The sequence below is a fragment of the Sceloporus occidentalis genome, unplaced genomic scaffold (genome assembly GCF_023333645.1).
Source record: "Sceloporus occidentalis isolate IW3139 unplaced genomic scaffold, rSceOcc1.0.p SCAF_4, whole genome shotgun sequence".
Lineage (NCBI taxonomy): Eukaryota > Metazoa > Chordata > Lepidosauria > Squamata > Phrynosomatidae > Sceloporus > Sceloporus occidentalis.
In genome coordinates, this window is record NW_028316984.1 from 82555951 (window position 1) to 82674811 (window position 118861).

Genomic DNA, 118861 nt, shown 5'->3' on the forward strand with positions numbered 1-118861 from the left:
GTGGATTTCAAGTCTGTGGACTTGGAGGGGCGACATACACACACACACACACACACACACACATATATATATATCAGTATAGAAATGTAGAATCCTAGAGTTGGAAGAGATGCCAAGGGCCATCCATAGAACCATAGAGTTGGAAGAGACCACAAGGGCCATCCAGTCCAGTTCAACCCTATTCTGCCATGAAGGAACTCTCAGTCAAATCATCTCCAACAGATGGCCATCCAGCCTCTGTTTAAAGACCGCTAAGGAAGGAGACTCCACCACTCTCCAAAGGGAGTGTGTTCCACTGTTAAACGGCTCTTATTGTCACAAAGTCCCTCCAGATGTTGAGGTGGAATCTCTTTTCCTGGAGCTTGCATCCATTGTTCTGTGTTCTCATCTCTGGAGCAGCAACAAACAAGCTTGCTCCATTTGCTATTTGTATTTGCTGTTGCTATTGCTCTCCATTTGGGGATGCTGGTCTCTTAAAGGAGCAGCCCAAGGAACAACAAAGGTCTTTAATTTTTGTATGTCTTAAATTTTAACCATGTGGTGTTTTAATTAGGTGTGTGTGTGTGTGTGTGTGTGTGTGTATGTGTATATATATATATATATATATATATATATATATTACTGTTTTTAATGTGTTTCTATATTGTGACCCAAGCTGCCTTGGGTCCCTTTTTGGGAGAAAGGTGGCATAGAGAAATGAAATTAAATAAATAAATAAACAACAGGCACTGCAAAATAGAGGACATTCCTTGGGGGAAATGGAGGACAGGACCAAGCAAAAGCAAAAACACTCGCAGAAATGTAAATCTCTGGTTCTTAGCCAGGCTCCAAAGGGAGGACAGTAAAGAAAAAAATGGAGGACATGACCAAATAAAAGTTTAAAACACTCAGAAATATCAATCTATGGTTCTTCGTATGCTCAAAATGGAGGACATTGCAGGAAAATTGAGGACATAGCCAAATAAAAGCTGGAAAATACTCATAGAAATAATCAGGCTCCAAATGGGGAACATTTAAGAAAAATGAAGGATATGCTCAAATAAAAGCTGAAAATGCTCATAGAAATGTTAATCTACGGTTCTAAATTATGCTCAACATGGAGGACATTCAAGAAAAAGGGGTATCATGCCCGCATAAAAAGTTAAAAACACTCTTAGACATATAAATCTATGGGTCTTAGACTCAAAATAAAGGATATTCCAGGAAGATGGAGGACATGAACATATAAAAGCTCACAACACACCTAGGAACAGAAATTCATGCTTCTTAGGCCCAAAAGGGAGGACATTCAAGAAAAATGGAGGACATAACCACATTAAAGCTACAAAACACACTTAGAAATGTAAATTCATGCTTCTTAGCTATGCTCCAAATGGGGGGCATTCAAGAAAAATGGAGGACATGACCAAATAGAAGTGAAAAACACTTATATAAGTTCATGCTTCTCAGTCATGCTCAAAAGGGAACGGATTTAGCAATTCCTCCCAAACAAAAGGTTGAAATGGAGGACATGTCCTGGAAAAGGATGACATCTAATCACCCTGGACAGGAGGAGGAGCAAGAAAAGGGTTGCGTGGCTCATACTTGGGCTCTGTGGCCACTTCCCCAAACAGCCCTTCTTCTCCTTCCTTCTTTCTTGCTGACACATACTCAGAATGGCCCGGCTTTCCTGTTGTGGTTAAAAACAAGGAGAGGACCTCTGAGGGTGTGCAGAGTGCCCCCTCTAACCCTTTTCCGCACAGCCTCTGTAGATTCTTCTTCCCCACCTGACAGTAGACAGTCTTTGAAAACTCATGCTGGGCAGTAGCTTTTTGTCTTGCTAAAGGAATTTAAAGTTTATTTCCTGGACTGAATCTCCCAGCATCCACATGGCCAGAAGAAGGAGAGGCCCACCTGCATGAATCACCTCTCCATACCACTGGAACTGAGGACAACAACCACAACGTCTTGACCAAATGAAGGTCTCTGTATAATATTGTCAATCAACCAACCTACCTTCCTTCCTTTCTTTCTCCTGTATGATTTTTAACCGCTTTGCCTGATGCAAAAGCCAGTGGGGCTTCAAAAGCTTGCAACATGTGTACAGTTGTCCCTGCATATCCACACAGTCTTTAGCCACAAAGTCAAACATTCATGGCTTGAAAAAATATTCAAAACAATATATAAATTCCAAAGAGCAAATCTTGATGTTGCCATTTTATGTAAGCGACACTATTTGGTATATAATGGGACCTGAGCATCCACAGATTTTGGTATCCACGGAGGGTCTTGGAACCAAACCCCAGCTGGTACCAAGGGCCCACTCTAATGTGCATTTTGGTTGGGCCAATAAAAGTATCCCTGTTCTGTGGATTTTTTTTTGGATGATGCTGTACTTTGCTATATGGCCAACACGGCTACCTCGGATAGGTTTTCTGTCTTTCAGTTAGTCTCATAGGTGCTGCAAGGTGCCTTGGCCCCTGTCAAGGCTTCCACCTAAAGCAGTAAGGTTGGTTTTTGTGGAAACACCACTGCCTCTCTTTTTAAGAAATTGGCCAGAAGTTTTGGGCAAGAACCTGCAAAGGAAAGGAAGTGCTGGGGCTGAGGCTGGAGAGGAAATGTTTTTTTTTCTCTCTCTCAATATATATGTGTGTGTGTGTGTGTGTGTGTGTGTGTGTGTGTGTGTGTGCACGCGCGCGCGCGCGCGTGCGTATATAGCCATTACATAGGCCACTGGGTATGACCTGATTATGGGTTTTGTACAAATTAACAAACGTTCCTTTGTTTCCATGCATCCACACTGGAAATCTCCCCAGTAACGGAGAGTCTGAAATTAAAACAGAAGACACTGTCCAGGTGGGAGCTCCATCCACGCCTTGATATATTTTATTTACTGCTGTACAGAGTGACTCAGCAGGCGGTCCGGCCAAAAGCCGAACATCAGAGTGAAGGGGAGGAAGCAGGACCAGCACAATCTACACGATCTCACTCCCCTGCCATATTTTTCAGAAGTGAAGCCACCATCCTAATCTACAGAACAGAAGCAGCTGGTTGACAAAAACCAGGACAAGGGAATCAACAGAGAAAGCAACGCTATTGCTGCATCCCCACTACAGAAATAATCCTGTTTGGCAACACTTTAACTGCAAAGCTCTGGTGCCAACTACAATTCCCCAAATTCCATAGCATGGAGCCAAGGCAGTTAAAGTGGCCTCAGACTGGATTATTTCTGCAGTGTTTTGGACCTTCATCTTTGGGATGATGGCTAAGGCTGCCAGAAGTTGACCCAGCAAAGATGCTGCCTTGTCTCTCGTTTTTTTAAACGGCTTTCTCCAATGAGGGTTGGTCCAGGGATTTTGGCCTACAATTCCCAGCAGCCCCAACTAGTATGATCACTCATTAAGGGGACCCATAATGGGGAAGGCAAAGCTCACATTGCAAGAGGTACAGGAGGAAGTTTTGACTAAAACCAGCTGTCCCAAGGCGTTTCAGACAAATAGTCCTTTGTTACGGGATTTTCCAAAAATGATCCTATAACTGAAAGCATTAAAGCATTACCTTACATAGTTCACACTACCATTCCCACAGTGAATTCATTAAACTTCCAAGCAATTTAGTTTAGTGTGTCAAGTGCAGCATGAAGGACAGCATGTAACTCATAAGGGTGCTAATATGTTTCATGGGTCAATGTATGCTGCTGTATGGGAATAACTGGGGTTATAGCCTGAGTTATATTTGCTCAAGAGATGCTTGGAACAAACGAAAGAGGATGTACAAATACTACACCTCAGCCTCTTTGCCTGTTCATGGGAGAGCTTGGTGGAATAGGCTCAGAGCTTGCAAAAATTACTTGTGGGGCAACAACTCCCAGAATTGCTGCAGGCAGCATGCCACTGGCCATGACACCGATAAGAAATTTTGGGAGTTACATCCTTACAAGGCACCTCTTTCATGACTGGAAAGCATTATGTTAGAACTTCTAAAAGGAACAGGCAGAATCTTAAGGTTCACTGCTAATATCCCTAATCATCTTAAGTCTTTGCCCATCCATACCTCAGCCCTGGGGTGCACTGTAGAAATAATGCAGTTTGACACCATTTTAAGTACTGTAGGTCTATCCTACATAATCCTGCCATTTGTAGTTTTACAAGGTCTTTACCCTTCATGTCAAAGAGTACTGGCACCTAACCAAACTACAAATCTCAGGATTCTTTAGAATGGAGCCATGGCGGTTAAAGTGGAGTCAAATTGCTTTTTTCTACCGTAGATACACCTCTACAATCCAGATCAGTGTAGTTACAACACACTCCTTGGCACAGGACTACAATTAAGAACTTGCCTTATTTTATTATTTATACCCTGTCTTGCTTCTGCCAAGAGACCCGAGGCAGCTTACAACATTTAAAATCACACTATTGTCCCACCTAGTGCAGTATCCACTGACTATCTTCCAGGTTTCTAGATGTGACTCTTACCTGGAGATGCCAGCAATGGGACTTGGGACTTTCTGTATGCAAAGCATGTATTCTACCACAGAGCTTCAACCCATCTCCCAAAGTGAATGAAGGTTGAGCTTGGTTCTAGCAAGACAGAGACCCTCAACAGCTCTTTGCGCACCTTTCTAGTGTGCAGGGATATTAATAAGGAAGGCTGTGCCATGTGAACACAGATAAATCGGGCAGGCAATGACTGGAGAAAGAGGAACCAGCCAAAAGTGGTAGAAGCTTGAGAAGAAGGGCAGAAGAGATTGAGAACAAAGGCAACATAATATCACATTGGGTTAAGCCCAAGAGAGATTGCATGCTATGGGGATAAAGAGGGGAGTGGTAGGAGGGTCTGTTCAACAAAGGCAGAATAGCTAAAGCAAGGCTAGTGGGAATATGTGGCCCTCCAGATGTTACTGGACAGCAGCACTTAGAAATACTTTCCCATTTTGTTGGGATCGTGCCGATGGAAATCACAATGCAACATCTGGAAGGGCATGAGTCCTGCATGTCTGGGATGAATTTGGCTGCCTCCTGAAAAAGCAGGGACCTGACTAAAACAAAGGCGGATGGAATTGGAGGGACAAAAACAAGGTCCAATAAAAAAAAACAGCACTAGGGCAAAGAACTAAATGGTGGTAGGGAAGGAGACACAGGGGTATAAGACTGGCAGACAGTGACAGTGAAATTGTGCAATCATTGGTTATACTGGCCCTGGATCATTGTGACCTAAGGGGATGGTGAGGACTAAGGAGTGTCAGAAACTTCACACTGTGAATTAAGATAAGCATATTAATATTTTTTACTGCAGGATTCTAGGTTCTAACAAATGGAACAGTCCCATTTTTGAAGCTTGTTTGTACAGTAATAATAAAAAGTGAGTGTTGGTATTCTGAAGCATTTGGAACAGGGGAAGCAAGCTATTGTTCTTCAGATAATGTTTGAGTCCAATTCCCTTCAGACCGAGTCAGTAGACCCAAAGGAAAGGGATCACAGGAAGTGAAGTTCAGTATTTGCAGATCTATAAGTTGCCCATTACATCACAAGTAAGAGCAATGCTGGCTGATACAGCCTAAGGCTTTTTGTGTGTCCCTTGAAAACCTCAACCCCCCATCCCATGGTGTATGTGATAAAATGGGGAATCAGGGTCCCAAAGGTTGCACTGGGAAAAGGCCTCAATTAAAACAGAAAACAGATTGGAAAAGGAGAAAAAAGAGGGTTTGTGGCCCGCAGGGGCCATCTTACGTGGTGCGCACAAGGCCTTTTCACCCTCTATGGTTGCCCACGTTTGCCAAACATCGTTCTTCTCCAACCTGCCATACATCAGCCTCCAGAGGCAACCAGCTTTGGAAGCTCACCATGCACCAGTAGGATACAAGTATTACAGCCTTCTTGCTTTGCATTCAAGTCACTTCCTAAGTCAAACCTTGTGAATGTCACATTGTTACTCTAATTGCAAGTTGCTTTTGAGAAGACCAAAATCCCAAGCAGCCAAAATCCCAGGATGGGGCAATGTGTGACCCTCCAACTCTTGAGGGCCTCCATGTGTGTATCCTTCCCAATTGGCTCTAGTTGTGAGGTTCATGGCGACTGGACTCCAACAACTTGGGGGCCATAAGTGGCTCTCCTTAGCATGACTAAATCAGCTTGCTTCATAATTAGCATGAGCTATTGAGAAGAGCCTCAGAAATCCCAGCAGACTTAATGTATGTTTATGTGGCAGCCTCACAACTGGAGACCAAGTGAAAAGAAATGGAGGAAGACCACAAAAGAGCAAATGCTGGTTTCTTGGTTTTATTTAGTAGTTCCTGCTGCCCAGAACCCCTGTTCCTGGTCCCCAGACGACAGGGGAAAGCCACTCGAGAGTGGGCACAGCTCTTCCCTTTAGACCCACTGGGTTCAGTTAAAAAAACAAAACAAAACTCCTCCCACTCCCCTTTTTCTGTATATATCTGCAGAGATATAAATAAAATAAATTAAACAAAGGGCTAGGGAGAGCAGCAGCTCTCAATGAGGAGGGAGGGGGGAAATGGGAGCTGAAAATTATTCCTCACACTTGAGCCTGGCGTCAGGTCTCACTGCAAACATCATTGCACCACAGTTCAGAAATCCACCCACCCCTCTGTGGCTCAGTCTCTAGCAAGGCAAACCCACTTACGAGGAGAGAGAATGCTGTGAACTTATTTCAGTCTTTCAAAATGTCACACTCCTGTTGAGTGATAAGAATATCCTTGACTTCTTCCTCTTTTTCCACTTCTTTTCTCTCTGCTGCTGCTCCTCCTCCTCCTCTGTCCCCATCCCAACTCTCTATGCTGTATAAAACATTTCCTCAGTGAAGAATGAGGATATAAAGCAATTTTTAAAAAAATTTACAGGAAATAATACCAGAGAATGGAACTGTATGAGTCCCAGGAAATGTAGAGGGTGCTGTCTTCTCACATCCAGCCTGTCCCTAACAGGAAAGGGACAAAACATGGAATTCCACCCCCACCCCAAAGAGGTTAAAAAAATATGATGATGGCAAGGACAGTTAGGCTGAGAGGTGTGAGACCTGAGGGAGGCTAGGGGCCCTTCGCTGGCAGGCTGGGATGCTACTTCTCCGTCAGGGAGAGCTGGAGGATACGCTGCAACTCCTCGTCTTCTTCTTGGCGTAGGCGCTCCCGTTCCTCCTGCTCCCTTGATGACAGCTCCATGGCCAAGCGCAGCTGCTCGTCAAAGCTGGGGTAGGGTGGAGGCAAGGCTGAAGAGTTGCCCCCGTTGTTGCTGAGAGCTGGACTGCCTTCAGAAGGAGGACCGCCACTGCCACCCCCTGTCTCTGCTGGGCCCACACCTGGCCCTGACTGAAGGAACATGCTCTCCTGGATAGCCCTGAAAGGAAAGAAGGGATGTGGGGAGGATAGAGTAAGATAGAGTAGTCACGCTCCAAGGCCCTGCTCCATCCAACCCATCCAAGCTGCCTTCAAACATCTCCTCTCACTGCCGCCACCACCCTTGTTCTTATCAAGTATGACCACCCAGGCCCCATTTAGTCTTTCCCCATCCATTACAACAGCTCTTCACCTGCTGGCTGCTAGTGAAAATACAGAGAGTATTTGCCACCTTGAACTGCTAGTGAAAATACAGAGAGTATTTGCCACCTTGAACAGCCCTGGTATGGTCTATAATTTCAGAATTTAAATTAGGGTCTGGTTTGTATTTGGGTGGAAGACCACCAGGAAATACAGATGGCCCTCCACATTTGTGGCTTTGACTTTTGCAGTTTTGATTAATATGTTCTCTCTAGGAATCTCTAGGTCCTCCAGTGCAACTCTGCCAGAAGTTGACCATAGAGCTGTGCTGGAGAACCTAGAAGTTCCTAGAGGAAACACTTCTCTGGGCATTTGTAGGTCCTCCAGCATGATTCTATGGTCAACCTCTTTAAAATCCAATTTAAAAAGAAAAAAGGAAAAGGAAAAAGGAAAGAAAGTACATACTGTAGAATATGAACAAGGACTAAGCATATATACTAATATAATTCAACCATATTTCCAAATCCATTTTCTTGAAACTAACATATGTATAGCATATTTTCATGTATAGCTAAAGTATGAAGATTTTTGACCATTCAACTATAGACAGTGAACGATTATCTTTCCCACCTTGGCGCATAAGCCTTTTGCAACTGTAAATGCAAACAGGATCTAGCACCATTGACCCTTAGTTCAATTTCACATTGCAGGAAACTGATTTAAAAGAACATGTGCCTCTACAAATTCCAACAATCCTTCTAATACTAAATTAATATATTGTAACACATCCAACCAAAAAAAAAAAAAAAGACTAATCACTGAAGTCAGCCACTTCATATATGACAAAGAAGCATTATCTGCCTTACATTGCCAATATTTAGATAAAACAGATGTAATCGAACTGAAACATCAATTTCTGCTGGACAAAACATAATTTTAGATCTAAAGATATTTTAGATATTCAAGATAGGGCACTTTCCCACCGGTTACTTTGCATAGGGCAATTTTTTTCCCCACTCAACTCTAACTTCATTAATATAAAATTTCCAGCCAACACTCCGAGGATATGATTGTTTTCAACACAACAGCAGTGGCTAAAGCATACAGAGCTGATGGTCCAATATATAGACACCCAAAGGTGTTACAACTGCAAACACTGCCTAAGTGCACCTGTGGGCAACTGCCATATCGAAAAAGACACAAATTCTTGGTTTGGACCAGGGGTAGGCAATCTTTTTGAGCCGGGGGCCGGGTTGCTGTCCCTCAGACCACTGGAGGGCCGAAGCAAAAAAATAAATAATTAAATAATTTTAAAAATAAATAAATATATAAATAAATAAACCAGGACAAATGTAGGACAAAATTTTCAAATGGAAGACACTTTTTTTAAAAAATGGAGGACACGCGAAAAAATTTGCTGATTTTTAAAAAAATGTTAATATAAATGCATGTTTCTGAGGCTTCTATAGACAATTGCCCCCCAAAGGCCCCGGCGGCGATCGGCGGCAGGACCGGGCTGGGGCCGGTCCCAAGGCCTCGCCGGGCCGCATCCGGCCCGCGGGCCGCAGCTTGCCTACCCCTGGTTTGGACTAATAAACTGATCCAAAGAACAGGTTCCATAGTCAACCCGTTTCTTCCATAGGTTGTCTGATAATCTTCAAATTAGAACAGCTGTGAAAGAACTAGATAAAATTCTGAAGTGGAAGATAACATGATTGAATACCAAAGGCAGGATCATCCATGCTGTAATATTTCCAGTTTCTATGTATGTCTGTGAAAACTGGACAGTGAAGAAAATTGCCAGGAAGAGAATAAATTCATTTGGAATGTTTTGCTAGAGGAGAGTTCTACAGATACCATGGATTGCCAAAAGGACCAATAAATGGGCCCTAGAGCAAATCAAGCCTGAACTCTCCAAAGAAGCCAATAGAACTAAGCTGAAACTGTCATACTTTGGATATATCTTGAGAGATCATGATTCATACAAAAAAGAATGCTGCTTGACAAAGTAGAACGCAGCAGGACAGGAGGAACATGGCATTACAAGTGGATAGACATAATCAAGTTTGCAAGACCTGAACAGGGCAATTGATGACAGGGTGATTTGGAGGTCTCTCATTCATACCAGAAGTTGAAGCTGATTTGACATCAACTAACAACAACAATCATGGCTTAGTCATTTGAGTGTTGGACTACAACTCTGGAGACCAGAGTTCGATTCCCAGCTCAGCCATGAAACCCACTGGGTGACACTCTATCACAGCATCAGAGGAAGGCAATAGTAAACCTCCTGTGAACAAGTTTGCGTAAAAAGAAAACCACATGATAGGGTCGCCATAGGGATGCCATAGTTCAGAAATGACAGGAAGGAACATAACAATAACAACAAACAACAATAAAGAGCTTAACTTAGCATGACCATAAGGGACAAACTATAATTGGCAAGAGACTGTATACAAAGCCAGTCAGGCAGCAGAGACCACAAGGGGCACCATCCTCCTCTTTCTTTACTCTTTAGGATCTTGTCTAGTTCTTTCATTGCTGCCCTTCACATTCCTATTCTTCTTATTTCTTTACTTCCTTCTCCAGTCTGATCAATGTTTGATCCAAAGTATGAGAATTATTTTTAACTATTTAGGTTTCCTCATTGTCTAGGTTGAATTTATGTAGATCCTCCATGATAATAATTGTTGATTTATTTATGTTCAGCAGCAAGCCTTCTTTGCACTTTCTTCTTTGACCTTCCTCAGTAATTGTGATATTTTACGCTAGTATGGTGTCATCTGCATATCTTGGTTGACATTCGTTCCTCCTATTTTCAGTTCTCCTTCCAAGTCTAAATCTGCTCTTCATATGATATTTTCTGTGTACAAGTTGAACAAGTAGAGTGATAATATGCAGCCTTGCCTTACCCAAACTGGGAACCATTCTATTTTTTCCATATTCTGTTCTAACAGCGGCCTCTTGTCCTAAGTACAGATTTTTTCATCGGGACTATTAAATCAGGCACTTCTATGTCTTTAAGAGTGTTCCATAGCTTTTTTTATCTATGCAGTCAAAGACTGTCTATAGTCTACAAAGCATATGTTGATTTTCTTTTGGAATTCCTTGGTGCCCTCCATTAGCCATCGTATGTTTGTTATGTGGTCCCTAGTGCATCTTTGTTTCCCACTTGCACCTCTGGGATTTCTCTCTCCATTGGAGTCTATATTGCAGAATTTTAAGCAGAATTTTGCTTCCATGGGAAATTAATGCAATGGTCCTATAGAAAGAGACTTCTGATAAACTGATTCCAAGATTGCCTGGGCTGTGTTTGCTAGTTATTTGTATGTAAAGAAATATGTCTAATGATAAGAAATGAAATCCTAAAGAAGCATATCAGCCTCTGGCTCACCATGAAACATTTCTGAAGGTTCTTTACTAACTCTTGCAAGCTTTGTCAATTTATCCTACAATAACCTGTCTTCTGCATCAGGGTGTGTGTAGTTTTATTGGAAATGTAAAGAAAGTTTAATAGGGTGTTTCACTACAGATCTGGTTGCACTTATTACAGGACAGCTACACCTCAAGCAGATTTAGAATGACTGGAGGCAGCTATGAATAGGGGTAGAAGTGTATCATGTGCATATGTACCTGTATTTAAATGCATAGGCATGTTTCACCCACCCTACTGCTCAGAGGCTTCACTCCTAGCAAAAGGGGTGGGAACTGAAGAATTCTAGAGCATGTTTGTGCACATTAACAACAGTATAAGAAGCTGGAGCATGGTGTAGAGCCAGGGAAATGTAGTGGCTTCGGTATTGGACTAGGATTCTGGGACCCAAGGTTTGAATCTCAGATTGGCCATGGAAACCCACTGGGTAAGTCACAATCTATTAGCTTCAAAGGAAGGCACGAATGAACAAATCTTCCCAAGAAAAATTTTAGCTTCACCTTGGGGAGTCCTTAAGTCGGGAGCAATCTGAAGGCACACAACAATAACAACGGCATGCAGCATCTAGCCAAAAGAAGAGTAAAATAGGGGCAGTGATAAATACCAGAAGAGTATTTTTCCCTTCAGAAAAAAATCTATTTTATTATAATAAAAATGTAAATACTGACAGGTGCCAGATTCTGTCTGATCCTGGAAGCTAAGCAAGGTTCGGCCTGGTCAGTACTTGAATAGAAAACCACCAACAAATGCAAGGTGCTATAGGCTGTATTTCAGAGAAAGGAACCTTGGATAAATTATATGCTCTTATCCTCAGGGGAAGACAATGGCTAACCTCTGAAAATATCTTGCCAAGAAAACCCCATTGTAGGGTCATGTTAGGGTTGCCATAAGTTGAAAATGACTTGAAGGCACACAACAACAAAAACAACAAACTGGCAAAACCACTTCTGAGTATTCCTTGCCTAAGAAAACCCTATGAAATGAACGCAGTCATCATAAATCTTCCAGTGACCTAACTAGAACCAGCAACACTTTCAGACTGTGAACATGCTCCTTCAGAGTCCAATCCCATAAAAAACAGGCTGCACACCACACCTTAGAGTAATGAATGATATCTTCATCTTATCTGAATGAACTAATTTGGAGCATATGCCTTTTCATCCAGTTTTCAGTCCTTTCCTCCTGTTCTCCCTGATCATCAGATTCTTTTTTGGCTGGAAGCTGCTAGGTAGCAAGAGGTGAGGAAATAAAGTGAATCCTTTTCATGTACAGACGAAAAGGCTACAAGACAAGGACATGAACCCAGGAGTTTCTTTTGTTCACTGGTTGTCACTCTCCACATTGTTCCATTTAATTCTGTCCTACTGTAAGCCTGAAGCATGTCCCTGCATGCAGGCAGCAGGGATTCATCTTACATTGCAATTGACCACGTCACAGCCAAGGCCTGCACCACTCCCGTGTCCCTGTGAGAGCAATGTCACATATTCTTTCAAACTGTAGTGGTTTACTGATGAGTTATTACTACCAGCAAAAAGGACAACAAATCATGTGGCATCATAAAACAACACAATTTTGTCTTCTAAATTTTTCATGGGCTAGGGTTCATTTCATTAGACATATAGACTGGCTACTGAAGTTACATTTTGAGGAGATGGCAGTCCCCCAGTCAGCATTGCTAGATGGGGAATTATGGGGTTTTAGTCTATAAAGTATGTTTTTAAAATAGGTACTGTAAATATGGAGAATTTTTATCCATAAATAATAATAATAATAAAACTTTAATTTATATCCCGCTTTTTGTTACCACAATCAAAGCGGCGTACAACCTTTAAAATACACACACACACACACACACACACAACCCCCTCTTTAAAAAGTATTAAACAATTCTATGCTTTAAAATTACAAATGATAAAATCTAAAAACAGTACGATAAAAAAATAATGGTGGCTCAAGTCTTCGCTTATATATGTCTGTGGGGGGAGCATTACATGGCCGGGTTCTATTCCAGGAAGGCCTGCCGGAAGAGATCCGTCTTGACAGCTTTCTTGAAGCTCTCTCGATTGGCAATTTGACGGATCTCATCCGGCAAGCCATTCTGCATGAAGTGAAAGTGCCTTTACCAATGCACAGATGAGGGAGAGCTTATACTTCCTTTCACATCACCTACATTTCTTTAAAGATGTGCATGCAGGCATGCTGCTTCAGAGAGGCGCCATTTTCGTTCTCATTTCAGCCCTATGAGAAGACATTATTTTTCCCCTGAGTAAAATGGGGCAAATGTTTGAAGGCATAAGCAAAGGGAATAGCTTTGGGGCTGATGTTCAGCCTGAAACCCAAACCAAAATTGCTTTGGACTGTAATTATATTCCAGGCAGCAACAACAAAGTTTGCACCAAGAGTCTGGCTCGTTCTTTAACCTGCACAAATGATGCCCATTTCATTTTGCTTCTGCTGGCCACAGAGAAGGCAAAGAGCAATGCCAGGCAAGAAGGTATTGCCCCTTGCCTACCAAACATGGGATGGTTTAGCTTTCCCTGCCCTAAGAGATTTCAGCAGGTATTGTCTATATACTCCTAAGCTTAGCATTACAGCCATAACCAAAAACTTCCTGCTCAAAAGAAATGTAAGATGAGGGTTTCACTTAGCCCTAGTCTTTTTAAGTGTAAAAAAGAAACAAATGCTGCCTCTTTAAAACAATTAGAAGGCTGCTTTGGATATAGAGCTAGGGAAGGCTACTATGGCAGGTTTTCTGCCCCCCCCCCCCCACTTTCCCCAGGGCTGTGTGGACTACAAGAAATGTGGGGGGGAAACATTAAAAAATTCACTTTTTCTTTTGAAGAATTTTAAAAAATGAAGTGATGTGTGGGAGGGTGCACATGCATGCAGTCTATTTTTAAAAGGTGAAATGCCATTTCAGGGGGCTTCTAGGAGAGCCAATTTCTCCCTCTGCCCCTTTGTCAGCCAGAGAAGGCTATTCCAGGAAGTCTGGTCAAGGGCTGCAAAAACCTGTAAAGGGCCTCATGTTCCCCTTAGCCCCAGCTGCACTTTGCCCACCCCTGAGTTAGACAGAGTAACAAAAAGGCAGGTAGCAGAGGGTATACATCTTCTTCCTTGCCAGAGATTTAGCCCTCCAAATTATCCCTGCCTAGGTGCAGTTCCTTTTCTGGAGCTCCAAGCCTGTGATTACAAAGTTTAAAAGATCTAGAATCTTGTGGGGAAATGGGTTAAAGAGGGAGAAGACTCTACCTGCAGCATTTTCACCCCTCAAGGCACTGTCAAGAACAGATGCAGCAATTTTTTCCTTTCTCCAAATTTTGTAGGTTATCCAGTCTGAATTCTGCCATCACCTACAACAAAATAGCTTTCCCCTCTCCCACTCCAACTTTTAAAAGGCTATTGGGGATTTGATTGTAGTATTCAGACAGTCACAGCTAAATTTCATGCCCAGCATATGAAGTCCTGTGCTTGCAAAATACGATTAGAACTAATTTATAAATCATGAATCCATATTGGAAGTAAGATGTTCCACAATGGTTGCAATGTTTAACTGATTAAGCAGTTCTAAAAGCTTTTAATCCACTTAAAAGTTGCCTCTTAACTGAACAATAGTATTTTATATGGTTTTTACAAGTGTTAATATCAGTATTTACCGTATACAAACTCCAAATAGGAAGTGCCAACTTAAACAAGGTATGCATCCCTTTCTGCTCATTAATGATGAAACTTTAAGATAACTTATTATTATTTAAGATAATGCAACATGTGTGCATTGTCTAAGAACACAGAAATGTGCTTCTCACTCCAGAATACTGTTTTTTGCTATATGTCATTTAGCAGTCAACTAAAATTGAACAAGCAACCAAGTAAGATTTTTAAAACTGGGGTACAGCTGTGCTTCCTACCAATTTCTATATTCCCTTTGAAGAAAAAGCAACATGAAATACTTAGGAGACAACCCTGCGGATATGACATAAGCCACTGCTAAGTTTACTCTCCAATAGCTGGAAAGCTTCAGTATCATGCATAATTCTTTGCTCCATCCCTTGACTTGCACAAGAAATTGTGCAAATTCTGTATGTAAATATACATTTGCCCTAATTTATGTAATTGTACACAGAGGGGGCAACCTCTTGCCCCAAATCTGTATGTGGTCTTCAACTTTATTTTATGCAGCCCTAACCTCTCACAGCAGACTAGCCTGTTCTTTCCTATCCTAGCTACTGACCAAAGAGAACAAGAAAGAAACTAGCAGAGTGGCCAGATATGTGTGCAAATGGATATTGTGTGTCTCTGCAGATCTGTGTCTATGTGACTATGGGTGGGTGTGAGGAAGAAAGAGAGCAAGGCTGGTGATGAACTGAAGATGATCCCCTATCCAATGAATTATTTCTTCTCTCTCTCTCTTGAAATTGTTAAGAAATAAAGAGAAAAAGAAGTTGATAATGCCGGGGGGGGGGGGGGGGGTTATCCCATTCTTAGCTACTGTTGGCTCTGGTCCAACTGACAGCCAGCATCTCTCTCCGAGAAGTTATCTCAGAGGAGTTGAGGCTCTCCAACTGCTCTGAATATAACTGTACTGATATTGTACAGGGGGCAAAATTGAATCCACAGTATTGCCTCCTTGCTCCCAGTTAACCACTCACCGTTCCAGCTGTAATTCCTCATCATAGGGCGGAGGATTGGATCCTGGTCTTGTGTTGGTTAGAGCTTCCCATATAGTGACCTGGCAGTATAACACACAAGAGTGAAAACACTAAAATGGAGAGAGGATTTGCCCTGTAGTTAAAGATAACTATTTCAGGCTTGGAAGAATGGATTGAGTAGGTCATGTTTTCTTAGCCTCAGATTCCACTGCCTCTCCCAGCACAATTGTAAAAATGAAGTTAAAAATAATTAAGGATAAGGTTAATGATCACAAAGTATATTGCTAATGACAGCCAAGCATTTTCTCCACCGAATGCCAACATCTGGGAAATGGTTTGCTAAATCACCCAATTCAATTTCACCCTGATGCCCACACAAGCTTCCTGGGACCACATGCCCTGGCAAGAAAAAGTTGTCATAAATAGACTTGGATCATCACTGACAAAATACCTCCCCACTCACCTGGTCTGTCTCTGTACCAGCATCCAAAAGGCTTTGCTGAATGGCAAACTGGAGCAGGTCATCATCTTCATCCCTCATGGGCTCTGTGCGGCCTGCACCCAACATTGTGTAGCCCTGGGGCACCTCAAACACTGATGGATCCACCTCACAGGGGAAAGGGTACACTGAAGCCAAGAAGAAAGGCATCACAGTGGTAAGCATGCCTGCCAGCAATTAAAACACACACACCCTATTGCCTCTGCAATCAAAGAACCCTTTCATCCCTGTTTCATTCTCCTCTCCATCTAAAATTTTGTTCTTGTTTACTTTCAAGTTATTTTCAACGTATGACAACCCTAAGGCAAAGCTATCAGGGGGTTTTCTTGGCATAATTTATTCATAAGAGGCTTTTCATAGCCCTCCTTCTGGGTTTAAAGAGTGTAATTTGCCCAGTGGGTTTCCATGACCAAGCAGGCATTGTCTCCTGGAGTCCTAATCCAACACTCAAACTATTATACAACACTGCCTCACCCAATCTAAAATAAACATTCTTAAAATATATTCCTAAGAGAAGAGGAACGTATTGACCATCCCCATGTATGCCTAAAATGATAGAAGATGGCAACAAACTAGAAGAGTTAATTCTTCTCAGGCTAAGCAACAGAAAGGAAGGGTCCCTGACTAAATCAGCATGATTCATTAATGTCCTGAAGCAAAACAAAACCAAAAGCATGGTGTTCAAAATCAACCAACGAATCAATCTGACATTGTTCCATGGACTCCTTGAACTCTCAGTCCAAGTGGTGAACGGGCACACAGGCATTCACAATGGGGAGACTGCAACATGTCTGGACAAACTCAATCTCTGATTCCAAAGCCATCCAATACACTAGTGCTTCTTAAGCAATCTGATGTGGGGGACTGGCAATTACCACTTCCTGGTCCAGGGACTGGAACCATACTTGCATCTGTTGGATACAATGTTTCTTTCTGTCCTAGAAATTCTGCAGAGAATGATTGAAGGTGTCTCCACAGACCACCAGTTTGAGGATTACAGCTATATACCACAGGCAAGCAAAGTGTGGCTCTACATTTAGACCCCAATACTGTTTTTGTGGCATCTGATCCACACCCAAACTCTCCATAATCACCCTTTCTCTGTGTTTTTTTTTTTAATTGTGATTTGCCTCTCTTGGAAGGCTCCAGGACAGGCACTTGGCTTTTTTAATAGGCTGAAGGCCCAACCATGCTGCTTAACATAAAAATACCAATTTTTCAGAAGTGGAGTTCTAGCCACTTATGGTTTTCTTTCATGAGAGGTGCAGCTCCCTAGAGGATCCCATAGGCAGAAACTTGACTATTCCTGCCTTAAAGAGTAATACACTTCTTATGGTATAATAATGGGCCAGCACTCACTTCCTCAGAGGCATTAAATGCTACCTCAATTAGCTTGGTGTACTTGGTGGCTTTCAAGCCTCCATGGAATGGTCAGGTCAGAAAGCATTGCCTGTGTTCCAGCTAGCAAGTTTATGCTTCACATTTCCACTATGCATTAGGGTTGGTGGGGAGAGAATTTCAGATGAAAACATCATGATATCAAAAGAACCTTTGAGTCAATGCTGATCACCACTGTGAAACAATACAGCCGTTCTAAAAATATGCTGGGATCAGGAAGGTCAAACTTGGTCCTAGAAACTATCTGTAAGGCCACACAAAGATAGATTTGTCCTTTATCCATTACCTGGACTTCTTTCACTTTCGTATAATTCACTTTCCTGCCACTTCATCCCCAAACACTAAAATTTGAATTAGCTGCCCCTACACCAGAAATCTACAGCACCTCCCAAGCTCTCCCAACTGCAAAAGTTCCTTCATCTTTACATTCCCCTTTCACATCCTTCTCCTTCCCTGTGAAGCTGGTCGATGTACCAGGCACAACTCTGACAGAGGCATCCTTCTCCTACCTTTGGTGTTATTGGCTGCTTCTGCCCCAGCAATTGGCTCTTCAGACATGTTCCCTGGTATGGGGGTGGGAGTACAAATTCGCACGGAGCTCAGCGGTTCATCGCAGCCACATAAGTTGCTAAAAGTGATGCGGGCATTCAATACATGGAAGAGGGGTATCTCTGTGAATAAGAGGGAAAATATAGGGAGCAGAGGGTTGAGATGGGGGAATATAAGAAACAGCTAACTTCAATTTTCAATCCCCACTGTGATTTTCCTACATGACCTGCTAAAACAGGAATAGGAAAATTGTGGCCTGCAGGTCACCCACAGACTCTAGAAGCATTTAAAGCACCCTCCCAACTTTACTGCACCCTACCAAAGACTCCTGAACCCCCATCTAAAATTCTGAGCAGAAAATTTATTCCCAAGTACACACAAACACTGGACAGGTAGGTGAAAATACTGGCTGATTTTCAGCTGAAACCAAAACTAGAAATGACATCATATCACTTCTTGGTGATGTCCATGTGGCCCACCCAGAAGACTGTAGTGGTGAAAAATGGCCCCAGTTGCTGGCACAGTTGTCTAGTGCTGTGCTATAACACTAGAACAAGCCCTGCTGACTCAGACCAAGACCTCTGCATCCTCCGCATCCTGTTTTCAGAGTGGCCAACCAGATTCTCCTGGGAAGCCCACATGGTATGAACACAGCACCACCCTCCTCCCTCTTGTGTTCCCTAGCAACGGGTATTCAGAGGCACATCACCTCAGACTCTGGAAGTAATGTACAGCTATCATGACTAGCAGCCATCAGTCCTTTCCCCACAATAAAGGCTGACAGTCTACCCATCATCACCCCTGCCTCACTCTTGCCATTTGCCAGCCAGCATTCATTCAGTGTATCTCCCAATTCCGCATCACCCCTGTTCCTCCCTCATCATGTTCTCAGCCAGCTATGCTTTGCATTTCTCACCGATTTTGACAGGAAAGCCAGGAGGCAACTTAAGAGTGATGAAGTCACGCAACTTGGCAAAGTGGGCATTGCTGATAGCCATCAGGTCAATGATGGGAGTCACCTGCTCCACCAGGGAGAGGGGATGGTCCTCGCAGAGCCAAAGAGTTGCCTTGAACCTACAAAATAAGAAATATGTCAGTCCCTGAAAACCTATTCAGCTCCTTCCACTAAACCTTAACATATAGAGAGACCCAGAGGTTGGAAAAGTTACTTCTCACTTGCCATGCCAACATATGGATTCTGTGCATTGTAGCCCAAAAGATAACGTTTTCAAGCTCTGGAATGATCAGGCTTGCTGTTCACTTACATGTCTGTTTACTACCCTTTGTAAGGGTCACATGCAAACTCTTGCACCTAGGCTCCTTGTTCTGTTTCTGTCCCCTCATGTGGACTGCACTGTTCTCCCCTAAGTCCCACTCACCTCTGCACCTTGTTGGACATCTCAATAGGGCGGCCAATATTGCGGGATTCCAAGTTGAAGTTGGGGTCAAAATATTCCTCAGGAGTAATAGATGTTGGGTTGGTGGGGCTGGCTGACTGCAACACTGGAGCCTGCAAAAGTTGGATGCAAAGGTCATCTTATGTAAAGGGCTCCAGCACTCATTGTTGTATGCCTTCAAGTCACTTGCAAGTTAGGGTGACCCTAAGGCGAAGCTATCATAGGGTTTTCTTGGCAGGATTTGTTGGGGGGGTTGCCTTTGCTTTCCTCTAAGGCTGAGAGATTGTGACTTCCCTAAGGTCACCCAGTAGGTTTCCATGGCTGAACAGGGATGGAAACCCTGGTCTCCAGAGTCATAGTCATAGGAATGTACAGCAGCAATTATACATACCAACATTCTGTACTCCCAATCTCTCCTCCCTGCTCTAATATACTGTCCTTGTTATCTTCCTCCCCTACATACAGTCTCCATGGCTTATGTATGTGGCCAGTTCAGCATGACTTTGCCCTCACATGGAAGGGATCTGACCTTGTCACTCACCCCATTCTGGGCAGCATGCTGCTGGGCAATTCCCAGGAAGGACTGGAACGGAGTCTTGGAACCTGGATGGTGAAGAGACAACATCCCAGAGAATAAGTGTTAGGTTGCTTTCCAAAGTAAACCTTCTTTTCACCTAACGGTGATTTATTTATTTTTTATCTGAAACATTTGCCAGCAATAATGCAGTGGAGTTCGGAATCCCAGGATCTTTTGGTGAAAGGGGATTTTGACATCACCTCACACCAACCTCCCACTTATGAATATCCCATTACCTCTGAGGGAAAGAAAAGAATGGTGAGATGAGTGGGAAGCGTGAGTGGCTGGGTGAGATAAAGAAAGGAGATGACAAGACAAGGCTTTCCAGAGTGAAATGAGAAAAACATATTGAGGAGAAACAAGCCTGAAAGAAACAACAAATCAAACTTGAGACAAGGAATCACTCCTGGTCATTTGCTAACATATCTGTGCACACATGAAAGTTATAATAATAACCTATAGCAAGAAAACACATACCAGAAATGCTCTCAAGGCAGAACACAAGACTCTTCTGTTCTCCACTGTTGTTAGGCCTGGCCCAACAGTGGGCATAGCATACCAGTTAGCCGAGGATTTTTTTCTTCTTTGTTATGTGAATTTTTTAAATTAATTTTAATATTAACAGTCTTAATTTTCAATCAAAGTAATATACATCCAGAAATCAGAAAGACAGAAAGAAAAAGGAAAGAAAGAAATAGAGCTCTGACACCTCCCTCATCCTATCTGTGGCACAGTACAGACCGCTGAAAAACGGTGGCCTGCCTGTACCTGTTTTTCCTCTGGAGGGAAGCCGCAGCCACCAAACCGTGTGGCTTCCCTCAGGCAGAAAAAGAACTCGTGAAAAACAGGTTCTTTTAAAGCTGCAAGGGCAGCATAACGAGTGCGCCACTGGCGTACTCATTATGTAAGTGCTGTGCAGCAACTTGTGGACGCTGTGTGGTGCTTACGTAACAATGGCGACGCCCCTGTGCACATTGCACCACCATTGTTATGTCACCATTATGTTTTAGGGTTAGGGACCGTGCAGTTGCCGCACGGCCCCAACCCTAGAATCGGCCCTGATATGCCACTTATTGGCGATATGTACCGGGCCTGTAATTGCTCAAAAAATCCACAAACAATTTCCAGTCTTCCAAAAAGTCTTCAATTGTCTTATCCTTTAGTAGTTAACTGAGGCGTGAGACACACCAGTCAAAAGTGGCATGCTAGTGCTGAAACTAGGGTTCCAGAGCGCACAGAAAAGCACGCTCCAGAACCCTAGTCTGTATGGGTGGCGCCATCATGGTGGCATCCTGTCCACATGAGCGCTGCCATGACGATGATGACGCACAGCCTCTGCACATTGCTGCACACGTCACAAGGGCGCCAATGGCGCCCTCGTGACATACGCAACACAAAAAAAATAAAGAACCCGGAAGGACTGCAGAGGGACGCTGCACAGTTTGGCGGCTGTGGCGTCCATCCGCAGTTAAAATGGGCGACTCCAGCCTGCCGTTTCAGGGCTGTCTGTACTGCCCTTGAGTTTTTGAGGGGAGATTTTTGGGAGAAAGAACACTAGCAGTATCAAGGGTTGTTGGATGAGTCAGCTGTGTATTATAAGTTGAGTGGGTTAGGGTATGCTTTACCTTTGTTGCGTGTTTTGTCCTGGTCTGACAGGTGCTCAGTGCGAGTTTTGGTGACAAGCTCCACATTGCTGGCACTGTAAACCTGCAAGCATAAAGGCCATTGATATCACCTCATCCCACGCAATACAAGCCTCACTTTCTGGAAGCAGTGCTACACCTTGACACATGGAATTCTAATACTCATGCTGGGCAATCTGGCATCAAGCGACAGAAAAGTTGTACCTTGGCTTCATAGCCACTGATAGTTTCCATTTTCTCTGAGCGCCAGCCCCAGATGCCAGACTTGTTCCTGCAGGGGGAAAAAAATCTTTTAATTTGACAATGGGGGAACAGTTTGGTTCTAGGATTCTCACCTGGGACACTCTTATGGGCTGGAGGCCACCCCAAATACCCTATTCTTCTTCAAATTTCCACCATCTAAGTAATCAGTTCCCATAACACTGTAAAGGGGGCAGCAATTTTGCAGTAGTTAATCTGAAATCCTAGTTCTGGTTAGATAGTGGGGAGAAGAGATGGGATTGTCACTCTTCAGTACTGCAGAAAAGCAGCCCCTTCTACTCTACTGACACTAGGGAAACAACCAGTAGTGGTGCCAGGGACTTGCAAATCAGCTGGTGAACTGACTGAGAAGGTCATATTTGTCCCAAAGGCAAAACAAGACCAAGTCAAGCATGATTGAGATAATGGTTCAGATATATTGTAAGATGCTTTCTCTTCTTCTAGGCTAACAACATAAATTTATTCAAATATCACCTTTACTTCCCTCCCTCCTCATATTAGGAAGCAGCAAGTGGGAACCTATGGTCCAAATCTTATCCTCTGAGGGGAGAGATGTTTGGCCTCTCAAATACCAAGCAGAAGACAAAACAGGAGAGAGATGTGGCATTTATGATAAAAAGGTTTCAAGCTACTTTAGGGAGCTGGAACTTGTCACTATGTGTCTTCTTGCAAAAACAGTTGTTGTTTGAAGGTCCCAAAAGACTCCCCACCCACCAGCAAATTTATTTGTCTCTGCTTTGGCCCTCTAGGCCTCATCCTATTATTATGTGCTATACAAATAAAAAGAAACTCATAGGACAAGACTAAGTGCCTCATTAGTTCTTAAAGTGGCCAATCAGGCCCTAAGGAAAGCCCACATGCAGGACAGAAGGGCAATACTTTTTCCTGCTCATGTGCCCCAGCAGATGGTCTTCAAAGGCATACTACCTTGGATAACTGGAAGGAGTACTGACTTATTGCAGATAATAGCCACTGACAGCACCAATACCAGCACATGTTCCATACATTTCCAGGACCTACCCATCCCCTTGCCAAAGCTCACCGCTCAAAGGCAATGTTCTTAGTATCCAGGTGGGTGGAGACAATGGGAGAAGTGAGCCGACTGGCCACGTGCTCCTCAGACGGCTGCATGGCAGCCAGCATCAGCTCAGGCTCGTGCAAGGCTAGTGACAGAGTCTCTGTGTACACAACCTGCTTGTCATGATCGACCTCCATCACCACTGCATTCTCATCTGGCCAAGAGAGAAGGGAGGAAAAATGACATGGAAGGATCCAGTCAGCTTCCAAGGTGTAAGTCTCACGAACCACATACCCCAGGCACCACACAAGGGAGATGCTTACCTTCGCCTTTAAAGATGTAGCTTCGCCGGCCCCGCTGCCAGATCATGTGCTCAAAGCCCAGTAAAGTTGTGTCCACTCGCAGGTTTTCCCCACGCTTCCACACACGGTACACATCACTTGGACATATCTTGGAGACCAGGGGCACTGAACAGGGAGAAAGTAAGCAGAGACTTGAGGAATACTAGTTAGAATAATTTGCCACCCCACCCTCTAAGGGGCGGTTAGACACTGTTAAACATTCCCAAAGATATGCAGTGAGTTTTATGGTCACGAAAAACTCCTTCCCCACCCATCTGGAATTCTCTTGTTCTTCTGGATCAGAGAGGGGAATATGTGGTCCTCTCAGTCAGGAGTGAGTGTTTGTGGCCCTCCCAATATGTCTGGATTTCAACTCTCATAGTTCTTCAGCAGTGGTTCTGCTAACTAGAACTGCTGGGGTTTATAAGCCAAAAAATGTGGATGGTCACAGTTGTCCAGCCTTGCTATATATGCTGCTAGTCACAACTCATAACAGCTATCTTTCACAAGCACTTCTTCCTTATTCCTGGAAGGTGAAATTCCAGACACCAACTTACTTACCCCAGCTAGTAAACTCCCACTTCATCTCCACATAGAAATCAGGAGCCTAGGCAGATAGAAAACCAGAGGTAAGGGGACTGATCAGCACATATGAGAGAAGTGACAAGCAAAGGCAGTCTCTGCTCTTTTTGGGGAACATATTTTGCTATGCAGCCATACTACTATCAGTCATATTTTGCCAATCAGTTCAACGTTTGGTTAGATTTAGCTGTTGGTAGAAAACAAATACCCTAAAGGCACCACATCTTGTCTGATCTTTGAGACTTAGCAGAGTCAATCCTGGTTAGTACTTGGATGGAAGACTGCCAATGAATACCAGATACTGTTTCAGAGGAAGGAACTGGCAAAATCACCTCTGAGTACAAGTAACTATTCCTTCAAAGACATCACCCTCTCAACTTCAAAGAAGAATATTGAGGGGGGGGGGGGGCAACAGTCTTTGCACTGGAAAAACAAAGAAATAGTTAAACTGCAATTGTTCTGTGCCCACACTTAGCATAGAAGGAGCTCTGTGGGAGAAGAATCTAGTGGGGTGTGTGGGTTTTAATGCAAATCCAACCAGAGCTTTAGGGAAACATGAAGGAAATTCCAACACCACTGGCAATGGTGCTCTCTGTCTCACTCAACCTTCGGTAGGTTTCTGAGTAACGTCCTGAGTGGGTGTCCCTGTGATAAAATCTATTGTCACTGGAATATTGGAAAACACTCAGGGTCTGAAATCACAGTACATACTTTGCGGAGTTTGTTGAGCAATTCTGGGATGCCAGCTAGGCGCTGTGTGGCACGCTGGTAATCACGATACTGGAGCACCAGTTGCACCATCTCTGGATCCCCTGTGCTTACGGCCTCCTGCAGGACTATAAAAGGCAAGGACAGAGACACAGGTGAATGGTCAACACAGGACTTCCTGTATCCATTCCCTATCCCTGCCCGTGTCCCTGCCCAGCCTCAAAACCCAAACAAGTTTCTCTTTCATCTTGCCTGCCAGCCACTAGCAGCCAAAATAACCTGCCGGTTTGCCAAAAGGCACATTTCTGACTTCCAAAGGTATAATGATCATGGTAGCTCAGACTAAATGCCACCCTCTCTAGATCACTCTCATTGCTGGGAGAGAGAGAGAGAGAGAATGCCTCCACCCCACAGAAGCCTCTGGGACATACAATTGCCAATTTAAATGCTATTTTGGGGGAGTAGGTTTCCAAAGTGTTTAGCAGCTGGTCACTTCCCGTTTCAAAAGAAAGTTATCTGGTTGTAAAAATACAGAGGGGAACAAAATAGTCTGCAAATAACCAATCATGACCCCACCACGGGGATGTCTGGGTGAATTAGACATTACTTTCAATGTCAGGGGAGGGGGCATGTGGGTTTTGGGGTGATGTGCATATGGCCCACCAGGGCTTAATAAGTGCAAAAATGGCTTCTGGACCTAGTGAAGTGGCCCACCCTTGTGCTAGCTGGTTCATGATTCCTGGTGGCAGCAGATCTCTGGGGACCTAAACCAGAAAGAGCAAGATAAATATCCCCAATAAAAGTGCAAGAAAGAGGGAGACACACAGAACTGCTATCCTGAAAGGAGACCAACTATTATGGTAATGGAACAACCAAGAACTAAACCTCAACTTTTACTACATCCTCCTCACAACAACAGTCTGATGTCTCAAATCCTTCATTTCTCAACAACATGGCCTTCCTGCTCAATTTCCAAAATAAACTTTTCCACCTTGCCTTCTCTCCTCACTTACTAAAGGTATAAAGAGCTGTTTTATCCTGAATAAGAACTATTCTTGAGCCCATGTCATCTGACAGGAAACTGCTTCCAAGGTCTCAAGGAATGGTCTTTGTTTCCAAGCAGTGCACCCTGATGTCCTTTGCATGGAATGTCCAGGGACTGTACAAGCAATACATGCCCTGGGCCAACAAACCTCCATACCTGTCCAACCGTTGGCATTCTCCTGGCCCACGGCAGCATTGTGTTGCAAGAGCACTCGAGCAGATTCCAAGTTCCCAAGGGACACGGCCAGCTCCAGGGGTGTTCGGCCACGTGGGTCCAACATCTCAATATCATGCTGTAAGAGAAACACTGGTTTAATGATCTTACATGGATAATCCTTGGCAGATGTAGGGATGGGACTAAAATTTGAACTAAGGCTCAACCCTGGAAACTGTACTCAGCCTTGGTGAATTGCGATATGAATGCCCTTGCAGTAATCTTGCATGTTATCTGCACTGGTCACCAGATACTTCTGCTTCTTGTTCTGCAAGGACATCAAGCTTTGCGAATAGAATTCACATATCCCTCAGGCTTATCCAACCCAAGGAAGTACAACATATCCACATTCATTGGCTAAGGAATGAGGCAGTCTCATTGCTTAATTTACTAATGTTAGTACATATCAATAGTGGGATATCCAGAATGTATTTTAAAAACTTCTACTCATGTGGGGCTTTAGCTGTCTGATGGAAGAACCTCTCCTCCATAGCCAACACTGCTTTATTTCTTAGTGATATCTGAGGTGACCATCTACATCAGTAGCCCTTGATAATGGAAATGGATGGAACAAGCACTGCCATGTGGTAAAATTTATCTGGTTTATTCTTAAATGTAGAGTGGTGCAAAATGGGATTATCCAGATGTTGCTGAACTATTATTCCCAGCTCTCCTCACCTCTGGCCAAACTGGCTAGGGTTGATGAGATCTGAAGTAGATCCAACATCACCTAGAGGGCCACATGATTTCCACCCTAATCTAAATGAAAAATATGTAAGAGAAGACAATAAACATGTTTTTGACGGGTGGAAATATAAAATAACCTAGAGGATGCCTTGCAGTGATATCACAGGTATCTTCTCTATCCTGATGGGAGTGGAATTGCTACAAAAACTGCAGCCAAGAATCATGGTTTTCAAGAAACCAGTTAATGGTTTCACTGCTAATTACCAGCAATTTGCCAACAACGCAAGTGAATATTGGGAAGATGTTATAGGAACTGGGAGTTGTAAGGGCCATTGAGTCCTTCCACTCCAACCTGTTGCTCAATGAAGGATGTGCAATGAAAGAGGCAATTGTATCATCCCAAAGGCCAACCAGCCACCGATACTGTGGCTGTTTAAATAGTTCTTGAGACAATTTGCTTGACTGTTTCACAGATTCTACTATTAAGAAATTTCTTCTAATGTTTAGCCAAAAATGTACTTAACTGTAATTTCCACCTATTCATTCTAGACTCACTCTCTGAAGCAACAGAGAACAAGTCTGCGGTATTCTGTATGTTGTTTTAGAAATTTTAAGATCACTATGATGTCTCCCCTTAATTATCTCTTCCAGGCTAGTATTACCAGTTCTTTCAACCTGGTTTGGGCTATGTCTGGTTGGTTCTGCCACAGTTTCAGACTCTGCCTAACCTTGCTTCCTATAACTTCCATTAGCTGAGATTATTTCTTTACGTGTCAACTAACTAGGAATAACAAGAAACACTATGATCATAGACACAGTACCAATCCCTCTATTACCAAATTAGCCATATATTTAGGACTTGGGACATGTTGGAAGCAGTTGGCCAGCTGGACCAATAGAGACAATGTGATTTGTCCATGACTACAAACCAAGTTCAAGCAGGTGGAGGAGTTGGAGCTCCAAGCCCCAAACTGCTACCTTTGAACTTACACTCACTACTGCAACATCTGCATTACAGAAGACAAACTAATGAGGCTAAAAGAGATATGTGACTTCCCCAAGACCACAGTCTGAGTCACCAGCATTTAAAAAGTTATTTTTGGACTACAAATCCTAATGTCTAATGTCCAAAAAAGTAACTTTCTAAGATTTCCTGTGTACAAGGCAAAGTGTCCCAAACCCTCATAAAATCATTCTTATCTTTCTAAAATGAACCACTCTGTCCTGACCCAATATTTGCTAAAGTACCATGGCCTACCATAGTTGGGATTGTTCTTAATGTCTTGCCATCCCAAGCCCACATTTTGGAAGAAAAAAGGAAAACTAATTTATACTGCCTTCTAAACCAATGCTGTACATATTACTTCTTCACACAAATCATGGTGTAGTAGTTTGAGCATTGGACTGCGACTCTAGAGACCAAGGTCTGATTTCCCACTTGGCCATGAAACCCACTTGGTGACCTTGGACAAGCCTCACTATCTCAGCCTCAGGGGAAGCAATGGCAAAACTACTCTGAACAAATCTTGCCAACAAAACCCCTTGATGCCTTAGGATAGACATAAGTTGGAAAGGACTTGAAAAAACAACAACAACATACAGTGGTGATGGCTATTCAGTTAGATAACTTTGAAAAATGGATAGCTAAGCAACATACAGTGCTCAATCTCAGAGTATCAGCTGCTAGGGACAAACAACAGAAAAAGGTCATTACCTTAACACCATTCTTGTGAACTCCCAGAGGCATCAGACAGGTCAAACGCCTACTCAAATTCCTTTCCTTTCAAGAACATCTAAAAATTATATCTCCTAAAACTTCATTCCCCACACGTTCCCCAACTAATTTCCCCATTTGCCTCCTTCAGAAAAGTTCCCTATCTTCCAAGTTACCATTAGCTTTTCCCCAAGGCCTTCTTCAGTTCATGCCACTTGATCTCTCTCTCTTTCTTTCAGTTGCCAAACAGACATCACCCCTCCATTTTTCTCCCACACCCAGTACCCCTCTACTCCTGCCTCCACCTCCGCCTGGGAGAACAGTAGCCAGCTCCCAGTAAGGCCCCAGTTTTCACCACTCTCTCCACCACTCACCCCTCCACCGCTTTCTCCTAGCACAGGAGCCTGTCCAGTACTCAGTACAAGATGTACAAGAGCCCACACAACTTACTAGTTAACAGAGAGAGATTGTGCCATGCCTTTGCATTCAGATCTTTAAAGAATATTCTGGCTACCCCCTCCCCAAATGGCACCTAGACATGCACTAAGTAAGAACCCTTTGGTGTGTGTGTGTGTGTGCAGAGGATGGATGGAGAGGTAGGAAAAGGAAGGCCTCTGCAGTAAATGCATATGGTCTCAGCCAATAGCAAACGTCCTCTGAACAAATTTTGTCAAGAAAACCCCATGATGCCTTAGGATTGCTATAAGTTGGAAAGGACTTGAAAGCACACAACAAAGTGGCAAAGGATGCTATGGGTCAGTATCATAGCAGGGGCAAATGAGTGTGCGTCCATGGCATGGCCTGTCCTCGGATACCCACATTTGGTTTGGGCATGCTGGAGAGTGAAAGATGAAAGGAGTCTCAAAAGAGGAGGACTACTCTTTGCTTTGACATTAAATAAATAAATAATTTCCACTGTCAAATTGGGTGAGGAAGCATATCTTATGACAGGGGTAGGCAACCTGCGGCAGCGGGCCGGATGCGGCCTGGCGAGGCCTTGGGACCGGCCCCAGCCTAGTCCTGCCACCGATTGCCGCCGGGGCCTTTGGTCTCTCGCACGCAGGGGCAAGGGAGGCAATTGTCTATAGATGCCTCAGAAACATGCATTTATATTAACATTTTTTAAAAAATCAGCAATTTTTTTTGCGTGTCCTCCAATGTTGTCCTACATTTGTCCCGGTTTATTTATTTATTTAATTTTTACAAAAATTATTTTAATTATTTATTTTTTGGCTTCGGCCCCCCAGTTGTCTGAGGGACAGCAACCCGGCCCCCGGCTCAAAAATATTGCCTACCCCTGTCTTATGAGGAGAGACTTAGGGAGCATGTATGTTTAGCCTCAAGTAGAGATGGTTAAGAGATGATATGATAGCTGTGGAATACTGTGTTCATTTCTGGGCACCACAATTCAAAAAGGATGTTGAGAAGCTGGAGCGTGTCCAAAGGAGAGCCACCAAATTGGTGAAGGCTCTGGAAACCATGACCTATGAGGAGAGCTGGGTATGTTTAGCCTTGAGAAGAGATGGTTAAGAGGCAATATGATAGCTGTGGAATACTGTGTTTAGCCTGGAAAAGAGAAGGTTAAGAGGTGATATGATAGCCTTGTTTAAATATTTGAAGCGATGTCATGTTGAGGATGGAACAAGCTTGTTTTCTGCCGCTCCAGAGAACAGGACCTGGAAGAATGGATGCAAGCTACAGGAAAAGAGATTCCACCGAAACATTAGAAGGAACTATGATTCTATGACAGTAAGGGCTGTTTGACAGTGGAACACTGGTGGGATACAGACTGCCCCTTTCCCCACCGGATCGGGGCCTGAGCAGCCACAGCGGCAGTCCTGGAGGTCCCAATTCGCTGCTTTTCCAGGCCTCAGGGAAGCGGCAAAATGCTGCTTCCCCCGACCTGGAAAGGGGTGTCCTTGGGGCTTCGTGCCCCAGGACACCCCAGGGAGCCGCTGCAGGGAGAGAAAGGGGCCACTTGGCCCCTTTCCCCTGGCTTCGTTCCCACAGCCATTTTGTGGCTGCGGGAATGAGGTGCTCCCCAGGAAGGAGCTCCATTTTGGAGCTCCTTCTGGCGCTGTGAATAGAGTGCCCTATGTGCCCTGTAGCGGTGCAAGCATGTCACAGCTGTGCTGCGCCGTTTGGATGGGCGCGGCCGTCACGTACATGCTAGGGTTAGGGAGCGTCTGTAAAGGATGCTCCGAGGCAACCCTAGCACATACTCGGTACGTGCTAAAAGGCTCGTCTAGAGAGGGCCACTCTTCCTTGGAGTGTAGTGGAGTCTCCTTCTTTGGTGGTCTTTAAACAGAGGCTGGATGGCCATCTGTCACAGGGTGTGCTTTGATTGTGATTTGGGGGTCTCTTCCAACTCTCAAAGGATGACCAGCTCATCACCTGACTCAGAATACGCATCTCATGAGAAACAGGTGGCTTAGCTATACAAGGGCCGGTTGAGGTGGGGATGGTGAAAGAAGAACAGGAGTCAAAGAAGTGCAGGAGAAATAATATCAGAGGAGCCAAAGAGGTGCAGGAGGAATACTATGGAAATAATGAACAAACCATAAGGTTGTGAGTTCAATCCCAGCCAGGGGCTCTGGGTTGACTCAGCCTGGCATCCTCTGAGGCTGCTGAAATAAGTACCCAGCTTGTTGGGGGCAATTAGCTTACAGCTGTAAACCACTTAGAGACTGTTTAGTGTGGTATGAAGTGGTATATTTATTTGTTTAGAGTGTTTATAGCCCGCTCTTCAGCCAAAAAGGCTCTCATATTGCCTTTGCTATGGGTGGGAGCGGGGGCAGAAGGAGGGTGCCACCCCAAAGATGGGGCCAAGAGAGGAGGCCTCCCTCTGGCAGCATGGGCCTGGGGGGGGGGGGGGGGTTAGTGGGGTGACATGGGTCCCATAGGGCTTGGGGGCGGTGCAGCAGAGCCGCCATCTCTGGATCTGAGTGCCAGAGGCTGGGCCTTCTTCGCCAGCCATCCCTGAGGAAGGAGGGCTCTTGGGGCCATTGAGAGGAGGGGGCTGTCTCTGCAGAGCACCCCCTTCTCTAGCTCTTGTGGGTCTGGGGGCTCTGTGGCCCTGGTCTACAAGAGCTTATTCCTGGCGTTTCGCCACCATCTGTGTATGGGGGGGGGCCTCCAGATCCGAGGCCTGGCTCTGGGAGGCCTGGCAAGGGAGGCAGTGGGGCCCCAGTGGGCCTGGGGGGGGGTCGTGGCCGCCTCCCTGCCCTCTGGCTCACCTGTCCCTTCCGGAGCTCGCTGTCCAGCGCCTGGTGCCGGTTGTGCCAGACGAGCAGGTGGAGGGGGAAGGCGGCGGAGGCGTCGGGGGAGGCGTCGGTGCGCTCCATCCCGTCACCATGTCCTCCCGCCCGGACGGGGCCCTCCTCCTCCTGCGACGCTGCTCAGGAAAGCCCGAGGCTCCCGTCCTGCTCGCCTCGGCGCTAGGCCTCGAGGAGGAGGAGGAAGAGGAGGAGGCGGGCGGCGCTCCTGTCGGGAGGAAAGAGGGCGCCCACGGCCTGGAAGGGCTTCTCCTGGGCCGGGCCAGAGCCACAGCCACAGCCGGGAAGAGGAGGAGGAGGAGGAGGAAGAGGAGGAGGGGCGGGCCTGAGAAGAGGAGGAGGAGGAGGAGAGAGCCTGGGCCGGCCCTGGCCTGGATGATGGGCCTCCTCCTCGGCAGCGCCCGGAGGGGGCCCCTGGCTGGGAGGAGGAGAAGTGGGCAGCCCTTCCCTGCCTCCGCCTCCTTCCTCCCGGACCCTGGCCTTCCTTCCTTCAGAGGGAGCCTAGTCCAAAGAGGGCCGCAAAATGGAGGGCGTTCGAGGGAAAGGGAGGAGGAGGACCCATGGAAATGGCACAGGGAAAGCTACAGAAGCCCTCTCCGCAGGAATGGCGGCCCGGGCTTCTCAGTCAGGCTCCGAATAGAGGGCCTCAAGGAAAAATGGAAGATAAGAAAAACAGGACACGACAAGTGGAAGCTAAAAACACTCACAGAAATGCAAATTCATGCTTCTTACTCAGGCTCCAAATATAGGACGTTCAAGAAAATATGGAGGACGTGGCTAAATGAAAAAACACGCGTAGAAGTGTAAATTCATGCTTCTTAGGCTCAAAAAAGGGAGGACATTCAAGAAAATATGGAGGACATGACACAGTAAAAGCTAAAAAGCACTCAGAAATGTAAATCCATGCTTCTGGGTCATGCTCCAAATAGAGAACGTTCAAGAAAAACATAAGGCATTACCAAATAAATGCTAAAAACACTCATATAAACATAAATCCATGCTTGTTAGTCATGGTCCAGATGGAGGATATTCAAGAAAAATGCTGGCCATTACCAAATAAAAGCTAAAAACACTCAGAAATGTAAAGTCATGCCACTCAGTCAGGCTCCAAATGGAGGACATTTTGGAATTCCTCCTGGCCAGAAGGCTGAAGTGTAGAACATGTCCTGGAAAAGGAGGACACCTGGTCACCCTGCCCATGGTGGGTTTCCATGCCTGAGGCAGGATTCGAACCCTTGTCTCCAGAGACTTGTCCATTGCTTGAACCATGATACCACCCTGGCTCTCACCTACTTGGGAGTAAACACTTTAGTCACTGGGACTTGCTCTAAACCTCGTGAAGGTCTGGCCAATTGCTTGTTGCTGGCGGGCCTTGTAGCCTGAGGAGACCTCAACCTCCATTGTTTTGGAAGCGAAGGGACCTCTTTCCCAGGTGTCCTCGCCACCAAGGAGGATGTGGCACCATAAAATGGAGGACATTCCAAAGTAAAAGCTAAAAACACTGATATAAATTAAATTCAGGCTTCTTAGCCATGCTCCAAATGGACAACATTGTGGAATTCCTCCTGCACAGAAGGCTGAAATGTAGGATAGGAAATCCTGGGAAAGGAGGACACCTGGTCACCCTGCCTCCAAGACATTCTTTTGGTCACTGGTCTCAAGAAGCTTTCAGCCTCAGGGAAGGGCCATGGCAAACCTCCTCTGAAGAAATCTTGCCTAGAAAACCCCATGATAGGTTCACCTTAGGGTCGCCATAAGTCCAAACGACTTTGACTCATAGGTCAGCCATGGAATCCCAGTGGGTGACTTTGGGCAAATCATACTCTCTCAGCCTCAGGGCAAGGCAATGGCAACCCCCCATTCAAAGAAACTTGCCAAGGAAATCCTGTGATAGGTTTGCCTTAGGGTCACCATAAGTTGGAAATGACATGAAGGCACACAACAACAACCCAAGAAGTGGGAGCCAGGCTCCCTTCACTTTTTCTTAGGGAATTCAGGCTCCCTCAGAGAAAGATGGATTTTTCACTATTGCCAGGGAGGGTCCTGGTTTCTTGCTGGTGATGAATGGAAGTCTGGAGTTTTCCCTTAAGCATTGGTTTAGCCCCCAAAGTTGTTTGTCAGGGCAGGCTCAACTGGAGCATACAGATCAGTCAAGGCATGCTGCTGAGCATGTACAGAGTGCCTTCCCCTCATCCCTGCCAAGCTGTGGTCAGGGAGTGTGAGGTGCTGCCAGACTTGAGTCCAGCACCTCTCATAGCTGAAATCGCACTCTGCTCTTACAACTCTAAATATGGATCATCCCACACCTTACTCAGAGGTGTCATTTCATGTTCCTGTCTTGCAAGCCAAAATTATCTGGGACAGGGAGGCTCCTTTGATAGCTATTCAAACTTATTTAGGATGTTGCTCAAAAGGTTTTACACCCAAAGAAATGTCAAAAGCAAGTCCCATTGACCCAGGGTGACCAGACACATCCTCCTTTTCCAGGTCATGTCCTCCATTTCATTCTTCCGTCTAAGAGGAATTCCAAAATGCCCTCCACATAGGGCATGATTAAGAAGCATGGATTTACATTTACATGAGGATTTTTAGCTTTTCTTTTGTAATGTCCTACATTTTGCAGTGCCTTGTCTTCCTTTGTGGTTAGAACACATCTGATCACCCTGCATTGAACTCAATGATGTCCACTTCTGAGTCGGTGGGATGCTACTTGACAATTGTTCATTTAATGGTTCCCTGCCAGCTTGTGCAGTTTTTGCTGTCAGAGGGTATTTGCTGGGAGACAGCATGGCATGGTGGGTTGAGCATTGCGACTATGACACTGGAGACTAGGGTTCAAATCTGGGTTCAACCATGCAAACCCACTGGGTGACATTGAGCAAGTCACACTCTCTCAATCTCAGAGAACAGCAGTGACAAACTCCCTCTGAAGAAATATGTCAAGAAAACCCCATGATAAGTTTGCCTTAGATAGGTCTTTTCTGTCTTTTCCTTATGGTCACCGTAAGTCGGAAATGATTTGAAGGCACTCAGCACCAACAAAATCTATTTGCCAAGGCACAGTTTGGTTACAGAGGACCTGTTCCTCCATGGTCCAATCCACGCTGCAGAAACAATCCAATCTGAGACCACTTTAACTGCTCTGGCTCAGTGCTAGGGAATTCTGGGAACTGTAGTTTTGTAAGACATTGAGCTTTCTCTGTCAGAGAGTTCTGGTGTCACAATAAACCAAATTCCTAGGATTCCCTAGCACCGAGCTAAGGCAATTAAAGCAGTCTAAAACTGGATTATTTCTGCAGTGTGTTTTGGAATCAGGCCTTGTATTTCAGCCTTGGTAAGGTCTGCAGACTTTGCCTAGCTTGACTTGTTTCTTGGTTGAAGGGACAGGTGTATATCACACGGAGGTTTTTCGGGGGTTTTGCGGCTCAGTTCCAACGTGAGTGCGGGTGCAACGATGCGAATTCACATTATAATGTGAATGTGTTATCAGACGCGATTCCTTTCAATGGGCACTCCTTCAGTGGGGCTTCCGCAGTGATTCCAAACTGACTCCTCATTTTGGTGAATTCGGTACAAAAGTGAATTCACAGAATTCGCATTCAAGCTCACTTCGATGTAACTCTGAATTGGTCTGGTGTGGAATGCAACTTTGCTTCCGTCTCAGTACACCCCCCTCAAACCTCCAAGGTCCCACATTTCCCATGATGCCGTGCTGCAATTTTGCCCCATTTGCTTCCTGTACTCCCCGCCCCCGCTTCCATTGCTGCCGAGGGGAAATGCAGTTTCCCCAGTGGAAGTGCTTGGGAAAGGGCAGAGAGTTACCAAGGAATGAATGTATTCATGTTTTAACGTGAACAGGAGACATGCTGGAGAGGAGGGAGCAAGCAGCTGTTTCTGATGCCGCTTGGGAAGGCTGCTTGTGTGACTGGAAAAAACGGACCATACATCCCAGAGAAAGAGTGCCAGCTTGGATGCCACAGGAGACCCTATCTATCTCCCATAGAAAGTCTCCTTGTGTGACTGGAAAAAACGAACCATGCATCCCAGAGAAAGAGTGCTAGTTTGGATGCCACAGGGGACCCTATCTATCTCCCATAGAAAGTCTCCTTGTGTGACTGGAAAAAACAAACCGTACATCCCAGAGAAAGAGTGCTAGTTTGGGTGCCAAAATGGACCTGATCTCCCAAAAAGGAGTTCTACTTTGGGTGCCAAGACAGACCCGATCTCCCAAAAAGGAGTTCTAGTTTGGGTGCCAAGACAGACTTTAAAGCCCATAGAACATGAAGCAGTCTTTCACGTGAGGCTAGCATTCAGATCCAGAGGATTTACTTCAAAGCAAATGTGCAGCTTCTACACTGATTATTTTGCAGTGAATAATAATAATAATAATAACAACAACAACAACTTAATAATAATAATAATAATAAATGGATGGGGGACCTGACACGGAGGATAGATATAGATGTGGCTGAAATGGATGAGGAGAATGACAGGAGAATAGATGTAGATGTGGCTGAAATGGATGGGGGCTCAGACACAGAGGACCCGTTTGAATTTGGCTGCCAGGGATGGAAAAATAGAAGGGAGGAAGAAAGGTGCAACTGTCATTCATGTGAGGCTAGCATTCATGTGAAAGTGGAGCCAGGCTCCCTACTTCACCCCGGAAGTGCAAAGGTTCAAGATGCATTCAGACCCCCACTGAGCATGCGCAAGAGTCCCAATTCGAAGTGTGGTAATACAATGTGCACTCACTCGCTTTGCCTGAATCCACATCACATGACTTGCTTTGGATTTGATTCCCCCTCGATTCGGAAAGGCAATGGAAGGGCAACCAGGTGTGATAAAACATTCACGTTACGACGTGAATTCACATAGCTGAACCAGGAGTCACCCTGGATCTGAACTGCATAAACCTCAGTGTGATAAACACCAGGGAAGTTGGCACTTCCTTAAACCTGAACAGAAGTAGCCTCCTCTCATAAGGAGAGGCACCTAGTAAACAAGATTCTCCCATGATCAGGCCTTGAAAAATGCAGCACAGGAAGTGAAGAGGAGGCACTTTAGAGCGCTTTGGAGGAAATAATTCATGAAGGGAAGCCAGGCAGGCTTTGCTTCAGAACACACTGGTCAGCTCAGCAAATCTCCCAGTTGAGCAATGTGCATTTACTTATAATGTGCCCCAATCATATGTCCCAGACCTAGGGTTGCCATAGTGCCGGACCTCGAAACCGGGAAAAATGTAGGACAAAATTTTCAAATGTAGGACACACAAAAAGTGTGTCCTACATTTGAAAATTCTGTCCTACATTTTACTGCGATCGCAGCGGAGGCCAAGCGGCAAGGGAAAGCCTCCACTTAAGGAGGCTTTCCCTCCCCGCCTGGGCCCCGCAACGATCGGAGGCCAGGATCGGGGCCTCGCCTCGTTCCTGGGACCCTCAGGGACCAGGAAGGAGGCGAGGAGGCCGGCGGCGATCGCCCCGATCCTCGCCTCCTTCTTGGCCCCCGCGGAGGCCAGGAAGGAGGCGAGGAAGCCGGCGGCGATCGCCCCGGCCTCGCCTCCTTCTTGGCCCCCGCGGAGGCCAGGAAGGAGGCGAGGAAGCCGGCGGCGATCGCCCCGGCCTCGCCTCCTTCTTGGCCCCCGCGGAGGCCAGGAAGGAGGCGAGGAGGCCGGCGGCGATCGCCCCGATCCTCGCCTCCTTCTTGGCCTCCGCGGGGGCCAGGAAGGAGGCGAGGAGGCCGGCGGCGATCGCCCCGATCCTCGCCTCCTTCTTGGCCCCCGCAGGGACCAGGAAGGAGGCGAGGAGGCCGGCGGCGATCGCCCCGATCCTCGCCTCCTTCTTGGCCCCCGCGGAGGCCAGGAAGGAGGCGAGGAGGCCGGCGGCGATCGCCCCGATCCTCGCCTCCTTCTTGGCCCCCGCAGGGACCAGGAAGGAGGCGAGGAGGCCGGCGGCGATCGCCCCGGCCTCGCCTCCTTCTTGGCCCCCGCGGAGGCCAGGAAGGAGGCGAGGAGGCCGGCGGCGATCGCCCCGATCCTCGCCTCCTTCTTGGCCCCCGCAGGGACCAGGAAGGAGGCGAGGAGGCCGGCGGCGATCGCCCCGGCCTCGCCTCCTTCTTGGCCCCCGCGGAGGCCAGGAAGGAGGCGAGGAGGCCGGCGGCGATCGCCCCGATCCTCGCCTCCTTCTTGGCCCCCGCAGGGACCAGGAAGGAGGCGAGGAGGCCGGCGGCGATCGCCCCAGCCTCGCCTCCTTCTTGGCCCCCGCGGAGGCCAGGAAGGAGGCGAGGAGGCCGGCGGCGATCGCCCCGATCCTCGCCTCCTTCTTGGCCCCCGCGGAGGCCAGGAAGGAGGGAGGAGGCTGCAGGGAGGCGGGAAGGTTGGCGCGGCTGCGCCCAAGAGGCGCCGCCTCCCTGCAGCCTCCTCCGCCTCAGGCCTCGCTGCCCTCCTTTTCCGTCCCGACTCCCAGGCCTCAGAAAGGCCTTGGAGCCGCGGCGGCGGCGGAGGTGGCCGCGGTGGGCGGGGCCGTCCCGGTTTGGGCGCCAAACCGGACCGGGACCGGGATGGCACCGCCCAAACCGGGATTGTCCCGCCGGGGGGCGGGATATGGCAACCCTACCCAGACCAGACTCCCAAGAATGAATGTCTGTCTTTTCCATTTTTGGCAGGGGAAGGCTCCTGTGGTTTCTAACAAGCACAAGATGGGCCAGAAATCAGCCCTGATGGTTTTTCTGTGGCAGGGCTTCCTGTAGAATGTGAAAAGCTACACATGTCACATTTCTGCCTTGGTTTGCAGTTATTAAAGATACAGCCTTATTAAGAGATAAAAAAAGGAGGGGAGGAGTAGCAACCCTATTAATCTTCACAGAGACATCAAGGTCAATCCTGTAAAGCAAAACCTCCTCTTTCAGGAGTTTAGCTCTAGCTCAGCTATGGCTAGTTTGTTTTTGCCAAGTTCACTGAGACTGTTGTGTATTTCAAAAACAAATAGTCTTGTGTCATCTTCAAGACTCAGCTGATTTATGGTGGCTTAAGCTCTTATGGACTAGAGCCCACTACATCAAATACAAGAAATGTTATCCTCAGTTGACAGTTTATATATACATACATATAGTTGACGGGGAAGAGACTTGTAAACAATGGGTTCAAGGAGCTATAAAATGCAATGCCTGTGATATTTCTATGCAGATTCTAAAGGTATACAAGACAATAATGCATTTGCAACAGGACTCACTGGTAACAATGCTATTTATTTTGCTATACAGTTTACTTTTGGTAGTGTTTTTAATATGAATATTTGTCTTTTTGGTCATCTTCCAATATGATCTGCTGGCTCATTGTCTGCCACCTATTCCCTGTCTGTTTAGGACCAAAAAGGGTCATTTCTATGCAAAAGAAGATATCAACATATATTTGACATCAGTAATAGCAATATTCAAGTATCTATCCAACCAGATGCTGGAAGAAAGGAGCTTTAAAGGCACTTTCCAGCATAAAATAAATGAAAACAGTTCATCAAAAGATTTGGCTCCAGTAGTTTGAACAAAAAGTGTTTGTGTGTGTGTGTGTGTGTGCATGGGCTAATTTTTAAATTATATATACACACCTGTGTTAATTAGCTAGTTCTTCACTGGAATTTCTTTATTATTACTCAAGGAAAGTTTGTACTTTACAGCTATTGAGGTAATTATCACAATTTCTACTTTTGCATTTCACTTCCTTCTGAATTTACTGTTTACATTTGTTTCACCCTCATTTATGTATGTGTATAAAATGCTGCCAACTGAAATGTCTGCGAATCTGATAAAATGCACTCTGGTCTACAAGAACTTAATCCATAATAAATTTGTTAAGCTTCCACAGAACTGTGTTATTTCTGCTGCTCTGGAACCTTTCCTTGTTTGTTTGTTTTTATGTTGTGAGTGTCCTATGAGCAGAAGAGCAGGTTATACAGAAATAACTATACTATGCTAATTAAATGCATGCACTGTGTGGAGTTGTGGAAAGAAATCACAATTCCAGTTAAGCATAAAGAGAATAGAACTGAATTTGCTGATAAATTTCTGTATAGCCACTTCCTGCTGGAGTTTTCATTTGAAATGTTTTTGTTGAAGTATGTTAAGCTTGAATTCTGCAGAAACCTCACTGGTTTTATAATAATGCCCTATTTGATATCAGGTTTGTGCTCATTCATTTCTACAGAAACTGTTACCTTCTTTATTCTCTGAGGATAGAAAAAAGACTTTATTTTCATTTTACAGATGTTGATGTATAGAGCAAGGTGAATGAGCCCCTAACATGTCAGTTATGTTACTAGAACCTGTAATATTTTTGCTTTAATAGAAAATGGGACAGTTGGCTTGTTTGCTTGTTGTAGCCCAAGTGCTGGTCCATGAGGTGGTATGTTCATTCTGGAGAGTTGCCTTTTAAGTTAGGAGGCTGTGTGTACCTGAGGATATTGAACAAGAACTTGATAAGTCAACATTTATATAAGTTCCATTGATTCAGTGAGTTTGTACTCACTGGGACTAGCAATTGGTTTTAGGTCTCACTGTGCATCATCTATTTTCTCTTCAGTTGAGGGCAGAATCATTAATACATTGAATTGAAAAGGAGTTGTAGCTGAGTTTATTCCATTTTTATTCTCAAACATGTTCTGTAAAGAACTGAGGCCAACTATTTTAACATAATCTTGAAGTTCCTTTTTGGAGATCATTACTCCCAGAATCTGCCAGCCAGCATGGGCACTAGTTTATAATTAAAAAAAAAAACTTTCCCCAAAGTACCTTGCTCCAAGCCCTGTTTATGATTTGTGCCATGCACAGACTATGGGGCCTACTGACAAGCAGCCAAAATTTTCATAAACTGTAGAAACCTTTTTACTTAAATTTTCTTTTTAATTTGGGCATTCACTTGCTCCTTGCACTGTGTACATATCCATTGCATACCAGATTGTTCTGTGTACGCATGGGTACATATATGTATACACACACGTACCTAGCTCCACCTTCAGTACAGAATGTCTCCTCTTCCTTTTCACATTTTAGATAGCTTTTTTGCTTTCTATTTAAAAAGACCTTTTCAAATTCTTAGCTTGTTTATCCTGTAAAGTAGGGGTGCTCAAAGTCTGTTCCCCAGGCTGTTTTTGCAGTTTTTGATCCCATTAGATTATCTGCAAAGGAGTTGAACTGCACCTCCTGAAAGTCCACAGAGGAAGCAATTTACCTTTCAGGTAAGTTGGAGGCCAGGGCCTCTCCACGCTGTATAATTTTTAAAAAATTATGTATTTCAAAACCAGAAGTGGACATTAAGCCATTTCTATTTTTGTATTTTTTTTCTCCCTGGAGGATTGCAGGACACATTTTAGTTGTCTACTCTTTTCAGTGGGGCTTACATCTGAATAAACATATATATGATTGCAGTGTCAATGTTTCTTCAGCAAAGCATCTTAAAAGCCAACATCTAATTTAAAAATTTGCTTGACATGATGCTTACACTTCAGTGGTTAAGGAGGTTGACAGGTAGGTAACTTTTCTTTGCGCTGCTTCAGAATACTGGGTTACAACACCTATGGGTTCACATACAGCAGTTACAGGTGAAACAATGCAGTCTCCCTTTTGAGCCATAAAATATCTGAAGATACCTGGATGCAACTCGTGGCTCATACAATGGAAATAGCAGCTGTGTGATGTCATCCTAAAACTGTGTCCTAAATCCCTAAAGAGGACTGCAGTACAATTAAAAGACACACAGAGCATCCATCATGCAATACATGTGTCCTGACATCAATGGGAATGCATATCAGCTAGTGGTACTGGCAGCTTGTATGTATAGTCAGAGGGGTGCACCCCATCTGCTGCATTCTAGTACATTTTGCAGCATTACAAATCAGTTCACACATTGTTTTATTGTTTGCTGTTGCATGTGACTCAATGTTTTATTTCCAGCTTTAAAGGATCTTGAGGAACTCATCTTAGCCCACAAACAACAGTTGCTCAGGCATTAATTAATACTGTAGATTGTCTGCTTCATCTTATTGTCACAGCCATTACTATAGTTTGCAAGATAATTCTCAATGAGTGACACATTTTTTCTCCTTTGCACAAGCTACTGATTTTCTGGGTTTGTGTGCACGTGTATTTGTCTATCCCTGCAAATAATTGTGCATCTACTGAGTTTATGAAGTAGACAACACCATCTCTTTCCTTCCTAGCCCAATTTTTTTAGACATCATGCTGTGAACATCAAAAGCATGCAGTTACATATGTTAGCAGCACATTTTCAGCAATAATTTCCCACATAGGAACTTTTCCAGAACCACCCTTGCTTCACTACCTCACATTTCTGTTTAAAAGGCAAGTACTGTAGGTCATTTGGTCTTTCAACACATAGCAGACCTCTTACTGTGCATGCTCTAATCCTGTGAAAAGAGAAAATGCCTATAGCTGGAATAAGTTCTGAAACTGGGCAGTAAGGGTTACCTTCTAGCAATTCCAGTTTTTCTCCTCCATGACAGTTAGGGATTCAACCACCAATGGTAGCAGCAACTCAAGAAACAAGAGAACAACAGCATTAAATGTTTCTAAGAACTCTTAATTTATCTTCAGGAAATCCCATTCTTACACAGGTCCTGAATTTATTACTCTAGTCAATATTCCAATTGTTCCTGTCTTATAAAAATATGTACATTATACTGCCTTTAAAAGTTTCTGTACTGTCTGTTGGGAGAAAGGCTGCCTATAGGTTTTGAGACAATGGATGATGGTGCTTTTCGCAGCAGCATGTGCTGTAAGAAGATTCATTTTGTCTGGACACACTGTCCAAGATGTGCTGCAAGACCATAAAACTGCTTGTTGCCCAATCTTCACCCAAGCTGCATGACAGTGTTGGTTTTCTACTGTAATGCAAATTCCTAACATATGTATGTATGCATACTAGCATTATCTGTCTTCTTTGAGCAAAAACCCTACATGAACTACATGTGTTTTTAGCAAGGGTCAAAATTAACACTCATAGTTCCATGGCAGAACATATCCTTTAAGGGCAATATGGTCCTAGATACATCTAAATAACAAACAAAACCTAGGTTGAGATAGGCACTGTTGCTAACAGTCTGACTCAATATGAGGCAACTTCATACATAATATTAAATTGACACCAGTGACATGTTTTATGCATGCTGTTAGTGAAAGGTCTATATCTTAGTGAAAAGTCTATATATTCCAGTTGTGGGTTTTGGATTTTTTTATTATAAAAAACAGTCTTTATCCCACTCATTAAAATCACATTCAAAAATCGGCAAAAAATCCATAATAATAACCCAGAGAGACAAACCAGAAATCAATATTTACAAACACTGCAAGGAAAGGGGCTTCATTCCACCTCTCCCCTTCCAGGGCACATCACCATGGAAGGAATGGAGGAGTCAGGTGGCTGAGCAGGCAAAACTCATCACATGGGGGGAGGCATGCAGCAGAGGCAATCACATGCGCTTGGGGCATGAGACCATGGGGACGAGACCAGATCCCCAACCGAAAGCCATCCACCCCAACCCCTGCAAATGGAGGGAGGGGGGGGGGGGCATTGGATTAATTCAACCTGAGATTTCTCGCCATCCTGTGGGAGAAATCATAACACTGCTGGGGAGGTGGTGGGGTGGTGCTGTTCATACAAGGCATATTGGAAGGGAGGAGACGAATGGGACCAGTTTTTCAAACCCAGCCTGGCCCCTTGGCACAGAGATATTTACAGAATCCTTCAGATACTTGGGAGTTGGCACAAGGCCCCATCCAGGCTGAATTTTCAGCTTCTGCATCCCCCACTCCAGCCCCAACCCAAAGAGGCCCAGAACAGAGGACTCGGGCAACTCAGAATCTCTTTTGGCATGGTCCATCCCTCCCAATTTCCACAGAAACGCATGATGGGCTTTGGCAGTAGGGGCAGCAGAGCAGAGGCAGTTCTCATCCTACACCACCCCCCACCCCCAGAGAAGAGTAAGAGGCAACAATACAAACTGGGCAAGTCAAATGCAGGAAACTTGTCCAGGTCTGGCCTGGGATCTCAGGGAGGACTGCTTTACACATACTCTACTGAGCCAACTGGGAGGGACATTGACATTGTCTTGAAATTTGGCACAGTAGACACAATGCCTATTCAGGCGTTGGGTACTAGGACAGCATAGGCAAGTAACTGCAATTCCTAAGGCAGCTGCACAAGCAGCCACCACCCTAGGTCAGAAATGTCAGAACTGTGACAGCAGCTAGCAGGACAAAAAAAGGTTGTCATAGGTAAGGGTTAAGGTCCTGGATTTAGGAACAGAAAAGGAAAGGGAATGGGAGTAAGCCTTCACTTACATTATAAATTTTTGTTAGAGCATAACAGTATCAAGGCAATTTCTTATCATGCAACCCCAGTGGAAAAACTCAAGCCAGTCTTGAAAGACATGCTTACGGCACAGTGGCTGCGTCACCAATGCTCACTGAGGGTGCTGGCAGGGGAAGAACACTCCGGAGTTCTCCCTGCCAGAACAAAAGCACACTTCCTTCAGGATCTACTGTGGAATTGCTATCAGAGCGAGTGCTGGATTGTATAGGGGTTGTAATTCAGATTGTCATACAGATTTATCTTCATCCCCACTAGTGTTAAGGGACTTACCACAGAAGACATGCTTTCTCACATACCACAAAGGGAGCAAGGAATAAGCAATCATGCTCTGTGATAACCCTCTTATGTGCACTAGCACATGTTTGGCACTACCAGGAGGAAGCAGGAAGTGCTCAAGATGCATGACACACCTCAGAACATCTCCTTGCATTGGTCCTATTTCAAGGCAGGGCTCTAAAATCAAAGCCTTGCTCAGTGGGGAAAAGGTTGACTCATACCCACCTTACCAACCAGGCTTCTTCCCCTTAAATGGGCATCGATTCCCATGCACTAGGAGGAGGGGGGAAACCTGTCCCACACCTTCTGGATGCCCCACCCCCCTCACTATACCCCAGGGGGCTGGGGTGGACGTCACAACAATCAGCAAAAAGAGACAGGAGAAGAGGGTGGGCATGGTGGACAAACCCAGCCAAATAAATTAAGGATGGGAGAGGAAGGCAAGGGGGGTCAGAGGCCATTAGTGCTGCTGCTGCTGCGTTGGATCAGTGGAACTTTGCTTAGCTCCACCACTGGAGAGCGTGGCTTGTGTTTCATTTTGGGCACCCTCTGCAGCAGCTGCTGAGCTTCCTGGTAGGCATCCCGTAGCTCCTTCCTCCACTGCACCAGCTCAGGATCACTCTATATGGAAAAAAGGAGGAATAGGATGGAGCCAGCAGACAAAGAGAAGATAAAACAAACTAACTGTGGGTTATTTTCTATGTTTTTGGCTTACATGTCTCCTGTTCCTTTTGTCAAGCTCTCATTCAATAGGTAAACAAGCCAGAGACAAGCCTTGGTTGTAGGTTTAGATGTCACAACAAATCCTGGCTTAAAGCAAGCCAAAATTCATATACCTACAACAAAACATGAGCTCAGATTGTGGTTTGGGCTATTTAACAAACCTCGACTTGTTAATGGAGGCAAGCCTGCACACTGCAACAAGGTAGGTTTCAACAAACCACACCATAGCTTGTAATGATATGTGAATATGGGCAATAATTGAAGGCCCATTCCTCCTTAATAGAAAAAAATATTATTCCTGTTAAAACTGAATTACCACCTCAGACCATAGAGCTTTTAAACTTCAATGTTCTTATCTCCTCTATATCTTTCTTAACTAAATTTGACAAGAGAGTTCCTTCTTCAATTAACGTGGCTCACTACTTCAGTTAACAAGGCTGTTTTACATTTCAGTGAATTATGAGGACAGTGAGATCTGCCTGCATCTATGTGTCACAAATTCCAACCATTCTGTCTATTGCCATGGACTGGAAAGCAAATAAATATTCCTACTAACTGCCCAGTCATGCCAACCTTTTCATGCTTTTACCTGCAGTCTCTCTACCAAAAAAATAAAATAAATAAATAATAAAAATAAATAATAAATAAAAAAAGTTGAACACAAGTGTGTATTCTATGGAACCCTAGAAACCTCTTCTATTTTATTTTTAAACCTCTGGAGCATTAGTTAGCAATATAAAAACTCCTACTGGAATAACTGGAATTCAACAATGTGTTTACAACACCCACTGAAGTTAATAGTATGCAAAGAAGTGGCTAATTTTGACCATACCATTCCCTTGCTTTGTGTAGACCTTGAACAGGTGTAGCAAGGGCCTACTAAAAGCTCACAAGACAGAGAGCATTCCAGTGGTTTTGGGGGTGGGAGATGCTTCCACCCACACAAATCTGTAGTCTCTCAATATGGTTAATGCAAGCAGTCCTAAGGGTGGGCAAAGTGCAGCCTTCTAGATTTTTCAGTATAATTCCCATAAGCACTGACCAACATAGCCAATGTGAGGAATGATGGACATTATATTTCTGCAATATCTGGAAGATTGCAATTTGCCCACTTCTGCTCTACACTTACAACCTATAAGAGAATTAGGCAAATGTAGCTAAATTCAACATAGCTGGTTAATATGCAGACTGTTCAGTCTATTGTGGCACAGCATATACAACTACCAAATGTGAACTGGCCTTGAAAACAGAACATGTTACTTCCTCCCTCCCCTCCCTACCACCACATCCCTAAAATGGACTGCAGGCCATTTTAGAATTGTGATTGGGGAGCAGGAAACACAAGTGTTTGGAACTTCCTTTTCCTACTCCTCTGAATCTTGTATAAAATTAAACGTTACATCTTCCCCCTTGGCTTCCCAAAGCTGTCCCTATGTCAGAAGTTTGTGTCTGTCTTTTTGTGCATATAAGACATTTCAAACTGCAAGGACCATTTATCCTTCCCTTTGAGCGCATGTGACCTCACCACTGAATCAAGTCTACTGTACTAGAAAGTCGTCTACTGAGTTGGTACAGTGTTGTGTTGTAAACAAATTATAAGCTACAGAAATAAAGAAAAGATAACCCCCCTGCAGTATGACTAGGATAGGATTCTTCTTGAATCCAGAGCTAGCACTGAGATTCAGGACTCCAGATGTAGCATTAGCACAATGACTAACAGAATGAGTTGCACTATCAGGAAACCTCTGGGCCCTAATCTTGCTTCTTCTATGAACTCATTAGAATAGCTTTTTATAAGCCAAATTCTTTCTTACTCCACCCCTCTGGCATAAAGAGGATAATAACAGTGATTTACCTCATATAATTTTTATAAGAGTGACTGATAACACATGTGAATCACTTTGAACAATCACGAAGTATTACAGCAATGCTAAATGCAGCCCTCCCATTAGGTGACCCCATGCTACTCAGAACACAGCTAGATGGGTCAAAATAGACTCCCTCCAGCTCCAGACACCAAGACTGGCTATTTAAATGTCTATGGGCCCAAACAGACAGGCCAAAATAAAGCTGCTTTGGGTCACTTTGGAAGTATGCTGTTTAAATGACACACTAATCTTAAGAGGCCAGAAGCTGCACCAAAGCCTGCTCCAGTCCTTAGGACTGGAGCGTGGCTTTGGCATGGCTTCTTTCATCATTTAAACAGCATACCTCCAAAGTGACCCGAAGCAGCTTTATTTTGGACTGTCTGTTTGGGCCCTATATGCTCTTCAAACTCTCTTCTAAGTGACACAACATGGAGCAAGGAGTGGAGAGGGAGTTACTCACATCACACTGCAGGACAAACTGCTTGCCTCCTCGAATCTTAAGCAGGATACACTTTCGGTCTTTTATCTGCGTCTCCTCTACTGACTGGATCTCTTCCATGGTGAGTAGGGATTGCTGTTGTGGGATCCAAAAAAAAATTTTGTTCTGAGAAAGAAGCAATCCTAAACCCCATCTTAAACAAATGTTCTGTATCCCTTACTCATATTCAGATAAGCCCTCCTCTTCCCAGGACTGCAATCCACTTCCACTACCATTAACATGTTCACAAGACAGCACCAAATTCTTGTGCACAAATATAACTAGTCCTCAGCCCATCCAAAACCTGACATTTCCCTTTCCCAGCTTGCAGGAGCAGAGCTCCTCCCTTACCGGAGATTCTCCCTCTCCACGCCACTCCAACCGATTCGGGAAGAGGTAGAAATATCGCCTCTGCCACTGAGTAAGGAAGGGATTCCCCAGCTTTGACATGTAGCCATGCATAATGCAGTCCTTGCCCAGAGCATAATCTGTTTAGGAAAAGCAAAGAAAAGAGAGTTAAGGATAACAACAAAAATGTGAGAGCTATTTCAGAGCAGAGGGCAAGGATCAGCCATATTCAGTTTGTGATGTTCTCCCCAGAATGAATGAGGGGAAAGATTGCTATAGATCTGTAGGCATTCTGGATTTGTACAGAACTGAGCAGAGTTGCCCTGGATAAGGGAGCCAGTTAGAACCTCTTGCCCCAGCAGTATAGCTCACCTTCCTCATGGCCCAGCTGCTTGTTCTTGGCTCTTTTGCGGGCCTCCAGCTTGTCAGTCTCAGCATTGACTGTGTCAAATACAGTCTCTGTCACCTCCTGCTGCCAGCGCTCTGAGATGGTGAGTGGAAAGTTGCGATAGAGCTCCTGGTCACTGTCCAATAACTGGGATGAGAATCAAGTTATGTCATTGAGTTTTCAAAATCAGAAGCACTGTCCTTCTGAACCTCAGCTGCAACAGTAGCAGAAGGGTGCTATTGCCCCCTCATGCCTCACACAGGCACCTGATTGACATCTATGGGAAACAGGAAGCTGAACTAGACCAGTTTGATTCACTAGGCTTTGGGCACATTCTACCACATTCTCTCTCACTTCTACTTCTTCCTTTCCATTTCCATCATAATAAAGTAACTGGTACATTTATTTTCCTCAACTTTTCTACTTCTACCTTCCACATTGCTCTCCCTTCTCAGCCTCTTTTAGACATGTAAGGAAGTATACTTCACTCTACAAATGCTCATATTACCAGCTTCTTTCTTTCAGTTAGTCTCTAAGATGTACAAGATCCCTTTGCATACTGATTCTCAAGACTCGCATTACTATGTCTTTGAATTCTACCACAATAAGGAACTTTTTGTCTACGCCTGAACATCCCTGTTCAAAATATGTTCAATCTGTTCAATACATATTCAACTTGTGAAAATCATTGTAAAGAATGAGATGCTATCCATGGGTTTAGATAGTCCTAAAAAGAGTAAACAAATTAATAGACTATTAGTTGTGATAAATGGAACCTTCATGTTCAGAAGCAGTGTTGCTGTGACTGTTTCAGACAAACAAGGAGGTATGGATATCTCTAATATGTTGTCCTTTTTCTGGCTCCTGGTGGTCTCTGACTGTTGCCAGTGTTGGAGGCGGGATGACACTGTACATGGACTTTGGCTGATTCAACTAATGAGATCTGAAGCTGAAGCGTTATTCCCAGGGAGAAAACAAAGTACTGTTGCCTTCATTGTTCACATTACTGCCTATCTACCTGAGCTTCCACCATGTGTTTTACAATTCACTCTGTTTTTGAGTTTCTGTTTTGGAAGGAACATGGGATATTTTTTTTAAAGTAGTGGCATCTTCATAGTAGTGATCAGAGGAGAAAGCTGAAGGTGCTGAGTTACAGAGTGTTCTATAACTCTGGGAGTTAAATTTGGGGCTCCTTCAGCAAAGGTACCTTGATTCCTTTGGTGTCCTCTTCATCAAAAGAACCAATGTCAAAAGCATCTGCTGCATTCACCTCTCCACGTGGTGGAATCAAGGGTGGTGGATACTAAGAAGACACAATAGGGGAAAGTTAGCAAAGGATCTAAAGAGGACCCCCTTCCTTTTCCTCTGTGGAATCTTTATTCCATCACCACTGGGATTTCACTGCCTTGTTTACCTTCTGGAGGAAAACCATTTGCCAGTCCAGACCCTGGAAGAAGGAACTCTCTTTTACCTCAAGTGCCCTGTAGAAAACATGGAACAAGTAATATTGACCCCTACTCTGAGTACACAATGGTTGGGTGACGGAGACAGGAAACTTGGGGAACAATAACTTTACTATCAGCACCCAATGAGTATACTGCCTTCGTGTCTCTTGAATAACTAGGCAATTTTTTTGAAAACAACAACAACAACTCTCATTTAGTTCAAAAGGTATCAGAATTCAGCCTGATATAACCACATTTCCACCTGTTGGCAACCCGCCCCTGCCTTGATGTGGTATAACTGGTTTGCTTCAGAGATGTAACCCTTACATTTTGTTGCAGCAAACAGATTGTGATTCTGTAGATGTCCAGATAAAAATATGTAGCATTGGATGTATGTATTAGAAACATATATAATTTGCTCCTCTGCCCCCAGATCCCCCCAAAATGATGCCCAAGATATATTAAAAAAAATTTAAAAACAGATTTAAAACAATTTAACAGAATGTTCATCACTCTTTCCAGATTTTGTCCTAGTGAAAGGTAGAGATGCAATGTTCTCAGGTAAGGTAAATACCAAAAGATGTTCAGTTCTCTGTAAGACATTAAGTAACTTTAAAAACCCAGCCTACTTGGACATCCTCCACTGCCCTTTCATGTCCTGTAGGAGACTCACCCACGACCCATACAACCCAGGCGACGGTTGACATCTCTCTGTAGTAACCCCTCTAGTAGAGAACGTAGCTCAGGTGAGAAGGAATCTGGCAGCTCCACAGCCTATGGGAAAGAAGAGGGTGGGCTTAAATAATGGAGATTGGATGGGCTGGGGGAGGCACTGAGACATACGAAAAAAGAGGCATTGCATGGGTTGTACATGAAGAAGTCATTAGACATCATTCCAATTGTTGTACCTCATGGCTAATGGCTGTGTAGAATGACTGGACAATTTATTCATTCAGGATGCCCGATGGGACAAGACCTCTTCTTCAAGAATCCCAAGGAAATTCTTCAAAAAAGGGTGCAAGATACTTGCATTCAACAGCAATATGGTCACCATTCCAATAGGACCAGTAGAAGAGAGGCAATGGGCTAAAGATGAGTGGAAAACCCATGGCCCAAGAGCGACACACAGCCCTCAGCATCAACCAGATGTTTGATTGCTGCAGGATGTCCTTTGCTTTCAGGAGTGCCCTTTTGGGAAACAGAAGCACTATTCTGTTTCACGTATGGGAGGGAAGGAAGACAAATGAAGGAACAGGAAAGAGGGAGAGTTGTGGAATCCAACAGACTCCAAACACTTTTGGCTCTGAGTACCATTAGGTAGTGCCTGTCCATGAACTAAAGGAGTCTTCAGTCAAAAGGAAGAGGAGGCATTTTTAGATGAGCCAAAAAAAAAAAAAGCATGTATGTGCACACAGATCACACCTAAAATTCAGCAGATAGTGATTTTACTATCCACAAGTCCAGTTAACCCCCCCCCCCCACACACACACACCATGATTCATCTCATATGATGGAACCACTACTGTGGTTCATGGCAAATACCCAGAAGTTTCTCCTATATGCCTTGCCCCATACCCATCCTTCCTTCCCTCCCCAGTTTATCATGATGCCTCTAAAAGCCTATCAAACAGGCAGCTGATGCATCACAATCACAGTGGATCATGATGATCTGCATTATCTCACCCTTTTTACTTTTCCCCTTGCTGTCAGCATTGCCTAGTTCTATTGTGTGTTAAAGGATTAATTAATCTAGTGAAAAACATGAGCTCTAATGATCAACCCGGAAGGAGAATGAATTTGTTATTTTCTAGAAGCAGGAGCAGCAACTGCTACTGCCAACACCCTTAAAACCACCCAAAAAGCATACAATCGACATACTCTCCTCATCTTGTATAAATCAGACTGTGAATTAAGCTTAATAACAAATAGCTTCAGTCATAGCATCTAGGGACAACCACACCCTGGGTTTCTCAATGGTGGAAAATTCAAATGGCATTTATTTTTGACACTATATTAATATGGTGGGCACAATTTACTGGGAAGCTTTCCTACAGAAGACCCTCTGGAAATGGATGGGTACTATTACAGGACTATGATTACACAGCCAGGATGGTATAGTCGTTTGAGTGTTGGACTAGGATTCCAGGAGAACAGGATCGTCAGCCATGGACACCCACTGTGTGCTAGGGCCACCTTAAGCTGCCATAAGTTGGAAACTACCTGAAGGCACCCAACTCAGTTGCCTGAGCCATTTTCATATTTATTTTATTTTCTAATTCATTTTTTAATTTCATTTTATTTCATGGCAGAACCCACTTTAAGGTCACAGAACAATAACTCACTTCTCCTATGGGTTCACCAAAAAAGCCAAACCTGTATATTTTCAAGAGTCAATTTAAATTTTTTTCAGTATAGGATCATATTTGATTTGGAATTAACTTGGCACTGAAAAAATAGACAGAAATAAGTCTCTCCTTCCCCCATTACTCTACTTCATCTCTACTACCACAATATCAAATCACCCAATTAAATTAATGGACAAAAGGAAGTATGATTTCACCAGGTTAACTCAGGGAATTCACTGTCTCAAGACAGGGTAATGGCTACTGCTTTTGTGTTAAAAATACATCGGGGAATGGGGTAGTTAGATCTAGTTAATTTTTGCATGTTTTTGTATTAATTTTTACTATTTTAACTATATTATATTAATTGTTTTAAAATTTTTAAACTGTTTCTGACTTATGGTGACTCTAAGGCAACTATCACATTTCTCTTGGCAGAATTTGTTCAAAGGAGATTTGCCCTTGCTTTCCTCTGAGGCTGAGACAGTGTGACTTGCCCAGGATCACCAGTGGATATCCACGACTGAATGCGGATTCAAACCTCCATTTCCAGAGTTGTAGTTCCACACTCAACCTGCTACACTATGCTGTGTGTATGGATGTGTGTGTGCATGCATGTGCTCCCTCAAGTTGCCTGTTGATATAAGGTGACCCCAGGAATTTCATAGGATCTTCTTAGGCAATGAAGGAATACTCAGAGCTGATTTTGCTAGTTCCTTCCTCTGAAATATAGCCTGTGGCACCTGGTATTTACACCACACTGGTTCTCTATAACTGATCTCTATAATTGATCCATACTACTGGATATAAGCTCCAGAGTGAAGGGGCAACAAAAAGAAAGCATGTACAGTGCGCCCGCGTTATACACGGGCATGCTTTACGCAGTCTTGAGCGTACGTGTTCAAGCCACAGGGAGCACGCGGGGCAGCACATCCCATTCAAATGAATGGGGTTTGCGCACCCATGGCACCCCGCATGCTCCCATGCCGCACCGCCGCGCACAGGCCCCATTCAAATGAATGGGACTTGAGCACAGGCGGAATTTGCCTTACATGGGGGGGAGGGGGGAGGTCCAGAACGGATCTCTTGTGTTAGGCAAGGGCCCACTGTATTCCCTGTATATGGGCTTCACATAAATTCTGATTGGCCACTCTTGGAAAGAGAATGCTGGACTAGACAGGTCTTTGGTGTTGTCCAGAAAGACACGTCTTAGATTCTTCTGGTCCTTTTATAATAGTAGCTTTTAACCTTCTGACAATCAAGATATCAGTGTCATAAAGAGAAAGTACTATTCCATCATTACTAGCTGCCTTGAATCTCATCTTGGGAGAAAGGTGGGGTATAAATTCAATAAACAAATAAAGTATCATTCCCTCTGTTTTCACTTTTCAGGTATGCCATTGCTTATGTAGACAAAATGGCACCACCCTTGCACAAGATGGAGTCATCGGTAGCTTTGCCAGGATCTCAAAATTTACAGAAATAGCAAACAAACAAAAATAGAAAAGGAAAAGGAAAAGGAAAGGAAAGGTGGAAAAACTGATTTGGGTAGGAGAAAGTGAAGGGAACGTAAATATTCTATTGGGAAATGAATTTGAATTTTCTTTGTAGACACAGAATACTGTCTGACCAGCAAGGGGGGAAGGCAGGACAGACTCCAAAAAGCCAAGTGGACAGGAATGGAATGGAACATGAAGGAGGACAATATGGCTGGTTGGCTAGAAGAATGAACAGGCAGACTTTGCACTACATGCTCTTTGTTTATTCATATAAACTATTGTAAACACTTGAAATGTGTGAAGTGATACACCGTCCATACCTCACCACAGTTCTTTGCTGTAGGAGTTTCTCATTTTAATTTTACAGACTAGAAGAGGTGGATGCCTTATGGCAACTAAGTGGGCAAAGTCCACAGTCAAGCTAGAATTTGAACCTGGGTTTCTTAAATGACTCTCTGCCCCTTAAGCCCTTTAATTGTTTAAATCCACATGCCAAAAAGTTTCACATCTAGTTTTCATTTCAAATCCAGGTACCACTGCTGAGGCCCAGGCCAAGGAGCCTGGATGCATCTGTTTCCTACTGCAACAATGGGCAGGGGGAGGCAAAGGCTGTGGTTGTTGTTATGTACCTTCAAGTTGTTTCTGACTTATGGCAAGTCTAAGGTGAACTTATGGTGTTTTCTTGGCTAGATTTGTTCAGAAAGGGTTTGCCTTTGCCTTCCTCTGAGGCTGAGAGGGTGTGACTTGTCTTTCCATGGATGAGTGGGTTGAACCCTGGTCTCCAGAGTCCTAGACTAACACCGAAAGCATTATGCTATGCTGGCTTTCAAGGCAAACATGGGGGAAAGAAACTCTTCACACACCCAGAAAGGGTTTGGCCATAGTAACAACAGAGCTTGGGAAAGGATTTTTGTTTTGTTTCCCCTCTCAGAACTCTAGAAACAGCACACTGCTGTAAGAAGGGAAATGTCTATCAATCTCCAAGAAATCTGCTAGCAGAAGAAAAGCACCTTTTACTAACTACGCAGCTGTGTCTCCTTCAGCTCTGCCATAGGCAGAAACTACTCCCTAACTTAGAGCAGGAACAATATATACAAGAGAATAAAATGGCATCAGTAAATAAGCTTCTCTGTCATAGTCCTTCTTTGGAATCAGAGCTTGGGAGTTTTTTGTGGGTTTTTCGGGCTATGTGGCCATGTTCTAGAAGAGTTTCTTCTCCCCTATGGGGAGAAACTGTTCCAAGACACCCGGAGACTGGAAAAACAAGAAACTCTTCTAGAACATGGCCACATAGCCTGAAAAACCCACAAAAAACTATGGATGCCGGCCATGAAAGCCTTCGACTTTGCAGAGCATGGGAGGTTTTTTTTACTACAGTTCCCTTAATCCCAACCAACTGGTTGGGAGATTCCTGGAGTTGTAGTCCAAGGAAGTAACTTCCCCAAGATTTGTTTGGAACCTTGAAAATTGATCTCCTTTTAACAGTAATTTAGGCCCAGCCAGAGCACCTAACTTGAATAAAACATGAGAGCATTTGCATTCTGAAAATCTGCAGTCAATACATACTTCCAAGTGCAGAAACAGACACCATACTATAAGATGCCAGAAAAGAGCTTTATATTTCCTTCTCTGTGGAGCACCTTTATCCTGAAAAGCTTAATGTCTGGCCAGCCTGTCTTGCCAAACAATTATCACTAAGTTCAACTGAACAGCATCTGTTCACTGTCTCCACAAGTTCTCCAGGAAAGGGAAATTCTTTTTTTATACTGTTTCTATTAGTTATGTTTAGTATGCTATTAAAAATAGAAAGTACCCAAACTATTGAAATTCCTAAGGAAATAGTATAGCATTAAAGCTATCAGGCCAATCATGGGAAATACCCCCATACCCCCTCCTCCATCTCTCTCAGATCTATGATTTGATCCAAATTTCTGGGATATTTGATTTGGAAGGTGAATTTTGTGGGTTCAGCATGAGAATATTTGGCAAAAGGTTTAATTTAGCAAAATTCCAAATACACTTGTCCCTCCATATTCGCTAGGGTTAGGGGTAAGGTAAGACCCCCATGAATATGGAAAAACCGCAAATAACAAAAACACCATGTTTTGACCTGAGAGGACATCTCTCTAGGAATCTAGGTCCTCTAGTGCAACTCTGTGATCAACGTCAGACAGACAGTGACCACAGAACTGCACTGGAGGAGCTACAAAATCCTAGTAGAGTATTCTGTCTAGGAATCCCTAGGTCCTTCAGTGCAACTTTTAGTTAAAGTTGACCATAGAGTTGAACTGGAAGACCAAGATATTCCTAGAAAGGACATATTAATCAAATCTGTGAATAATCAAATCCGCAAATATCAAAGCTGCAAATATGGAGGGATGAGTGTAGTGATGGAGGTAGGTGCCAAAACAAGTAATCAGAAAGATGTTCCAAGCCCACAGAAAGCTGTCAAAAGCAGGTATTTGGTATACTAGTAGGCCAACTCAGTTCTGATCTATGAAGCCATGGTTCTGTCTTTCTAAGTGATGACTGCTAATTGTGAGGAAGAGATGAAGCTTATTTATTTATTTTATTATATTATATTAATTTGTATCCAGTTTTTTTCTCCTAAAATTGGTACCCAAAATGGTTTACTTTGGAGACCCAAATTAATAAGAAGTACACAGTTCAATGCTGGAGATATTTCAGATTAAGACTGATCCCTGACTGAGCTTGAAAGATAAAAGTAGCTTACCATAGTGAGTGTCATACGGTCAATCTCATGTTTGTCCTTAGTCTTGTGTTGCCGAAAGGGGCTATGCCTGATATAAGAGAAAGGGAAGGGTCAAAGATGCCCATCTCATATGCACCCTCTCAAAAGTTCTCTTTCAGTTGCTATTCTTTTGCCTCCTTGAAGTGGCAACTCCTCAAAGCCAGTATCCTCTTAATCCCCTTCAACCACAGCCTTCGCTGCTAGCCGTATCTCTACAACCCTCCCTCCCAGGAGCACTTCTCCACTTTAGACTTTCTCCCATGTTACCCACTTACCCCCTCAGTAGTTTGAACAGCATGCAGCCAAGAGAGAACCAGTCGGCACTGCTATCATAAGCCACGCCCTTCTGAAGCACCTCTGGTGCCATGTACCCATGTGTGCCCCTGCAGAGAATGGAATAAAGTAAGGGTTAGGGAGAAAACAGCACGAGGGTTGGTGGCTTCCAACACAATAAAAAACAGGTCTTAACCCATTCATGTGGCAGAAATTTTCAAACTGAAATTTCTGCAATTGAGGACACATGTAGCTTGCAAGCAGAGATGGGTACTAATTCTTTTTGCACTGTACTGTACCTTGTAACTCTAATTACAAACAGCATAACTTTTCACCCATGAAAGCCTAAATGGAAGCTGCTTCAACATCCATTTAAGGGGCACACATCCCTTGAAATACCATTAGTTCTCAACAGGGCCCCCTGAACAAAACAGATGGTTACTCTATCTTGGGAATAAATATATTTGTCAAAGATAGAGGAATAGAATCACCTTGCCTTATCCAACCCAATATCCCAAACAGGGCCCTTTGCACAGAAATCTACACATGGAAAAGCCACAGGATGAAGCATATTCCATCTTTGTAGGGTATATATTATGTTTCTGGACCTCTAGGCATGGAGACCATGGAACAGACGTTAAATTCCAGCACATGAATTCCAGGCCTGAAGCAAGTGTGATAGAGCAGTATCTGTCTCCAGCACATACTGGAACAAAAACCTAAATACTCTAGGAAAACTGATGATTCCGGAGAAGTGGGGGGGGGGGGGGGTGAAGAAAAAATGTTCATGTACTATCTGTCCCAATACTCCTGGCAGGGGATTAGTCATGGGAAGGAAAAAGCAGAGGTAGTGGTTGAGGGACCAGTTATTTTCCAAATAGGAGACAATTAGAGCTCTAAAATCTGGAGAGGGCTTTCTCTCGACCCCAGGTTCATTTGGTGGGAACAAGGAGAGGGCCTTCTCTGTGTTGTTGTTGTTGCATACCTTCAAGTTGTTTCCAACTTATGGCAATCCTAAGGTGGATATATAAGGTATCGAGGGGCTTCCTTGGCAAATTTCTTCAAGAGTGGGTTTGCCATTGCCATCCTCTGAGGCTGACAGTGGGTTTCGTGGCTCAGTAGATTTGAACCCTGGTCTCCAGAATCATATTCCAACACTCAAACTACTACAGCATGCTGGCTCTCCATCTCAATGGCTGTTACTAAGCTTTAGAATCCCCTTAATAAGAAGGCCAGATGGTCCCATTCTTGCTCTCCTGTTAGCAAAGTAACACAGTTTTATGCCATCAGGCTTTTAAAAATTGTCTGAAACAAACTTTCAATGCTGTGTGGTGATGTTTTAAAGGTTTTTACATAGCTTTTTAATGAATTTTAATATTTTAATGTTTATGTTTTAACTTTATAAATGGCTTAACTGTTTTAATAACTTTATATATTTAATTTTATTAAAGCTTTTATATAGTTTTTAATCTGTATTGTTTTTAAATATGTTATTAGCCACCTGGAGACCCATTATTTGGAGAAAGGCATTATAAATGAATAAAATAACAACAGCAACAATAATACTCACACACTGGCATGGGGCTTCTTCTTGGAGAAGTCACAGGCAAGACCCAGATCTGAGATGCGGACATGGCCAAATTCATCCAGCAAAATATTGGCAGGCTGCAGGGACAAGAGAGGCAAGAAACAAAAATTATAGTGAAAGTGGTACTGCGATTGGGAGGAGAACATGTAAGCACTGCCTACTCAACCCTTCCTCCATTAAATTGTTTCTTGGGCCTTTGCAACCTGGGGCAATCAAACAAGGAAAATCTGAAGAATTCAGCTCATGCTTTAAAACATGCTTTTGAGATTGTGATACAGCCCCCATTCAGGTGTTGTCTTTTTTCACATTGGCAGAATCAAGCAAAGAACTATGCCAGAGGGATTATCACTGGCACTTCATTTTGCTATCATTACTAAGGCCTGTTACAGACAGCCAAAATAAAGCTGCTTCGAGTCACAGTGGAGGTATGGTGTTTCAATGATGCATGCGTCCTAAGAGTCCAGAAGTCGCACCAAAGCCACACTCCAGCACTAAGGACTGGAGCATGGCTTTGGTGTGGCTTCTGGACTCTTAGGACGCATGCATCATTGAAACACCATACCTCCACTGTGACTCGAAGCAGCTTTATTTTGGCTGTCTGTAACAGGCCTAAGACTCCAAAAGTTGAATGGAAAATGTCTAAAGCAGGGAGCCTCTATCTCTGAGCAGCTCCTGAAGTAATTTAAAACTGTGAGTAGCCTCCCTAAGTAGAGGAGGCTCCACACCTCAGAGGTTGGTTCTCACAGTGAAAGACTGAGAAAGAGGGAGGGCCTGACATGCTGGTAGGGGCATGGCTTACTAGCATCCCTTCTCAACTTGCACACAATTTTACTCAAGTCAGGGACGTAGTCAGGATTTTAGGAAGGGGGGGGGGGGGTCCAGACAAAGTGCCACCATTATAATGGGGCTTGAGTGCGGCGGCGCAGCAGCACGCACCATTCATTTTTCTAACGGAAGGGGGGTCCGGACCCCAAGAACCCCCCCTTGGCTACGTCCCTGCTCAAGTGAAGAAAGAGAACACCTGAATAGGGTTATACAAATCAAGCAAAACAGCCTGATTCCATTCCACTTTATAACAAGCGACAACTATGATTCAAAGAGTGGGTGTCAAACAGCTTAATAAGCCACAGTAACATTTTGTGTAATAGTGCACTTCATTGGGGAATATGAGGAAAATGTTCTGCAACCCTTGGCAAAACCATATGCACCTGTAGCTTCAAGCCTCCATTTTCTGAAGAAGCAGATGGTAGAACTTTGATTCTTATATCCTTCAAAGGATAATACTGCCACCCAAACAAGTCATGGCATGCCACATAATATAGGCTTCTAAAGAGAAGGGAGATGGCACAGCTCTGTATAAGACACTCTCACCATGATGTTTGAATTAACTGTAAAACTATCTTTTCTCTGTGGGTGGGGTGTGATGTTGAAGGCTCCCTATGCTGAAACACTAGGAGACTTCCTTTCCAGGAAAAGATTACAGTGACAGCGTGGGGTTGGCTGCAGTGAGCCTTGAAGCAATGGCCTGGGTTAGGTCTGGTTAGGATGGAGGAGATGCCCATGCTCACCTTGAGGTCACGGTACACCACAAAGCGGTTGTGCATGTGCTCCAGCCCCAGGATGATTTCTGCTGCGTAGAAACGCATTTCAGTCTCAGAGAAAACCCCATGCTGAGAGAGGTGATAATGGAGGTCACCTCCTGAAAGAAGCAGAAAAGAGACCATGTGATGCAAACAACTTGGGCATAATCAGAGGTAAAGAGTAGAGAGGCAACAATGGAAGCTAGGATATTGCTTAGAGAAGGACATGAAGGAGGAAGAGGAGGAAGAACAGGAGGAGGAGGAGGAGAAGGGAGCACCTACAGGTAGGGTTCTGGCTCTCACCATTCATAAGGTCCAGGATGAAGCTGAGCTTGTCAGGTGTTTGGAAGGCATAGGACATGCACACGATGAAGGGGCAATCCTGGTAGAGACATGAGGAACAATGTCACAACAGAAAAAAAGGGGGGAATGAATCACAAAGTAGGCATGTGCAAACATGTGAATGCTTTTCCTGTTACATGTTATGTGCCATCTCTGCTCACACCCATATCCCACTTTGCCTGCTGCCTATTCTACACTGCCTATTCATATCCTTGCTGCTTATCCTAGACTTCCCTTCTTCAGTCTCCAATACACCCTAGCACATACTGGCTATGTACCACATTCTCCTACACACGCATATTTGGCAAGCATGAGAGATAGGGTTGTGCAACATCACTCAGCCTCTTCCCTCACACATGAATGCTGCCTCTTTCACTTGCTGTCTCGTCCCTTAACCCCTCACTCCCATTCTGTCATTTCTGCAGCCTGCTTTGCACCAACTCCTACACAACCATCACACAATCTTCCTGCTTCTCTCTCTCCCTCTCTGTAAGACAGACAGACACACACACACGTCATGAACACCCACAGTGGGTTTCCACCTCCTTTTGTGCAGATTACACATCAAGCCACCTTCCTGCTCTCCCCTCCTCTGTGTACTCCATGTACTTCTGATGCCCTGCTCCTGCCTTCACTCTCACAGTACTGCCTCTCCCCCCTTTCTTGCGCATAATATTCACTGTGCTGCCTACACACATCCCAGCCCTGCTGCTAGTTTACTGCAGGCATCACACACCCAGCCACATGCTCAGTGCCACCTCTTCCTTCTCAGTGCACACACTGTCCTCTCTCTGAATGGGTTGACATATTCCCCAAAACACCTTCCGTGTCTCTACTGGCATTAGTCAAAGTTTGGCTGCCAGTAAAATGCATCTGTATTGCTTGTGTATTTTGCTACCTTTCTAGGTTTTTTTTAATTTTCCCCAACTCTAGCTTCTTAGGACAGCCAAACTCACCCCAGTGCTGACAAGCGACAGCATGATGCGCTCATTTAGAGCCAGTGTCTCCCCCTGCTTCATTTTAATTCGCTTCTTATCCAGACACTTCATGGCATACCTGTTGAGAAAAAGAAGAGTCAACAGCCTGCTGTTATATTCCTCCTATGTCTCACTAGTGATGTCACCATGTTACAAATCATCTTTGCTGGCACCACTTCACACAGAAGTTGAATATCCAGTTCATCTATTTCCACTGTGCAGCTTCAGAATAACACAGCACACCTCTATCTGCCTGAACAGAATCTTGAACCCCCTGCTATGACCACAGCAGATTTTTCCAAACCCTTACATTTTTCAAGTTAAAAATCTCTATGGTGGCTTCTGTGGTTTTCTGAGCTCCTCATTTACCTCCCTAGCATCTGTAAACTGTCTATCCTGCTAATGACTGGATTAAATCAGATTTATCCTTACTGGTAAATTTTCCTGCCAGCTAGTTATCAGGATGTGAAAGGTCTGAGTTTCACTCTTCATTGTATTTGTCTTAGCAGAACAGCAGCTTGGATGAATTAATTTGGAGAAGGTCTGGACCACATTATTAACCCACCCCGTAGCAGAAGAACTGCAGGGTAAAGTCCATGGCCGACATGCCATGATATAACCATTGTGTAGATTAGTCAAGATATCACTGAGGTGCAATTACGCTTCTCCACATACAAGTATTCTCTTTTCCTACAGCACTCTCTTCGCTGTTTCCAGCCCTTTTTAGTTTGTGGTGACTGGACAAGAATTATGTGGTTACTGAAAAGAAAATGAAATCCTGGGCCCACAGTGGGTGAAGGATTGCCTTTTCCCACACATATCTGCCTGAAAATTAAGATCTTTGAGGGAGGGCTTTCTGGTGACTACTTGAGAGAGTGCCTCTTTGGTGGCGACATCCTAATTATGTAATATAGCAATAGCAAGTACATTTCTATACTGTTTATCAATGAACTAGCACCCCCTAAGTGCTTTACAACGTGTAAGCCAATTGCCCCCAACAAGCTGGGAAGTCATTTTACCGACCTAGAAAAGGATGGAAGGCTGAGTGGACCTTGGAACCCTCCCCTAACATCAAACATACAATGTTGTGGCAGCAGTATAGGCATTTAAGCACTGTGCCACTGGGGCTCCTTTTAAATGTGTTTTTTAACTGGTTAATTTCATTTTAGGTACCAGGTGACATTTGTCCTGTCCTCTCAAGATTTTAATGGCATTTGAACTGCTTTTTAAAGTACATCTGTTTCATTTTGCCTCTTGTTTAAAGAGCTCCAGCTTCATTTTATAGACTGCTGCCTGTTACTATTTGTATTTTCTTGTTTTACTATGCTTGATTGTCTGTTGTTTCACTTAGCTCCCAGCTGCCTTTAAATTTTAGTGAATGAATGAATATACTGAGACAATACCACTACACAGGCAGTCATTGTTTTCCCCAACACTTCATACACTTCTTGGAGGACTGCACTAGCACTGCCTGCACATTCCCAGAAAAGTCAAACTGCTAAAATGACTCTGAGAAGCATGCTTGCAGCTGGGTTCAGAGTGATGACAGTGAGGGAGGGGGTGTTTGGTTGCACTGGTTTTCAGGACCAATTGACTGAGAGTTGAACTATTTAGATATAGCCAATCTTCTCTACTTTCAAGAGCCAGTGTGATGTAGTAATCTGAGTGTTGGACTAGGATTCTGAAGACTAGAGTTCAAATCCCTGCTTGGTCACTGAAACCCAGTGGATGGCCTTGGGCATGTCGCACACTCTCAGGCTCAGAGGAAGGCAAAGGCAAAATCCCACTGAACAAATCTTGCCAAGAAAACCCCATGATCGGTTTGACTCAGTGTTGCCATAAGTAGGAAATGACTTGTAGGCACACCACCACTTCTACTTTCACTGCAGCTAGGCAGAAAAATGTCTATATAGAGTTATACAGTGGACCCCTATTATACGCTGGGGTTTGGTTGCAAGATCTCCTGTGGATAACAACATTCATGGATGCTCAAGTCCCATTAAATATAATGACATAGCAAAATGGTGTCCCTTATAAAAAATGGAAAATCAAGGTTTGATATTTGAAATTTATCCTTTTTTTGAATATTTTCAAACCGTGGATGCTTGAATCCGTATATATAAAAAAATCTGTGTATAAGAAGGACCGACTGTATGTGGCATAAGAGTATACAGAGTATATTATAATCGGGTCTAAATACAAACAGCCACTACTAGCAAAGGAGAAATAACTACATGTACAGAGATGTCACCCCCTATTGGAAAATGCTGGCTAATGTGCCATGAGGAAAAGATTTCAGGTACTGAACGTGCTTCCCTGCTAAGCCTCTTCCCGCAGGATTCTCACACAATTTGATCAAGCAATCTTGAACTTTACATTTTGCCCGTGTCTGCTTTCCGGCAGCCGTAGACCTCGCCAAAGCCTCCACGTCCAATGATTCGGTGGACGCTGAAGTCATTCATGGTCAGCTGGGTTCCACAGGTCAGGGCAATTTTTAGAAAACGAGGGGGGGGGGGAGAAAGAGAAAAACAAAAATGTTAACATGCTGTGGGCACTATTTTGTCCTCTAACATAGTAGTAGGAACACAGAGGACAGTTGATGATCTCAAGCTTGCAGGGAGCAGGGCCTAGTATTCCTAGATCTGAATAGACTTTTGGTTGTACGTTCTTCACCTCAAATCACAGTTGTTTGGACCTCCTCTCACACCCTGCTTTTAAATCATAACTCAGGAGTATCTTGCACTGTGTGAAGGCAAAACAGATTTGTCTTAGGACAAGGGTTGTGAAGCTGTGGTCCTCTAGATGTTGTTAGATATCAGTCAGCATGGTCAGTGGGAGTTGTAGTCTGAGAAAACCTGGAAGGCCGCATGTTGCCCACTAGGATATTGGATGCTTGGCTGGCTTCACTGTTCAAGCTCTCCTCACTGAAATTCTCAAGCTCACTTATCAAATGATGACCACAGCTAAAACTGTCAGAGCTTTCTGAGGTTGGGGTTAATTTTCTCTCTACCAATTCTCTGCAAACCTTGCACTCTCTGCATGATGAAGCAGACACAGGCGGGTTTATGCTTAGTATCTCTGACAGCTCTTTCCTTATCACCACAAGCCTCAAGAATGCCCTCCCAACCTGAGGCACTCACATGGATATTCAGCTCCACATTCTTCCACTGGCAGAAGCGTGTGAATTTGTCACTAAAACAGAACAGAGTGAGGAAGAATGAGAAAGAACACAGATGTACCCTCTGTCATACATGTGTGTGCAGGTACACACCACACCCCCACCTTCAATCTCCAATGAGTATAGCACTCTTTTCAAAAGCAACTTCATCATACCATTCTGTTAAGCCTTCTCAAGTCTGAAAGTTCCCATTTACAGAGACTCTTTCATCCCAGTATTCTAGATGTGGGCATGGAAGAAATATAATGTAGTGGGTATAGGTGAAGTAAAATGTATTTTTTTAAAAATGCCACTTGGATATCCCCTTTCCTCCAGTGATTTCAAGGAGGCATATATGCCTCTTCATTAAAAACAGTCCTGTGAGGTTGGTATTTATTTATGGAAGTTTACACAGAAGCCAGTCCCATTATGTTTCACATCACTTATTTCTACACAGGTGTATACAGCATTGCTGCCTTACAGGTAGACCCAAAGGACAGTCACTCAGAAAAAGGAGAGGGAGTCTGTGGGCCACTGTATTCAGTGGGCCTTACTCTCAAGTAAATCTGTAAATTTTAAAACAGTGCTATCTTACTTTATCACCTTCAAAGAAATGTGCCCTTCCCCACAACAAACAGGGAGATGATGTTTGCTTGCCTCTCCGTATGGTTCCTTATACCATTCCCCAGAAATAACTCACTAGTGTTATCTAGACATTTCTATCCCATCATATCAGATACCTCAGCCATGTATTCTGCAAGAAAGCAAGCCACCAACCCATACACTACACTCTCTAAGCTGATAATAAATTCACTTTGCCAAGGATCAGTAGGAATTGAGTAACTCTGAAAATTCATCAAAATACAAAAAAGGGAGGGGGGAATGAAACCTGCTGTGTGTGTTGAGGGGAGAGGAACAAACAGTGAAGAAGAGATTAAAGGGGGAAATGAAATGATGTATTTTAAAAAGAGGCATAGCTAAGCTTGCTGGAATCCTGAACCCACCACATTTTGCTTCAAGTCACATTTACAAATAAGGCCACACTTCTCAGCACTCACCTTTCAATGAACTTCTGGAAGACAGTCCCATTCAGACACTGGCAGATCTCTTCAATGTATGGCTGGTGAAAGAGTAGGTGGACAATGATAAGAGCCATCCATTAACCTGTCCACCCACCTGCCCTGTTTCTCATCAACATGGCTCCATGTCAAAATCCTTTGCCATGCAGATGCATGAGAACATCAACAGCAAGTGCTGTAGCAAACACACACTTGACTGGGGTCCAGTTTCTCTAGTTCTGATAGTGTGAAAAATGAGGTTTTTCAACTATATTGTAGGTCACTCTTACACACTGGTAAGTATTACCTGCAGTGACCACAGTTCATGTCCTCATAGATTTCTGCTTTATACCTAGAAGCTAGTTGTAAAAATGCTGGTGATCCCAATCATGGGGCAAACGAGATCTAGACTGGATGAGACCACTCTAGTCTGCGGAGAAGGACTTACCTGGAACAAATCAGGTGGCACTTGCTTTTTACTGAGGCGGCTCTGCACATACTCCGTGGCTGTTTTGGAGAAGGGCTGTGAGATGACATAGAAAAAGAGATGAACCTGGATGTACACCAACTGTCCAAGTTTTCCATCCTATTTAAGATACAGCTTCGGGCAGCGAGCAAACATGTCAACAAGGAGGGGAAGAGGAAAAGAGAATTGGACTTCTGGTTGCTCTGCATCTCTTAAAGCAAGTTGTTCTGATATAGAAGTGTGGGTGCACAACCTATGTGTCCATGCAGATGTTTTTGAACTGCACCACCCACTAGCCCTAGCCAGCATGGCAATGGAGTGGTGATGAGAGATGCAGTGTAAGACCTGGAGGTCTACAAGCTACCCCATTTAATAATAATAATAATAATAATAATAATAAATGATAAAATATTTATTTGTATCTCGCCTCTCCCTTTTGAGGATTGAGGCAGGTAACAGCAAGAATCAAATTTATTCTAAAGAAATGGGGAACAACAGTCAATCTACTGTTGCCACTACAGCAAAGCCACTACACTTCATGATTTGCTATCCTAGGTGGCTGCCTATGACCAGAGCTTGGGGACGTTATCTTTTTGGGCTACAATTCCAAAAATCCACTCAGCCAGTATGGCCATTGGTTGTACAGGAGGAGACTGTGGAAGTTTTAGACTAAAAAGTAATTTCTCCAAGCTCTGCCTAACACTTCACCAAGAGTAAGGCCAGCCCTAAACACAAGAAAGAGACACTATCTTCAATGGTAGATGAAAAATAGGGAAAGAGAGCCTGGGATGGGCTGTTCTCAGGGAGTCCTGTGTGCATTTCAGTGGGTACTCACTCAAAAGTATTTATTTATTTATTTAGGTATTTATACCCCGCCCTTCAGCCCTAATGCCTCTCAGAGCGGCTTACAATTATTATTTTTAATCAGACAGTTCCGTCCTCAGGCTTACAATCTAAAAGACACGAAACAAAAGGAGAAGGGAATGGTGGTGGGAAAGGGGATGAGGTCCAGTGGTTCTTCCCTCCCTCTGAGATCTGTACCAAGGCAGATGGATTGGAGGGAGGGCTCTTCCTTCTTCCAGGCTAACCCTGTTGGAGCTGGAACTGCCTGGTGAACTCCCTCTCAGGCCGGCGGATGGCAATTATGGAGGGCGAAGTCTCCTTCCTTCAGGCTAGTCCTGATGAAGCTGGACCTGCCTGGTGAGCTCCCTCTCAGGCTGCCGGATGGCAGTTATGGAGGGTGGAGTCTCCTTCCTTCAGGCTAGTCCTGATGGAGCTGGACCTGCCTGGTGAACTCCCTCTCAGGCCGGCGGATGGCAGTTATGGAGGGCAAAGTCTCTTCTTCCAGGCTAGCCTTTATGGAGCTGGACCTGCCTGGTGAATTCCCTCTCAGGCCTGCGGTGGTACTTCATGCTGGTGGCCAAAAAAGCCAATGCAGATCTAAGTTGTATCAACAGGAATATAGTATCCAGACTTAGAGCTAATCTACACCTAAGTGTGTTATGCAAACTGCTGGAGATTTTCGCACATTCACATCGATGATTGTCTTCACTTTCCTGTGCAAATGTTCATATATTTGCAGCTATTCAAACCCCCCCCCACTTCTGAATCCATTTGAACAGACAGGCAGCCATATGTGCAATAATAGACATTTCTGCAGATTGCCGCGGATCATCTGATAAAAACTGCTAAGACTTTTTCTGCAGAGTTTAAGGGTCCTCCCCTCCGGCAAAAAGCCCGAACTCCTGCAAATCATCTCATTCTATTTGTCTGGGATTAGGAGTATTTTAATCATGTAGACTAGCCCTGAGAGAAGTTAGAGTACAACTAAATTATGTTTTGGTTAGACCTCAGCTGGAATACTGTGTCAACTCCTGGGCACCACAATTTGAGAAAAGCAGGAAATATGTCCAGAGGAGGGCAACCAAGATGGTAACAGGTTTGTAAACCAAGCTCTATAAGGAATAGCTAATGGAGTCAGTTAGGTTTAACTTGAAGGGATGACTGAAACAACCTGAAGGGATACCATGCCGAAGCTTTCCCTCTAGTGCTCCAGAGAGCAGGACACAGAATAAGGAATTTAAACTGCAAGAAAGGGGATTTCATATAAACATTAAGAAGAACTTACTACAAATAAGATCTGCTGAACAATGACTGTCTTGGAGGGCGGTATATTCTCCTTCATTGGAGGTCTTTAAACAGAGATTGTATGACCCTCCTTCAGCAGGAGGGTGGATTAGATGGCCTTTGGGTTCACATCCAACTCTATGATTCTATGGCTAGCTCCTCCCAATCAGTCTGTATAGAATTATGTTTTCAAGAATCCCATTCAAGGTGCTTAAAACATGGTTTTTACATCAGTTGCCAAGAGACTTGTCAGACTCTCCTACATGACAGATAGCATGCAGAACACTCACGTGAGAGCAGGACAACAGCTCCTTCATGATATATGTGTCAAAGATTTGGCGGCTCTTAATAGCTCGGTCCTCATCGGAATCCAGCTTCTCATACTTTTTAATCTGGAGAGAATGGACAAAGTCACTTCAAAGGCAAAAGGCAACAGAGTTCTAGTAATGTGATCCTTCCCACAACAGATTCCCTATAGACAAAAGATGTAGCACTGATGTCTTCAGCATCCAAAGAACCTGAAACTTGCGCTTGCAGAAAAGGCTTCAAAATATATTTTCTTAGCATACAGTATTTTCCCCTATAGTTAGAAGGGTACAGATACAGGTAGTGGCTTCAACAAAAATGGCACAGAAGTAATGTGACAGGAACTTGATTTAGATAGTGAGTGAAGGAATTTGATAGCACAATGACAGTTCACAGTAAACCAATTCACTTCTTCTCTTCCTTGTTTGTTTTACATCTATTTTTAATTTCTTTTTAAAAATTAAAACAGATGAAGCCCTATATACGTAACACTTTATATTATAAATATATATATGAATATATAACACAGGACTCTTGTCTGGCTTTTGGCCCTATAAATCACATACATGAACTTTATAGTCCTCCAGATATCTTCTACCAGCCCCGGCCAGCATCTCCAGGGGTGGGGAGGAATTCCAGGAGCTACAGTTCAACATCTGAAGGAGCACAAAATTCCTATCCCTGAAATAAATTAAATATTTTGGTCATTTTGGGAGATTTTGACAAACCTACTATCTAGGTCACAAATCAGAGATTCTTCATGTACCTCTACTTTCTCAGCTAAACATAAGAAATTGTCTCTCACTTATTTCCCCTTGGGCCTTTCATTCAGCTTCACTGCAGTGAACAAGACTCCACTTATGCAGTCAAATGGACAGACGATGGGTGTGAGAAACCACTGTTGCTTCACACCTCAGAATATGCTAGATATTTAAAAGGTTCACTGAGAACATATAGGTTGGGATCTAACCAATTAAATCTTCTAAGCAACATTCTGCACTGTGCAGAAGATTTAAAACCATAGGCTCCATCCCCTGTCATGTGAAAGCAACGGGATTTCCTTTCTTCTCTCTACACTTCCAACCTGCTGGAAGAGACCTGAGGAGTTGAAGGTGATGAAAGTGGAGCAGGAGGATCCATTCCATTAACATATGCTCCACTTACCAATGGACAGCACTGGATGCACCACATGTCCATTCCCCATTTCCCTCCTTCTGGAATAGACATGTTTCACTTCTGAAAAGGACTTCTTATTATCTTGAAACTAGTTTGGGTGAAGGGTCTCTCCCCATCCCAAAGGAGGTAGCTGAACCCTTTGTGTGCCAGGCCCAAGAAAGAAATCCTGGTTTAAATACACTGGAGGAATAAGAATATTCTTGTCTGACAATCAGAGCCTCACCTCTTCATAGAATTCCACCAGTGGTTTGGCTTCTTCCACCTGATTCAAGCAGAAGTCTCGGAACAGCAGGAACCCTAGGAAATACACAACAGTTTTCAACAGCTGGAGACAGACGTTCCTCTACTTCCTTCCTCAAAGTAAGTTAGTTGCTCCAGTCTCTAGATGTGGGGTAGGCAACTTGTCCTGGTTTCACAATCAAACAAAAATAAAACCGGATATTATTTTCTTTCCAGTTTCTTTTTTACCCAGCTTTTAGGCTTTTAGAAGTTGGGAATGGGAGAAGTAAAACTGCCATATTTGGGTCCATTTTAAGGTAAAAAGAATAACTTTTTTAAAATGGGAGGGGCTTCTGGGAGCTCAGGAAATGTCCTAGATTGATTCAGGGGTGGCATGTGGAGCTGCACTTTTCCTAACTTTGTTCTAAAACATGGGTAGGGACTTCTTTCAGCCCAAGGGCAACTCTTGGAAAGTGTCAGGGGACCAAACCCCAATCTTGTAGTGGTTTGAGCACTGGAATAGGACTCAGGAAACCAAGGTTTAAATCCTCGCTTGGCAGTGTAAGCCCATTAGATGACCCTGGGCAAGTCAGACTCTCATTGCTTCAGAGAAAGGCAAAGGCAAACTTTCTCTGAACATATCCTGTCTAGATAGGGTCGTCCAGTGATAGGGTCACCTTAGGGCCACCATATTTATCTTATATTTTCCTCCTCAACATTTTGTTTATGTTTGCAAAACGCAAAAAGACAGAAGTGCAAGGAAAAAACTGGAGGATTAGAAATGGAAGATCACATCCTCTCAATCCCTTGTAAAATTGTGTGAAAGAGGAAAGGCAATAAAAGCCTCATCTGGAAGCACTCCAAGTCAAAACCTGGATGTTCTGTGTGTATAAATGTATGTGTGTGTGTTTGTGTATGTGTGTGGGTGTGCACGCGCGCGCGCGCGCACACACACACACACTAAGGAAACAGGACACAATGCTGCTGACATGGCGAAGCCACTTTTTTTTTCATCTGCAGGTAAACAGACCATAGGAGGCAAAAGGCAGAAGCTACAGTCGCTCATTTCCACAACACTTTATAAAAAGATATATGCAACATTTCAGAGTTGTAACCTGGCAACCCCATAATACAGGATTGTGGCGATGCCCGGCCACATGTGTTTGTCTATGCAGGATCTGGTATTCAAAGACACACTGCCTCCAAATATGGAGGTTTCAGCTTACAGCTGGTGATGGATGTCTCTTCCAACAAACTGTCTTATCTTTTTTAAAAAAAAAGGTATCTGAGCTGGTGGCCATTATTACATTTTTAATGGGTAAAGACACTGTGCCTTTAGCAGCAATGTAAGAGGGAAAAATCAATTTATCGGAAGAGATTTTTTTAACCTTAACACATCACCACACTGAAGAAAGTTTCATCTCTTAACTTCTGCCTGTTAAACCACCAATAGGGATAATGAGCCTTCATGCAAAACTAGCAACTGAAGACACCTAATTTATTTTTAGAGTCATAAATACACATTTTAATATTCTTCTTGTTTTTCTCAGAATGTACAATAACTTTATAGGCTAATTTAGAAAAACCTGGGATTTCTTATATGCCCACTAAACTTTAAAAACAGGAGAGACTTTTCCTCACCATTTGCTCTTGTCAGGAAAGGCTTCATGTGCTTAATTTTACAAAGCTGAATTAAATGCACAGGAGCAAAGCCAGTAGTAGATTGCTTGGGTTTGCTGTTCCCTCTGTCAAAGCTTGTCTTCACAACTCACACATGCTAGAAAGTTACTGTAACCTAAGCATATTCATGTACAATAAGTGACTGAAGCCTATTTGTTAGTCTTAACAAGTGACTGACCATACCTTCACAGTCTGTCTATATGTACATCTCCTTAAAAAATTACAATGAATGAAGCAGCCTGTCCGTAATCTTAAAACATAGACAATACAGACATTCAAACTACCAACAGCAAGTTATTAAATGAAAAGGGACAGTTGAAGAAAAGTGAACCCCACATTTGGGGGAACAGCTGCTAACTTCTCAGTCATACATAGATGAACTTCCACCTCTCCTCCCTCCCAGGCTGAGGGATGTGGTCCTCAGCATCCACCTCTGTTTGTAGCTAAACGGTTCTTGCTTCGAAACCCTTCCCCCATGTTATGCATGCCCCATGCCCAGGTGAGAGGGGAGAGAAGCAAAGCCAAAGGACAGTTGGGAAAACAACGGGGAATAAGGAGCATGCTTGGGCTGGGGGTTTAAAAACGGGCCATGTCATGCAGAAACCACAAGTGGGTGTGGGAGGAAGCAAGAGTGTTTCCTGTTGGGGCGGGGAGTAGCAACGGAAAAGGGAAACAGTCTTGCAAGCAGACGCCTGGCACAGTATGGACAACAGACCAGTGTCGCCCAACAAGTCCTTTGCCAGTTTGCCACTCAAGCCTCGCTAACCTGCATTTTCCTCAACTTTTATCTAGCTAGTTCTGTTTGCCACAACCTCCTTTCAGCTATTCCTAACCAGGGCTTCTTGATGATTCTGTTTTCTGATAAAGACAGAGTGGCAGGATGTGGGTGGCTTTTAACCCTTCTTTCCACACAGGTCTTTAACAAACTAACAAACAGAAATTGAGCAGGTGAAGTTTTCTCCATCCTTCAATTTACTAATTTACTGGGGAGTAAAAGCTCCTTCAGTAGCTAAATTATATAGGGCTGAGATTTTTTTTTTTAAAAAAACTTTTCTCAATATTGTAGCTGTTTTAAATGTATTACTGGGTGCTGGATTTGAAAACACAATAAAAATGTCATACCACATACAGTTCTTTCACAAATTTGATATTTTTATCAATTCAGTTGTTATTCAGCTTTGATTAAGTGTGAATATGGATGTTCAAGTTCAATTTCTTTTAGTGCTTTTGAACTTATTTTTGTGTTTCATATCACAGAACTGAAGTGTTTTGCAAATTTATCAGAAGACTTTAATCCCTTTCTTACTCTTTGCAGGATAATACTTTGCAGGATCATTTCATTCAGTCACATATAACACCACAGAGACATTAAAGTAAGTTATGTGAAAACTGTACATGACAGAGCAAATTTGAGGTCATTTTTGGATTTAGAATGCCAAATTCTTATAAAGCCATCATACATTTAAAAAAGTTTTTATGACTTAACTTTTCATGCTGGTGTTACTTCCTCCCTGTGCATCTGTTAATAGCACAAGAGCCCTACCCTGCCATTCCTACTTCTTAATGAGCTAATGTATCATTAAGAACTGCCCAGAAAGGGAATTTCACCAAATGCAGAATCTCTGCTGCTTACTGTGATGAGAAAAGATACAGATGATGATACAAGAGCCCATGGGAGGGAGGGGATTTATGGTTTAAAAAAAGTCCCTAAAGCAGGGATGGGGAACATAGACCCTCCAGATGGTATTAAACTTATTTGCCATAGTCAGCCTGGCTAAAGGTGGGATAGGATGCAAGTAATACTGCATCAACATCTGGAAGGGCCAAAGATGCACCCGTTGCCCCAGAAGGAGAACACCCTCAGGCCTTAATCCAGGGTTGGGGAATGTATGGCTCTCCAAATGCTGCTGGGTCCCACCATCCCTTGCCAATAAATGTGCTGGCTGTGAATGGATCTGAATGGTATTACAGTCAATAACATTTGGGGAACCACATATCCATAGCCACGCCTTAGCCTACTCAGGTGCTTTAAACTATTTTCGTTTCCAATATCCCTTAAGAAAAGAAAATGGTCCCCAGATTACCAATAAAAACAGAACAGGCACTCTCACAGGCTACGCAAGAGGAAGCAGAATTTTTTTGCTTATGTTGGCAAATCCTTCCCCAATCCCCCATTTGTCTAGCTCTCACTTCATCTCTTCTAAGGATTTTATGGTTTTACAAAATGTGTTTCGTAAATAAGGTTAACCATACCCAAAGGAGGACAGGTTTCTACAGCTCATTTCAGGCAAGAAAATTCTGATGTTGCACAATGTTTATTACCTTTGCAGAATAATGCCATCAAGGCCAAGGCCACACTGCAGAAAAACTTGGCTTATTGTCGGGGCTTCTGGATCCACAGGGAGGATGAGCTGTCAGCACAACCAGCAGCACTGTCCATACACTTCTTTGGGTAAGCAGCTTGCATGGCTCAAGATGCTTCCTCTTGTCCTCTTTTACCCATCCACTGACCCCCCCCAAGCCCACACTGGCATGCAGTCCACACACGCAGGGATTTCTCTGGAGTTTCCAGTCTGATTCGGAGCAAATTGGGACTCTATTTACTCCACAGAGTTGCCTTGGAGCATGGATTGGACCTGTGTTCTGCCCATCTGGGCCCTGTAAATTGGCTAAACAGGTCAGTATTGGAACAGGGTGGGAACATTTCTTTTCCTCCTTGCGGACACAACCTAAGAGGCCTTGTCTTCCAAAATTCCTTCTTACATACAACTGTTAAAGGTACAGAATTACTGCCCCACTCTGCATCTACCAACATAACCAGAAGAGAAAATACATAACATGTTTCAGAAAATGCTGTGATTCCTTTATCAGGGACAGGCTGCTATTGAGTTTGTGCACTCTGTCAGTGTTTGAGGACTTCTCAAAGGTGGACTGGGTGCACAAACTTATCAGCCTGTCCTTCATTAAAGAATCAGAGTATTTTCTGAAATGCACTGGGCATTTTCAGGCAAGTACAGTTGGCCCTTCTTATACACTGATTTTTTATACACGGATTCAAGCATACATGGTTTGAAAATGTTCAAAAAAAGTATAAATTTCAAATATCAAACGTTGATTTTCCATTTTTTTATAAGGGACATCATTTTGCTATGTCATTATATTTAATGGGACTTGAGCATACACGGATTTTGTTATACACGGGGGATCTTGGAACCAAACCCCAGCGTATAACATGGATTTACTGTACAGATATACTGGGGAATGTATTTCTCTCCTGGATTTGTTTGCTTTAAGTACCTTTCTTATTTCCCTAACCCTTCTTCTTCTTCTTCTTCTTCTTCTTCTTGCTAACCTGGAGGGTCCCTACATCCTTTGAGGAACTGTGTGTAAACCAGTGATCCACAACACAAAGATCTTGTATCTAAAATATGACTTAAAACAACACTCCAATCCCAGTGGGAGAAATGAATAGAATCTTACCTTAAAAAACAAAAGTTTATCAAAAATGTGATAGTTTGCTAAAGTAACCACTTTGCAAGTGGTTGCTTTAGCAATCTATTGATTTTTCGATCAAGTTTATTTTAACAACAACAACAACAACAACAACAAAACGGAAACAAGCAGCACTGGGGGTGTCTCTGGGGAGGGATGGTACACACCCCTCTGCCATTTGTCCCTCCCTCAGAAAAAGAATCGATTATGATCTGGCGTTCCCACTTATTGGGCACGCTTCAGAATTAATTTTTCTCAACAAAAAACTCCACTTTTAAACTAGTGTCAGGAAACCTCGGGTTATTTGTGTTTGCCCCGCTTCTTTCCTCCTGGAATCGATCCGATGAGAATCGGAAGCAGTTTCAAATGAGAATGAGGGTCGTTTGCCCCGAATCCCGCTTCAGAGGAAACTGCAGTGGGAATGACCCCCCCCCCCCAGAAATCTTTTTCAGATCAGAAACTGGAATCCAAACAGGAGGTCAAAATCATATATTGAGTAAGTCACCTCCACAACAGATCTGCAGACACTCAGTCCTAAAAGTTTCACAGATATTTTCTCTCTCTGCTAGGCCCACCAGACCTCAGAAAAGTGTGTCTGTTTGAAGTCATGACCAAGGCAAAGTTCATTTCATACTCACCAATCTTCTGACAAAATATCTTTTCAAAGGTCACTTCACCCCGGTCCTCCAGGTATTTCTGCATAACACTGCGGATACTGTCAGGAGAGAAAGCACAGAATGGAAGTGAGCTTGGGAAGCCCCTTTTTATCTTGACATGTTCATTTCTAGACACATTTTGCTTAAAGACAAGGTAAAGTGGAGCCTAGCCAATTTAGTCTTGTAGATACCACATCAGACTTTGTTATTTTTACTGCAACAGACAGAAAGTGTTGCTCCTCCAAAGGTTGTTCCTTCAAAAGCAGCTTTCTTCAATCTTGTGCCCACTAGGCACTGGGCAACACTAAGATATCATCCGCTGATCAGAATGCCTAATGGTTCTGCTGGAGGACAAAAGGAATGAGCCCAACACCTCTAGAAGAAAGCTGCTTTAAAGAATCATTCTCAACTACATCATCAGCAAAAAGCTTGCAGAGGGATTCTAAGAAATACAATTTAAAAAATAACTTCCCCAGAGTCTGGGATATAGCCACTACTGGATATTCTAGACTTCACTCCTCTGGTTTTATAAAGGGTGTTGTTCTTCCTTGAAACTAATTAGAAGCAGAACCAAAAAGATTAAAAGGGCAATCTCTCATCCAAACAGGTAAGAAAAGGGATGTTTGTTTTCAAAAAAGATGCAGCCCAGACATACGATTCTCAGGTCAATAGCTCTTTCTCAAACCTGTGGATGGTGGTACATGATGACTGTTCTTAGTTGGCAGAGCAATTTGTTTGGTTTTTAAAAAGATCTGGCTCTTCTAGATTGACACAAACATCTAGATGATTTGGAACAGAAACCAATTGAAAAAGCTTCAGACCAAAAAAAAAAAAAAGCAATTAAAAAATTGACCTGAGTAAAAGGAAATGGGAAAACTCCTCACTAGAGTATCAGACAATCCAGTACAGAGGCTAGGGGAGCATATATTGAATCCACTCAGTTTCACTGAAGGTCATGTTTGTTTGCCCCTTCCACTTAGTTTTTGTTTCTAACAGGGCTGGGGAGTAGGAGTAAGGAGTAAAAGGATTTCACAGGAGTAGGAGTAGGATATATTTGTTACTTCTTATTCCTGTTATTATATTGTACATGCAGACAACATTTTTATTTTTATTTTTTATTGAGGAGTATAATAGGAGTAACATTAAGAAACAATATCTTACTCTGGAGTAGGACAAGGAGTAACCCCCAAATCACCACTACTCCCCAGTCCTGGTTCCTACCTAATGACCAAGAAAGCAATACATACATATACATATAAAACGCCAAGCAAGAAATCAGGAAGGAATATCCTTGGATAGAGAATGAACCTGCAATTTCAAGGTCCAAAAGTACACTGACTAATTTCAAAGATGAGTTGGCAAGACTTCTATCTGGCAGCAGAGAAAACACTATAGACTGTCTGGCTGCAAGACAGAATGCCATGCTGGGTTAATATATGACAAAGAACTGGAACTCAGTTTTGTAGCAGTTTGCTGTGGATTTTTTTCCTGAGATGGGCTATGACCTGATTTCTCTTTTAGATATTAACTGCCTGAACAGCACATATAGCACCCCTGTGGTGAAATTTTCATTCCTCTCCCCCCCTTTGCCCCCATGGCAGATAACATCTTCAAGCGTAAGCACTTGTATCTTAATCATAAGCATAGCAGAAAAGTAGCCTTAGCATATTCTTCATTCAATTCTAATTGTGTTTATTTGAAAATTCCATGGAATTATTTTCAGCTATTTGCTTCTAACACTGTTTACTTATAAGGAAGGTCTACAGACATAAGGAGGATTTGCTCACAATGACGTATGCTTACATTTACAATGCTAGTCCACTTCTAGAGGAAAGCTTTTGTGAAAAGGTCTTGTCAGTTTTTAGAAACTAGCTTATTGGATCACTTGACAAGTGTTGCAAAGTCAACATTTCTGGCACCTACAACCCCCCCCCCCAATACACATACATTGATTGTACAGATCTTTAAATTCACTGAAACAAACATGGAGGGGCAGATGCAGGAAGCACAGTTACTGTGGTACAAATAGTAATTGTGGTGCTAATCTGCTATGCTTACTGGAATGTCTTGCCTGAGATACTCTGCTACTCTTAGTGGGAGGAACATCATTTTGATGTACACTGGTGCCTCGGGATACGAAATGATCGGGTTACGAAATTTCCGGGATACGAAAAAGTTGGATTGGCAAAAACTGTTTCGGGTTACGAAATATTTTTGGGGTTACGAAATTCATTTCGGCGCGAAATTCAAATGCTGCAAAGTGCAGCTATAGGCTTTCCAGTGCTAACGGATTATTTTTCGGGTTACGAAATTTTCGGGTTACGAAAGGAATGGCGGAACGAATTAATTTCGTAACCCGAGGCACCAGTGTAATTAGAATCCATTGGTAAAGCTTCCAATGGGCCATTCAAGCTGCAGGTGTCTTCCTGGGTAAGGGGAGGAGGGATGCACGGTAGTTACATTTTGAATGCTTTCTCATGGGAAATCCCTCCTTAGAAAAAGAGCACAAGATGGCAGCTCTCCCCTCTGACACACATTCTTCCTTTCTAGTTTTACATGCTGGAGAACATTCAAAGGTACAGATCCCTCATATGAAGTAGTATAGTCTGGAATTGGGAGAATACATTATTTGCTTCTGCAGAATGTATAACCAGTTTACCTCACATTCTAGGGATCTTTAAAAAACAACAACAACCCAACAGCCTCACATCATCAATTGGGAAACAGAGAGAACAGAAGTTTTGGTCTGGAGACTGTTGCGTCATCTTTAGATTGATGACAGAAAGCTGTTCTTTATTTACTTCTCTGTCCAAAGAGATTTACTAAACAGTAAATATAATATTTTCTGTCTGAGCCTGATTCTGGCTTCTACAGAAGGATATTAAAGATCCTATGTGAGTTTAAGGGTGGGCATACACCACAAGGGGTAAAGCTTTGCCTGACTCAGTGAGACACTTTGCTTCTGTCCACAAAGGGAGGGAAGCCAAAATGAATGGTTTCTTGGATTTTGTCCAGTAGTAAATAACAGGAATCTTTTAGGCCTCAGTAACCCCCTTCTAGGGACTTATGAAACAGAAGGCATTTCTTTAGTACAAAGGAAAAGTGATTTTTAGGGGCTCTGGATCCTCATGCCAATGACCCAGAAGGAAAAGAAGAGTAGGGGGCAGGAGGAGGATGGTTGTATTTCTGGTGTCTGGTGCTGCTATGGGACTGGGATAACGCGTCTCAACTATCTCCATGACAACTCTCTCCAAGGGGCAGGACCAGTTGAATGGTACTATTAATATTATTACATAAAGTGCCTTGTGTAGAAAAAAGACTTAATGCTCATTATCTGGCTATTCTTGCAGTGTTCTGGTAAGGTAAGAAAACAGGATCACTATCCCCTTTCTGTGCTGAGCAGGCAGTTGAACTTGGGTCCCCAAGCTTCAAGACAGCTGCTCTGCACCAAAAAAACACAGCTTTATTTAAACTAGGTTTGCAATAAATGTTAAGGAGCCTGTTCACCTCTGATGAATAAGAATACGAATAAGGCAAGCAAGAAAAGAAAGCTTTACAAAATTTAAGCCACAGATGACTAACATATGCTTCTGTGGCTGCCGTCTAGAAAACACACTGTTGTTGGGCTTGTAAATTTTGTGTTAATTACAGGACTGATTTTTGGTCCTTCCAAGGACACTCACTGAAGTTGAAAGGGCAAGCACTGTTTGATAAGGGGCTGATACCCAAGGCTTTAGAGAACTGGTCTTGATGTTCTGATTCCTGTCTCAGTTTCTACTTTAGAAGATAGGATACAAGATTAAGGCAGAGGAGGCCTATGGAGAAAGTCAGCTCCCTTGAGTTCCTCTTACACAGATTCTTAATGAGAGGCAGTTACTACTAAAAATAATCAGCCAGCTGTTGACAATGCTCTTATTCGCTTAAAGGCCATTGGGGAGGAAGTGGGAAGTTGCTTGCAAGTATCCCTGGGCATCTGAGCTGGTTTATTATTTTTTTCATCTTTAGGCTCTTGTGGATTGGAAGACAAGAGAGCCTGACTACAGTACTTCAGGGAACACTAGCTGGCTTCATACCCAATCACAAGGAAAGGAAATGAATGCACAGAAAATATTTTGGTTCCCTTGACAGGAAAAACAACACAGCGTACTGCAGCAAGGCAGAGAGCAAAGACTTCCCTTACCCTTTTTAAAATATCTTCTCCCTCACCCTCTGATGACCCCTCTGCATCTGGATTCTGTCCTCTCATCAATGCCATAACCACACTGGCTGTGATACAATTCCAGCCCCTAAGCAGAACCTACAAGAAAAGGCAAAGCTGTGGAAGATGCAAAAGCCTCAAGATATAGGTTGCTAGAACTCTCATTCTATGTGACAGTTGCTTATACTGCAGCAGATCCAACAAGTCTACACCCACAGGTGACACCCTTTCCTGGCAGCAGAAAGCCATTTCTTCTTCTGACACTAGCCTGTGACTTTGGAAGGAGAGACTTGAGACACTGCATCACACAAAGGGTCAACCACCAAGATGCTGCAGGAGGAAATGCAGTTTGTCAGAGCTTATGAAAGGAGGCTGATGGGAGGGACTTAGAAGGTGTTCCATAGTGGGAGACAAGGAGGCCTTCCCTTCTTTGACCCCTGATTCTCCTCCACACGAAAGTCAACAACATACCAGACTAAGCTCAAGAAAGAAGGACTCAATTCTATCTTAAGCCATGAAACCCACTGAATGATCACTGCTAGTCACAAAGCTTGGCTTAACATAACTCCAGGATTGTTACTATGAAGATAACAAGGGGAGCTAAGTAGGTGGATCTTACATCATTGGAAGAAGTGGGATATTATGCAACAAATAAACAAAGCACTAAGACCACCTCTCAGTTTCACTCATTCCCTTTGTAACAACTATTAGACAGAGCCCTCCAATCCTAATCTTTCATAATAGAGGAAAGGGCAATTGGATGGTTGGAAATCTAGATTCAAATCCTCATTTAGCTACAAATCCCAGTAAGCAACTGTGGCTCAGTTGCTGTGTCTTGATCTAATCTAGTGGTTCTCTACATTTGATTTTCCTAATGTTTTGGACTTCTGTCCCCCAAATCCCTGAACACTAGCTATACTACTTGGTTTTGGCAAGGAAATGAAGTCCAAAGTAGCTGTAGATCCCAAGTCTAAATACTGCTGGTGTAATCTACCTGTAAAAGTGGCTGTGAAGATAAAATGCTACCTTTGAATTACTCAGAGCAGGGTTTGGAAACATATGAACCTCCTGATGTTGTTGGACTGCAGTTGCACCATCCCTCACTACTGGCTATGCTAGCCAGAGCTGATGGGAGTGCAATCCAACAGCATCTGGACCTTCAATTTCTCTCTCCATTTCATTGGAGGAGAAGTAGGATAAAAATTACACACACACACACACATATTACTGCTATTACAGTAATGAACACAGATCTGCTCAGGTTTCTTCTGCAGAAACTCTGTCCTTCTTCTATCATTTCTATTCTAACCAGCTTGAGGATGTCCCTCTACTTCTACTTCAGGTTGGAAAATAACCTTTGGAGAATGGAAGCCTCACTCTAAGCTCCAGTGGTGTGCTCTACATTGAATTCCCTCTACAATATATATATAGGGAAGCCCTTGGATCAACTGCCCACAAATAAAAGGAGAGACTGCTGGGACCATAGTGCTTGTGGCTTCTATACATCATGCCAACCTATGTAATGATGCACTGTGAGTGCTCTGTCTCTGCAAAATACAGCACAGTAATATGTGAATACAGCTGCCTCTGCTGTGCCAAGAGCACAACTTTTATAAGGTGAGCAGAGAAATTAGTACTAAGCAAAACTAAAAAACCAAAATCATCTTCCGAATCTTGCCTTTTAAAAAAAATATTAAAAGGAAATCCCTAGTCCTTCTGATATACAAGAATAAGGTTAAGTGTGGAGCTCTGATCAAACATGACAATGTGGGGTGGAACAAAAGAAGCAAACTGAATATCCAGCGGACTGGGTGGGGGAATTGAATTTCCAGTGATCAAGATGTGGGCTTTAGTACCCTATGGTGTTTTTTACGTCTCCCTATGACTACCCAAAACAGAACAAATTATGTAAGAAATAAAGTGCATAATTTCTACATTGTACTACAGAACTGGTAATCTTGCTCTATTTCTCATCCAAATCCAGTTTCTTCCATTTTATGACTTCATCTGGGCTGTGCTGGAGGCCTATGCATCTGATTTGTTCAGATGAGGGGAATTAAGTATTCCTTCTACCTCCACTTTATTGTGCTCTCTTCAAGCCTAGTCAATTCAGGCATTTCCTCTGTTTTTATCCTCAATACCTTCCACAATGGAGAGCATTTGGGGAAGGGGCTGTCACATTTTAAAATCTGAGTTTCCTGCACCAAGATGGGATGAAACAGACTGTATGGATTTCCCCTCACCTACCCCTAAAGGAACTCATTTCCAATTTCATTTTCTAGCTGCTATCTTAAACCTACACTAGCACAGCTCTGTTTTTTATCTTTGACAACCCAATATTATACTCATTAGTCCAGCTGGGTATATTTCAGAATCTCAGTAAACTCTCTGCTGTGACTATGACAAGATCTCCCTGTAGGCTTTTAAATCCCTAGTCTTCTTCCACAGGGCACATCCTTGCTTCCACATTGGCAATCCATTCCTTTGAGTATTTTAAGGTTGTTGTCATTTTTTCCTAATAGGCAAATCTCAAAATTGTCTCCTTCTGAAATGTGATCTACAGGCAAAATTATATCTTATTTCCCCTCCCATGAAACAAAAGTGGCTACTGATTTAGGATAATATAGAAGAGGACCATCAAAACGTGATAATGGCTGAAGCAATGCTTTGTGAGGAATGGCTGAGGCTCTCTAACTTGGAGGGGGGGCATTGATGACAAGATAATGGTGCATAACATTATGCACAGGGAAGAAAGAGAAAGTCAGCAGGGTGCAGTTTTTCTCATTTACTCATGCTAGAAGACAAGGTCACCCAGTGAAGTTAAATGGTGGGAAATTTAGCACAAAGAAAAGGCGGCATTTCTTCACAGAGTGCACAATCAACCTATAGAATTTGCTTCTTCAGCATATACTATAGTAAGGTCCACCAAAGTACAGCTTTAAAAGAGACCAGCCAAATTAATGGAGGATACAACCATCAATGCCTTATAGTCATGACAGCTATATTCTGCCAAGGTAGAATGCCTCTGAATGACTATTGTGGGGATGTTGTGCTGGGCTCCATAAGGTTTGGGTCAGATCCAGTACAGCTCTTCTTATATTGTTGCTGGTGTTCATAGGAGAGGAGCAAGCAACAAAACCTACCAGTAACCCTGTCAAGAAACACTATGTGTGCTTTTGGCACAGAAGCAGCTGAGTGAGAGGTGACACAAACCTGAATGAGGCAGGACAAATAAGATTTAACTCTGCAGCTCCAAGATAGTACTCCTAAGATGCCCTCAAGGCTGCATGACTCAGGCTAGGGATGGCTGCTAGGAGGAAGCTACTGAGATGGGAAGCAACAGAAAAAGGCTCAGCTTTTTTGGTTTCCCCTACCTTAAAATAATTTCCTCCTTAGGTTACACAATGTCACCCAAGAAGTTCCCACGTGGGCACTTCAATACTGAAAAGCAGCAGCCATGTGAAGAGCACAAAGACTGCTGGGACTGCCATGGCAACACGTTTGCTTTATCCTCTGAAAGAGAAGCTGCCATTTCTTGCTTCAAGAGTTCCTTTTGGTCCTCCTCAGAGACCATCTCTCTATCCCTATTTCCTTCAATGGAAGAGGACCAGCGGAAGCTCTGTCTCCACAGACTTCCCATCATCAGCTGAGAGAACCCAAGGTGACAGGCTGGCCTGGTGAAGGGTGGTGCAACCAGGTGTCAAATGAAGGTGGAAGGGTGGGGGAAAGATAGAGGAGGCCTGTCCTTTGGGCCCAAGTGTTGAGGGTGCAGGATGCCTCTAGGGCCCAGCCTTGCTGCCCTTGGTAGCTGCTGCTAGGAAGCAGAGCTATAGGTTGGTCAAACTGAACTGTGGTCCTCTAACCCACAAGGATGACCAGGCAGAATTTTTTGTGTCAACGCTTTACAGCCACTCTCGCCCTTATGTGTCACTTGTGAAGGAGACTCTTAATACGCATTAGAGAGCTTGTCAAAATCTATTTCCCCTTATCTGTCTTGAGAAAAAGCTGCACGTCCGTGACCTTGCAGTGCATTTGCACAGGCGTGTGACGTTTGCTAGCTGAATCCAGAGCCGCCACAAGGGTGGTCCAAGAAGGCCTGGTGCTACGGACGATCGTGCCACCCATCCACGGTGCTGGAGGAATATACTGCTAGGTGCCCTCTCTGCTCTTGTGCAGAAGCATTGCGAGGAATTCTTTTGCACAAGCAACAAAGGGCCCACTGCCTGCACAACGAATAGCAAAAAAAGAGAACAGAAGACAGTGGTTAGGGTATCACGAGAACGACCCCAGGGCAACGCCAGAGCCACGCTGCATCCTCTTCAGAACCAGAACATTCAGCAACACAGGCGCAGGGTGAAAAACACTACAAATACATATGCAGCCTGGCTTATTAGCCCTTTCCCTCTCTGCACTGGGGGGGGGGGGGGTTGCATGTTGCACATTATTGCACTGTTTGCATGTCACACACACACACGCACAATAACCACTGAATTACTCATAAGGTTTGAGGATTCAGCTTACAGACTGCATGTTACACACACACACACACACCTGCATGTTAGGCACACAAACCAAGAAGAGGCAGGCAGTGTGCGTTTATGTGTGTGTGTGTGGGGGGGGTGTATGATATTTCATTGTGACAGGGGGATTTTAAATCTTTGTGCTGGTGGGAGGGATAATGGGTTTTATTTTGTACTGTTGTGTTTGTATTCTGCCGCAAGCTGCCTCCATCCTGACGGAGAGTGGGATAAAAAATAAGTGCGTTATTGTTATTATATGGGGGGGGGGGCTAAGATTGTGACACGAAGGTGGAAGCAACTGGGTGGAGGGGGTTTGTTTCCTTGATAACATGGGGCTCAAGGGCTGCTGCTCAGGGGCGAAGGAGGGCACGAAGCCAGGGCTGGATGAGGAATGAGGAAACAGAGGCAGCCCTGACAACCCTTACGATGAGGCATTGGGATTGACAGCAAACAGGGAGAGCTGTTCTCCATCTTACACAGCCTGGCTCCCAAGGAAGGAAGCCCAGAGAGTCAGGGCTGCTAACCAGGCTCCCCTGGATGCCCGCAGCCCAGACACGCTTCCCTGCCCGAGCCCGCATCCAGACGTGAGCAGCAGCAGGAGCAGGAGCAGGAGCAGCAGCAGCAGCCGCAGCCCCGTGTCTGTGTCCTCCTTCCCCCCAGCCCCGGCTCACCTGGGCTCAGGCAGCACGATCTTCTTGCTGGCCCGGGCTGCGGGAGTGGACTTGCTCTTCTCCATGGCCATCAAGTAGCTCACGTCGGCCAGCACTGCCTCCAGGTCCGCCATCTTGCCAGCAGGAAATGTAGCCTCCTCTCCTCCTTCTGCTTTCCTTCGCGGCGGCGGCGGCGGCGGCGGCTCTCCTTCTCCCGCTCCCGCTCCCTCTCCTCCGCCTGGCGCGCCTCGGTTGCTCTGGCGGTTGCTCCCCCGCTCTCCCCCCTCCTCCTCCTTCACGGGTTGGCGTTGCTCGTGTGAAAGAAGGGGGGCTCCCAGACGCGTGTTTGGGGAAGGAAAGGGGGGTTATTTGGGGGGCTCCTGCAGCCCCTCTTACCAAGAGACCCACATGATGGCGGTGGCTCCTGTGTTTAGAGCGGAGCCTTGCCCTTGCTTCGCCGCCTTGGGGGCCCCTTGGCTTCTCCTCCAGGGCGGGCTTCTCCTCCTCCTCCTCCTCCTCCTCCTGGTCGGTCGTGTGGAAGCAAGGAGGGGCTCCTGTCAACCAGGGTCTCCTTGGAGGAGGCCTGCTGCGGCTGGGAAAGAGCCAGCAGGCGGCCACAATAAGGGCTGCTACAAAAGGGGCCCAGACAGTTGGAGCCCAGGCTGCCCCCTCCTCCCCTCACTCTGGATGGTTGGGTTGAGCACATACATAAGTCTGTGTTCCTGCATAGACGTAGATACATGTGTGTGTACACTACATGTGTGTGTGTGAAGCCAGTAGAAATCAAGAGTTTAGGCTTCAGATAGGCCCATAATATATTAAAGACATATACCTCACATGTGTGGTGTGACGTCCCTCTTTTTGCGTGTGTGTCCCTTGTGTTGTGCTGCAAAGGGTGGGTGAGGAACTGAGGCCCCAAAACTACCACCCTCAGCTTCTCCTCTGTTTACACACACACACACACACACACACACACCTTCTCCCCCCCACAATAGTTGAAGCTTACATGCTCCCTCCTATTGTGGACGTTTTTGTTTGTGTGTGTGTCTCTTGTGTTGTTTTGCTGCAAAGGGTAGGTGAGGAACTGAGGCCCAAGACCCAGCACCCTCGACTTCTCCCTTTTCTCTCTCTCTCTCTCTCTCTCACACACACACACAGATCTTCTTGTTGTTCTTCTTCTCTCCCCCCCCTCCCCTTACAATAGTTGAACCCTACAATGCTTCCTCCTGTGGATGTTTCTTTGTGTGTGTGTGGTGTCCCTCTTTTTTGTGTGTTGTTTTGCTGCAAAGGGTGGGTGAGGATGAGGAACTAAGGCCCCAAAACTACCACCCTCAGTTTCTTCTCCCTTTCCACACAAACACACACCTTCTTATTCTTTTTTGCTCCCCCCCCTGCTTCAAGGAACCTGGACAAGAAGAAGAGGCGGGGAAGGCTGCTTGCTTTGTACACACACACACACACACAAATATATACAGTATATATATGGGGGAAGTTTGTTGCTCCAGGCCGCCCTCTCCAGACTGCGGGAGGGTTTTGCAAAAGGGCTCCCTCTCAGTGGTTTTTCTCAGGCCCAGGGAGTAAGGAGTAGAAGAGTGAAGAGGTTTTTACAGGAGTAGGATTCCTGTTGTTATAACTGTACATGCAAACACTGTTGTTGTTGTTTTTAATTGAGCAGAACGTATTGGAAGGAAAGCAGGCTTGGACACGGAAAGAGGGAGGGACGAAAATAGGAGGAAGGAATATCAACAATCTGAGATATATGCAGATGACACCACACTACTAGCAGAGGACCTCAAAGACCTGGAACAATTACTACTAAAGAAAAATCAAAGAAGAAAGTGCAAAAGGAGGTTTACTGTTGAACATAAAGAAAACATAAACATAATGGACCACGAAGGACCTTCACAAATTCAACCTATACAATGAAGAAACAGAAATAGTAAAAGAGTTCTCATACCTGGGATCAAACATTGATAGAAATGGGGGCTGCAGCCAGGAAATCAGAAGAAGGGTAAGAATGGGGAGGGTGGCTATGAAAGAACTCGAAAAGACGAGGGCTTTCATGGCCGGCATCCATAATTTTTTGTGGGTTTTTCGGGCTATGTGGCCATGTTCTAGCAGAGTTTCTTCCTGACGTTTCGCCAGCATCTGTGGCTGGCATCTTCAGAAAATGTTTGTCTGGATGCAAGAGATGGACAGTTAAGAAAGAAGATAGGAGGAAAATCCATTCATTGGAGATGTGGATGTGCTGGAGAAGAGTGCTGAGTATCCCATAGACAGCCAAGAAGTCAAACAAATGGGTCCTGGAGCAGATCAAACCAGAAATCTCTCTGGAAGCCAAGATTACTAGACTGAGGCTGTCGTATTTTGGCACATTATGAGGAGGCATGAATCACTTGGAAAAAACAATAATGCTAGGAAAGGTAGAAGGAACAGAAAGAGAGGAAGGCCACATGCTAAATGGATGGACTATTAAGGTGGTCATGGGTATGAATTTGCAGGACTTGAGCAGAGCAATGGAGCATAGGGAGTCTTGGAGATTTCTTATCTACACTGTTGGCGTGGGTCGAGATCAACTCAAGGGTGGAGAACAACAATAACAACATATAATAGGACACTGACTCTGTTGATTGCAAGATCAGCAAGTTGGCAGTCCGAGGCCCGGGTACCACATGATGGGGTGAGCTCCCATCACTAGTCCCAGCTTCTGCCAATCTAGCAGTTCGAAAGCATGCAAATGCAAGTAGATAAATAGGTATCACTCCAGTGGGAAGGTAAACAGCATTCTGTGCAATCATGCAATCAGGCCACAAGATCACAGAGTAATGGAGATGAGCACCACCCCCTGTGGCCAGACACAACTTGACATCCTTGGCCTGGTACATACCTGCGGGAAAGGCCGGACTGGATGTGGCCTGTTTTCCCACATAGGGACACTGCAGCACGTCCCTCTGCCCCAAACCCGGGTTCTTTTTGGGTCACCGCGTGCACGTCTATATGCTGCGTGTCACGTCAAGATGGCAGCCCCCGTGTGGATGGGAGGCCACCATTAGGCCGCCGCCTGCATGTCCTAGGGTTCCAGAGTGTGCGGATGCTGCACACTCCGGAACTTTAGTATTGGTGGGAGCACGGTGCTTTTGGCCCATCTATCTCAGGCCTACGTCAAAGTACCTTTACCTTTATAATAGGAGCAGGAGTAACATTAAGAAAAAAAATATGTCGTGGCAGCACTGGCCCTCCTCTATTCTCTCATCCATCTAGCATTTAGTATGAGTACAAACAGTTATGCTTTCTGCTGGAATTTTGTAATTGTTTTCCTTTGCTTCGTTCTCTACATCCTTCATTACATGCCCCAAACTTTTACCCTGGACTTATCCACGGGTCATATCAAAATCCCTAATTCTTGACCCCAACTTATACATGAGGTGGACTTATAGTCAAGTATATATGCTACTTCCTCAGATGCATTTGGAGGAAATAGACTTTAGTCTAGGAAATCTCGTGCTATCAACTTCTTTCTTTCAGTGAGTCTCAAAGGTGCTTTAAGATCTCTCTTTATACTGTGGTTTTGTGAGAGATTCAGCCTTCTCTGTCAGAGAGCTCCTGTGCCACAGTAAACTACAATTCCCAGGATTACCTGGAACTGAGCCAGGGCAGTTAAAGTGGTCTCAAAGTGGGTTATTGCTGCAGTGTGTTTTGGACCTAATGTTGGCTTTGAAAAACTGCTTCCATTTGGGTTCCAGCACCACCAGAGGCAAGGCACTGTGGGCTGAGTTCAGCTCGAGAAATGCTCCAGGGCCTAACGGGTTCCTTCCTTCCCTCTCTTGCTGCCCAGCAGTGTCCCCTCACACTTTCCCCAGCAAAACCTGAGTGAGGTGGTGTGAGAGGCAGGGAAGGGCTTGTTGCTGTTGTTGTTGTTGTGTGCCTTCAAGTCGTTTCCGACTTATGGAGACCCTAAGGTGAACCCGTCATAGGGTTTTCTTGACAAGATTGGTTCAGAGTCTAGGCTTGCCATATCCCGCCTAGGGGCGGGACTTTCCCGGTTTGGGGCGGGTCCGCACGGTCCCGCCCCGGTTTGGCCCCACCCCCGGGATTCCCCCCCCAGCCAGGCCCTGGAGGCGGCTCCGCAATCGCAGAGCCTTCCAAGGCCTCTCTAGGGCCTGGGAGGCAGTGTCTCCCAAGCCCCAGAGGGGCCTTGGCAGGCTCCGTGATTGCGGAGCCGCTTCTGAGGCCTCTCTGGGGCTTGGGAGGCAGCCTCTCCCAAGCCCCAGGGGGGCCCTGGAAGGCTCCGCAATCGTGGAGCCGCTTCTGAGGCCTCTCTGGGGCTTGGGAGGCAGCCTCTCCCAAGCCCCAGAGGGGCCTTGGAAGGCTCCACGATTGTGGAGCCGCCTCTGAGGCCTCTCTGGGGCCTGGGAGGCAGCCTCTCCCAAGCCCCAGAGGGGCCTTGGAAGGCTCCGCGGTCGGAGTTCCGGCCGCGGGGTCCTCCAAGGCCTCCGCGAGGCTGGGGAGGAGGAGGAGGCTGTTTGCCATCGCGGCGATCGCGCAATGACAGGCGGCCCCCACACTCCTTCCCGGCCTGGGAGCAGGCCGAGGCTTCCTCCCAAGCCAGGAAGGAGAAGGAGGACAAGGTTTTAAAATGTAGGACTTTTTTTAAAAAAAAAATTCCTGTCTAGGAAATTAAAAAAAAGGTCCTACATTTTTAAACCTTGTCCTACATTTGTCCCGGTTTGGAGGTCCTCAGCTATGGCAACCCTAGTTCAGAGGGGGTTTGCCATTGCCACAACCCCTGAGGCTGACACTTGCTTCAATTTTTGTTGTTGTTAATTGCCCTTGAGTCAATTTCGACCCATAGCGACCCTGTGGATGGGACACCTCCAAGCCCTCTTGACCTCTATTTTTCTGCTTAGTTCCTGCAAAGTCATACTCTTGATCTCTTTAATAGTGTCCATCCATCTGGCATGTGGCCTTCCTCTCTTTCTACTCCCCCGACCTTTCCCAGAATTATTGGCCTGTTACAGACAGCCAAAATAAAGCTGCTTCGAGTCACAGTGGAGATATGATGTTTCAATGATGCATGCGTCCTAAGAGTCCAGAAGTCGCACCAAAGCCACGCTCCAGCCCTAAGGACTGGAGCGTGGCTTTGGTGTGGCTTCTGGACTCTTAGGACACATGCATCATTGAAACACCATATCTCCACTGTGACTCGAAGCAGCTTTATTTTGGCTGTCTGTAACAGGCCATTGTTTTTCTAATGAGTCCTCCCTTCTCATGATATGTCCAAAATGCAACAGCCTAGATTTTGTCATTTTGGCTTCTAAGGATATTTCTGGCTTGATCTGCTCTAGGACCAATTCGTTTGTCCTTTTGGCTGTTCATGGGGATCCTCAGCACTCTTCTTCAGCACCACATCTCAAATGAATAGATTTTCTTCCTACTGTTTGTCTTAACTGTCCAGCTCTCACATCCATACAAGGTAATAGGGAATAAAATGGCTTGTTTGATTTTAACTTTTGTGCTCAGTTGTATATCTTTTAATTTTAGGATCTTTTCTCTTACTTTCATAGCTACCCTCCATGTTCTTAATCTTCTTCTGATTTCTTTAAATTACTACATTTTAAATATATTCATCATGTGGGTGAAGAAAAAAAAAGAGGTCATAATGAATGAGTCAGTTCCTTTGGAGCTGAGTGGTAGAAACGGGAGGAGAACCTGCTAATGAGTATTACGGAAACCCACTGGATGTCCTTAAGCAAGTCACACTCTCTCAGACTCTGAAGAAGCTTGTCAAGAAAACTCCATGATAGGTTGCCATAAGGTCACCTTGAAGGCACACGACAACAGCAACAGTATCCCAAAGCAGCATGTTGTGTGTGTTGTTGCCTTCAAGTCATTTCAGACTTATGGTGATCCTAAGGTGAACCTATCACAGTTTTTTGGGGCACTGGGGGTTTGCCATTGCCATTCTCTGAGGCTGAAAGAGTGTGATTTGCCCAAGGTCACCCAGTAAGTTTACATGTTTTATCAGGGCTTTAAACCCTGGTCTCCCATTGTCTACTCCAAACATTCAAACCACTGCACCACACTGTGCATGGGACCTGACCTGTTAGACTCCAGATACTGACTTATGAAAGTTCAACATTCCACAATGAGCCTGTTCTCAAGGCAGAACAATATTTTCTGCCTTTTTGGACACGTGATTTGGAAGATCTACTCTGTGAAATTTGGTAAAAATTCAGTCCACATATGCAGGTTCTTGTGTTCATATACACACATGGGTGTGTGGACAGACATGCAGCCAACAATAAGTAGGTGTAGAAAGCATACCTGTTTAAGATATGATATGTAGTCAGGCCCAGCAAGAGAACTGAAAAAATGATCAGAGAACTTCCTTCTCTTATTTAAAATGTTTACCTATGGACAGGTTCTATTGTTTTAGGGAAATGGTATATAGCATTTGTTGTAGAGACTACACAGAGCCAGGCATAGGCAAAGTGAGGCAATGGCTTCAGTGGCAGATGCTGAAAACAACAGTAGTTATCTTTTAGCTGTTCCTTCTCAAATGTTTGGCCTGTGAGATGGGACGGAACTGTGTGTGCCACACAACATATCCTGCCCTCTAAAAGTGGTCTTCTGTTGTAAGACAGGGTAGACAAAATTATTCCATTGCCAGTACACAGCTTTGGTATGTGGAATGTCCTTCATCTTGGATAAATATCTTGGATCATGTTGTATGAGGGGCACAATGATTCAGCTTTCAAGCATGAGAACAAATATGAGAACAAGTGCCAGATTCTATATCCATGAGGGATCCTGCTCTGCCTTGTGGCAAGGATATCTTCCTATGTGAAGTATCCCCAAGAGACTATTACAGTGGGCCCTTGGTAATCCACTGTGGCTTGGTTCTAGGATCCTCCAAGGATACCAAAATCTGTGAATGTTCAAGTCTCATTAAATGCAATGGAAGTATAACTGTGTCTCTTATGTAAATTTTTATAATATTTTCAAACTGTGGATGATCGAATGTGTGGACAAAAAATTCGTGGATAAGGATATCTGACTGTACTTGAACACTTCCAAATAAATTTCTTTAGCTCCTTTCAAGTGCTTGGTTCAACATAGTTATCTTGAAATTATTCTTAATTGTTAGCCAAGGTTAGCTAATCTTGGACTAGGCTTTGTCCTCAGACTTTGACAGCTTGTTCTGTTTCAAAAATATATACAGCAAATTATGACATCCCATATTTCTCTTTCAAATTATTATTTAAAAGCATCCAGAGTCGGGGGGTGGGTGGGAGTCATGCTATTCTAATTCTATCTGTTATTTTCTTCTTGGTTAACATACAGGCTAGGAGTGTATGTTGACTTTAATGAAAGGTTAAGCCTTCAGCTTGCCAGACCTGATTGTGTTAATCATACAAGCAATCACCATGAATGCAAAGGCAAGTGATGACTTCCATACCCGCCAGCATTTCATGGATGAAAACAGGGACATGTGGAAAAGTAACATCAGAGCGTAGCCAAGCTGGCAAAAGTTACTAAGAACAGACAAGATAGAAGAAACTGCAGCAGTTTGCTTTTCCCCCTGAGCCTGCTAGGAAGGTCAAGATTCTGCTCCCTCCTTTCCTCTCCCCCTTCTGAGTTAACTGAGTTTGAACTACTTTTGCACTTTAAATTCAAATTTGCAGCAACTGAAATCGTTTGAGGACAAAGAGGGAAAGTAGGAGGAGGAAAGAGAAACTGGGACATTTTAAAAGTGGAATGACAGGAGCATTAAATGGGACTATCCCTGCCAAATCAGAACAGTTGAAAGTTATTGACTTCCTTGTGAAAGTGGACTGCCATAGACAGAGCACTGCCATGATGAGAGAGGGTACTTTCATACCTCCTCCCATCAGCTCATATGCAATTATTTTCAGTGCAGTAAATTCATATAAGCAGGCCATTATCCAGCAAAAGCAAAATCTGATATGCAGGTGAACCAGGGTAGCTTTGTTTTCCCTTCTCCCATATTATATGGGTCCATTAAATCTGACGATTAAATACTCTTTTCAGAAAGTGGTTAATCCAGTTCTCTTAAATGAACTGCTTTCCTCGTTATGACTAATACCATGTCTAAACTGATGTTATTTTCATTAGTTCAAGTCACATGGGTTGCAGAATTATTTCCTTAAACAAGCATGCCTCTCTAACTACCTTTTTGTTTTCAGCTTTGCACACCTGAGTGATTATGATTATAGTCAAAGGCACACATTTATATTTTCCTGACATGTGCCCCGTACAAATATCTCGATTTAAATGTGCATAAATAATAATTAGCAATAATTTCTTAATTTTACATTGCCCTTTCTCTTTAGCTTTCTTGTATTTAGGCTGTGACAATTATCTGAGAACATGCAATTACTGTTTTGTTTTCTTTAATTTGAAAAATCTAGTACCAATTTTTTTTAATCAACATTTTCCTAGTTAATAATATCTAACATTTTGTCTTGGAGATGTCAAAGTGCAGCCAAGACCCATATAAAATATCTTCCAAAATGTTTAGTTCCACAATGTCTGGGTAATATTTATTAGGAAAGTAAACATGCAGATTGGAAAGGCCCTGCATTGAATCCAAGTAATGGAGAATAGATCACTTTCACTTTCTGTTCACACACTAAACTAAAAATACATGGTTAGAAATTACCCATTTGCATAAAGCGCTGTGTAAATTTACAGCGCTTTATAAATAAAGGTTAATAATAATAATAATAATAATAATAATAATAAAGGCCTTTGTGGTGATGTACTTGTATAATATTTTCAGATGCAAGTCTGGTTGATTAGTGTGAAAATAGGATGTTGGAACCGGAAACTTTTTTGGCTTGATACAACTACACTCTTTTTCTTTGCATACATAATGTCACTTTATGTACCTGAATAAAAAGCCCTGGAAAATATAGGAAGCCCTATGTAAGATAGCTGTGTCATCAGTTTACTTTTTTTGTATGATATATTACCACAGGATTGGAGCGGAATGCTAGCTCACTAAAAGCAGTTTTTCTCTTGGGAAGTACTGTCTGGTAACACTTGCAGAAAACAACTCAGAAGTTAGCAGTTATTGAGGATTGTCGTGAACAAGAAACTTGCTCTTGGACATAATGTCCAGATATAAATAAAAGTAAAATATCAGTGTCTACATAGTATCTCAGGTTTGACCTCTCATTTTCTTTCACTGGAGAGCATAACTATTAGCTGGTAGGAATGAAAAGAAAGAAAGAAAGGAAAAAAACATGTTATAGATCTAAGAAAAAAACAGTACCCATAGTGGAGCTGGAAGCTTTGATTGATTATATGATTATAATAAGGAAACCAGAAGAAGGCTAGGACTTAGAAGGGCACTTATAGAGGAACTACGCAAGATCCTGAAATGTAAAGATATAAAATTGAATTCTAAAATTATGATTCTCCATGCCATCCTATTTCTGATTTCTATGAATGGTTGTGAAAAATGGACCGTGAAGAAAGCTGATGGGAAGAAAATAAACTTATTTGAAAAACTGTTGCTAGAGAAGGGTTCTATGGATACCATGGACTACTAAAAAGACCAATAAAAGGGCCCTAGATCAAATCAAGTCTGAACTCTCCCTAGAAGCCAAGATTAAACTGTCATACTTTGGCCATATCCTGTTCAGAGAAGCCTTCCCAGGCATTGCATAATTGTTGCTTACTATTTGATGTTCTTTTGGTGCCTGTTTATCAAACTATTTCCTGTATTGCTATGTACTGTATATGCATTATCCTACTTGAGAGTATGTATTTTCCCTGGAAGATTAACCTTCCATTTTGAAGCCAAGCCCTCCCTCCAGTCCATCTGCCTTGGTCCAGGCCTCGGAGGTAGAGAGGAACTGCTGGACCTCTTACCCTTTCCCTCCACCACTCCCTTCTCCTTCTGTGTCATGTCTTTTTAGATTTTAAGCCCGAGGGCAGGGATCTGTCTAGCTAAAAAGATTGCATGTACAGCGCTGTGTAAATTTACAGCGCTTCATAAATAAAGGTTAATAATAATAATAAGAAGAAGAGATGGCTCACTAGAAAAGACAATAACGCTTGATAAGATAGAAGGCAGTAGAAAAAGTGGAAGACTTCATTCCAGATGGATAGACTCAGTCAAGGAAGTCACAGCCCTGAGTCTTCAAGATCTAAGCAGGGCTGTTGATGATGGGGTGACTTGAAAGTCTCTCATTCATAGGTTGCCCTAAGTTGAAGTCGACTTGATAGCTGTTAACAGCAATGACATTTCCACATTAGTGTTCCAAGTATTTTTATCCAGTATGCTCTTCTATACAGGAATGCATCTTTGACAGTATATTAAAAGCTCTGTCTCAGAACAGGGCTAGGAAACACAAGCAAATTCTGATGTTGAACTCTAAATCTAATCAGATCCTAACCAGGCTGGACACTGAAGCACAATGCAAACAATAGTTTAACAATATTTGGAATGCCCTTCCCTAAAACATAATGGATTGAATCCAGACCGAATCATACTTACAATAAACCTATTGAAACCAATGGTATTTTACTGAATTTGATTTCAGTGGATCTACTGTATATATAACTTATGATTCTGGATGCAACCCAGTAGATGCCCTTTATTACAGAATTCTATACATCTAAGAAGCAGTTATGGTGTATGGCTATTTCCATTTAATTTCAAGAAGCAGGATGAGATTCACCCTTCCATGACTCTACATGTGGACACCATAAACTTCAAGCATGAAGTTCATGTCAGCTAGCTTAGGAGTCACCAGAGGGATGTGACTCAATTGCACCTGTCAAGAAAGGTAAAGAAAAGCCTATCAAGAAACAATACACCATCCCAGGACAATATTTGTTCTTGTCTAGTAGGTCCTACGGGCTATCCAAAACAGGAATCTGCCTGTTTGCATCCTAGTTCTCACCTCAGAAGTCCCCACCCCTAAGGGTTACTTCATACAATCCAGACTATTGGTCATGGGACACCTGGACCTTGCCCCAAGCTGAAATTCCCCTATAAAATCCCCCAAATTCTATTCTTCAGTGGACTAGTTGGATTGGAGGCAGCTACTATGTCAGTTATGCCTCCACTAGACCTCTTATTACCAGCCTCTCCACGTGGCCCGGGAGCGACTGAGTTCCACTATCCATCCAGGAAGCCACATCTACAGGAGCAACATCGCTACAGGTAATGTATAAGCCTCTAAATCTATTTCTACACTAACCTCTTTGATTCTCAGCTTCTTGTATGCTTGTGTGCATGTGTTTGTGTTTCGTGTGTGTGGTATATCCCTTAATAAGAGTATAATTCTTGAAGAGTTTGCCTCTGCAGTTCTGTGCCTCCTACCTCCGTAAACATAGAGACAAGGTCTCAAGGCTGATGTAGTCCAGCCATCATAGAGCTATTTAAAATTTCCCTTAGAGTTCTTGGCTACAAAGTCACCATCACAGCTCTCTTCATATGCTTTTGAAGCTTTGAGCTGGCATCATTTGGTTAGGTGAAAATACCTCTTAACTTTAGAAACCACAATAGTCCAGTTAACACTCTCTGTCTGCTGTATGGTTCTGGCATGTCTACATATTCACACATGATCATGTGTGCGCTCCTTTTTGGAATGAATTATTTTGCACAAAGTTGATTTTTAATAAAAGACAAGATTCTGCTTCTTGTTCAAATAACCTCACAGGGCAATGATGCAGGAAGTAATGTCTGGGGACAATTTTCCTTTTGCACATACATCCAGTGCAGTCTTTTATTCTTAGTCATACTCCTTACTCTGAATAGGGGGTCTACTAGCAAGGCTTTCCTGTCATCATGGTCTGTAAATATGTCCCTTCCCCAATGTTCTTCACTCAAGCCTAAAGGACACCTTTCACATGTTTAACATGCCAGTCTTTTCACTTCTTTATAGACCTGAGTATTGCTGGAGTCTATTTTGGCTGATCTTGTATTCCTTCCATTACTCTCTCTGATTCATTCTTCAATAATAATCCTCCACCTTTGATGCCACTGACTGATCTGGGTCTCGATGGTGTTTACCACACTGAGCTTTTTGGAGCTTTTTACAGCTCAGATCCGGGGTGACTGCGGGTCCAACGATGCGGATTCACGTTATAATGTGAATGTTTTATCGACGAGATTCCTTTCTATGGGTGCTCCTTCCGTGGGGCTTCCGCAGTGATTCCAAAGTGACCCCTCATTTTGGTGAAATCGGAAAAAAGTGAATTCACAGAATTTGCTTTCAAGCTCACTTCGATTTCACTTCGAATTGGTCTGGTATGGAAGATCACTCCGATGTCATCCCCCTTGGCCCCCTGTGTCCTGCTCTTTCATCCCCCTCCTCCTCTTTCATGCCATCTCATCCTCTCTGCCACCCTGTGACCTATCCCATCATCCCCTGCCTGCTCCTTCAGCTCGATCCTGGCTCCATTGACCACCTGTGACCTATCCCATCATCCCCTGACTGCTCTTTCAGCCCGATGAAGGATGACAGCTAAGGAGGGACAGGGAAGGAGGACAGTGTCCAGAGCTCCATTGAGCATGCGCAAGGGTCCCAATTCGAATAGTTGAATCCGAATGGTATGCACCGGTGTGGTAATACAATTTGCAATCACTCCGCTTTGCGTGAATCCACATCACGTGACTTGCCTTGGATTTGATTCCCCCTCAGTTCGGAAGGGCAACCAGGCGTGATAAAACATTCACGTTACGACGTGAATTCCCATAGCTGAACCAGGAGTCACCCCGGAACTGAGCTGCAAAAAGCCCCGTGTGATAAATCTCAATGTAAAATAGCTCTGTGTTAATAGGAGTCACAGCTTCTTCAGATGCTATCAACTTAGTTTATATGAAGTTACAGAAAAGCTGGCTAGCATTTGATGATGAAAATTAATACCACTTCTAAGACAACCTTCCAGCAGTTCAGGCAGGATGACAGTTGGGCAATAGGATGGATGCCACACCAGCAAAAACCCCATCCTCCTATCTTGTTGCCCTGTTGCCAGGTGTATACACTCAAATCCTAGAGATTGTTGGACAGGGTTCTGGACCATCAATAGTATCCTTTCTGACATAAGAAAGTCAGATTGATCTGCAAAATTTCAAACACATCCACAGTATAGGTTTGTATAAGGGGATTAAAACTGAGTTTTCTTCTCTCCTTTCCTTATAGTCCCTCATATGGAATGCATGGAATTCATAGCTTCAACACACTTATGTGTAGTTTTCATAAAAATAGCCACCATGACCCAGTCTCTTCCCGTATTCATCTCAGATAACAGACATGTAGATGTGATCAGATAGTTTTGGGATCCAATATGCAATGAATTTAATTCATTGAAATTTACATTGAATTTAATTTGCCATTTTGTTGCCCTCTCGTGCTTTCTGCAGAGGCCATTCTAGAGGTTTGTGCACTTAGCTGCAGAATTTTCTGCAATTTTGGCTAGCATACTGCTCATTCCTAGTGCCAGATCACATCTGAACATGTAAAATAGCACAAATGTGGACCATTAGAGGTCCTTATTTTCTCTCATTATGAGACCAGCCCATTTCCCCCCAACTCCTTCATGTACTTTAACCACTTAAATGTAAATGTAACCACTTAAATGTAAATGTAAAGGTAGTCCCCTGACATCAATCTCTAGTTGTAACGGACTATAGGGGGCAGTACTCATCTCTGTTACTAAGCCAGTGGTCATGTGGCCAGCATGACTGCACTGAACACTGGTACCTTTCCCCCAAAGTGGTACCTATCTATCTACTTGCATCTCCATGCTTTTGAACTGCTAGGTTGGCAGAAGCTGGGACTAGTGACAGGAGCTTGGGCCTCGAACTGCCAACCTTCTGATTTTCCGATCATCAAAATGGGCATCTTAACCACTAAGCCACCACATCCCACCAATCCCTAAAAAAAGTCATCTTCTCATCCCTTGAGATTCCACCTCAACATTAGGAGGAACTTCCTGACAGTAAGAATTGGATGGCCATCTGTCAGGGATGCTTTGATTGTGAGTTCCTGCATGGCAGGGGGTTGGACTGGATGGCCCTTGTCATCTCTTCCAACTCTATAATTCTATGACTAATAAGTTTACTAAGAAGACTTTGGTGAAGAACTTCAGAATATTTGAGGAAACCACAGTGTACAAGATTTGTTTATTCATTATTATCATCAGCCCTTATTGTGGTTAACAAATTAAAATGCAAAACCAAAAACATTAATTAAATTATAAAATACATTATACAGTATTAAAACAAAATTATTGTAGTGATTATTTATTTATTTATTTATTTATTTATTGGATTTGTATCCCTCTCCCAAAATGGGATTCAAAGCAGCTACAGGATTCAAGGCGGCTGATTCCTATCCATGTGTTTGCTGACATTCTCAAAGGATCCTAAAGATTACTGAGGTAGGATTTCCCTTGAATAAACTATGCTGATTAATCCTTAGGAAGCTTTGTTTGCCTTTATGCTGAATAGTTAAACGTGACAATACTTTCTCCCAATTTATTTTAACATTGTTAGCTGTCTTCCAATTTCCTGGGTCTCCTTTTCCAGATCAGTGGAATATTTCTGCTCTTTAGGTAGGGATATTCATTTTAGGGACAAGCTGTCTATTTTTGCTCAACAATCATCAATTTCACATTTGATTTCTAATAGAATTCTTAGAGGAATACCATCTGGATGCGATGACTCATTTTTTAAGTTTGTCATGAAGCCCTAGGACTTCATCACTTGTCAGTATTAAATTCAAGATGGTCAAATGCCCTTCTTGGAAAATAAATTCAGACATGGAAGCTTGTCCTGCATTTTTGACAGTAAAGACCAATGCAAACAATTCCTTAAGTTTCTCTATAATCTATTTTTTTAATTGCATTTTCTTCTGGCTAGCAATCTTGTCCCTCTCTGATGAGTTTTCTGTTTCTACCATGTTATAATTTCAATGCCATAGCAACATTTTAGGCTCAAACAGCACAGCAATAGTAGTAGTTGTTATTATTAATATTAGCCTTATTAACTAACATTTGATTTGCCAGAGTATGTGCTGTTATTTGTTCTTCCCAAAGAAAACTTCCTTATACGCTGCTTATATTGTCAACTGGAAAGAAGTATTCAGTTCAAATATGGTATGCGTGTGTACTGAGTCTTTCCTTGCATAGTGGCAAATACTTAACAGAGCAAAGACAGATGGTCCATTGTTTGTGATTAAAGGGAGAATGGGGATCTGTGCTTAAAGAAAGAATAAGGCTTTTTCAAATTTGAAGCGCAGGAATGAAACACTTCCGAATATAATCTCGTGTCGTTTTGGTTTTATCTCATGCTGTCCATCTGCTAGCAGACTGTGAAATGAGCTCCTCCTCCCTTTACAGCCCCTTCCCTCCCCCAATTTTCTCCAGAGATCTGGGGGACATTCTAGAATCATAATCCTAGAATCCTTAAATGGGAAGAGACCACAAGGGCCATCCCTGATAGCCCTTACTGTCAGGAACTTCCTTCTAATGTTTCTGTGGAATCTCTTTTCCTGGAGCTTGCACCCATTGTTCCGGATCCTATTCCCTGAAGCAGCAGAAAACAAGCTTGTTCCCTCCTCAATATGACACCCCTTCAAATATTTAAACAGGACTATCATATCACCTCTTAACTGTCTCTTCTCCAGGTTAAACATATCCATTTCCCAAAGTCTCTCCTCATAAGGCATGGTTTCCAGACCCCTGACCATTTTGGTCACCCTTCTGTGGACACGATGCAGCTTCTCTCAGCATCCTTTTCTAGAGTAGATGTAGGGACATAGGGGGATGCAATGAATAAGAGAGGAGGTTCTGTTGTCCCAACAGAAGCCTATTCACATGTCATAGGATGTAGCCCAGTAATGGAGCAGGAGAGATTAAGTGTATGTTCAGGAAAGAGGATGCAAAGCTAATTGTTCTCTTAGAAGTCATGCAAACATTTTTGAAAGTTGATATTTGGGAACTAAGACATTAGATCCTACTGAAGATGTCTCATCTTTCCCCCTAAAGACAGAAAAGAGAAATAAAACAAACTCACCTCAAGAGGATTACACTTGACAACACTTTAACTGTGAAAACAAAGAGAAGCTTAAGACACTTTAAAGAGTAAGACTGCAACCCCCCAACACAGATGGGAGTCAATTCCAATGAAAGAAAGTGAATCTTCTTTCTAAATAAAAACATACACATAGGTTTGAGCAGACTGGTGTCGATTGGAGGAGGAGTTCTAATAAACTAGAGCATACTCTCAGCAAGTTCTGTTTGCTGGCTAATAAAATCTTCTGCAATAATAGATCAGTTTCAAAGGTGCCATCACATCAGACTCTGCTGTGTGATGAAAACAACAGGAGCGGAAGCAAGAGCAGCAAGAGCAACAAGAGTGCAGGAAGCACTGTTTTGAAACCGCTGTCTTTTTGATCAAAGGAGCATGGAAACATCATCATCTCCCACTGGGAAGAATGACTATCTTTTGGAAGTGCATCAATGTTCTGTACTGAAATGTGTCAATGTGGGCAGTAGTAATAGGGTTAGCTATCTGAGTGACTTGCAGTGAGCTCCCTCTCTGTCTACCTATCCTGACTCCTTCTGGGATGCAAACTGATAGGGATGTTTCCACTTCTTCTCTTTCCAGGTTTTCCAGGGAGGATTCTGTAAGGAATCTATAATCCAGTCCTTGGAATTATTTCATCTCTCCCTGCCTCTCACATCATTCCTTGCAGCTCTGCTTCTCATCAGCAGTCTACACAATATAGTAAATGACTGTCGCAGCATCACTGAAACCTAAAAATAACCTTGCTCACTGTTTCAGTGAACATGGACATCATTTTATCTGAATGCGAGAGGACACACTTGTGTGTTTCAAGCTCTGACCTTATAGCAATTTATGCAAGTACCAAATCCCTTTAAGAGACCAGAAAATGATCAGAATCTAATCCTCCCCCTCCTGTTTCCAAGACAGGTGTGTGTGCACATGCTTTCAAACTGTCTCTGTTGATTTATGGCAACTTCATGAATTTCATGGGTGTTTCATAGATAAAAAAAATATCAGAAGTGGTTTGCTATTGTTTTCCTCTGAAATATAGCCTACAGCAGCTGGTATTCCTTGGTGATCCTCCAGATACTAACCAGGCCTAAACCTGGTTAGCTTCCAAGATCTGATGAAATCTAGCCCCCATTCAGTGTATTTAGGCAATATCTGCCTATAAATTGGAAGTAGTTTGTTCCTCTAGTCAAGATCATGGCAAACTCCAGGAAAAGAAGGAGTAACAATTGCCACGTTCACTCAAAGTAAGGCTAGCAGTAATTATCTTAGAGCATATTCAGGGATAACTGTGTTAGTCAAGTCTCTATGTAGCCTGAATCCCAAGAGAAGTTACTTTACTACTGCTCATGCAGTTTAAATTTATTATCCTTTGTCTCATTCCTCACATGGCCAAGAAGGGGAATGGCTTTTGCCTGCATTGAGATCCCTCCAAATCAACTGAACTACAATCATCCCTCCATATTTGCGGCTTTGATATTTGTGGCTTTGATTATTCACGGATTTCATTAATATGTTCTCTCTAGGACTGTCTAGGTCCTCCAGTGCAACTCTGTGGTCAACTTTAACTAAAAGTTGCACAGAAAGACTATTTGTAGCTACTCCAGGGCCATTCTATAGTCAGTGTATGTTGGACATTGACCACAGAGTTGCACTGAAGGACCTAGAGATTCCTAGAGAGGTGTCCTCTCAGGTAAAAACAGTGTTTTTGTTATTTGCGGTTTTTCCATATTCATGGGGGTCTTGTTCCCCTAACCCTAGCGAATATGGAGGGACAACTGTACAACAGAAACAACATATGAAGCAAAGTGTAGGTCTGTGTCTTTAACATCATCACTTTTTTTCTCCTGTATGATTTCTGATGTCTGATGAAGGAGCCAGCAGTGCTTCAAAAACTTGCATAATGCATTTCATACATTTTGATTAGGTAATAAATGCATCAGTCTTTCATGGATTTTGGATTTATTTATTTTTTTGTCTTTGTTACCCAAAATGCCAGGGGCTAGATTTGTTACCCAAAATGCCAGGGGTAACATCTTAGAGTAGATATTTCTCTTCATGTCAGTAGACCTGTTTCAGGGGAGGAAAGTAAGGGACTGGAAGGCATGTCCATTTTTGGCTAGGCAATAATAGATTTAAACAGTGGTATAGAAAAACAATAAGTTAACAATAAGTTAACTGAAAAACATTAATTTTCAAACTGTCTCAACACTGTGTGTCAGATTGTCTGCAGAGTAATGTTTGCCTTCCAGCCTGTCATGGGAAACTGTGTGTGTGTTGTAAAGGATTGCGTAGCATATTTTAGGACACAGGCCATTTGGCTTGGCTCTTGCCTTGCAAGAGCTCAAGAGAGCATCCTAAAACCCACACAGCACCTAAACTGAGCACTGTAGTTGAAAGGGGAAATCCAGAGCATTGCACAAATTGTATTTCAAGTGCCTAAGAAAAATGCTTTGTACAGGCCAGACCATGCAGTCATCTGATTCCCAACCTTTGGTCCCCAAATCCCTATCTATTGATCATGCTGTAGTAGGCTTCTGGGAGTTATAATTTCATATCTGGGACCCAGGATTAGGAAACCCATCCAGCATCTTCACGTCTGAGTTCTGAGTTCATGCATAGAATAAGCAGTTTATAGATAATAAGAAAATGCTAAAAAGTGAGAGCAGTCGGATATACTTCTTTTAACCCATTCTGCAGGACTGTGAATGTGCACAAGCTGTTTATGGATTGTAACTTTAGCCACTGAAATGGGTGTGATAGTGCCTCTAAAGAATGACTTTGTTTTTTCACTATTTTAATTGCATTTACTTTTTCATTATCAATGCTACTAATTTTTTCAAACAAATCCTTGCAATTAATTTCATTTTGGCTTGTGGGCAAAACTGCTTTTATGATATAATTTATTCATTATATTTGGCAAATTGGGCAGAGAGACAAGATGCTATTTTTCATATGTGGCAGGAGAATTGGCATCATCATGACTAAGCAACTAAAGGTTTATTATGATTAATAATAATTATATATATATTTATCCAAGAATCATTATGAAGCTTTATATTTTTAAATTTAGTAGTTATAAAACAGCTCAGTTATAGAACAATTAATTTTCCTATGGAAACAAATTCATGCTCAAAATTCTACAGCTAAGACTCCTACCATATGTGGAATGTGGAATCCCAGAAGTGCAAACTGGATTTAAGAAAGGAGGAGGCACTAGGGATCATATTGCAAACATACGTTGGATAATGGAGTGCAACAGGGAATTTCAGAAGAAAATCTGCATGTATTTTATTGACAGCAGAAAAGTCTTTGACTGCATAGACCATGGAAAGCTTTGGAATGTGCTTAAAGAAACAGGAATGCCACAACATCTGATTGTCTTGATGCATAATCCGTACTCAGGAGAGGATGTAGCCGGAACACATTATGAAGAAACAGAATGGTTCCCAGTCGCCAAAGAGGTCAGGCAAGGCTGCATACTATCACCCTATTTATGCAAACTGTATGTAGAAAATATCATAAGCAGAGCAGGCTTATATGATGTGCCTGCGCCATAGGCGGGCACACCATACGCGGCTTCCAATCTATGCGGAAGTCATGCTGCAACTGAATGAATGGCACATGTGCCCCTCGCTGCCATGAGCACAAGCCCCATTCTATTGAATGGAGCTTGAGCTTACATGGAATTTACCTTACGCGGTGTGTGTGTGTGTCCCAGAATGGATTCCCCACATAAGGAAAGGCTCCACTGTACTCAGAGGCAAGAGGAGTAAAGATAAGAGGAAGGAACATTAACAACCTAAGACATGCAGATTACAAAATACTACTGGAACAATTACTGAAGAAGATCAAGGAGGAAATTGCTAAGATTGGATTAATGCTGAACTTATTTTAAAAACTAAAAATAATGACCGTGGAAGATCTACAAGAATTCACCCTAACTGAAATAGTTAAAGAGTTCCCATATCTTGGTTCAAATTTTGATCAGAATGGAGACTGCAGTCATGAAAACTAGGACTTGGAAGGGCAGTTATGAAAGATATATATGGACATGATCCTAAAGTGCCAAGACATAACTCTGAACACTAAAGTGAGGATAGTCCAAGCCATTGTATTCCCCATTAGAATGTATGGATGTGAGAGCTGGTCAGTGAAAAAAACTTATAGAAAATCAACTCTTTTGAGATGTGGTGCTGGTGCGCCAGGATACTGTAGATGGTCAAGAAGACAAGCAAATATGGTGCTAGATCAAGGCTGAAATAACCCTGGAAGCTAAAATGATTAAATTGAGGCTGCTGTACTTTGGCCACATCATCAGGAAAAATGAATCATTAGAAAAGGCAATGATGGTAAGAAAGATGGAGGGCAGTAGAAAGAGAAGAAGACCACATGCCAGATGGCTAGACTCAATCAGGGAAGACTCGTGCCTGGGCTTGCAGTAACTGAATAGAAAGGCTGAGAACAGGGGGTCTTGTAGATGTCTCATTCACAGGGTCACCATGAGTCATGCTTAACTCAAGGGCAGTTAACAATAAAAGCAACTCATGAGAATATCTCTTGCTAATTTGTAAAGTGGTATTTAAAAAACAACAACAACTAATAACCTTTTTGACATTGCACACAGCACTGATATATAGTTGATTCCGTATACAGTACATACAAAAGATTTGCTCTGCCAATGAGCTATGATGCAGCATTTCCCAGCCACATGTATTGAACTAAATCCTCACCATTTCCAGCTCAATGAGTAATGGTCAAGGGATGAATTGTAGTCCAACACATTTGGTAGCCACTAGGTTTCGGGGAACTGGGCAGTCTCCTCTTTTCAGAGAACTTTGCAACATAGAATAGAATAGAATATTTATTTATATCCTGCCTCTGCCATTTTGGGTATCGAGGCAGGTAACAGCATGATTTATGCAATACACAGTAATAAAAACAAGAACCTACAAAACCCCAACCCTCACTCTCCCGCCCAGCTATAAAGTTTTAAAATAAAAAGATATAATTAAAATACATAACAATATATCAAAAATTATTACACAAGAACGAATGAGGAGGAGACATGGTGAGGTGGAAGAATTTGGTTGGTTCTGGACATAATTAATCAGGAAAGGCCTGCTGGAAGAGGATCGTTTTAATCATTTGTTTGTTTGCTTGTTTGTTTGCTCCGAGGAAATTTAGTAATCTGAACCAGAAATGAAAAAAAGACATGTTTCATTTACACAATGTGACTGGAAACTGGATCATCTACCAAGGCAACCACGGCAGTCTCAATTCCATATCCCTACCTGAAGCCAGTTTGAAATGGATCAAGATATCCAGGTTCTGACCATGTCCTCAGGATTGCTTTGATAAGCTTCAGAAGATTCACGCTTAAAAAGAAAAAAACATTGAGCCTGTTGAAATGAGTTAACCAAGTGACAGTGGATGGCAACAAGGGACAGGCATCTATGGCTTGACTGATTCATTCCCCTTGCATTCCTCTCAAATGGGTTTGATCCAGACCTAGTTATACTTCAAAAATGAAGTCCCACTGAAATAAATACAACTTTAGTAATGTCTTTCTTAAATCTTGAGAGCTAGTGTGATGTAGTGATTTAAGTGTTGGACTAGGATTCTGGAAGATCAGGGTTTGAATCCCTGCTTGGCCATGGAAACCCACTGAATGATCTTGGACAAATCACACTCTCTCAGCTTCAGAGGAAGGCAATGGAAAAACCCCTCTGAACAAATCATGCCAAGAAATCCCTTTGATAAGTTGGAAATGGCTTGAAGCCATGCAACAACATTTTAAGTCTCATTGGTCTTACTCCATGGCACCTGGACCTAATCCAACATTTTTTGCTAATATTTTAAAAATTACTTAGTTGGGATCCAACTCATTCTCTCTAAGTTATCATGAACTGAAAAAGAATTCTACTCATTAGGCAGAAGAGGATAGGCTCTGGTTACAGAAGAGTCCCAGTAGCATCATGGGGTAATGCAAAATAACAGCTTCTTCCCAGCAACTCTCAATTCCATTGTAGATTATAAAGTAATTACCATTTTGTGAAGTGCAACATCCACAAGGGCTTAGAACTGTAAATACAAAATTAATTATTAGAGCAACAGACAAGCTCTTTAAATGTGTGAAACATTTTGCAAACAAATGGCACAAGATGCCACAAGTAAGGCAAAGTAAGATGAACACATCTTACTTTTGTGCTTTTCTGCTGTTGCTCAGATTAAACGTTTTAGATACAAAGGTAGTCCCCTGACAGCAAACAGATAGCACAATTGTGGAAGCTGCAAACTCTCTTGGGTTTAGTTCTAACTCTTGAGACAAATGATATGCTGTTAATTGAATTCAGCATGGCAGAACAGAATAGGCTGAGATCTGTGGATGGAAGGAGATTGGGTTGTTGGGTTGTCACTGAAATGTGTCCTGCTTCAGTAAAGGTCTAGAATCTAGAGATGTTCTCTTGCCCAATACTACTCCTTAGTTTATGAGGACTGGGGTCCCACAGGGCTGTGTCCTGGGCCCAGTGCTATTCAACATCTTTATCAATGACTTGGAGGACAAAATTGAGAGTATACTTATCAAATTTGCAGATGACACCAAATTAGGAGGAACAGCTAATACCCCAGAGGACAGGATCAAAATTCAAGATGACCTGAATAGACTAGAAAGCTGGGCCAAAGTAACAAATTGAAATTCAACATGGAGAAATGTAAGGTACTGCACTTAGGGCAGAAAAATGAAATGCACAGATATAGAATGGGTGACACCTGGCTGAATGAAACTACACGTGAAAGGGATCTGGGAGTCCAAGTAGACCACAAGTTGAACATGAGTCAACAGTGCGACGTGGCAGCTAAAAAGGCCAATGCAATTTTAGGCTGCATCAATAAAAGTATAGTGTCTAGATCAAGGGAAGTAATAGTGCCACTCTATTCTGCTCTGGTCAGGCCCGACCTGGAATATTGTGTCCAGTTCTGGTCACCACAATTTAAAAAGGATGTGGAGAAACTGGAGCATATCCAAAGGAGAGCAACTAAAATGGTGAAGGGTCTGGAAGCCATGCCCTACGAGGAAAGACTCAGGGAGCTGGGGATGTTTAGCCTGGAGAAGAGAAGATTAAGATGTGATATGATAGCCCTGTTTAAATATTTGAAGGGATGTCATATTGAGGAGGGAGCAAGCTTGTTTTCTGCTGCTCCAGAGACTAGGACCTGGAACAATGGATGCAAGCTCCAGGAAAAGAAATTCCACCTCAACATTAGGAGGAACTTCCTGACAGTAAGGGCTGTTTGACAGTGGAACACACTCCCTCTGAGTGTAGCGGAGTCTCCTTCCCTGGAGGTCTTTAAATAGAGGCTTGATGGCCATCTGTGAGGATGCTTTGATTGAGATTTCCTGCATGGCAGGGAGTTGGACTGGATGGCCCTTGTGGTCTCTTCTAACTCTATTATTCTATAGTTCTATGATTCTAAGTATTTTATGGGAGCATCAAGAACCACTTTGTGAGAAAGTAGTTTAAAGCTTTCTGCCCCCACCCCTTGTGCATACACGAAGATATCTGCATTTTCAATTTGTCACATCCTGCTCATCTTTTGTTAAGGGGATCACTATGACCCTCCTTGGCAGGGATACATCTGATGGGCATAATTTCCACATATGAATACAACCCTTTGGATGAAAAAGTCACCACTTGGAAAATCTGCCCACTCAACATCATTTAATGAAGTTTAAGCAGCCTAATAATACATTTTAATCCAATACTTATACTCAGAATGTCTAGAACTGGAGAAAGTCTGGGATAATAATAAACTAAAATAGATAATAAAAATTAGACCCAAGTTAATTTACAGATTTCAAGCTTAGTCCCAGGATGAAAAACCAGGTTCAGGATTGTGCTTGGATTCAGTTTAATTTGTGTGTAATTTACCTAGTACACATGTTCAGTGAAGGTTTCTGGACATTTCTTTGGGTTACATCAGAGGCCAATACCAAAGCTACAAATAAATAAATAAATAAATAAATAAATAAATAAATAAATAAATAAAGCTAATTCCGTCCCATCTTTAAAGCTCATGTGCAAGATTTTTGCTGCATATGGAAATAAAAAAAAATTGGATTTACCAGCCAAATCCCATAATTATTTATGAGCAGAATTGTGCCATATAGAACAAAACTATTAGATGAACCCATAATAAACTCATATGTGACCTCTGAAGCCCCAAACAGAGTTCAGCATCAGAAGTAGTGGTGCTGAATCACATAATTTATATTAGTCGAACCAGCTTTCTCTATGCAGCCATCCAAATGTATTTGAATACAACTCCTACCATTCTCATCCAGCATGGTGGGATCAGTAGTCCAATACATATGAAGGATGCCAGGTTGCAGAAGGCTACTCCATTGGAAAAGGAAATGGAGAAGAGGCACACACACAGATATTTTTTATTACCATTCCTGTTCAGAAATTTGTAAACAAGTCCCTCAAGGTGAACTAACATGGATTTGTTCAAAGGCCAATGGCATACTACCAGATTAATTCAACTAGCAATAGTACTTTGGAACTTCAGGTAAAGGTTCAGAAATCTCTAATTACCACACTTGAGACAGAACAGCATCTAAAGAAGATGCAAGAAGCCTCTTCAGCAAACCCCTAACAGACTAGTAGGATTGCCATGGCCAGCAGAGGTCAAGAAAAAAAGTTGTAACTAGTTATGGGATGAGGAAAGGAGAAACAAAAGGAGCCAAAGGATCTCTAAGAACAGTTTTTGTGCCATACCCTATGCTGGGTTCAGAACAGAAATAACTTTGGACAGTGGGAGTGCCACTCTCTTGGTCAGCCTTCCCACACCTTGTTCCTTCTAAATGAAGATTCAGGCAAGCCTTGAAAACCTCCCTCCAACACTTCTTTTGGCTGATACTATAGTCCAGAGGTGGGCAAAGTGGAGCCTGTGAGGCACATGCAGACCTTATCATTATTTTTGTAACCTCCATTTTTCAAAAAAGCATATTTTTTGCCCCCAAATGCCTCTCAAGAATCCAGGTGGAATTTTCAACAATTTTTTGAGGGAGGACGGAAGAGTCCATTTTAGGAGAGGCCTTTTGAAAAAAAAACAGGTTGTGAGAGGGTTGCCAGAGTGAAAACTGGAGACAGCGCTTGCTTCCACAATGGTTGTGTAGAAGGGGGAATATCAGCAGATGTTACCTGGTTGTGTGAAAAGCAAAACCTACTGAAATTTCTTTTTCTAGACAATCATTAAGGATACAGGCAGTGGTGTACTGGGCACGTTTTACACTCAGTACATTCCATCCCAAATTATCACACTGTCCAAGTTGGATTTTTGATAGATCTTGGCATAATATGTACTTTTAGGACATGTAGTTTCATATCCTCCAACGTTTCACAGATGAAACCTGGGACATATATGGCCGAGTGACATCAGCGTGTAATCAAGATGGTAAAAGTTACAAAGCTAAGCTAAGAAAGGCTGCAGCACTTTGCGTTTGATTGAGTCTACAGGGAAGGACAAGAGTCTGTCCCTCTCCTCTCATCTTGCTTTACTGAATTAAGTGAGTACAAACTACATTTGCACTTTGAAATCGTTTTGCTGCAACTGAGGTAAACTGAGGAAAAAGGGGGCTAAGTGGGAGGATGAGAGGGAAATTGGGACATTTTAAAAGGAGCTGAAAAGATAGGATAATAGAGAATTATTCTGAGTATCCCTGCTAAATCAGGAGGTTAAAAGGTAAGCTGTTGATGGGTATGCAGTCCTAAAATTTACATAACAGTCCTTAATATGTCTGCTCAGACATAAACTCCACTAAAATCCCAAAGAGAAGTGGATAGGGGCTTGCAGCCTCATTCTTTCCACCAAGAATGGGACAAATGTGGTCCTCCAGATGTTGCTTGCCTGCAACTTCCATAATTCCCCACCATTGGCTATGCTGGCTGGGACTGCTGGGGGCTGAGGTTCAAGAACATTTGGAGGGATACACTTTGAATACCCCGTTTTTCTACCCACTTGTTTATGGTTTTACCATCTTATAAACCATGGGTAGGAGAACAAGGCCAGAAAATGGCCAACCATCCTCCCCTCCACAGCTATTCAGATGATTTAAGCATTCTTATTGAAAAGCACCACCTCACACTTTTATTTTAACCATCACTTTTTCTGGAGTGTCTATCAAAATACAAATAGCATTTAGATGGCAAAACTATCATAACGCTGTAAGTGAAGCTGGAAGACAGAGCCAGGGCAAAACATGGCACAGTATGGAAGGAAACAGCCCCCACTCCGTATGAAGACGAAGTGACACCAAGATTTTAAAGAGAGAAATGCAAAAACTACTCAAGTAGCGATTCACCTGGAAAATATAAACAGTGTGATAGACAGTTGTGTAACCATTGAGCAGCAGTGCTTTTAGCTGTAAAGATGCTGGAGGATATGAGAGACTGCCTTATATGGAGTCAGGCCCTTAGTCTGTCTACCCCAGAGCTGGTTGTTGGCTCTCCTAGACCACAGGCAGAGTTCTTTGCCAATCCTGCTTGCAGAGATGCTTTTAACTGAGAGGCTAAGGATTAAAGCTGGGATCTCTCAAGACTGAACTGTCATCTCATGACAGTTGTATGCAGTCTCTGATGTTCACACCAGCCTCTGTAATCTTAAATCTCCTTTTGGCTGCAAGTAGGGGCTGCTAAAGGAATGTACTACCAGCAGCATTAGCTTTCAGTGTAACTCCTCACCAAGTATACTTCTTATTTCATAAGAGAGTTTTGCCTACTGATTAACGGAAGATGTTTACATGTATTTTATTTTATTTTTTATGCAGTATCAAGAGTTGGCTTTGATGTTCAGGCATTAAGAAAAAAAGTTAACTGGTAGAGATCTGAAGGCATGAGCTCACATGATGCTTGTGTTTCATCTATTTCATGCTGCATTTCCTGAATTCATCCCAAAGGTCTTGTGTGTGCTCTTTCATATAAGAATCAAATTAATGCCCCATAGGGTATTTTGGGAAGAAGGCAGTGGCCAAACTACCTCTCTTTGCCTGAAAACCCTATGAATTTCATAAAGTTGCCATAAATCAACAAGTGACTGGAAGGAACATACATGCACACACGCCACTGTGTACCCCCACAGGACATTTGTACAGAATTGGTATTGGCACAGCCTTTATCCCAAGGTCACCTAGTGGGTTTGCATGGACACAGTGGTGTCTCCATTCCTGGTGTCACCTGATGTGGAGGCAGGGCTTCCTGGAGTGGAACTTCTTGAGGTGGTGCACTCGTTCTCATAAGGAGAACGAGGCAGCGGCATCAAGGTAGGGAAGCAACTGGGTGTCACTCCTGTTCTGGGGTGTCACCTGGTGCAGTCCGCACCCCCTGTACCTCCCTATTGACACCACTGCACAGACACATACAGCATTAGAAATATTTCTCTTCATAACCTGAATTAAATTAGTGTTTGATCTCTGTGTAAGAATTCTTCTCAACATACACACACACACACACACAGTGTTGTTGTTAACTGCCTTTGAGTCTACTTTAGGTCATGGCAACCCCATAAATGAGACATCTCCAAGCTCCCTGTCCACAAACGCTGTGCTGAGGTTCTGCAAGCTCAGGGTCCTGGCCTCCTTGATGAGTATGAGAGAGAGAGAGAGAGAGAGAGACAGACAGACAGACAGACAGACAGACAGACAGACAGACAGACAGACAGAATTATTATTTTTTCCTCATTAAGACAGTTATTGCATTTATATCCTGCACCTTCAGAACTAGTGTGTTCCCAGAGCAGCCTTCATTTAGGATGAGTTTTAACAAATGTATGCTTAGATATGGAATTATCTTTGCTTACCAGAGCCCTTTGTTTTTTCAGCATCTTTTAAAACCTTGGTCCAACAGTTAGTTTTGGTGATTCTAACCTCAAAGGTTGCCTTTCTGTGAGCAGGCTGCACCATGTGAATCGCTGGGTAACATTTCAGATATGAACACCAAGTGTGAATAGGAATACATTAGCATGAATAGTCACAATGGGTAAAGCCAGATACAGAAGCCACATTCTGTTAAGAAGAGATCTCTGGACCAGTGTCATTATCGGTGTGTGTGTGTGTGTGTGTGTGTGTGTGTGTGTGTGTGTGCAGGGGGTGCGGACTGCACCAGGTGACACTCCAGAGGAGGGTGGTGTCACCCAGGTGGGCCTTCCCCCTTAGGTGCAGGAGAGGCGAACATGCACCTTTCCTCGCTGCACTGTTGTGGGTGTTACTCCCTGAGGAGGAAGCTCTGAAACAGAGCAACAAGAGAAGTGAGCAAACACCCTTCATGGCTGCTCCATCTTGAGGCTTTCTCCCTGAGGAGGAAGCCCTGTAAGAGAGGAGAGGATGGGCAAATGTGCACCCTTCTCGGCTGCTTTGTCATGGGGTTTTCTACATTGGGAGAAAGCCCTGCTACAGAGCACCAAGAGGGGTGAGCAAGCAACCTTCCAGGCTGCTCCATCACAGGGTTTTCTCCCTGGGAAGGAAGCCCTGTGTTAGGAGAATACCGCACTGCGTTCTGTGAACGTTCTGGGAACCCGATGGGAATGGAACGCATTTAAGTATTCCGCACGTATGTGTTCCCATCGGGTTCCCAGAACGTTCCCAATGTGTTCCACATGTGTTCCATGGAGGGGACGGATTAGATGTGTTCCCAGCGAGCTCTAACGTTCTCAGAACGTATCACAAGAGGTCTGTGCAGTATTCTTCCGTTCTCAAATCCGTTCTCTCATTCCTCCGTCTCCTGATTGTCTGAAAGAATGACAGGCAGGGAGGCAGGCAGGCGAGCGACTGCAGTGAGGGAAAGTGTGTGGGGGGGGGAGAAGGAGGGAGGGAAGGAAGGAAGGAAGGAAAAAGGGAGGGAAGGTTGGACAAGGGAGAGAAGAGGAAAGGAGGGAAAGAGAGAGAAAGAGAGAGGGAAGGAGAAAATGGAAAGAGGGAGAGGGAAGGAAGGAGGAAGGGAGGGAGGGAAGGAAGGAAGGAAGGAAGGAAGGAAGGAAGGAAGGAAGGAAGGAAGGATAAGCAGCGAGAAAGAGAGTGAAGGAGGAGGGCAAAACAGAGGGAAAAGAGAGAAGGAAGGGAAGGAGGGGACCAGGGCAGACAGCAAGAGGGAGAGGGTCTGACTGCTTCTGCGGGGGCCTCTGGTGTCGTGTCCAGCGGGGCTCCTGTGCTGTCAGCCTGCAGGAGGCAGGGATGCCAGGGATGCCCAGGACCCTCTCCTCCTTCCCTCCAGGAGGGAACCCACAAAAGCTCCTCTGTTTGGAGCACCACATGAAAGCAAGCAAACAACTCCCAGAATTCCATAGCAAAGAGCCAGACAAGAGTTAAAGCAGGGAAGGAAGCTCACAATCTGAAGGCACACAATACATGCACACACACAGGAGGCAAAGGGTGACAAGCTGCAAAAAAGGGGAACTGGAGTGACAGCAGAGGACTCTTCCTATCAAACCGGTTTAAAGAGCTGCAATGGCTGCCGGGGCTAAATACCCAGATTGAGGTATTTGTATTGGGCGCTTGCTTCCAGAGGCATTCGGAGGGGCAGAAACCGAATCTTCCCAGTTCCTTACAGTCCTCCAAACGAAATACGCATGCGCTACAGCAAAATGTTCTGGGAACGTTCTCAAGAAAAAGGGATGCGCTGTGCGGTAAAATGCATTCTCATCATGTTCCCATCACGTTCCACTTTCCTCAATGCGGTCATATCCGTTCCCAGAACGTTCCGTCTCAGAACGTTCTGAGAACGATATGCGATAATCTTCTTAGAGTAGCAGGCCTGGCTGCCCTGGCTGGGCAGCCAGGCTAAGGGGCAACACAGAAGCTGTGGAGGGAAGGCCTGGCGAGGGGAGCAATTGGGGAAGGGGGAGAAGGCAGCTGGGACAGGAGTGCAGGTGAGCAGGTTAGTAGGGTGGTTGTGGAACAGCCCTCTGCACCACTACCCCAACTGGCAGCCCTCCACATCGGGTGTTGTCAAAGCTAGTGATAACACTGCTCTTGACTAGAAGAACCAATCATTTGGGAGCTCTTCACAAGCAAACCTTCACAAGCCCTTGTTTCCCTTGATACCTATAAATTGAAGCTTGGACAACTGTCAGGGCTTAGAGGCTACACTGGTTCCCCAGGGACCATCTGTTGAAAAAAGGGCTCTGATGGGCCTAAGGTGAGCCCAGGCTTTCCTCAAGTTGTGGCAAAATTGCCCCCATATGCCCTAGGGGGATATTGGAGGCAAGTTTCATTTTAAAAAAATCCTTTGTGGTATATAAATAGTGAGTTTCTTTTATCCATAAACAATTCCAAGGGCCAGAGAGGGACCAAAGGTAGAAATGGAAATGAACACCAATCAGGCAATAGAGGGAAATTTACAAATTGGAAAAAATGACAAGGTACAGAATGATGAGGATGGATATCAGTATTTGAGATGTGGTAATTCCCTACACTGTTAAGGACTTTGACTATGGCCCCATTCTCACTAGCCCATTTGCTCTGTATAGAACTGGGCACATCTGGTTGCCCCCATACTGAATCTGCCCGGGTAGAAGTTCTGACAACCCTTTGCCATGATCGATGCAATTTGCCCCTCTTAAGTTCACATTTGCAGTTCCGCTTTAAAATGGAGCCTCCTTTGTTGTCAATCAAATTCACTTCTGCTTTCGTCAAAGGTAACATATCTTACAACTATTGGCCAACCAAATGGGTGCTTTCCCCACTCCTTTAAAAAACAAAAAAACAAAAACTGGCAGCAGCGTGCACATATTCTGTCAACTTGTCAAATTTAAAAACCTCCAGGTGTGTGCATGTGTTGTGTGTATTTGGGTCACTACAGATTAAGGCAACCGTAAAATGACCCCATCCTGGAGTTTTCTTGGCAAGATTGGTCATGAGTTTCCACAGCCTTCCCTCTGAATGCCAGTCTCTAGCTTCCCCTTCGCTTCCAGCCCAGCATTTCCTCCTCTTTGGAACCTCTTCCCTTCCCTTCAAGCCCAATGCCACCTCCGAAGCCCTTGCCTCACCCCCCCATGCCATCCTCTTCCCTTCCCTGCCAGCCCAAAGCATGCGCATAATCTGTCACAATGATTATAATTATAATTCCTCACCTCAGAATACCATCTGACTGAGGGAGTTGACCAGGCAGTCCCAGCTCCATCCTGGTTAGCCTGGAAGAAGAGACTCCTCCCTTCATAACTGCCATCCTCCGGCCTATGAGGGAGTTGACCAGGCAGGCCCAGCTCCATCAGGGCTAGCCTGAAAGAAGAGACTCCTCCCTCCATAACTGTCACCCTCCGGCCTGCGAGGGAGTTGACCAGGCAGGCCCAGTGCCACCAGGGCTAGCCTGGAAGAAGACTGTCATCCTCCAGCCTATGAGGGAGTTGACCAGGCAGGCCCAGCTCCACCAGGGCTAGCCTGGAAGAAGAGACTCCTCCCCCCATAACTGTCATCCTCAGGCCTGCGAGGGAGTTGACCAGGCAGGCCCAACTCCACCAGGGCTAGCCTGAAGAAGAAGAGCCCTCCCTCCAGTCCATCTGCCTTGGTCCAGGCCTCAGAAGGAGAGAAGAATGTTGGACCTGATCCCCTCCCCCTCCTCACCATTCCCTTCTCTTTTTGTGTCATGTCTTTTTAGATTGTAAGCCTGAGGGCTGGGAACTGTCTGTTATTCCTCTCTGTTGTAAGCCACCTGGATTCCCAGTGATTGAGCGGCATATAAATAAATCCTATTATTATTATTATTATTATTATTATTATTATTATTATTATTATTATCATCTCTGCATCCTTTCTTTGCTTTCCCTCCGATTGTCACCCCAGAATGCCTTATATACACATATACATATGTAGCAAAAACATTCACACATTGTATCAATTTGCCAAATTTAAAAGGAAACACAAGCATTTGCATATTCTGTCACACACACACACAAAATAATTTTTTAAAAATGCCACTTGCAAAGTGATGTGCCGTGCCGGCAGCAAGCAAACGAAAGAGAAATGTAGCATAAGCAGACACCTTCTATCAATATGTATCAACCTGTAGAACAAGCATTCACATAATCTGTCAAAAATAAAATTACAAAAAAAGGAGAGAGAGAGAGAGAGAGAGAGAGAGAGAGAGAGAGAGAGCTGCCTGCGAGAGGGGAGGCGTGTTCTGCCCACTGCCCACCCTCTGACCTAAATCCTTCCCCTGAACTTGACCCGATCATGACCGGGGCCAAGTTCACATTAGCTGGCAGCAGGGAAGAAATGGGTTTTCCAAAAAGATACAGGAAATAATCCACTTTTGGAAAAACCGCTCTAAGGGGGATTTGCCCTGGATCAGGTGTGAAAGACCCTAATTCTGATGTGTTTAAATCTGTGCCACTGGGTTTTAATCCAGGTTGCAATTCGGTACAAAAGGTAGTCTGAATGGCCTCTATATAAGCAGCGAATTAGAGAATAATAATAATAATAATAATAATAATAATAATGTTTATTTATATACCGCTTTTCCAAATTAGATCAAAGCGGTGTACAACAGCAAGTACAATACAAATTCAAAATAAAACATAACAGGTCTCTCTCCCCCTCAAGATGGTGGTCGGAAGGAGGGCTCTTAGTCTTTCATGCCAGGCCTCTCTCCCCCTCAAAATGGTGGTCGGAAGGAGGGCTTTTTCTTCGTTCAGGCAGGCAGTTGGAGCTTGCCTGCCTCTCTCCCCCCAAGATGGTGGCTGAAGGGAGGGCTTTACTTCTTCAGGCAGGCAGTTGGAGCTTGCCTGCCTCTCTCTCCCCAAGATGGTGGATGAAGGGAGGGCACTTCTTCTTCAGGCAGGCAGTTGGAGCTTGCCTGCCTCTCTCCCCCCAAGATGGTGGCTGAAGGGAGGGCTTTACTTCTTCATGCAATGGAAACTAACAAAAGATCACTTCAGCATCTCTATCCCATTGAGTAGGCTAAACAGTGAGAAGGGTTTGGGTTTTACTTTTAAGGTTTTATTACAGTTTTATATTGCCTGTTTTTGTAATAGTGCTTTAGCAGGAAGTAAACTTGTTTAATGCCCGTTTCAATAAAAGCATATGACCTGTAGGTGTATAAATATAGACTCCTGAAGGGAGGCTGGGTGACTGCTCTGTCTCTCCTGCTCTTAGAAGAGCAGTAACTGTGGTTCTCTAAGTGCTCATCTGTGAACTTACCCATCTGGGCTTGTTCTACAGCTGTGCATAGCCAGTCAGAAACATCTAGAGCAGGGGTAGGCAACCTTTTTGAGCCAGGGGCCGGGTTGCTGTCCCTCAGACAACTGGGGGGCCGAAGCCAAAAAATAAATAATTAAATAATTTTGTAAAAAATTTAATATATAAATAAACCAGGACAAATGTAGGACAACATTTTCAAATGGAAGACGCTTTTTTTTAAAAAAATGGAGGACACGCGAAAAAATTTGCTGATTTTTTAAAAAATGTTAATATAAATGCATGTTTCTGAGGCTTCTATAGACAATTGCCCCTCAAAGGCCCTGGTGGCAATCGGCGGCAGGACCAGGCTGGGGCCGGTCCCAAGGCCTTGCTGGGCCACATCCGGCCCGCGGGCCGCAGGTTGCCTACCCCTGATCTAGAGAAAGACAAGCAGAAGCCCTTTCTACTCCCGACAGGTACATGTCTGGAGCAATCTCCCTTCTCCCACAATTCCAGTACACTGCCATGCAGAAAAATTAAGGATAAGTATGGAGAAAAAATCTCCAGAGGAGAGGATGGGTTGTGTGCGTTCAAAGATAACCACTGAAAGAACCAATTACATGTAATCAACCTGCTCTTCTTCATGGTCTCTGTGGATGTACATATGGATGTTTAGCAAGCTAACTAATTGCCGATCAAATTATATGACCCTTGTTCCCATTTGAAATCAGTTCTGCTCCTGGTGTGATCAACTGCAATCACAATGAAGAGAGGCAAATGAAAAAAAACACCCCGATTTTTCCTAAAAAAAAAAAAAAAGAAGAAGCGATTCCAAAGTGTGTTCAGCAAGTGGGAACCACAGATCGGAATCGCATCATTCTGGAGGGGAGGGACGAATGGCAGAGGGGTGGGAGATGTCACACACACACCGTGCTGCCTTTTTGCTTTTTTTAAAAAATAAAAAATAATCAATAAATTGATTGATTGATTTTGCAAGGCAAATAATTGCTGAACCATTCTATTGATTCTGCATTCAGTTTATTTTATTTAAAAAATAAACAAAAGTCACACCATTTGCCTTGCCTTCCTTTCATCTTCCTCCTCCTCCTCCTCTTTTTGCTCAGAACCCTCACAGTTCCTTGCCTTCCTCTACTCCTCCTCCTCTTTTTCTTCCTCATTGCCCCCCCTGGCCCTGGCCTACCTCTCCC

General features: G+C 43.7%; 2 protein-coding genes across 4 annotated transcripts; both read right to left on the minus strand.

Annotated features, from left to right (window-relative positions):
• Nucleotides 1–6241: 6241 nt before the first annotated feature.
• On the minus strand, nt 6242–31756 carry ANKRD13D (ankyrin repeat domain 13D). The gene is made up of 15 exons (XM_089520586.1): nt 31419–31756; nt 25725–25860; nt 24527–24651; nt 23795–23840; nt 23216–23359; nt 22917–23106; nt 21818–21884; nt 21596–21677; nt 19935–19996; nt 19376–19506; nt 18913–19070; nt 17957–18118; nt 16014–16177; nt 15551–15630; nt 6242–7331 (listed from the first exon to the last, which is right to left on the minus strand). The coding sequence occupies exons 1-15, from the start codon at nt 31524–31526 to the stop codon at nt 7055–7057; spliced, it is 1932 nt and encodes a 643-aa protein (XP_089376712.1). The 5' UTR covers nt 31527–31756; the 3' UTR covers nt 6242–7054.
• Nucleotides 31757–42675: 10919 nt separating this feature from the next.
• GRK2 (G protein-coupled receptor kinase 2) lies at nt 42676–85149 on the minus strand. 3 transcript variants are annotated; one of them, XM_089520588.1, is made up of 21 exons: nt 84439–85149; nt 75032–75108; nt 69226–69299; nt 67811–67912; nt 65376–65450; nt 64928–64989; nt 63853–63904; nt 63089–63180; nt 60692–60791; nt 59697–59775; nt 59382–59512; nt 57796–57890; nt 56228–56335; nt 55935–56001; nt 50033–50133; nt 49329–49395; nt 49122–49217; nt 47899–48061; nt 47530–47666; nt 47161–47274; nt 42676–44730 (listed from the first exon to the last, which is right to left on the minus strand). In XM_089520588.1, exons 1-21 carry the CDS (start codon nt 84549–84551, stop codon nt 44560–44562), a joined length of 2076 nt encoding a protein of 691 aa, XP_089376714.1. In that variant the 5' UTR covers nt 84552–85149; the 3' UTR covers nt 42676–44559. The 3 variants fall into 3 exon arrangements, with proteins under 3 accessions (XP_089376714.1, XP_089376715.1, XP_089376716.1); XM_089520589.1 differs by lacking the exons at nt 75032–75108; nt 84439–85149 and adding an exon at nt 73224–75007; XM_089520590.1 differs by lacking the exons at nt 69226–69299; nt 75032–75108; nt 84439–85149 and adding an exon at nt 68393–68486.
• Nucleotides 85150–118861: the final 33712 nt, after the last annotated feature.

What these genes read in the sequence shown, in the direction of transcription:
- GRK2 (XM_089520588.1), bottom strand. Translation starts at nt 84,551, where the DNA reads ATGGCGGACCTGGAGGCAGTGCTGGCCGACGTGAGCTACTTGATGGCC. An exon ending in CTGGGTTGTATGGGTCGTGG is followed by an intron (nt 49,396 to 50,032) that starts GTGAGTCTCCTA and finishes TGTTTTCTACAG; the next exon opens with GGCACTTGAGGTAAAAGAGA. An exon ending in GTGGAGAGGGAGAATCTCCG is followed by an intron (nt 47,275 to 47,529) that starts GTAAGGGAGGAG and finishes ATCCCACAACAG; the next exon opens with CAATCCCTACTCACCATGGA.
- ANKRD13D (XM_089520586.1), bottom strand. Translation starts at nt 31,526, where the DNA reads ATGGAGCGCACCGACGCCTCCCCCGACGCCTCCGCCGCCTTCCCCCTC. An exon ending in TCAGTGGCTATGAAGCCAAG is followed by an intron (nt 21,678 to 21,817) that starts GTACAACTTTTC and finishes TTATGCTTGCAG; the next exon opens with GTTTACAGTGCCAGCAATGT. An exon ending in TGGCTTTCCTGTCAAAATCG is followed by an intron (nt 18,119 to 18,912) that starts GTGAGAAATGCA and finishes TCTTATTCACAG; the next exon opens with AGATACCCCTCTTCCATGTA.